This window comes from Rhineura floridana, chromosome 2, assembly GCF_030035675.1.
Source record: "Rhineura floridana isolate rRhiFlo1 chromosome 2, rRhiFlo1.hap2, whole genome shotgun sequence".
Taxonomy (NCBI): Eukaryota; Metazoa; Chordata; class Lepidosauria; order Squamata; family Rhineuridae; genus Rhineura; species Rhineura floridana.
In genome coordinates this window covers 128,823,087-128,944,956 of record NC_084481.1, presented here as the reverse complement: position 1 = coordinate 128,944,956, position 121,870 = coordinate 128,823,087, and the positions used below count along the sequence as shown (strand labels likewise).

Sequence of the window (121,870 nt, the reverse complement as noted above, 5' to 3'; positions counted from 1 at the left end):
AGAGGAGGGTTTTCAGTAGGCAGCACATAGATGGGTGCCTGTTTAACATTTAAGGGGAGGGAATTCCAGTAACTAATGGGCAGCCAGTGCAATTCCTTCAGCAGCTGGGTGAAATGTTGGTGATGCCCTGCCTCTGAGCATTTCCACCACATTTTGCACCAGCTGCAGCTTTACCAACCTCAAGGACAGCCCCACATAGAGCACACTGCAGTAATCCAACCAGGAGATTACCAGTACATGGACAACAGTGGTCAGGCTATCCCAGAAATGGCCACACCTGTTTTACCAGCCAAAACTGATAAAAGGCACTCCTAGCCACTGAGGTTACCTGGGACTCCAGCGACAAAGATGGATCCAGGAACACCCCCAGAATATGGACCTGCTCTTTCAGAGGGAGTACGACCCCATCCAAAGCAGGCAACTGACCACTTATTCGAATTCAGGAACCACCAACTCACAGTGCCTCCATCTTGCACAGTTATAAGATGGGGGATACTTGGCTCAGCAATACGACATGTGAGAAGGACCTTGGAATTGTCATTGCTCACAAGCTGAATATGAGCCAACAGTGCAATGTGGCTGTAAAAAAGGCAAATGCTATATTAGGCTGCATTAACAGAAGTATACTTTCCAAATCACGTGAAGTATTGGTTCCCCTCTATTCAGCACTGGCTAGCTCACCTTGAGTACTTAGTCCAGTTCTGGTCTCCACATTTTAAACTGGAACGGGTTCAGAGGAGGGCAACAAGGATGATCAGGACTGGAACAAAGCCCTATGAGCAGCGACTAAAAGAACTGGGCATGTTTAGCCTGAAGAAGAGAAGACTGAAGGGCGATATAGCACTCTTCAAGTACATGAAAGGTTGTCACATAGAGGAGGGCCGCGATCTCTTCTCGATCGTCCCAGAGTGCAGGACACAGAATAACGGGCTCAAGTTGCAGGAAGCCAGATTTCGACTGGACATCACGAAAAACTTCCTAACTGTTAGAGCCATACAACAATGGAACCAATTACCTAGAGAGGTAGTGGGCTCTCCGACATTGGAGGCATTCAATAGGCAGCTGGAGAGCCATCTGTCGGGAATGCTTTGATCTGGATTCCTGCATTGAGCACATGGTTGGACCTGATGGCCTTACAGGCCCCTTCCAGCTCTACCATTCTATGATTCTATGACACCTTGGCCCAAATCTCCTGATGCCCGCTCTCAAGAGATTCATATGGTTCTTAAACAGCATCGGGGACAAGATGATACCCTGCGGCACCCCACAGCACAGCTGCTTGGGAACCAAAAGGCAATTACCCAATACTATTCTCTGGTATTCTCTCTCCACTTTAAAACAGTGCCTCCGATACCCATCTCACCACATCGGTTCAGAAGGATACCATGGTCAACAGTATCAAAAGCTGTCGAGACAGCAAGTAAGAATAACAGAGTTCCCCTGTCCTTCTCCCGATAAAGATCATCCATCAGGGCAACCAAGGTTGGTTTAGTCCCATAACCAGGCCTGAACCCAGATTGGAATGGGTCAAGATAATCTGTTTCATCCAAGAGTACTTGCAATTGTTGTGCCACAACCTTCTCGATCACCTTCCCTAAAAAGTGGGTATTTACCATCGGGCGGTAGTTGTCACGAACCAATGGGTCCGGGCTGGACTTTTTCAGGAGCAGTCAGATCACCACCTCTTCCAGGTCAGCTAGAACCACTCCCTCCTGCAACAACGTGCTGACTACACCCTGGATCCACTCGATCAAACCACCTCAGCAAGCTTTAATAAGCCAAGATGGGGAACGGTCAAGAGGACATGTTACTGGCCGGATCATGACAAGCACGTTGTCCGCATCATCAGGCCGCATCCAGTGAATCTGATCCCAAGAAGTTGCAGCAGACATTGCACTGGATGCCTCACTGGGGATTATACTAGATGCGGATGGGGCATCAAGATTGCTGTGGAGGAGAGCAACTTTACACTCAAAGTGCCTTGCAAACAATTCACAGTGGGCTTCCAAAGGGTGTAAAACTCTGTTTCCTGGAGCAGATATCAACAGACCCCTGACAATACGGAAAAGCTTCACTGGATGCGATGGTGGCAAAGAAGTGGGTCTTCTTCACCACCCTCACCTGCCACACAGTAGGCATGGTTATGATGTTTTACTTGTGCCCGATCAGCCTCAAAGCATGTCTTTCACCACTTGTGCTCTAGCTGTCGTCCAGCCTGTTTCATTGCCCCTAGCTTGCTGGTGTATCAAGGTGCAAACCAGGCTTCACAATGCCGGAGAGGGTGCTCAGGGGCAACCTTGTCAAGAACCCGACACGCCTTGTTGTTCCACAGTGTGACATGGGCTTCAACAGGGTCACCTGCTCTATCTACTGGGAACTCCCCCAGGGCATTCAGGAATCTAATGGATTCCATTAGTCTCCGGGGGCAGACCATCTTAATCTGTCCACCATCCTTGCAAGGGAGGATGACAGCCGTAAGTCTAAACTTCACCAGGAAGTGGTCTGACCATGACAACGGGGTGACATCCATCCCCCTGTCTCCAGATCACCCCTCCTTCCATCTGGAGCAAAAAAACAAATTGTGGGTGTGCCCTTTCCTATGCGTCGGGCCGGTGACAACTTGACGCAGCCCGACGGTCGTCATGGAGGCCATGAAGTCCCATGCCGGAACACTAGAGGCAGCCTCAGCATGGACATTGAAATCACCCAGGACTACTGTTCTGGGCTCCTCCAATGCCACAGATGAGACAGCCTCCATCACCTCGGTCAGAGAAGCTGCCGGGCAGCAGGATAGATGATATACCAGCAGCAACCCTAGTTTACTGTCTCCTTGGCCCAACACCAGGTGCAGGCCTCACAGCCAGCTCCAAGACAGAGTGGTTTCCTGGTGACAGAGGTGGAAGTTCTGTAGACCACAGCAACTCCTCCTCCCCATTCCTGCGTGTGCTGATGTTGCACTGAGTATCCAGGTGGGCAAAGCTGGATCAGATCAACTCCTCCCAGCTTACCCACCCAGCTCTCAGTAATGCACACCAAATTGGCACCCTCATCCATGATCAAATCATGGTGTTATTGTGTGCCTAGAAACTAGCCTTCTATGTTTATTTTATTTATTAAATTTACATCCCACACTTTGTCCTAAGATTTATTTGCTCTGCCCACTTTTGCGTCTGCCCCTGCCCAACGCAACCATGTGGCTCCTGAAAGGTTACCCAGAAGGGAATGCAACCGTCTCACTGAAAAAGCTTTCCCATCCCTGTATTAGCGTGACCAAGGCTGTTTCCATTCCGTATCTGTGCCTGAAGCCAGATAGGAAATGGATCCAAATATGTAGGAAATGGATCCAAATGGAGATGTAGGATAGCTTTTTAGTTTATTTTTTTAATACCAAAATTTAAATGAAAACACACAATATACTCAAATCATCATAAGAATTCTTCTGGAACAAGTAATAAAAGCATATTAAAATGATAGATTTTCAGCCAAAACAGACTGTTCTATACTGTGTGCTTAATATTTTTATGGTCAAATTCTAGCTAAATAAATTCAGTATATGTTGTATTTTAATTTAATTATGTACGCCGCCTAGAGTGGCTGTTTATTCGGCCAGATAGGCGGCCTAAAAATAAAATTTTATTATTATTATTTATATACATACAGCATATGCTTAACCACTGAGCTGTAGTCAGTCCAAACAGTGGCCAGCCATACTTTGGATTTGCTTCTCAAAGAGCAATCTCTGATACTCCATCCCATGGCAATCTGTGGTGGAAGCTGCTTTTCAACAGGGGGTGAGGGAAATGGAAAGATGCACTGGATCCGTGCGGCCTTGAAAGTACCAACTCTTGGACTCAAAAGATGAGAGGTAAAGCCACACCAAATCTTAGGAGGGTATGTAGTATAGTACACAGGACAGCAGAACATCATACTTTGGATTTGACTTGTAGCATACTTGCTCCAAAGGTTGGCTACTACAGATTGCTATAAGGGCTAGGAAAACAACAGCACTTATACCTCTGATTTTGGTGTCTGTGTGGTACAAGCTACTGCTGTAGATAGGATCATCCCCTAGTAACCTGACAGCCAATATATCCAAAGGTTAGGTGCCTGCATGACTAGTGAGTGCACAGTGGATCTGGAACAAGGGATGTTGGTTGGTTGAACTAATCTGGATCTAGCTTCTATTGCTAGGAGCTCTCTTGTGTTTCATTGGCTGCTTTGTCCTATGGCTGGCTTTCTTGCCATTTTAAACTTTGGCTTACATTTTTGCCTTTCACTCAAATGGCTGATTATAATGCTTTGCAAATAGCACTGAAGCTAAATTTGTCTTTCCCCACTCATCGGACTCCTAGGATTTCACTGACATCTCTTTATATCAACTGGAGGTGGAGGTGTCCCTTATCAGGCTATGTTTCATGGTTTATTTGCTGCACCTTGGTACCTATAAAAGAAGTTTATTACTTGCTTACCTGCAGAGTGGGGGAAACCCACCACTTTTCTTTCTGGAGTTATCTTATTTATTTTGTCCAAGCTGTCCTTATTTTTCTCTGGAACAGTGTTCTGTTCTGTTCTGGATGGCAACCAATTCGGGGCTGTGGGAAATTTTCCAGGTAGAAGTGAACAGTGAGTCACAGATCTGCATGGGACTGTAAGAGAACAGAAACAACCATTTGAATCTGATGGCTTATAACCTTAACCCTCCTAACCTGATGAAACATCTTGAAGATTAAGGATTCCTGTGGATTCATTTTGCATGTCTACTGAGAACATTAAGGACCTTTCCAACAGGATGACACTAACAGACTTGTGCTTTGGGCAAGAAAAATTCTTACAGGAGGAAGAAAATAAGTTCCCTAGATCCTCTCCCTTGCTTACATTCTTCCAAGAATAAATATATGGTGATATGATTTCAGAGTCAGTTGCTTCTATAGAACAATATAGATTTATTTGGATAATGAAGGGGTTGGCTGACTTCAATCTCATGTGCTTTATTTTGCTACGCAATCAGAATTCACTGATGTTTTAAATTTACAAAGTAAGAGTGCATACTCAGGATATCTTAACAGTTAAGGCATAACTTCTATCATTAAGTGACACTCTTTCTTAAGAACTTTAGCAGTAGTACCTTGATGGATCAGATAAAGGCCCACCTACTCCAGCATTTTTTGCAAAAATTCCAGCAACCAGCTGGCCCCAGGTGAGCTGCCAAAATTGAACAGTGGACCACGATCTATTTCCTAAAACGTAGTCCACCCTTTTTCGAATGAGTTGAGGGCATGGCCACTGGATTGGGCTGATGGGAGTTGTAATTCAAAAAAGTAACTTTTCCAAGCTCTGGGCTTAACAGTTAGTCCCCCTTCTCAGGGCACTCTGAAAATTGTAGCCTTGTGCGGGGATAGAGGCGTCCAACAACTCTCAGCGTCCTTCATGAACTACATTTCCCAAGATTCTTTGGGGGAAGCTAAGACTGTTTAAAGAGGGATAACTGGAATAAATGTATGGCGTGAATGTGACCCTAATGAGCAGTATCTATTGGAGTGTTAACACTATGAGCTTAGGTAATGGCGCTTAGCCTGTAAATAGGTAAAATAAAAAAGTAACAAACAACAAAGTCTTAATTTTCTACGGAAACCAATCGTGGGGTGTGCACTGGCGTCCCTGCAGTCTCTCACCAGTCAGAGACGGGGGTGCATGCAACTGTACGCCACCATGGAAGTCCTGTAATGAAGACCTGTTTATACGTTAACTCCGGATGCGCTTATATGGAAATAAATCTTACTAAACGCAGCAGAGTTTACTTCTTAGACGCGCACGGGATTACACTTCACGAGCCCCTTTTTAACATTTGCTAGTAATCTATTTTACAAGGCTCTTAAGACGACATCGTAATAACGTTCGTCCTTAAAAACAAGTTGCGGGGGCCTGTGTGCTTCTACCATGCCCTGCTCCAGCCAGCAGCATCTTGGAAAGTCCATTCATTACTTTGAGAATTTTAGTCGGTGTAGATAAAGGCATTACGATATTGTTCCTATTTTCCTATCTTGGGGGGAAAGCCTGGATGCAGGGGAAGTTCAAGAATGGGGCTCCACAAAGACACGGCCAGATCCTCTCTTGAGAGCCCTCGGGAGGTGAGCCTGCAACCAGCAACCTCGTCTCTTGATTGACAACTAGCTTGCCTATTGTCATCGCCGGCTCGCGCTCTTCCTCCTCCTTCAGGAGCCCATTAAGAACTCCCCTCTCTGTCTCTTTTGGTTGCTGCCACTGCTGCTTTTTGAGTCACGCTTCCCGGCAGCCGCTCCCGCCTCAACAGAGTACAGACATGGCGGCGCCCAGCTAGGAGCTGGCAGCTTCCGGCCCCCTGCAGACTCCTGGCTGGTCGTGAGGAGAGGGCGACGATTGTGAGGAGTACCCGCGGCTGACGTTGCCGCTAGTGTTATTCTTGAGGGGCCGCGCCCTTTCCTCGCTCTTGCAGATGGTCGCGGTTAGGGGCTGGTCGTTATCGGTGCAAAAAGTTGCCGTTCCGTTAAAGCCGCCCTCTCAGGTAAGCGGGCCAGAGATATGGGGATGGTGGTGGGTTGGGCGTTTCCTTCTCCCATTGCAATCTGTTCCTCTCTCACGCTCCCCCGCTCCCCCCAGTGAGGCAGTAGGCAGGCAGCCAGCTTTAGGATCTGCATGGCTGAATGGAAACAAAAGAGACATCCTATCGTTACCATCTGGGCAAGCAGCATCCGATTCAGAAAGGGCTGGAGAGGTCAGATTCTCTGCTGCCGAGGAGCGCCCTAAAATCTCCGCAAGCCTGGCACTGCAGCAAAACTGGCGGCGGTGCTGATTTCCTTCTACAAGTGCTGCGTCAGGGTCCCAGGCCAAGGATTGCCCGACAGCGCCTAAGAGCCGCGCGAGTACGGCCTTGCCCTCCTGTGGGAATTACTCCAGCGCTGCTACCGTGACTAGGGGATTGGAGAACCTTCGCGTTTCTTCATCATCATGCATAGGGAGAGTGGGGAAATGCCCCCATTTCTATCGTACTGGAAGTACTGGATAGTGAGATTAGAGGGGCAACATCCATCTTCCATGAGCTTACTTTAAAGGATTGCTTGCTACCCTATCAGCAGATTTCCTATGCATACCAGCTCAGAAATAAGCCTCATTAGCTCAATGGGACTTACTCCTAGCTAAGTGTGGATAGCAGTGGTAGGGAACCTCTTTCAGCCCCAGGGCCACATTACCTTCTGGGCAACCTCCCATGCCAGTGGTGAGTGAGCCAGGTCAAAGGCAAACGTGGGCAGAGCAATAGATGTAAATTTTGCTTTTGTAGAGTAGGCTTGTTTCTACACATGCTCACACACCTTTGTCTATCCTCCATCCAGGCACATGAGGTAGTATTGGAGTTCAAGGATACATTCCAGCTGGGCAAGAAGGGTGTGAAACAGGGCCAGTGAGGGGGGCAGCTGGGGTGTGGAGAGAATCTCAAGGGCTAGATAGGCTTGGAAGGCTACATTGGGCCCTGGGTATGAGGGGCCCTTGGTGTATAGCAGGATTGGGAATCTGTGGCCCTCCAGATGTTGCTGAAATACAACTCCCATCATCCCTGGCCATTGGCCGTGCATGCTGGGCTGATGGGAGCTGTAGTTCAACAACATCTGGAGAGCCAGAGGCTCCCCAACCCAGGTGTATAGGATTGCAGCATCTGTCTTTTCACTGCTAGATCGATACTAGAAAACGTATTGTTCTTACCATATTATCTATAGATTTTTCTTGTTTCAGAACATAATGGATATATTTAATTTCATAACTCTGCAGCTCCTCAGAAAGAAATATCCTAGTACTTTTGTAATCCTTAGTTGCAAACCCTGTTCAAACCTCTCTTATATGTGCCTATTTAGAAGTTGTGTCACATTGGGAAAGGTATAGTGTAACTGAAATAACTCCATTTCCCAGTTTAACCTAAATTTTGCATACTTGTTTGAGGAGTCATATTTTAATAGTTTATACAGTATAGACTTTTAGGAAAGTGCATAGTCATGCTGTAGCATAAATAAAAACTAAGAAATGCCTTCCCACCCCCCTTTTTTGGTGGTTTTGGTCAAATCACACTCTGACTCTAGAATAACCTGATTGTAATACATGCTGTATACTGTAAACCCTTTCATAATGGGACTATACAAAAGGTTTTCAAATGTTGCTGCTTTATTTCCAAGCTCTTGTGTACTTTCGCATGGTTGTGTGTGATAGCAGAAAAAGTGAGTGAAAGAATAGTATCAGTTCATCTTTTCATGCTAGTAAAGCTACCTGGTTTGTACGTGGGTGATTCAAACTGGGGGTGGGGAGTGAGTGAAAGCCAGCAGTGTCCTGGGCCATCCCATTCTTTCTCTCCCTCTGTTACACCATGTGAGTTGTTGAAGGAGGGACAAGTTGCTGTTCCCAGAGGTCTGAACTGACTGCTTACAGAGGGCCATATGAAATTAGTTTGAGAATCACATGTGGTCCCAATTTAAACATTTCTATTTAAACTACAGTGCAAAAATGGAGACATGAATGGCAGCATTCTATTTTCATTGGTGTGTACTGGCCTGTTTCTGTCCTCTCCCTCTTCTGCCTGCCTTTCAGGCACTGGTTAATTGGGAGGTGGCGGGGGTCAAACCTAGCACGAAATTATAGTCTCAGACATGTGTGCCCTTCTTTCAATGAATGGCTGGTGGTTGTGAATATCCAGTGATGAGAGAAATGCATTCTGCACATGCCTATAGATGCTGTTACCATTATTGTAAGTGCTACATATTTGTTTTAGTGTGCACATTAGCAGCACTGCCAAAGGTTCTGACATTATGAAGCCCTAACTCAAAAAAAGCCCTGTTACTTCCCGGGAAGGCTATTGAATAAAAAGGAAGAAAACAATGTGTGTTGGGGGGGGGGGATCAAAGCGAAGTTGAAAAGGCTAAAATAGGAAAGAAAATATTGAATGAAAAAGGAATTGGCCTGGGGAGGAGAGAGAGAAGGATTGGGTCTAAGAATGATGAAGAAAGAAAGCACTTTCTTCTAAGGGGAAGAATTATATGGGGAAAGGATACCAGGATTATAAGGAAGGAAATATTGACAACTCCATGGGAAAGAATAATGAGGTAGCAGATTTCACATTTAAAAAACACGTCAGGGATAAGAGTAAGCTAGAACTCAACTCACTTACATCTAGTGCAGGTATCCCCCCCCCCCGCTTTTATTTTTGGCATGGAAGAGCATTCAGTCATATGAACCCCAATTTATAGTCTGAGGTGGTACAACCCAGACATAGTTTTTACCATCTCAGTGAAAAATAGTGAGTGAGCCACACTTGACATAATGGTGTCTGACCAAGTCTGTCACAAAATCCATGTAAAGTGGATGGCAAGATTGAAAGTGGATCATGGGTTGGAAGGATGGGGAACCCAAATCTCTTCATTCTTTTTGTCCAGTAACTGGTGTTACTGTTGTCCCTCCAGTGGGGCTCTGAAAAAAAATAATGCTTGCTGGAGAAAAACAGCTGGGGTGCAGCAATTTCACTCTGGGTAGCAGGAGTGGGGGGAGGTTCATTTTCCCCCACCCACATGTCCGTGCTGCATTTTCAGCTGCCTCTCTACCACTTCATATGGATCTGGCAGGATCCAAGTTGGGCCTGCAAGGTTTGCATCTCGTTTGGTTTTCAGCCTCCGGGAAATTAGCTTCTTGGAAGAGAATGGTGAGACATTGGGTGTTGCCATTTTGGATTCTTTTTCACTTACATGATAGTTATGCCAGGCATGCTTAAAAGAATCCGTGATGTCAGTGGCCATAGAACTGCTGGTCATACAACAAAGTTCAGCTGCTGAATGTGCTCAAAAGAATCCATTGTAACTTTGCTACCTTTTAATTTGGCCAGTTATGGATAGCCCAGTCATTCAGGCACATATGACGTCAGGGAGCTTATTATGAATTGTAAATACCTCTAAGTCATGGGGATAGCTAGGGATGTTCAATTTTAATTATTTATTAGAGTTGTAAAACAGGACACTCGTGTGTACTGGTCATTTTAATTCCTTATTGCCTACACAGTCATTTCTGTTTTCAAAGTGGGGTAACAGAATAGCAGCACTACATGCTATAATCCTACATAATTACTTGTTTTGTTTCATGCGTATTTGGTGAAACTCTTTGCTTAATCCATAAATTCTTTCTCCAACACATGCTACACACATTTATTTTTGAAACTGAAGACAGGCACAATTCTACCTTCACAGATAATATGAATAAACTTAGTCTGCCATTATATTTCTATTTATTTTAGAAGCTTTTGTCTAGCATATGAAACATGAAATATATGAAGAACTGGAAAGCCTAGTGTTAGATCAGCCATGCATACTTTTAGTTTTGGAGATGGCTTGCTGCCTTTGTTAGAATCTGGTTCAGTGTGCTCAGAATTTGGGAAACCTTTGTACAAATGCAAACTCATAAGATTAATCCTGAGACTCAAACTTGTGAAAATTTGAGTTGCCCTTTGCTATGAAGTGTATAAAAACATTGCAATAAGTTTGAACTTGCTGGTAAACTTAGTGCAAAGGATTTCTTGGGGAGAGAAACTTCTGAATATTAACACAGAGTCAGTTATGTTGATGAAAACTTGGCAAAAAGTGCCAAGTGGTTTCCCAACACTTTTCAAATAATGCTAATGAGTTTGTTAGAGGCATTGTGAGTACAGAATAATTAGCATTTGTTCTATACACAGACATATACATTGCAATGAAAATAGCAGAGCACTTCAAATGGAAAACTTAACAGTGTGATCCAGCCATAAGGGAGACAGACACCTTTAAATTCCTATGTATTGTTCAGCCTGCATTCTTAAGCCTATATAATTATAAATGTATTTAAACAAATGGGGCCTCCTTCCAAATAAGAGATTGATGACAGGACTTGGGGGCCAAATTTCTATGCATCTATCCTTAGTCAATGATGTTCTGTATTTGCTACTGTAGAACCTAACTCTGTTGTGGCTTCCTTTCAGACCTCTGGCTGTTTGGCTTTGCTGGTATTGAAACTGTAGTCCCACCGCACGGTTTGCTGGCTTTCTGACTTATCCCCATATTTTGAAGGCTTGGTCTAACGACATTAAGTGAGAAGTAAGTGTGTGACAGTTCATTTATATGGCAAAGTGGAGAGCCCAAAGGGTACTGGGCAGCTGTGGGTAGCATGGTAGGGTGGCTTTCCTGACAGCTGGGTCACTGCTACTTACTGGGAGTACGAGGGTGAGGCAGCAGAGAGGTCAGTGCTGTGCAAATGCACTGGCAGAGCTAATCTGAAACTTCCTCCAGTGCATTTGCATCATGCCAACCCCTTCCCCTGCCACCTCACTTCTCTCCCTCCCAGTAAGCAGCAACTCAACTGTTGGGAGTTTAGGTATATGAAGCCCACATGGTTTTTATGGTGGGTGGGGAGAAGACTAAGCACCCTTCTCTACTCACAGCATTGAAATACAGTAGCCTGCCAAAGAAGGGGCAGTTCCCTCCACATCTCTTCTGGCAGACTGCTCACTCAGCCAGATGGAATTTCTGGTTGTTTAAGGTGGCCAGGCAATTGTGTGTAAGAGCAATAGTGGAACAGTAGAGGCAAGGCAAGCACCCCTGTAACAGGCATGCGAGGAGTTGCTCCAGTTTAACTGAGAGCAGTTTTCTCAGTAGCCAGTAACATTCTGTCATTCAGCTCATGCCCTCTTTCATGATCATGTGACTATGATTATGTAAGACTGGAAAGCAGGGCTGTGCTCACTCAGCTTGCCCCCATTGTTGTGCAGGGTGCAACCAGCCCCTCCTCAATGTTATCCGTGCATTGGGGAATGTCTAGTGGGGTACCCTGCTGAATATGTGTAGGCTGTCCCTGTGAACTGGAAGCCTTAGTACTTGGAGTTCTAATTCACTGGGCAGCCTACATACATTTGAAAGGCTGCCCTGCTTCAGGTGTGACATCACTGCATGGATGGCATTGTGGAGAAGCCAGTGCAGGGGCACGTATGGGGCAAGCATGTGCTGTCCAGCATCACACAATTATAGTGTTCCTGAATGCCAACATAGAATTACAGTGTTAAAAGATCAGAAAAACATTTTCAGACTGTTGAATTCTCACTTGGTACATCTGAGTAATTCTTCTTCTTGAAAGGTTTTATAGCAAGAGTTGTGTGAGGCATTTCTTCTCCATCCTGCAGCCATTTTTCTGGCTTAGAGCGTCTCTTCTAGGCTAGCTAACCAAGCAGTTGGCCTGCTTTGTATATCCAAGATAGTCTCTACTATGTTGGATTTCATTTTCTGGTCTAAGTGATGAGAGGCAACATCCCATGCCTGTTCCTGGGAAGACAAAAGATAAATCTCATTGACATCACTTGTTGTCTCATTTGCTCAGTGACTTGTAGCCAAATGTGTGAGTTGGTTTAATTTCTTCCATTCTTCTTAATCCAAAAAGCTGAGAATGTCCCAGGACCCAGACAGGCCAGGTACAAGTGAAGGAAAATCAGGTGAATCAAAAGATAATCAACAGGATAACTTGGATAACTCAGAACAGTCTGTCAGAAAGAAAATTCGACAGAATACACCAAGTCCCAGCAGAGACAATACACCTCAGGGTAAGCAAAAGTGTTTCTTCAAACAACTTGTTTTCCTCATCAAAAGCAAAATATCCTCCAGTAGCTCTCTACACCTAGGTAGCTTTCTACCATAAAAGGAACATTTTTCTGAACAAAATAGTATGCCCATTTTGTCTTCAATAAATTGTATTTCTTAAATAAGTAATAGTACAGGACCAGGACCAGAGTCTTATCTCCCTTTGTGATATTGCACCACATATTCCAATGCACATTGAGGGAATGAGCCATCAGATTGACACCTAATGTTAAAATTATGCCTGTTTGCCTTGTTTATCTAAAGTAGTCCAATCTTAAAATTGTGATTTTCTGAAGCTGGACTTGAGTTCATATTCTTCCTGGTTTGCCCTTCAATCTCTTCCTGAAATGACTGGCCTGTATCATGAGAAGATGATGGTGATGATTAAATACATTTGTCAGTTGCTTTATACAAAAGACAAAGCGACGTATCAAGATGAAGTCTAACAATTAAAAGCAACTTAAAACCAGAAAAAAATCAAAACAATCAACAATACAAAATACATAACATGCTCATCCAACAATGTATTAATAAAGACTAAGTCCTACCCACCCCACTAAAAGATGAGCACCACCATAGGAGGTAACTTAATTACCAATGGCCTGAGTGAACAAAAAGTTTCAGCTTGGTGCCTAATGACTTCCGGTGACGGTAACCTGGGTTTTTGGCTGTTTCCAAGGTTGTAGTGGATTCAACGGCAAAGTCTCACGTACAGATGAAGGGGGGTTCTTTCAGTTCCTTTTATCAGCTCTCCTTTGCAATTTCCTTATTTGATGTTATTGCAGCACACATTCTCTCCTTCTGGCAGCCTTCACTTTGTCCTTTTTGTGACCAAATCTACTTTTTTCTGTCAGCTGAATGAGGAGAAACAATCTCCTCTTAACAGCCCACTTTCTTATGTCGCTTCTAACATGATGATAGCATGCAAACCACACCAGAAGGTTACATGACTGAATGTGGCAATTTCTGATTGGATCTTGCTTAATCTTTATTAATATATAGATCCTTCCTCAGCCTGGTTCCCTCCAGAGTTCTTGTTGGACTACAACTCCCCTCAGTCCCAGTCAGCATGGCTAGTTGTCAGGGATGATGGGAGTCATAGTCCAACAACATCTGGAGGGCACCAAGTTGGGAAAGGATGATGAGCTTTTTTTTAGGACTTTCCTGAAACTCAGTGAATGTTTCTCTCTACTGTCTGCAGTTGTATTTTTGATTGTACGTTATTATCAATTCTTAGGAATAGTGAATTTAAAGAACAGTTCAGGCCATACTGAATGTGATGGGATCAGTCATCTTTGTTAATTGAAGCATCTGGATGTATAAAATGGGATATGGATTTTTCTGACTTTTAAATGAAACAGGGATGTAAGTGAAGGGAATGAAGCTCCCCTTCCCTCCCCATACAGCTTCACCCCCCAGCATGTTTATCTCTACCCAGTTCCAAAACTGGAAGTGATTGTGCTAGGAGAGAAGTGTATAAAGAGAGCAAGACAAAGGACAGGGTTCATTTTCCCCTTACCTTTGCACCAATTTGGCTGCATCTATTCCTGCTTTGTATGTGAATGGAGCAGACAAATGAACAGCTGCAGCTCTTGTATCTAGTTTGGGCCCCAGACAAGATTGCACTTGTCTGCATGGCAGCATGGGGCAATTTAAAGACCTCTACAACATAATAATTTTAGGTAATCTTTGAAATATTCTGCTAAAGTCCAACATGGAGATTGTCTGGGGCTTACAATATATTGGTAATTAGGGGAGCTGAGCCCCCGTTCTTGCTTCACTCTCCACCCATCCCCACCAAGAGGGATTCCCAAACACACATGCATGGACTCCCAACCCCACCCCTCAGGAACACACATACACACATGGACTCCCAACCCGCACCCAGACTCCCCCCCCCCCCGGGACTCCCAAACAAGTCACCCTCCCCACCAAATGGGTTGCTCAGTTTCCTTTTCTCTCCCTCACCCGAAACAGGTCAACCCTCTTCTCCTCCCCTTTAGACCTTCTCCTGAGAGGAGAAGGGAGGTGGCCAGCTGAGGTGAGCGACACATAAACAGTGGGGAGTGGCGAGGGTACCACTTGAGCAACCTTCCTGCTGTTCTTTTGCTTCCCTTATCCTTGCCTTCCGCTGCTGAGGCTGTCAGTGAGGTTGGGGGTTGGGCAACAACAGCAGAGCAGAATGGTTGGTGAGGAGCTACCCCAGGCTGTCCTGACTGTTCTTCTGTGGCTGACTTGGTCCTCCTCGTTCTCCCACCTTGCATGCATGTGTGCCTGCCTACTGTCCTTGGTTGTCTGCCGGCCGTCCTCGCTTGTCCTCCTGCTCCCCCCATTGAATGCTGCCATCACGCATGGCGGCATGACAGCTTACAAAAATATATGTAGATAGATAGATATAGACAAGAATGAATAGAAATCTCTGTACATAAAAAAGGGGTTTGTCAGTATTTCTTAACACAATGTCACAGCCTGTGCCTTGGCAACTGGCCTCTTGATTGTGCCTTAACTTGACCATTTATAAACTAATAGGATATTTTGCTGAAGTGTATTTCATTACCTTACAGCTAGCCCTCCTCAGTTTGTGTCAGTGGAGGAGTTGATGGAAACAGCAAAGGGTGTTACTAACATGGTGTTAGCCCATGAGATTGTTGTCAATGGAGACTTCCAAATTAAGCCAGCTGAATTGCCAGAAAACAGGTAAGAAGCTTATTGTTAAAGGCAGAAAAAGGTGAAAGCACTAGTATTGTTGTGTATGAGCACCAGTTTGTATATAAAAAAGCAGACACAACTAGTGGCTCCAGTAGTGGGAAAAACAGAGCAATTAAAGCATCTCCCTATTTCTTTACATGGGAATGAGAAACATGGAACACCTTGTGTCTGATGATACATTTATTGGGAGAACATAAGCATGTAAACCATTTTCTGTTTACCATGCACAGAAGGCATGGGATCAGGAATCTCCTCAGGGGGCTCTCAGGGATAGGCTCATAGAGCCATGAAGATTAATTCTGTACATCCAGCTCAAGTGTTATATTCTATGTGTAGTAAGGGAACATTATGTTCACATTTGGACATAAAGTTTCTTTAACAGCATTCCTCCATACATTATACAGCCATAAGAATGGCTGTATACTATAGCCAGCATGGATTTTTCGCATTCTGCAATGTTAAATTGAAAATACCCCCATGCCATTCTGCTACTTCCCATAAGCTCATTTCAAAACAAAACCTTACAAAACTTACAGTCCTGAACTCAGAAATGCTTGCTTAACAGCTCTCTTAAGTTTTCGTGGTCATACACAAAACGCTCAGAGAGAATCAAGAGTTCAAAGTGTAAAACAAGAGGGGGAAAATCCAGACCACTGTGGGACTTTTTGTGTCAGTGGTCTCATAATTTGTTGAAATTAATTAAAAATCAGTCATGTTGACAGAGTACCTGTAATCCTATTATTGACCTTGCCCCACACTCTGACCTTTATCTTCTGCAATTTAAAAGTAAAAAAAAATACCTGGTTGATTTTTAATTAATTTAAGAAACTTAACATTGGAGTCAATGATGAGCATGGGCATGCTCAGTAAGAACCAACTGTCAGTGTTCTAAAAGCCAGACTCACAGCTGTTTATTTTGGATAACCAGGTGGCCATACCCATGCCAGACCTTTATTTCACTTTAGACAGTAATGGTTTCTCCCAAAGAATCCCGGGAAGTATAGTTTGTGAAGAGTGGTGAGAGTTGTTAGCAGACTCCTTGTCCTCTGCCAGAGCTCCAGTGGCCACAGTGGTTTAACAGTCAGCCCCTCTTCTGGGGATTGTAACTGTGTGAGGGGAATAGAATCATAGAGTTTGAAGGGGCCTACAAGGTCATCGTGTCCAACCCCCTGCTCAACGCAGGAATCCAAATTAAAGCATACCCAACAGGTGGCTGTCCAGCTGCTTCTTAAATGCCTCCAGCATCGGAGAGCCCTCCACCTCCCTAGGTAGTTGGTTCCATTGTTGTTCCACTCTAACAATCAGGAAGTTCTTCCTGATATTCAGCTGAAATCTGGCTTCCTGTAACTTGAGCCCATTATTCCATATCCTGCACTCTGGGACAATTGAGAAGAGATCCTAGCCCTCCTCTGTGTGGCAACCTTTCAAGTACTTGGACAGTGCTATCATATTTCCCCTCAGCCATCTCTTCTCAAGGCTAAACATACCCAGTTCTTTCAGTCTCTCCCCATAGGGCTTTGTTTCCAGTCCCCTGATCGTCCTTGTTGCCCTCCTCTGAACCCGTTCCAGTTTGTCTGCATCCTTCTTAAAGTGCCGTATCCAGAACAGGATGCAGTACTCAACATGAGGCCTAACCAGTGCCAAACAGAGGGGAACCAATACTTCATGCGATTTGGAAACTATACTTCTGTTAATGGAGCCTCAAATAGCATTTTGCCATTTTTGCAGCCACATCACATTGTTGGCTCATTTTCAGCTTGTGATCAACGACAATCCCAAGATCCTTCTCACACGTCGTATTGTTGAACCATGCATCCCCCATCTTATAACTGCATTTGGTTTCTTTTTCCTAGATGTAGAACTTTGCACTTATCCCTGTTAAATTTCTTTCTGTGGTCTTCAGCCCAATACTCCTGCCTATCAAGGTCCCTTTGAATTTTGTTTCTGTCTTCCAAGATGTTATCTACGCCTTCCAATTTTGTATCATCTGCATATTTGATAAGCATTCCCTGCACCTCCTCATCCAAGTCATTAATAAAAATGTTGAAGAGCACTGGAGCCAGGACCAAGCCCTGTGGTATCCCACTCATTGCCTCCTCCCCGATTGAGAAGGAGCCATTGATAAGCTCTCTGAGTATGATTCTGTAGCCAACTGTGGATCCACTTGATAGTTGTTTTATCCAGCCCACATTCAGCTAGCCTGCTAATCAGAATATCATGGGGCACTTTGTCAGAAGCTTAGCTGAAGTGGAGATATATTATGTCTACAGCATTCCCACAGTCTACCAGGGAAGTTACCAGATCAAAAAATGAGAAAAGATTAGTTTGGCAGGATTTGTTCTTGATAAATCCATGTTGGCTTCTAGTAATCGCTGCATTGTTTTCAAGGTGCTTACAGATTGACCGCTTTATAATCTGCTCCATTATTTCCCCAGGGATCAATGTCAGGCTGACTGGTATGTAGTTCACAGGTTCTTCCTTTTTGCCCTTTTTAAAGATAGGGACAACATTAACCCTCCTCCAGTCATCTGGCACTTCACCCATCCTCCACAATTTTGCAAATAGACAGCGGTTCAGAGAGTTCTTCAGCTAGTCCTTCAATACTCGAGGATGCAGTTCATTGTGTCCTGGAGATTTGAACTCATTCAAAATGATTAGGCATTCTTTGACCATTTGTCTGTCAAACTCAAGCTGCAATCCTGCCCCTTCAGTTTCACATTTCCGCGGAGGGTCATAAACCCTCTTTTGGGAGACGACTGAGCCAAAGTAGGAATTAAGCACTTGGGCCTTTTCTTTGTCATCTGTTATCATTTTGTCATCCTCATTGAGTAGCTCTTCCACCATTTCTCAGTCTTTTACTATGGATGTACCTGAAAAAGGCTTTTTTGTTGCTTTTGACATCTCTCGCTAACCTCAGCTCATTCTCAGCTTTAGCCTTCATGACACCATCCCTGCAATTCCATGCTACCTGTCTGTACTCTTCCTTTGTGGCCTGTCCTTCCTTCCTTCCACTTCCTGCATGTGTCTTTTTTTGTTTTCAGATAATCTCTAACCTTTCTGTGAAACCATTGGCTTCATCTGCTGGTTCCCCCCTTTTTTCTTTGATGGAATTGTTTGTCATAGTGCCTTTAGAATTTCCTCTTTTAGAAACTCCCATTTTGGACCCATTTTCTCATTAGGGTTGCTTGCCATGGAACCTTCCTTACCATTCTTCTGAGTTTAATAAAATCAGCTTTCCTGAAGTCCAGGGTATGCATATGGCTACTCTCAGCTTTTGCTTCCTTTAAAATCAAGAACTCAAGTATAACATGCCATTTACCCCCTGAGTTCCCATAACTGCCACTTCTTCCATCAAGTCACCTCTGTTGGTTAGACTCAAGTCAAGGATAGCTGATCCTCTAGGTCCTTCCTTCACTTTTTGTAGGAGAAAGTTGTCTCCAACATGTCAGGAATTTCTTGGTGGGAGCCATGTTTGGCAGAATTTGTCTCCCAACAGATATTGGGGTAATTGAAGTCCTGCATTACTATTATGTTATGCCTCCTCAAAACATTGGCAATTTGCAGTGCAAAAGTTCCATCCTTGATTGGGTGTTTGGTAGTAGACTCCAACCACCATGTTACTTGTTTGCCCCATTTATTTTAATCCAGATACTCTCGGTGGAGCTACCAAGTTCATCCTCCTATATTTCTGTGCAGGAATATATATTTTTAACATATAGTCCAACTCCACCTCACTTTCTATTCCTTCTGTTCTTTTTGAACAAATTATAGCCTTCAATTGCTGTATTTCAATCATGGGAGTCATCCCACCAAGTTTCAGTTTTGCCTACCAAGTTGTATTTACTCTCCTGTATTAAGAGTTCAAATTCATCCTGTTTGTTTCCCATACTCAGGGCATTAGTATAGAGACATCGAAGACCATATGATTTATGGCCTGGCTTCCTTCCTACATTAAAAAGACTATTACTGGGCCCCATTAGAGCCATTCCCTCAGTTCCTCTGTGCACAAGCCTTTGGTAGTCGTTACCACCAAGTTTCTGTCTCCCTCCCCCTTAGGATTCAGTTTAAAGTTCTCCTGATGAATTTCTCCATGTTGTGGCAAAACACATTCTTCCCAGTCTTTGTGAAGTGCAACCCATCACTTGCCAGCAGTCCGTGTTCCAAGAAGTGTAGCCTGTGTGTTAGCAAGACTCCTCTGTACACATGTTTCACATTCACACATTCTACAAGTTGTGAATTAGGATCTTTAGACATTGGTGCACTTTGACAGATTTACCGAGTAACTTGCACTCACACAGATCTTAAGCATGGGGATATTTATTGAGCACACACAGAATCAAAATATATACATTTAACACTTCAGTGGGGAATAGCTCAGTACCATTACATATCTATTGACATCAGTGGAGATAGCTCAGTAACAATATGTGTGAGGGAATTAGTTACATAAACCTAATCATAACTAAACTCGCATACACTCTCAGCATGCAAACACAAAGGAGCAGGCACACAAGGCGTAAGAGGAGATGGGGCGGGGAGTTGAGTTCAGCACAACTGAGCAAGGTACACTAGCCTACCCTCTCTCTTACTCTGGGCTCACTTTGCAGACTAGGCCTTAGTCATGCGCAGCTGGTCAGAGAGGACCAGAGCATGGCTTCTGAAACACAGTAACACATACACACAGTCAAAGATAGGCAGAGGGAGCAGATGTGGTGGTTACAATTTGTAGGGAAAGGACCTCCAGAAGACAGGCTAGAGAACAAAATATACCTTTCCAAGCCCTGATGGGCGATCTGGAAGTAGAACTGAAGCATGTTCAAACTCCTGGACCGGCCAGGGAAGCAACAAAGACAGCAGGCAAAATGGCTTCTTGGATCTCTGCTTTGCAAAGGTCCAGAGCAAAGCAGGAAAAGTGATGGAGCCCTGAAAAGAGCTTCTGAAGCAGCTTCAGCAAGCAGGGACCTCTGTTTCAGCAGCGAAGGCAGAGCAGGGGGAGTCAGATCTCTGGGTTCTAGCTGGCTAAGTGATTCAGCAGGTGATTTCAGGTAGAGTGATATTTAGCAGAATGGGTGTCCAAGACCCATAGTCCAGAACAGTGCTTCAGCAGATGATTTCATAGTGGAACTGGACAACAGAACCCAGAACAGAAAATGGTTCTAGGATTCCAGTTTTTATACCTTTCTGAACAAAAGCCTCAATGGAGAGTACAGAATTGATTGGATCAGGCAGGTATCCTTTAATTTTCATACCTATTATGAGCCGTATGGCCAGGGTGATGGGCTTTTCTTTTGTGAAGACAGGTGGTGGCATTCACCTTTTAGCTGGATTGATAAGATTTGAACAATGGGCTCTTCTCTGGAGGGCCATACTTTTACAGTTACTTTTGGGATTGCATTGATTGGATTGCCGAAGGGTCATGTCCTGTGCATGTGACTGGCAACATCCTCTCGGTTGAAATGACAAGCTTACCTCTTTCAGCTGCTTTTTCCATCAGGTCTCAAGCAGCATCTTTTTGCAAAATGAACCAAACTGAAGCCATTTTAAATATCATATAGTCCATGTTGGGGTGGAGTGTCTCTCAGGTTTATAGGCTCATAGCCAGCCTGCCAACTACTCCCCCCGTTGGTGGATGCTGTCTCTTCAGTTGTCCACCACATCAATAATGGCTTCTTAGACCAAACATACCAATTTGGTCTTCTAGTTTTGCCAGTCTGCCTAATAGTCGTTGAATCCAGCATACAGTACCAATCAATACCATCACTACTCCAATTTGGAAAATCAGGATGGTCACAACGGGATCATCATAACTTGGAATACACTGTTTGCTTGACTAGCCTTGTCAAACAGTGACTTTCACTAACTGTGTTCTTTTTCAGAGGCAAATTAAAAGGAGATTGTGGATGACAGAAATACTAAAATTGACAGATGGAAGAGACGGGTCATATACTTAAAATAGACTCTACAGTAACTAACATTGCAAAGAGTATATCTATTAAGAAAAGAGATAACGGGATGTAAGATGATACCATTCACATCCACATTCTCTCTCACATACATCCTCTATCTCAAGCAAGATTAACAATTACCAAAAATGAAAAATAGTAAAGGCGGAATGATTAAGTCATTACAAATTATAAAAAGCACAATGCACGCATCAGCAAATACAGTCGCTTCCAATGTTTAAAGTAGTAGTACTGTCTTCTTAGATCAAACTAAAGTAACAGTGTGGATCAACCACCAAATGTGGAGAACACTCACTTCAAAATGTCAAATGCAGGTGTGGTCCTTCCCAAAAATATCAAAGATAAGTTTAGCTCAGATGGTGCCCTGGGAGTTCATACTACAGCAAAAAGTAATACAGTCTTTAACACTGTTGGAATTAGGTCTTGGTTCCTTGGTACAGGTAAACATTGGCATATAATATATTGGAGGCTGGTAGTTTGTAACCAAAGCTGTCCAAATATCTTGAGGAGATGAGCATTAATTGCTAGGTAGGATGCTGAAAGCCAGGACCTCCAAGGTGGCTTTCTCTGAAATGCTACCGGTTCCATGCGTAGGACCAGCCAGACAGGCACAGTTTTGTAGTCTCAATGCGTGGATGAGACGATGGTGTCGGATGAAAGGGTTTGGATTTGTTAGGCACTGGGGAACATTTGGGGACAAGCCGGGCCTGTACAAAAGGGACGGGCTCCACTTGAACCAAAATGGAACCAGACTGCTGGCACTTAAAATTAAAAAGGTGGCAGAGCAGCTTTTAAACTGACTGAGGGGGGAAACCCGACAGGAGCTGAGGAAGGTCCGGTTCAGAATAAACCTCCCCCCTGGGATAAAGACCAAAGAAATGATTAAATTTTAAAAGGGGTAGGCCTAGAAGTAGCATTGTGAGAGCAGGGGCACAGGATATAAATTCAGAAGGGCAAAATTACCACAGGCCAAACCACAAGTGCCAAAGACACTTGAAGAGAGACACTGCTTACAAGTGCCTGTACACTAATGCTAGGAGCCTCCGAACCAAGATGGGAGAACTGGAGTGCTTGGTCTTAGAGGAGAGCATTGATATAGTGAGCATAACAGAGACCTGGTGGAATGGAGAAAACCAGTGGGATACAGTTATCCCTGGTTATAAACTATATCGGAAGGATGGTGGCGCAGTCGCTCTATACGTGAAAGAAGGCATTGAATCCAGCAAGCTCGAAACCCCCAAAGAGGCGGATTCCTCCACAGAATCATTGTGGGTGGTGATACCATGCCCCAGGAGGGATTTAATACTGGGAACGATCTATTGTCCCCCTGATCAGAATGCTCAGGGAGACCTTGAGATGAGATATGAAATTGAGGAAACATCCAAACTAGGAAATGTGGTAGTAATGGGTGACTTCAACTACCCAGACATAGACTGGCCGCATATGTGCTCCAGTCATGACAAAGAAGCAAAATTTCTAGATATTCTAAATGACTATTCCCTAGACCAGTTGGTCATGGAACCGACCAGAGGGACAGCAACCCTGGACTTAATCCTCAGTGGGGACCGGGACCTGGTGCGAGATGTAAGTGTTGTCGAACCGATTGGGAGCAGTGACCATAGTGCTATTAAATTAAACATACATGTAAATGGCCAATTGGCTAGAAAATCCAACACGGTCACATTTGACTTCAAAAGAGGAAACTTCACAAAAATGAGGGGATTGGTAAAAAGAAAGCTGAAAAACAAAGTCCAGAGGGTCACATCACTCAAAAATGCTTGGAAGTTGTTTAAAAACACTATATTAGAAGCTCAACTGGAGTGCATACCGCAGATCAGAAAAGGTACCGCCAGGGCCAAGAAGATGCCAGCATGGTTAACGAGCAAAGTCAAGGAAGCTCTTAGAGGCAAAAAGTCTTCCTTCAGAAAATGGAAGTTTGTCCGAATGAAGAAAATAAAAAGGAGTACAAACTCTGGCAAATTAAATGCAAGAAGACAATAAGGGATGCTAAAAAAGAATTTGAGGAGCACATTTCTAAGAACATAAAAACCAACAACAAAAAATTCTATAAATACATTCAAAGCAGGAGACCATCTAGGGAGGCGATTGGACCCTTGGATGATAAGGGAGTCAAAGGTGTACTAAAGAACGATAAGGAGATTGCAGAGAAGCTAAATGAATTCTTTGCATCTGTCTTCACAGTGGAAGATATAGGGCAGATCCCTGAACCTGAACTAACATTTGCAGGAAGGGATTCTGAGGAACTGAGACAAATAGTGGTAATGAGAGAGGAAGTTCTAGGCTTAATGGACAATATAAAAACTGAGAAATCACCAGGCTCTGATGGCATCCACCCGAGAGTTCTCAAAGAACTCAAATGTGAAATTGCTGATCTGCTAACTAAAATATGTAACTTGTCCCTCGGGTCTTCCTCCGTGCCTGAGGACTGGAAAGTGGCAAATGTAACGCCAATCTTCAAAAAGGGATCCAGAGGGGATCCCGGAAATTACAGGCCAGTTAGCTTAACTTCTGTCCCTGGAAAACTGGTAGAAAGTATGATTAAAGCTAGATTAACTAAGCACATAGAAGAACAAGCCTTGCTGAAGCAGAGCCAGCATGGCTTCGGCAAGGGAAAGTCCTGTCTCAGTAACCTATTAGAATTCTTTGAGAGTGTCAACAAGCATATAGATAGAGGTGATCCAGTGGACATAGTGTACTTAGACTTTTAAAAAGCTTTTGACAAGGTACCTCACCAAAGGCTTCTGAGGAAGCTTAGCAGTCATGGAATAAGAGGAGAGGTCCTCTTGTGGATAAGGAATTGGTTAAGAAGCAGAAAGCAGAGAGTAGGAATAAACGGACAGTTCTCCCAATGGAGGGCTGTAGAAAGTGGAGTCCCTCAAGGATCGGTATTGGGACCTGTACTTTTCAACTTGTTCATTAATGACCTAGAATTAGGAGTGAGCAGTGAAGTGGCCAAGTTTGCTGACGATACTAAATTGTTCAGGGTTGTAAAAACAAAAAGGGATTGCGAAGAGCTCCAAAAAGACCTCTCCAAACTGAGTGAATGGGCGGGAAAATGGCAAATGCAATTCAATATAAACAAGTGTAAAATTATGCATATTGGAGCAAAAAATCTTAATTTCACATATACGCTCATGGAGTCTGAACTGGCGGTGACCGACCAGGATAGAGACCTCGGGGTTGTAGTGGACAGCACGATGAAAATGTCGACCCAGTGTGCGGCAGCTGTGAAAAAGGCAAATTCCATGCTAGCGATAATTAGGAAAGGTATTGAAAATAAAACAGCCGATATCATAATGCTGTTGTATAAATCTATGGTGCGGCCGCATTTGGAATACTGTGTACAGTTCTGGTCGCCTCATCTCAAAAAGGATATTACAGAGTTGGAAAAGGTTCAGAAGAGGGCAACCAGAATGATCAAGGGGATGGAGCGACTCCCTTACGAGGAAAGGTTGCAGCATTTGGGGCTTTTTAGTTTAGAGAAAAGGCAGGTCAGAGGAGACATGATAGAAGTGTATAAAATTATGCATGGCATTGAGAAAGTGGATAGAGAAAAGTTCTTCTCCCTCTCTCATAATACTAGAACTCGTGGACATTCAAAGACGCTGAATGTTGGAAGATTCAGGACAGACAAAAGGAAGTACTTCTTTACTCAGCGCATAGTTAAACTATGGAATTAGCTCCCACAAGATGCAGTAATGGCCACCAGCTTGGATGGCTTTAAAAGATTAGACAAATTCATGGAGGACAGGGCTATCAATGGCTACTAGCTGTGATGGCTGTGCTCTGCCACCCTAGTCAGAGGCAGCATGCTTCTGAAAACCAGTTGCTGGAAGCCTCAGGAGGGGATAGTGTTCTTGCACTCGGGTCCTGCTTGTGGGCTTCCCCCAGGCACCTGGTTGGCCACTGTGAGAACAGGATGCTGGACTAGATGGGCCACTGGCCTGATCCAGCAGGCTCTTCTTATGTTCTTATGTTCAAAAGAGGAAGACAGAATACTGTTCTTTGCATAAAGCTGACAAAGTGTTGAGTTAGTTGCAAACATCAGGTCATGTCTTCATGTAGGCCAATCCTATGGGATCTTACTTTCAAATGGGCCATGACTGGCATCTGGATCACTGACCTAGATCCATTCCTCATATCTTCTTACATAACAACAGAATTGACTTCACTGTCTCTTGAAAGGAGAGGGTATCTGTGGAACAAGTAGAGGTTGTCCTATCCTACCCTCCCCCCATAGTAAGCATTTTTTATCTAGAACATCCCTTAATACAAAAAAGGTAACTGGCTATCCTTCAAATTACACCTCGGGCAGTAAAGCCCTGAGTTTGAAATGCATTCATGTAATTAAGTCTGAAGGGAGAAAGGAGGTCATGTGGGTTCACCTTCCACTGGTATGGTACCTTTACCAGAAAACAAGAGAAGCGTTTAGCATTGCAGGCATCTTGGTCTGCTTTCATGTGCAGAGCATCTGGAACAAGTTCCTGTTTTGGAAGCAAAGTAACATTAATTTCCAAAGTAAATTCACGTATGAGATAGGTCATTGCTGTAGCTTTGACTTCCCCCTGGATCAAAAGGGTGTTCACAAGCAAAAGACTATGCATTAACAAAGGCGTTCATTAGTAGGTAACTGTTCGTTGTTTTGAAGCCTAAGAAAAATAATCAAGTCAGTATTTCTTCAGGTCCAAAATGGTAGATTTTAAAGTAATGCCAGGTTTTTTGTTTGCAGTACCAGCTTCTCTTGCAATGAATTTTCCTGGCCACTAGAGGATGTGGCATCAAGTTTAGGCAACAAAGTACCTTTCCTGGAAATGGGTACATCATCAAGCAATCCTAGTACATTTGAGTGAGAGCTAGCCTCACATGTTCCTCTTTGGTTAGTACACTCAGAAGCAGTTTGTGCATCCTCTTTGAGAGTACTTGAGGAAATTTTCCCTTCAACTTCGAAATACAAATAACTTTTTTCCTTTACCTTATCACATTTCTCAAGAACAGAATTTGTTACCGTATTTGTGCATTTAGGACTCACTGTTTTCTCTTTTACTTTAGGGTTTTGTGTGGTTACGTTGAGGTCTATGATAAAGCAGAGCTTGGAAAAGTTACTTTTTTAAACTACAACTCCCATCAGCCCCAGCCAGCCTGGCTACTAGATTCGGCTGATGGGAGTTGTAGTTCAAAAAAGTAACTTTTCCAAGCTCTCTGATAAAGTGTCTAAGGAAAGATTTCCTTGCAATTCTTGTGTTGACTCCTCCCATGGCTTCAAATTTGGGCTTGAAGGCCCTTTGTTTTCTCCTGGCTAGGTTTTTCTGAAGAAGCCAAACCTGGGCTTACACTATCAAGAAAAGCTTTTGTATCTACCAAAAGTTTAGCCACTGTTCCCAGTTTGCTAATGGTGGCCTGAACATTTGGTCTTCCCCACTTTTCAAGTTTCAATTTACTCATTATTTGGGGAGGACCAGAGGAAACAGGGCACCCTTATCAGGCTGCTCTGGTGTCCCTCAAAACTTGAATCTGTTCTGGGGTTCTGTTGTCTGAATTTGTTCCAGGATCCACGGGCTTCACCTGACTTTAACTCACTCCAGACAGTGGCTAAAACATGAGTGGGTTGATTGTGATAACTATTCATATCCTGATTCATGGAACGCAACTCATTCCAGAGATAGAGTCGAAATGGGTCTGAGTTGGTCCTGTCTGGGGGACCACTGTATCAACTGTCTTAATACTGTTGCCTTGTCCCTGCTAAAACAAGATCAGCACAGCACATGTCTTGTTTCTGGTTTTGGGGCTGATTGAAGATGTTGCCACCACTCACCATATGCTCAGAGGCACATGTTACCAAATTCTTCCAAGCCACACAAGAAGTGGATAGGACTGTTAAGACCAACCCAAATTGTGTTTTCATTTTGACAAATTTGTAGGGCAGTCCAATATCTCAGAGAGGAGGTCAGATCTCCTGCTCCCCTGGTGCATTTACTATTTAGCTGCCCAATTTCCCTCTTTTTAAAGTTTGATAGAAATATCTGTTGGCTATAGGTACGTTTTTAAACCACAAGGTTTTTTGCCTATTAGTGAATGATTTCCCATGAAGGAACAAGAATTTTCCATTACATCAGAATGTGCGCACAATCAACTGTGATTTCATTTCCACAGCCACCATCAAAATGCCTGTGTCCCTTCTCACACATACACAAACGTGTACACAAAATTTCTCGTTCATTGCCCCCTTTCTATTTTTGTCCCATATGCAAACAACTCATTTGGTAACATACTTTGTATCCTGTCTGTGGAGGGAGTTCTCAAAAGCTGAGTTGGCTGCAGCCCTCCACCCTTCTGGCACTCCGTGCATAACACAAAGAAAAGGATGCACTTTTGAGTTACTGTTGCTGCCATCAGACTCAGTCTTGCCTTTGATTCTGCAACAGAGCCTCCCTTGCATGTTCCTTCTAAATTATAACTCCGTGCTGTCCTAATGTTTTCTTTTCTTCCTTGTGTTGTGTTGCTTGTCAGCCTTGAAAGAAGAGTAAGGGATATTGTCCACAAAGCTTTTTGGGATTGCTTGGAAACCCAGTTGAAAGAAGGTCCACCATCATATGATCATGCAGTTAAACTTGTTGGAGAGATCAAAGAGGTAAGAGGGGAATCATCTATTGTCATCTGCTTGGCTATCTCATTGTCCATATCTAATTCTGCATCATTTAGGAATAATTGAAATTGCATCAGTCCCAGTACAGCTTTTTGGGGACCCCCACTATTTCTTGCTCTGCATTGCAAAAACTGTACATTTCTTCCTTCTCTTTGCTTCCTGTTTTCTTACCAGTCCATAAGAGGGCCCTGCCCTCCTTTCCCATGATTGCTAAGTTCCTTTAGCATTTTGAAAGTCCAAGTATATATTGTCTTCCAAAAGGACGTTTCCTGTACTGTTTGCTAATATCTTTCTAAATAAATAAATCTAAAAAGATGGTGGGGCGTGTTCAGAGGCAAAAAGAGATCATGTCCTGTTTTAGAGGCATTTGGTTGGGTACTGTTGGAGCCAGTGTGCTAGATTAGATGAACTATTGGTATGATCTATCAGTTCTTATTTTTTTAGATCAGTGACTGGATTAGTGAAGTATCCTGTCTTCAGCATTGACCAGTTCCATAATGGCATGGATTGGTGGCGGGCAGCATCTGAATCCTTTTGATGGCTTTGGAATACTTTAGTAATTACTCAACTCACTTATTGTTGTAAGCTGTGCCCCACAATGCTCTGAAATTAATGTTGCAAGCAGTTGTTCCTTTCTCATAACCCTATTTGTGACCTATCACTAATGAAAAATTGTGTTGGCCATAGTATTCTGCCAGTTGATTGAATGAGATCTTTCCTTCCTCTCCTCAATGCTGCCACTAACATTCAGGCTAGAACTATTCACTATGCTTCCACGTATCTTGAAAGCCTGTGTACTGCTTCTCCCCTGCAAAGTGGTATTGGAAGGGGGAAATTTGCAGGGAAGAAGGGGCAGGCAAGAGAAGGGGTGCTTAACCATTTCCTCTCCTGATCCTTTCCCCTTGCAATCCACCTCCTCCACCCCCTACATATCTCTGTTTCAGATCCATGTTTGTGATGGAAATACCAGTCTGAAATCCTAGAGGGGAAAGTGGCAGCTGAAGGAAGGGTTAAGCACCCTTTCTCCCCTATGGATTGTCCCTCCTGACACACTTGGAAGAGGAGAATGTCACACATGAGTTTCAGGACATGATATGGAGCAGAACTTTCAGTTCCACCCTTTGATGCACCAGTTGGAGATGATGTGTGCATGCACGCATATGCACCAGTCTTCAATACGTATTCCCTGCTCCAGAAACCAAGGATTATATCCATTGAAGTTATCCTGTTCACACAAGGACTTATACGTGTACAACAGAACTTCCCCTCCCTCTACCCATCCCCCCATCTGCCCCAGTATTAATGTGTGTGGGTTGAATACTTATGCAAGCAACATGTTTCAGTTTTTGTTTTACAAACATTTCCCAACATAAAACCAATGTCACCTTACAATTACTGATTTTGAGTTTCAGTGTTTCAAAATAAAAGATCATACAGAACAAAAGTATGAGAGCATTAGTCAGGGGTCTGATTAGATTTGCAAGGCACTGTATATACCCTCTCTTAATAATTTGATCTTATTTTACTTTTCATGGTAATGCAATATTGCTGTAACTGTAAATCACTTTGAAATAGTGTTGATTGATACAGCAGCATGCTACAACTAGGAGCTAACAAAGGAACACTGCTTTCTTTCAGACTCTTTTGTCTTTTTTGCTGCCTGGCCATACTAGATTAAGAAATCAGATTACTGAAGCACTAGATCTGGAGCTGATAAAACAGGAGGCAGAGAATGGTGCCCTTGACATTTCTAAGCTGGCCGAGTTCATCATTGGCATGATGGGAACCCTCTGTGCTCCAGCTAGAGATGAGGAAATTAAGAAGCTGAAAGACATTCATGAAATTGTTCCCCTTTTCAGGTACTCGAAATAATCAATACGTCCTACTGAGATGTACTTCTTCAGTTCAAGGTGCCTTTGAATATTTTTGATAACCATTGGCGAGTGAGACAAATTCTCCATGTGGTAATGAGTTGATATTTATGGGGATTTTTTTTAATGGGGAAGTTATTGCTGGAAATGGAAGAATAGCAAATAATAAGGGGAATATTTTTTGATCAAGGATACTTCTGTTGAAGCATTGCAGTTGGGATCCCTGCCCAAGCTCCTTCAGAAAATAAATATAACCATGTATACTCTCAAAAACTCTCAAAATGTGGTATTTATGCCTGTATCTCCCTATAGTGTTGTAAACCTGTGTTAGTTGGCATGTCAGACTTAGGTGGAAGTTTACACTTGAATGTTCCTCTGCTAAAAAGAAGAATCTCTCCACATAGGAAACTAGATATTTAGGGAAAGCATTCTTGCCTAGCTTTTTGTCTGACATTCAACTTTTCTGTTAGGAAGGATTTATTTATTTGTATGGTGGAACATTAAATCATGTAACACCCCCCTGCCCCACTTGCAGTCTGAAGTGGTATAACCCAGACCCAGTCTTACCTGAGCAAGGGTCAGAGTGATCTGAAAAAATACCAAAGCCAATTTTGCTATATAATGCATGTTTTAGCAGTATTGCTCTCTGAAAAGCACTGCATTTCTTCCTCTTCCCTTAAAAGGAGATTCATCCTTGCACTGTCCACATAATTGCTTAATTTCATTTAGATGACCTAAATGTGATTTTATTTTTCTTAGCAGTTCACTTTTTAAATTATTGTTTTTATGTTTGATAAATATTTCACATTATTAGGTCATGTGGTTGGATTTATTGCCGACATTTAGACATGTTTTTAATGATAGTGTTTTTTTAAAATACTGTACATTGCTTAGAGATTTTAAAAATATTAAGATGTTTATGAATGCTTTTAAGTAAGTAACTCTACATGCCTGATTGAAATGTCTGTTTGATTCTTGCAGGGCAATTTTTTCTGTGTTGGACTTGATGAAAATGGACATGGCTAATTTTGCTGTCACTAGCATAAGGCCACATTTAATGCAGCAGTCAGTTGAATATGAAAGGAAGAAGTTTCAGGAACTGTATGAGAAACAGCCAAGTATGGTTTTTGATAGTTCCCTCTACTACATGATCTGTTTTTGTTTATTAAAATGCAAATTTATTAAGCTGATTCACTGTAGATGTTCATAAGAACCTAAGAAGAGCCTGCTGGATCAGGCCAGTGACCCATTTAGTCCAGCACCCTGTTCTCACAGTGGCCACCAGATATCCATGAGAAACCTGCAAACAAGACCTGAACACCACAGGACTCCTTGCCTGTGGTTTCCAGCAGCTGGTATTCAGATGCATATTGCCTCCAACGACGGAGCTCTTAATTTGAGAAATGTGCTAGTATAATTCTATATGAATGGCAAAAAGCCTATTGAACTCAGTGGGAGTTATTTCTGATGAAGCATGTATAAGATGTCCAGCCACATAAATGGGACCCTGGGAAGCAGTATAATGAGTGTAGTTTTGCTGCCTTTGCTGCATCACAGTTTTAGGGAGAAATGTTGTTATGTGCCTTCAAGTCGATTTCAACTTACAACAACCCTATGAATCAACGACCTCCAATAGCATTTCTTATAAACCACCCTGTTCAGATCTTGTAAGTTCAGGTCTGTGGCTTCCTTTATGGAATCAATATATCTCTTGTTTGGCCTTCCTCTTTTTCTACTCCCTTCTGTTTTTCCCAGCATTATTGTCTTTTCCATATGTGGTAAGAGCCTTTGTTGCAGAATCTTGAGCATTACTTTACTTGCACAGGATATTAAGGCAATAGTTCGATAATTACTGCATTCCCTGGGATCTTGGAATTGGGATGTATATGGAATGCTTCCAGTCTGTGGGCCATTAGTTTTCCATATTTCTTGACAAATGTTTGTTAAAATTTGGACAGATTCAGTCTCAGTAGCTTGTAGCAACTCTATTAGTATGCCATCTGTTCCTGGTGATTTGTTTCTTCCAAGTATTTTAAGAGCAGCTCTCACTTCCCATTCTAAAATTTCTGGTTCTTCATCATATGGTTCCTCCTTGAATGAATCTGTCATCCTTGCATCTCTTTTATAGAGTTCTTCAGTGTATTGCTTCCATCTTTTATTTTATCTCTGTCAGTCAGTGTGCTCCCCTGTTGATTATTCAACATCCCTACTCTTGGTTTAAATTTTCCTTTCATTTCTCTAATCTTTTGGAATAGGGCTCTTGTTCTTCCCTTTTTGTTGTCCTCTTCTATTTCTATACAATAACTATTGTAATAGTTCTCTTTGTTCCTATGTACTAGTCACTGTATTATTGCATTTAGGGTTCTACTGTGTTTCTATCTCCTTTTGCTTTCCTTCTCTCTTCAACCATTTTAAGAGTTTCTTCAGTCATCCATTGAGGTCTTTCTCTCTTTTTAACTGGAGGTATTGTCTTTTTGCATTCTTCCCTGATAATGTCTCTGACTTCAATCCATAGTTCTTCTGGTTCTCTGTCAACTAAGTTTAAAGCCTCAAATCTGTTCCTTATTTGATCTTTATATTCTTCTGGGATGTTATTTAAATTGTATTTTAGCATTATGATTGTTCTTCTTTAGCTTTACTCCAATTTTCGATATTACTAAAAATGTTAAGTCAGTTGAAAGCCCAGAAACAGTAGGTTCTAGGATAGAATTCTTGGAATTTCAACCTACCTGAACTCTTAAGGGCAGATGACCTTCCCTAAATGTCTCCCTCATTGGTGCTGAGGCTAATGCTAAATGGGAAAGCTGTGGTTCCTCAAATGTGAATTTCCACCTCAAGGAGGCCTCTCTAGAGCCCACATGTTACTTTTAGGTCCCAGGAGGAGGGACTGTTCATCCAAGTACTGTTTCCAGTCTTTCATCTATTTTTCTGTTATGGTCTGTTTGCATGTCTTATGTTTTAAACGTTTTTTTCTGTTATTGTGTAATCAGTTTTGATGAAGGGCGGTATAAAATATATATAGATTTAGTAATGAACAGGAGGGGAAATGGGTTCATAAGAAAATGCTCTGATAAGTCAGTTTCTCTCAAAACAGATTCTTTAGATTTTGTCACGGAATGGCTGCAAGAAGCTATGGATGACCTGAGATCCAGAGTTGTACCTGCTATTGATGATGGTGTCACATCTACCAGTAAAGCTCCTGTGCTCTGCCCTGTTGCTGTGCAGAATCATGCATACCTGAAACTCCTCAAGTGGGATCATCAGCAAAAGCCTTTTCCAGAGGTAACTCTTTTTGTCTATGTAATCAATATAACAAAAAACTGGATTTGGAGGGTGGGTTCAAACATTCATTTGAACGGTGGGGAGGGGAGTCCTCTTGAGTGGAAGACGGGAACAAGTGTAGTTTATTGTCTTTCGCTTGGCAATGTGGGATGTGCTTGTTATTGGTCCTTAGCTTATCATCTTTGGCCCTAATCTTTGTTCTACATACAATATGTTTGGATGATGATGTCAAGATGTGTCTGGGTGTGTGTATGGCAGGGAGCTACAGCAAATGCTGCCTTACTCTCAGTGGTTGTAGGCAGGGTAAGGTATAGTTACTGTCTAAACAGTTTCATATATGTTATCATTTCTATAACACCATTAAGCTTATGCAAAAATACATCTTTGTTCTTTAAGATACTGTTTAAATTACTTTCATATTATCTTTGTTTTATATTCTAGTCTATCAGTTCCATAATAATATTTTTATTACATTAAGAACATAAGAAGAGCCTGCTGGATCAGGCCAGTGGCCCATCTAGTCAGCATCCTGTTCTCACAGTGGCCACCCAGGTGCCTGGGGGAAGCCTGCAAGCAGGACCCGAGTACAAGAACACTCTCCCCTCCTGAGGCTTCCAGCAACTGGTCTTCAGAAGCATGCTGCCTCTGACTAGGGTGGCAGAGCAAAGCCATCATGGCTAGTAGCCATTGATAGCTCTGTCCTCCATGAATTTGTCTAATCTTCTTTTAAAGCCATCCAAGCTGGTGGCCATTACTGTGTCTTGTGGGAGCAAATTCCATAGTTTATGCGCTGAGTAAAGAAGTACTTCCTTTTGTCAGTCCTGAATCTTCCAGCGTTCAGCTTCTTTGAATGTCCACAAGTTCTAGTACTATGAGAGAGGGAGAAGAACTTTTCTCTATCCACTTTCTCAATGCCATGCATAATTTTATACACTTCTATCATGTCTCTGACCTGCCTTTTCTCTAAACTAAAAAGCCCCAAATGCTGCAACCTTTCCTCGTAAGGGAGTCGCTCCATCCCCATGATCATTCTGGTTGCCCTCTTCTGAACCATTTCCAACCCTATCATATCCTTTTTGAGATGAGGCGACCAGAACTGTACACAGTATTCCAAATGCAGCCGCACCATAGATTTATACAACGGCATTGTGATATCGGCTGTTTTATTTTCAATACCTTTCCTAATTATCCCTAGCATGGAATTTGCCTTTTTCACAGCTGCCGCACACTAGGTCGACATTTTCATCGTGCTGTCCACTACAACCCCAGGGTCTCTCTCCTGGTCGGTCACCACCAGTTCAGGCCCCATGAGCGTATATATGAAATTAAGATTTTTTGCTCCAATATGCATAATTTTACACTTGTTTATATTGAATTGCATTTGCCATTTTCCTGCCCATTCACTCAGTTTGCAGAGGTCTTTTTGGAGCTCTTCGCAATCCCTTTTTGTTTTTACAACCCTGAACAATTTAGTATCGTCAGCAAACTTAGCCACTTCACTGCTCACTCCTAATTCTAGGTCATTAATGAACAAGTTGAAAAGTACAGGTCCCAATACTGATCCTTGAGGGACTCCACTTTCTACAGCCCTCCATTGGGAGAACTGTCCGTTTATTCCTACTCTCTGCTTTCTGCTTCTTAACCAATTCCTTATCCACAAGAGGACCTCTCCTCTTATTCCATGACTGCTAAGCTTCCTCAGAAGCCTTTGGTGAGGTACCTTGTCAAAAGCTTTTTGAAAGTCTAAGTACACTATGTCCACTGGATCACCTCTATCTATATGCTTGTTGACACTGAAAGAATTCTAATAGGTTACTGAGACAGGACTTTCCCTTGCCGAAGCCATGCTGGCTCTGCTTCAGCAAGGCTTGTTCTTCTATGTGCTTAGTTAATCTAGCTTTAATCATACTTTCTACCAGTTTTCCAGGGACAGAAGTTAAGCTAACTGGCCTGTAATTTCCGGGATCCCCTCTGGATCCCTTTTTGAAGATTGGCGTTACATTTGCCACTTTCCAGTCCTCAGGCACGGAGGAGGACCCGAGGGACAAGTTACATATTTTAGTTAGCAGATCAGCAATTTCACCTTTGAGTTCTTTGAGAACTCTCGGGTGGATGCCATCCGGGCCCGGTGATCTGTCAGTTTTTATATTGTCGATTAAGCCTAGAATCTCGTTGCCACTATTTGTCTCAGTTCCTCAGAATCTCTTCCTGCAAATGTTAGTTCAGGTTCAGGGATCTGCCCTATATCTTCCACTGTGAAGACAGATGAAAAGAATTCATTTAGCTTCTCTGCAATCTCCTTATTGTTCTTTAGTACACCTTTGACTCCCTTATCATCCAAGGGTCCAATTGTCTCCCTAGATGGTCTCCTGCTTTGAATGTGTTTATAGATTTTTTTGTTGTTGGTTTTTATGTTCTTAGCAATGTGCTCCTCAAAATCTTTTTTAGCATCCCTTATTGTCTTCTTGCATTTAATTTGCCAGAGTTTGTGCTCCTTTTTATTTTCTTCATTCGGACAAACTTCCATTTTCTGAAGGAAGACTTTTTGCCTTGAAGAGCTTCCTTGACTTTGCTCGTTAACCATGCTGGCATCTTCTTGGCCCTGGCAGTACCTTTTCTGATCTGCGGTATGCACTCCAGTTGTGCTTCTAATATAGTGTTTTTAAACAACTTCCAAGCATTTTTGAGTGATGTGACCCTCTGGACTTTGTTTTTCAGCTTTCTTTTTACCAATCCCCTCATTTTTGTGAAGTTTCCTCTTTTGAAGTCAAATGTGACCGTGTTGGATTTTCTAGCCAATTGGCCATTTACATGTATGTTTAATTTAATAGCACTATGGTCACTGCTCCCAATCGGTTCAACAACACTTACATCTTGCACCAGGTCCCGGTCCCCACTGAGGATTAAGTCCAGGGTTGCCGTCCCTCTGGTCGGTTCCATGACCAACTGGTCTAGGGAATAGTCATTTAGAATATCTAGAAATTTTGCTTCTTTGTCGTGACTGGAGCACATATGCGGCCAGTCTATGTCTGGGTAGTTGAAGTCACTCATTACTACCACATTTCTGAGCTTTGTATAATAAACCGGTGTATTTGTTTCAGTTACAGTTTTGAGTGTGTGGTTTTTCTGTGGTTGTGCTTGCTCCCTATTCCACTGGATTGCTACTGAGCAAGTTGAACCAGGATTGAAAAGATCCAGTGAAGGTTGATTAAGGCCAGAATTTAGTGTGGTATGGATGGGCCTTGATTAAATGAAGTTCCTGGTAGCTTATCTGCTGCGTCTGGTGGTGCAGTTATGCTAGGTCTGTCTGTAACAAGACCATGCTTATCCAATTTGATTGTGGATGAAAGGACTAAACTGGCGTGCATTACTGAGACTTGAGTGGGTAAGCTGGGTGGACCTAACTCAGCTGTGCCTGACTAGGTACTTGGTACAGCACTAGGCTAGACCAGAGGATTGAGGTGGGGGTGTTGCCATTATCTGTAGAAGCACTGTCTCAACAGAAAACCTCTTGACCTTGGAGTGGGTTTGGGCCAGAGAGAGACTGGAGATGCTGTACTATTTCATTCTAGCAGGATCTTGTTGTTCACCCTGCATTCTAAATTTACTCTCCTCTGTTGTGTTTAAAACCTTTTTTGCAGACTGTGCTAATGGACCAAAGCCGTTTCCAGGAAATGCAGTTGGAATTGGACCAGCTTATTTTAACTGGGGCGATTCTTCTGGTGACATACAATGCTGCAGGCACAGCACTTTCAGGTTTGCCAGCCTTTACCACCAATCTCAAAATGGTTATCCGGGTACTGCTGACAGGTCTGCATCTTCCGTGAGTACCATGCAGCTTTGGACCCCTTTATAGTGTGGTGCAGAATGGTATGGAAGTGAATTTTGCTCAGATTTCAGGCCTTTTTTGAAAGGAGCCCTGCACATTCTTCCCTGCATATCAAAGTAGTAAAAGGTTTAGAAATTATGGGGAATGCTGTTCCCACAAACAGCTTGTTGGATAGCTCTGATCCACACATTGGAAGTAATCACATGGTATAGTCCTTTTCTGATTATATCACTTCAAAACAGAGGGCTGGGGGAATCTCCTAACTGATGCTCTCCCATGTAAACAAAATACATATGTAAGGGGAAAGGGTTATAGGTGGTTTGTTACAGGTCTGGATTTTTCTAAATACAGATCATCTCCCAGTTGTGTCTAGGAAATTCCACACACATGTTCTCGTGAACACAAATCCCTCAGACTTTTTTTTTTAAAGTGATTGATGTGTTATGATTCCTCCACTAATGTTCCTTCATTTAGCAAGATTTATGCCCGTTAGCAGGCAAGCATTAGCTAACAAGTCAATTCAATTCCAAGTTGTTTGGAAAATGGAAATGGACTGTCTTCAAGTCAATGCTGATTTATGGCGACCCTATGAATAGGGTTTTCATGGTAAGCAGCATTCAGAGGTGGTTAACCATTGCCTTCCTCTGAGGCTGAGAGGCGGTGACTGGCCCAAGGTCACCCAGTGGGCTTCATGGCTGTGTGGGGATTCGAACCCTGGTCTCCCAGGTCGTAGTCCAACACTCCTAACCACTACACCACACTGACTCCCAAGTTGTTTATGAGCTGTTAAAATACATGAAAACCTTGATAATCTAATTCCCTTTTTTCTAGGTCCTCCAGCTTGAGTGAAGCTTTGGCTGTCATAAGTGAAAAGATCTGTGCTGAAGTTAATAGTTGCCTTTCCCAACATGGATTCACACCTTTCACACTTGAAAAAGAGACTGAGCTTAAGGGACAAATCCAAGCTGTGGCCAATCCTGATAACACCATATGCAAACTGATAGGTATGGTTTGTCCCTATCAAATTTCCTTTTCCCCTGCAAGTTGTTGTACAAAATCTATTGTTCTGTGTGTATAAGTAAAACATGGAACTACCTTAATGTTATAAAATAGAGTTAGTAAAGTTTCAAAAGGGTGAATGCACTCGTTTCGAGATGAGAGATCATATTGGCTGTAAGACTAAGCCAAAAACCCTGTTTTAGTAAGCCAGGATATGCACAAGCAGCATGCATTAGCAAGTAGCACTCCTCCCTTTGTACGAGTGGGTAAAATGTGCCAGTTTCAGCACTGAACCATAGCTCCTCATTGTATGTAAACCCGGAAACTATGATTAATGGCTTCAAAACAAGCCAGGATATTAAGCCTGCATTAAACTATGATTTACTAACTCTATCTTGTTTGGGAGCTAAAAACCAGTTAAAGAGTTTGCATGTAATGGGAAGTTATCTTTAAGTGCTGAATCCTGGCTTCTCCAGCCACTTGTGTAAAGGGAAGAGCAATGTGACAGGAACAGGTCTTTCTGCAGGTGCATATACCATGCATATCCGGCTTAATAAGACATGCAAATGTAACCGCACCGCTGTCTATAATAACCATTGAAAGGCTACTTTCTGAAGGTGGAGGCCAAATAGCAGGAAAGGACAGCTTGTGGAAGATGAAGGATTTTCTCCAGGAATTTTTGGAATTGAGGGGTGTAGAAGAGCAAGGGATGTCTTTTAAAAAAAAATCTAGGGATTACAGTATTCATCTTGGAACTGGGAGGTAGAGATACATGAGAATGTATGAAATGAATAAAAAAGAACTCTAGATCCTGGTTGAGATACATGTTTATGATTGGGATAAGGGTATTGTATAAAAAAAAATGAAGCACCATTATGGACTTATTTGATATGTATGTCTGTCATCGGAAGAGGAAGCCAGGATCTCCTGATAAGTCTTACCAATAATTTACTTACTTCCCCTCTCAAGATACAAGAATCCAGTCATTTTTGGAGAGCTACCTTGCTTCTGGACATCAAAAATCCTTTCCTGTTATTCCTGGTGGATTAGGTCCTATTCAGAAAGAGCTGGAGGAAATGGCTGTCAAGTATGTTCGCCTTGTTGACTACAATAGGCTGGTCTTCAGTCCTTACTACGATGCAGTTCTCAGCAAAGTCCTGAATAAAGAATCATCCTAGTTTCAAGGAAAACCGGAAGATCGCCAAACTCAGTTGTATGCTATCCTAAAGAAGACGGCTTCAATTCAGAGTAGGGTGGTAGTAGAAGGCTGCATACCCAATGTTACACTTGTGTTTTCTTTCAGAATTATGAGGGTTGGAAAACGGAAGCCTTTTTCAGACCCCAGTTGCCTCATAGGGACCCCCAAAATTTGTCTTGGTATCCCCTATTGCCTTCCAGCCCCCCTCAAGCACAGGCCAGTGCTGTTCAGGAAATGGAATGTGGCACAGCGCAGATGAATTTAGGTGGTGCGGGGGGGGAGGTAGAGGTGGAAGTTCCAAGATTTAAGTGTTCACTTCTCTCTCCTGTCACCCAATTTTAATGTTTGAGTAGTGCTTGAAGGGGCTTTGTTTAGAAACCCCTGTGAATGACTGTCTGCTATTGGACGGGTGCTGAGAGTGCACTGACTCCACCCCACCCTCATCCTTCTGCCTGCTGTGCAGGGCATGCAAGCAAGCTGTGGGATGAGTTTGCCATCTTCCTCATTGCACATTAGTCTGTTGTGGTCTGCCTCAGCAGATCCACATTATCGAAGAGTGCTTCTGTACATGAGTCATTGTTTGGAGCAGGGTGGTCAAATTTATATATTGTAGAACCCTTGCAACCTTTGGAAAACGGCTTTCCTGAACACATTTTAATACAGTAGCAATGACAGTGCAGAGTGGATATAATGTAAAAAATACATGAAAGTACACCAGCTTAGTTCTTAATTCAAAACACGTAAGAACTGGATATGTGTTGGCTTTTTTTTTTAGTCGGAGGTAGGACTAAAATGATAGCTGCTGAAATTATCCTATTAGCATGTACCTTAATGCAAAAGAGGTTAATAAACTTCTCGTTCTATATTAAGTTACATGGTTCTTGAAGCTCATCCTAACAACTGTAACAGTAACTTCCATTTCCACATATTAAAAACTTGGATATTCGCAGTTAAAGCACTTTATATGTAGTCTGCAAGGCTCTTAGTCTTTCTGCCAGTCATTTCTTTTCTACAGTATTTGATTCTGTACCTCGCAGATATTCTACCAAAAATGTATATAACTATATTTTTGTAGAGTATTTTCTGGTTCTTCTCTACTACAGTATTCACATTCTGTAGGCTCAAGATACTGTTTCTCTGTCTTGTGAGAACTAAAACTTCTGGATATCTGAAAAAGTTGCATAACAATATCCTTTTAATTTCATTCTGGATTTTATGTACATATAAAAGTTTGTGATTTAAAGATGATGGGTTAAGTTGAGCATGGGCTATAAAATACCATATCCCCGATCCAAGTGGTCTTTATGCATAGTTGTAGGGTGCAAGCATAATGCTTCTGCATGTGTACTTGCAGAGAGATGGACGGCACTGATCACTAGTGGATTCTGTTCCCCACGCTCCCTCGTTATCTCATAAAGTAGCCTTTGGTGGGATTGGTTCAGCAAATTGTCCGTAAGAAGGATGTTTGCCTCCAAACTTGTATCACTGTTACTGGACTTGGATGCAAGACATTCATTTCTAGGTTAGACACAACAATTTTAAATTTATGGTAGGAGATTAACTATTTGTAATGTTACACTGAGTTTGTAGAAAACCTGCTAGGTTTTAAAAAGTTTTTCAGGACTTCATAAACATCTTGGATGCTTATGTCAAAAATGTGGAAAGCAAGAATAATTCAGTGAAGTGGCTTTAGAAATGTTTATTGGTTGGAAAGTCAGAATGTGCAGTATAGTTCCTGAATGTTTAGTGGCTGCTTATTAAATGTAAGCACTAAAAACTTAAAAGGGAGCAGAGATCCAAGCTGCTATCCTACTGCTTAAGTAATCACTCTCGCTAATAGAATTTCTCCTAAGCAAATAGTTTGATCACAACAGACAGTTAAAGGAAACTTTTGACATGGCAGTTTGGTGAACTTGACTTCATAATCAATCAGAACAAATATTCTGCCTTGATCCAGCAATCTCTTCAATAAAATGCATCTCTTGATGCATTTTACTGAACCCTTAGTTGGGGTGACTCTCTTTATATTTGTCCTTTGGCTTTTGAAATGTGATTATTGTGATTTGGATATAGACCAAAGGCTGCAATTCAATACACACTTACCTGGGAGTAAGTCCCATTGAACCTAATGAAGCTTACTTCTGAGTAGACATGTGTTGCACTGTAAAAGGTTTTCCTTTCTGTGAAAATATGAGTAAACATCTATTTAAGCTTACCATAAAATATTAAATCCATGTTTTTAATATGGAAAAACATTGGCAATGATCCAGCCAAAATTAGTAACTTGAAAATCCCAAAAACTTCAATAGAAAGGTTAAGCACTTGCTTAAATTTCTCCCATTGATTAATTAAACTGCAATGTGCTTAACTTTGCATGGACTGTGCCTCTTGGTTCTAAACCTGAGTGTAAAATCACTATTTCTAAGTTATATTGGCCAAATGAATTGTTGCTTTAGGGCTAATCTCACACATTTTACTTGTTTTGAAAAGAAAAGTGCTGTTTGGTAATTTGCAACAAATGAGTTGGAAAGTGTGGGGGGGCACTATAGGTGGCTATTCAGTGTCCTGCCAACATTGTCTGATGTGTATTTCCTGGAAGCTGTTAATAGTGTGAACTTGTTACTGTTTTTCTTCAGTCCTTTATGTTATTTATGCCATGTATAATACAACACTAATACAAGACTGCAACTCATCTGTTATAATTTTTGTGACATATATGTTGCAGCTCCATATAAATAGCAATGACGGTGACCTTTCTGGTTTGTATGCCACTTTCCCCATTTTTAGCTCCTTTCATTACCTTAGCAACACTTGCTGTAGGCAGGGATTTTTTTTTCCAAATTCCTTTTTTGTTATCTGTGTATGTTCAAATCCTAGAGGGAAAAACAGCCGCTTAAAGTACAATTCTTGTAAGAACTGCAGGGATGGACAGTAGCAGACAGCATGATGGGGCTCTGCTGCTCACCTGACCTCCCTCAGGTAGAGTTGCTGCTGCATAACAGGATGGAGAGGGGTGAGGCATTGGTGCTCCACAAATGCACCAGCAGAGCCAATCCAGCACTCCTGCACCGCATCAGTGTCACCCTTCTCAGTCCTAGTATGCAGCAGCGGTGCAAACAGGGTGAGTGGCATAGTCTCTGTGGCACTATACTGTATTGTATAGGCCTTATTGCCACTGAGGTATTTCAGGTACTGGATTGCTCTAAAAGAAAAGCTTAGTCTAATAGTACCTGTTAGCACACGGGGAAGTAGACATCTGTAACTTTCAGAGCATACTGGTGTGTTGACTGCTGTTGGCCTCTGCATTTCTGAGCATGTGTAGAGGGATGGTAGCATTCTACTTGAATGTGTTTGGAGACTACAAATGACTTTACAGTAAACCTCAGTATGTGTTTACCTATAAATCCATCCCATATCTGCATTAATATCCATTTTCACATATTAAAATATATTTAAATGCAATGTTATATTTTTTTTGGAGTAGAGGTGTAAAAACTGATTGCTAAGTAAGTTTCAATCTGTACATGCATCTAGATGGCACAGATCAGTGCAGGTCTAGTTGTAATTGTAATGATTAAATACTTTGAGCATCCCCATGGAGCAGCCAGTTTGTCTCATGGTATCCATTGCCATACGGCAGAGTTAAGCTATACACTGGCCCTTAATTATCTATGGCTGTTGGGATTATAACCATTTCCGCTGATGTAATATTTTAAATTGTAAACTGCCTTGAATGTCTTGGTGGAAAGGCATTATTTTCCCTTCATAAGGAGATCCCAGGCTCAAAGAACATGAATGTTTGCTTCTACTTTTTTGGGCCGGAGAGGCGAGGTACACTGCTAATGTGGTACGTTAATAAAGCTGTGGGATGGGTCAGCTGAGGGGCCATTAGATACAGCATAAATGCCACTTTTCTAGCCAAAAGGGAGCCCCAACTGCATAATATGAGCTGCCAGAGGTGCTGGGGGGACAGTGGAGGGGGGGATCTTTTTTCCTCTGACATGCCTGCAGAAGAAGCCCTGAGCTGAGGAAGAACTTCCTTCATACTAGCCACAAGGGCAAGGGAAGACAAACTGCAAACAAAAAGGAAAAGGCTGCTCCCCCCTCTCCCCAGTGGGTAAACGGGGCTTTGGGAGGGGTGGTAGTGCTGGCAGTCAATCTCCCACCCACCCTGCTTAGTCTACACCATAGGATTATGTTGCCAATTAGTGGTAATTAAATTAATGCTGTGCTAGAAATAAAGCAGCATGAGGCATGGCATTATGGAGATCCTTTATTGGAAAGGAATGTTTTTCCATTTTAAACTACAAAAACAGCTTCCATTCACTCTGCCATAAATAAAAACAAAGAATAAGGCAGGACAGACACTACATCAGCAAACTGAGAACAACTGTTTGTTTTCCAGCAGTGTGAATTTAAAGTATTTCACAATTATATGCCGTCCAGTTTTTAAAATAAAACTGTCAGAACCTCCACCAGATTCCATGTGGTAGATGGCAATACATTAGAAGAGCAACCAAATGCAATTCAGAAATTTTGCACACTGTGTTCAAAAACCTGGAATTTCTGCCAGAGCTCATATTTGCTTGTTCTAAGATTCATCTGCCTTTTTTCTTTTCTGATGAAGAACCGGCTGTAAAAAAGAGGCACCACAGTAACAAAGCAACGTCTGTTGCAAGATGCATGTTAGAAACTTCAATCCCTTTTAAACATTTGATTTGTAGAAGGAAAAAATGTTAGAAGTCCTTTATTTTTCACCATTGCAATTGCAATATGTCTCATCGGATTCGCTTTTGCTGTCGTGCTCTGTAAATGTCATGAATGGGAGGAACCACTGATCCTTTTTCTTCATCATCATCTGAATCTTCATTTGGTCTTTTGACAGATTTATTGAGAAGGGTATTATTTTCCAAAGGTCCATTCCCTTCCATTGTTAAGTCAGGCAGTGCTCCAGTAATGATCCTTACAGCTTCATCCACAGCTTTGGAGTAGGGAAGAAAAACAATGGCTTTTATGAACGTTGGCTTATAATAACAATGTCCATTTAGTATAATACATGTTCAGTTTGTTTCAAAATATTAAAACATTATACATGGACCTTAATTCTTTTATTTATTTATGCATTCAAATGTATATGGCAGCCTTCGATTTCATAACATCTAGGGCAGTGAAAACATTTTCAGCTGGAAGGGGATGACATATTGTCGAAACATTCTAATTTGGAAATTCTAATTTCAGATAAGATCACAGAAGAATAAGTAACTGGTATACTCTGAGATATATACTCACAGTAGTTTCAAATGATGCAAGCACTCTGTTTTTCTAGAAGAGCACTTCATCAAAGGCCAAGTACCTATGTAATCCTTTCTTCAGTATTTGAAGTAGAACAATGTCTCTAGCAAACCATTTGAAAATCTGATAAAGGGCACTTTCTCTAGTTTGAATTTATACTTTCTATTAAAGTTTCTATCTTGCTTTTCCCCTCCAACAGATGTGCTCAAAGCAGCTAACAGAATCTGGAAAAAAAATCATTAAAAACAAACAACACCCCCCCCCAATACTAAACTACTAACTAAAAGCAGTATTAAAAGATTCAGAGAGCCAACTAATAAACAATAACATACTAGAACAGGTTTAAAAGCTCACTGAAAGGAAATGTTTGCAGATGCTGGTGGAATAGCAACAACAAAAAAATAACGTTTTTGAAAACATTGTTTTTATGATGCTTTAATATTTTTAGTGCTTTTGTTTGCCGCCCTGGGCTCCTGCTGGGAGGAAGGGTAGGACATAAATCTAATAACAACAAAGATAATCCTGGTTTTTGCGAGTTCCACATATACCTATCCCCTGCACTCAACCTCAGCACTTTGGGCAGGAAGACTTATAAACTTCCTGGTTTTATTCTGGGCTTCTGTTAGTTTTTGAATATATGTAGGCAAAGAATTAAAACAGAATTGATCAGGTGGATTTTAAGATCTGAGAGAATACCAAGATTATTTTGCCAGCTCCTGTGCAATGATCTTCCATGGGATATTGAAACAAGCATGCCTGAATACACCTTTTGATAATACTTGTGGCATAATTCTTCTATCACAGTCCCTGCAGCTGTATGGTAGCCCTTGCTTAGTCTGATTTGTTTGAAGTATGCATCTGTATGACATACACCCTAAAGCTCAAGGGGGGGAAGACAGGTCTATAGAGACATACCAATTAGCACTGAGGAGGTCGGTATGTGTCCACTGTGTGATGGCATACATGAGTCTCCCCTTCAAGGTTTAGCATTCACCCTGCAACAGGTGCCAACCATGCTGAAATACATTTACTTCCAAAACTATGAAGTCATTGTAGAAGATAAATAAAAATGGTATGATTAACAAGACAGATTCTGAGTGATGAATTAATATATTTAGTTCTGTAGATCCCAACAACAAATAATTAAATGATTCCTGATTCATTATGTGAGTGTAGCATGTTTGAAGGAAAGGCTGTCAGAACCATATTCACAGCAGCTGCGTTTTGCTTTTCATTTTGTAAACTTCAGAACAGTTCTCCATTACCAGTAGTTACAGAAACTATTCAATATTTTACTTAGCATCTTGAAAATCAAAATATTATTTTGGCAAAATTAAGTACACGCATGTGCCAATGTCATAAACCCTGAATTGTGTAATTGCCAATACCTCAAATAGGTGTCCCCAAGACTTCAGGATTAAGGAACATAGTGCTGTCTAGGGATATAACCATGTGCTTAAATGGATTAAAACAACTTACTCTCTGGGAGTTTGCATCTCCTGACAATATCCATGAGTTCATCCACTTGCACAAATGGGCCCTGAAAAAGAAAAAAATGGGCAATTTAACAAGATGTATTATGATAAAACCAGTAGAATTAAACAGAATGAAATCTTTAATGCATTGAAGCAGAATGCAACCAGATTGCAAAGTTTTAAACCATTTTAATCATGACCAACCTGAAAACACACAGGAGGTGGGAGAAGCTTCATTAGAACTACAGCAGCAGGCGGGACTGGAAAGACACCACCAGGGACTGGGTGCAAACCCGGAGCTAGTAAGTAATAAAACAATACACATTTCACTCTTAATGGCTCATGTAACTAAGGAGAAACAACTGGGCACTGATAGGAGTAACTTTTTTTTAAAAAAAGTTAAGTAACTGATCTTTAAAAATCACCATACAAGAATGAACAAAAAGTTGGAGATCAGTTAACTCTACCTCAGACTTTATTTTGCTCAGATCCCAATATAGCGGAGCACTTAAATATGTGCTTTAAACTAGGCTCATACAAAACATTCAAGATGACAATAAGACCTTTACATGTATGGATGAATGAGAATGAACTAAAATTGATGCTTTGTTAAAAAATAAAATCTGAATAGGGTAGATGGCAAGTTTCTCTTTCAAAATGACAACTCAAGCTTACGTGCTAAATGTCTTGGCTGAAATGGAATCATCTGCTGGGTATCTGGTTTTGGATATTCTGGCTTCCTGTCCACTTCATCTTTTAGTACAGGCGCTATTGAAGGAGCCACAACAGGATCTGGAATTATGGTTGCTAGCTTTGCCCGAGACACATCCTGGAAATTCATAGCATGAGAAAAAGCATAAATTAAGAACGTAAGAGCAGCCCTGTGGGATCAGACAAGGCTTATCTAATCCAGCATTTTGCTTGCACAGTGACCAGTCCGATAACTATGGGAAGCCCACAAGCAGGACATCAGCACAATAGCACTCTTCATTAAATAAATACATTATTAAGTTGTCATTGATTCCTCAGTCTTATGTTGGGCGTAGCAAGTATCAACACCACAGAGCAATGCCTGATGCCAGCTGAAGTAGGGGATTCCATTCTCCACATACATTGTTTTAAATTTTTAAATTGTGTTTTAAATTGTTTTTAAAAGATGTATTTTAAATTGTATTTGTTTTTAGTTCTTGTAAACCCCCCAGAGAGCTTTGGCTATGGGGCAGTATACAAGTTTAATAAATAAATAAAATAAATAAATATGCATGGACTGGGCCAGAGCAGTATCTCTAGGTATGCATGAAGCAGCAATGGACACCAGATCAAACTTTGTCCATTTCTGAATAAGAAGAGGTCTGCCTGCTCTTAATAACTGTAAAGGGGAGTACAACTACTGCATCCTGTCAACTCAAGGATTTAAGCTTGTACAACAGAACTATCCCCCCCTGCCTCTGTGCATCCCCCTCAATCTGATCCAGAGGGTTGGGGGAACCCTTAGAACAGATTTAGGGGCACATAGAGAGGGATGAAGTTCCATTGTGCAAGTGTAAATTGTACCGATGGGAGGCTTTAGTTGGATATTGCCCAAAATACATTAACTGCCTTTCTAATTAAAAAATGGGGCGAGAATACAGTTGGACTTGAGCTGTTGTAGCAGCCTATGGCCAGAGGTGGAAGCAGTGTTGGTGCAACACAATTCATTTTTGATTGTAATGGAGGAAGAAGCCAATTGGCTGCTCCTTCTCAGGAAAGTTAATTTGTGTCTGCCAGTCTAGGACCAGTTCAGGCTCCTCTCCTGCCTCTGACAATTCTCTTGCTATTAGTTTGCTTTTCTTTTTCTGCTGCTGCTGCTAGCACTGGCTCTAGTCAATTTCGCTACCCAACAATGCTACTGCAAAATCCATTCCCAGAAGAAAAGGCTCACTGATGTTTCTGCTCCTGCAGGACCACTTGGGCTGCAATGTGTTGCCTGTGCCAGGTGGCTGGGGTGTCCCAACATGGCAGGTGCTACTTTTCACACCATTGCCACCTTCCTCAGTGTGCTTTACATTGGCTTTCTCCCCCGCCCTTCCAAGACCTTGCTTGGTCTTGGAGAAGCCAGCTGCCACTTGTTTCCCCATTCTTGATCTTTTTAAATGCATTTCGATCACACAAGGTTACAACAATGAATCACCATCTATTTTTAGTGAGCGGGTTAAGATCGAATTGTTTAATCAGGTAGCAATTAAGACTTTGTTAACTCAGTTGACTGGTATTTAAGGCAATCAACTTGAAAATTATAGAAGCAATTAATTCTTTAGAAACATCTGAGTGGTGGAAGGGGAATAATCAGGATGAATTGATTATTAGGTAAAAGAAATCAATTAGTTATGACTTAATTAAAGGGAACTTTAAAAGGATCAGCAGAAGTCCCAGTAGAAACAGTAGTAAACAGCACATAACCAGATTATCATTTAAACATTATAGGGATAGTCAGGCTCAGAGACAGACGCACACCCTTCCCATAAAATCAAGACTTGCACACTCCCAACCGGTAAGGGCAATCAAGGCAAGAAGATTGCCAGCAAAAGTGCCCTTTTCAAGTGAGGCAGAAAAAATATCTGAGGCTCCAAGGGACTACCCATAAGCAACCTGGTGCTGATATTTTTTTTCCTGCCTCCTCAACCAATGAGGATAACAACCCATTTGATAGTGTCGTGGTGCACACTGAAGAACAGACTGCCTCAGGACACGGTGGGATCTCTCTGGCTAGAAGTATTTAAACAGAGACTGAATGCCAGGGATGCTGTCTATCCAGTGTTGAGGAGGGCTTTGGACTACACAGTCTCCCAGGTACCTTCCAACTCTATGATTCTATGATGCCAGTCACTGCCTATATATAGCTTCTCATAGGATAACACCTGCCAATTTGGAATAATATAAAGTGCCCTCCATGTGGAAACAGTAAAAAAGTTATTGTTCCTGTTGTTTAATAACAACAACAACAACAACTTTCTGGCCTTCCAGTAGGAGCCCAGGGTGACAGACAAAAACACGCAAAACACTCTAAAACATCTTTAAAAAAACTTCAAAAAGCATCCTAAAAAGCAATTCCAATACAGACCCAGACTGGATTAAGGTCTCTACTTAAAAGCCCTGTTGAAAGAGGTCACTTGGGCCTCTAGTGACAAAGATGGATCCAGGAACACCCTCAGACTATGATCCTGCTCTTTCAGAGATTAAAACCCCGTCCACAGCAGGCAACTGACCAATTATATGAACTTCGGAACCACCAACCCACAGCGCCTTTGTCTTGCTAGGATTCAGACTCAGTTTATTGGCCCTCATCCAGCCCAACAACGAGTCCAGGCAGCGGTCCAGGACTTGCACGGCCTCTCCCAATTCAGATGTTAAAGAGAAATAGAGCTGGGTATCAACAGCATGCTGCTGACATCTCACCCCAAATCTCCTGATGACTGCTCCCAAAGGCTTCATAAAGATATTAAACAGCACTGGGGGACAAGATGGTATTCCACGGCACTCCACAGCACAACTGCCAGGGGGCCGAAAGACAATCACCCTATGCTACTCTCTGAAAAAGACCCTGGAGATAGGATCAGAACCACTGCAAAACAGTGCTTCCGATATCAATATCACCAAGTCGTCCCAGAAGGATACCATGGTAAATGGTACCAAAAGTAAGAACAACAGGATTGTACTCCCTCTGTCCTTCTCCTGATAAAAGTCTTCCATCAAGATGACCAAGGCCAGTGCAGTTCCATAAACAAGACTGAACCCAGATGGGTCAAGATAATCTGGTTCATTCACGAGTACCTGCAATTGTTATGCTACAACCCTCTCAATCACTCCCTAAACAGAGGGTATTTGTGACTGGTAGTTGTCACAAACCAATGGGTCCAGGGTGGGCTTTTTCAGGAGCAGTCAGATCACCGTCTCTTTCAGGGCGGCTGGCACCACTCCCTCACACAATGACACGTTGACCACACCCTGGATCCACTTGGTCACACCCTGTTGGCAAGCTTTAATAAGCCAAGAAGGGCAAGGGTTGACAGAACACATTGCTGGCCGCATTGTCGCAAGCACTTTGTCCACGTCATCAGGCCACATCAACTGAAACCAATCCCAAGAAGTTGCAGCAGATGTTGCACTGAATGCCTCACTGGGAACTACAGTAGATGTGGATGGGGCATCAAGACTGCTACGGAGGCAAGCAACTTTACCCTCAAAGTGCCTTGCAAACAATTTACAGTGGGCCTCCAAAGAGTCTAAAATTCCATTTCCTGGAGTTGATGTCACAGACCCGACAATGCAGAAAGCTCCACTGGGCAGCTACTTGAGGATGTGATGGAGGCAGAGAAGTGGGCCTTCTTTGCTACCCTCATGTGCCACACAGTAGGCATGGTTATGATGTTTTACTCCTGCCCAATCAACCTCACAGCACTTCTTTTGCCACTTGTACTCTAGCTGTCATCTAGCCTGTTTCATTGCCCTTCGTTCACTGGTGTATCAAGGTGCAAACAGGGCTCCACAATGCAGGAGAGGGCAACCGTGTTAAGAGCCTGATGTGTCTCGTTGTTCCACATCATGACCCGTTCTATCTACTAGGAACTCCCCCTGGTCATTTACGAATCCAATAGTCTCCGGGGGCAGACCATTCTAATCTGTTCACCACCCCTGCAGGGAGAATTGGAACCATAAGTCTAAACTTCACCAGGAAGTGGTCTCACCATGACAATAGGGTGACATCCACCACCCATCTCCAGACCATCCATTCCTAAAAATAAAGAGAAGGTGTTTGCATTGAGTTCCAAGTTCCTGCTTGTATCTGAATTGCTATCTAAAGGTTTGAAACTGGCAGAACCATGTTGGAAGTTGAGTTACAGATTTTAGCATTTTTAAAAGCAACAGTGAAGGCAATGTAAGTAGCCATGTTATGGACCTGATTTCCCTCTCCAAATGAATATGCTGGAATGCAATCATCTCCTTACCTTATAACCAAGAGCCTTGAGTTCACTGGCAGAACAGGGGTACAAATCCATAAACTTGTATCGGTCTACTAGCAAAGCTGTTTCTTTGCCCTCATATTCCTCTTTGAAGGCTGTAAATCTCCGTTTCTCCACTTTCAGTATACTAGCCAAGTCACCAATATTACTTTCAAAAGCCAAAAATCGGGCCCATATCTCTCTGTAAAGGAAAATACAGAAAGAACAAATGCTAAAGGAAATAACATGCTCAGCACATATTGTCTACAATAAATGCAATCATTTACAAGAGTGCTCAGCAACCAACTGGCTCAATCCACCACAGTGATAGCCAGCTGCTTGCCCACTGACTAAAGAAACCCTCTCATCTACTCTTGCCAGTGGTTTGCTACCCAGAATATCTAATTCTATGTTGGCATGAAAACTATTCCAGAAGATGGAGAGGGGAACTATGAGACTCGTTGACAGCTGCCAGTCAACTATCATGTCTTTATCCTACAACCAGAAACCATAGCAGATGTATAGCTGAGTCATTTGCCTCCATCTGTTTTAGACCCAGGAGACTCTTAGAAAGTAGTAACGGCCAGTCCCTGTACATCCGGAGCAGGGGGTGGGTGGGAACCCAGTGGATTGGAGGCTGCATGCTGACAGCACATACTCAGATATAGTCAAGCACACACATCTCCTCACTCGCTGTCATACACACAGAGCAGGGGTGAGGAACTCCCGGCCTCTGGACCAATCATGAACCCCTATGGGGTCCGATTTAGCCCATATGGGCAAGTCCCCCAAGCCACACCTACCCACCCACTAGCTGACATCACTAGTTCCCAGCAGGAAACAAGATCACATAGCGAAGGCAGCAGACGTTAATTGCTGCTCACTAGCTGAACAGAGATTTAAGCCCTGTGAAAAAGTGCCCTTTGAAGCAGTGTGTGTGTGTGTGTATGCCACTTCTAAGAGGCTTTTGCATAGGCTTTAAGACTGCTCCTGCCATCCTGTTTGCTCAACAGGAGCATGGAGGGCTACCTTAAAGTTTCCATGATCAGGGAGTTGGGGGGGGGGGAGATTTGCAAAAGCATTTTCCAAATCGCTCTGCATTTCCCTTTTAATTCTCCAAGACAGAGACTTAAAGGGGGATGGTGGGGGGAGAGACTTGAAAGAGGCTTTTGCAAGTCTCCCCCCCCCTTTAATTCCCTGATTGTGGAGACTAAAGACAAGAACAAGGGATTTTGAGAGGTGGGTGCCTCAGCCTGCCAATCATGTGATGTCATAATGATGTAATGTGATCGACAGGTGGGCAACCCTGCCCACCTGTTAAATTTTGCCTGCAAGGCAGATCCTGCCAAGTGAAAAAGGTTCCCCACCCTTGACATAGAGCTTGCCCCCCCTTCCCCTACTCAGCCACACACAAACACTGTGCGTGCAAGGAGCCTAATGGTGTGCTCCTCAGCAGTTTCCAGTGCCAATCAGCTGGCAGTGGTAAAGGGGCCTGCAGACCACTCATGGGCATTAACCATACTGTCCTGGGAAGGAGTGCCAGGCAAAGGAATTGGTTCCATACTGCTGGTGCTGCCAGTTGCTTCAGGTTGAACGCATGAGGCAACCAATTGGTGTTTTTGCCCCGTCTGCAAAAAGGGGGTGGGGAAGAGAGTCGCTAAAGGCAGAACGTAGAGAGAAAAAGCAGCTTGTTCAAACGGCATGACACTGCACTGCAACTGGAAGCCTTGATAACTGGGGTCAGCTACGAACTGATACTGACAGACAAAAATGGTAACAGTGGATAAGTGCCTAGCTTTCATTTACATAATTCCCCAATTCTCCTTTTCCTGGAATGTTTCAGGCTAGCACAGAATTGGCTATGAGGCTGTGGAGGCCATTGGCCAAAGAGAGACGAGATCAGTGAGCAAACAGAATGGAATGGAAAAAGTAGCAAGGAGGGATACAGGGAGGTATATAATCTGACAAAATGCGTGCATGCACGTAAGCAAAAATGTCCAAGTCCTCTCATTCTATATTGGCCAAATCGACTTGCCAATAACACACTATATGGCATTTATCCTCCCACTGGAGATGAAGATACCTTCTGGCATCCAAGCAATGAACTCCATCAAAAATTCCTACAATCTATGGCTTCTGTCTCTCAGCTCCTTATTTAGGACAAAAATGGAAGTACATGCTGCAACAAACTATCCCCTCATTAATCTGTGATATTATCTATGTTGTACAAGTGCTTTCAAGTACAGCAAAACAGACCACTTGGAATGGAGCTTCGGCGCGGCTTACCCAGATTTCTCAGGTGGGAGGCTCCCTGAGGTTAATACGCGTTCAAACAGGACTCTTGTATTATTATCCTCTATTTAAAAAAGTTTTTAAAAAGAGAGATGAAAACAAGCTTTAAATATATTTTGTTTTTAAAACTTGGAAAATACAAGGGGGAAACAGTACTTTGAAGTAATTTTGATTCATACGAAAGATTAAAACCTCAGTCTGCAATCCACAATTTATTTATGGCTAAAATAATACACCATTGGCTGCTTCTCCCATTATGGTTGAAAGATTCTTGGGTCACAGCATAATTCATTTGTCTATCTCAGGGAGAAGACATGTATCAAGAAAAGGCTTTGGAAGCAGCTATGGAACTCTGCTCTACAGCAGTACACACACAAAAATTACAACTGAGAGATATAAAACCACATAATAACAATAAATTAAAACAACCAGAATCTTAAAGTAAGAATTATAAACTCAATTTAAAACTTGATGTCAGTAGCAGCACACCTAAGCACTAAACAAGAAGCAGCAGCTCAGGACCACAATGGCCTTTTTGCTTTTTTGGTCCTTTGCGTCCCTGCACTCTGTTGATTTTTCAGTCTAAAATCCTCAGATTAGCTATCTAGGGAATGGATCCTGAGTGTCCTGCCTGCAATCAGTGAGACTCTGTCCATTCAGAAAAGACTCCCTACTGAAGGAAGGGTAGTGGTGGTGGTTTTCACCAATTGCCTCTTTCCCTTGCTGCACCTCTCATGCTCTTCTGGAGGGTTATCTGACCCTCCGGCAGAGATTTTCAGGGGACTGCAGGGGTAAAAAGGAATTGGTAAAAATTGCTTTCCTGCTCCCTTCACACAGCAAGCAGAATTTCTCTGAGCATAAGTCTGCATCTAACCCAATTTGTAGAACAGTTGAGACTTTCAATATTTCTCAAGTGCTTGATTTTAATTTGTTTGAAAAATCAATATTCATCCAACTTGCTTCAAATGATTTCATAGTATTACACAATTCATTTCAAAGTGCTTCACACTCATTATGTCAGTAATCCTTTCAACAACACTCAACAGTAGGCCACTGCCTACTGTTTGTGTCAGGTTTGCTTGAAAAGTTATAATCCCATACTGAATTATCTCAGTCCCCAGAACTTACCGTTTAGATGAGACAGATAATCAATATATGCCAAGACATATTCTGGAATGTCTCCATATTTCTTTAGCCCCAACTCAAAAATCTTAAAGGCCACTGACTTGTCCTGCAAATTTCAAAATGTTATTAGTTGAAGGAGGGGAAGAAAACCAAAAGGAGAAGCAAACATTTCATTCATTGTGTGTGATTACCTTGCTGCAATAATACTCCATCAGAGCAGCTGTGACATAGACATGATGACGGGTCCGGGCATCCTCTCGTGCCTTCTTAAATATCATTCTGCCTGATTTTATGCCTTCTGCTCGCCTTGCAAACTTCATATACTGAATGTATACCTGACACACATAGATTAAAAAGTGGGATCATCTTTGAGCTGTGGCAACATTCAGAAGTCAACACCACATGAAAGACATGGCTTCATTGCACATCTAAACCTTGGCTACAGATCATAGTTTGTTTGGAGTGAGACAAATCGTGAACCCGGGTTTGTATGCAATACTAAGCCAAGGCACAGCTTAGCTCCAGGTAGCAGGACAAGGGAAGGAACAATTTTTCCTTTAGGCACCAGCATGCTTGCTCATTCATGGTAAACCAAAGTTTGGCTTACCGTTACTTCTGAACAAGGCCATTCTAGTGCTATTGGTGCCACCGAACTTATTGTTAACAATGGTTCTGCTTGTAATTATTCTTAATTGGAAGGTTAGAAACAGTTTGCAATATTTTAAAAAGGTAAAGGTGTCCCCACACTTAAGAGTGCGAGTTGTTTCCGACTCTTAGGGTGACGTCTTGCGACGTTTACAAGGCAGACCGTATATATGGGGTGGGATTGCCAGTTCCTTCCCCGGCCTTTCTTTAACCCCCAGCATATGCCGGGTACTCATTTTACCGACCACAGATGGATGGAAGGCTGAGTGGACCTCGACCCCTTTTACCGGAGATTCGACTTCCTCCTTCCATTGGAATCAAACTCTGGCCATGAGCAGAGCTTCGCCTGCGTTACCGCCGCTTACCACTCTGCGCCACGGAGGATCTTTGCAATATTTTACTATGTCACAAATTATACACCTCAATTGTGACAAAACAGCTGACTAATGTAACAGTAGAAAATGAAAGGGGACATTTTTTCCATTTTAGAAGAATAAAGGCAATCATAACCAAATGTGAAAACGTGTCTGAGATTTTCTACGCATTTCAACCTGAATACTTTAGTAACTGAAGAAAGAAAATCAACATGGTAAAATCCATTACTTTTTATTCTTTAGTCATTTCAGTAAGGTGAAACAACGAAGACTAAACATACCAAAGTGGGATCAATATCTTCAATAGCCAAGAGCCGATTATATATGCTGTGCACCTTCTCATATTTCATCCGACTCTGAAAAAACAAATAATAAAAAATATGAAGTTTAACTAGTTTATGCTCAAAATTACTTCCAGAACTGTTCATCTGATTTTGTCAAGATCAGGATCTCCAGCCAGGAATATTTACAAGAAAGAAAAGGCTGGTTGTACTGGGGACTGAAAGAAGAATATAAACTGTGGACTCACCTCTTCATAATCTGCATATGCAAAATAAAGAAGCATGTTCTTTTTTAGTAAAGTGCTGATTGCTCTTTCATAAATATTTGCAGCTTCATCACTGAACAGTTTAGCATTGTTCATGTCCTGGAATCAAGGGAAAATAATGATAATATTAACCAACTTGACAAACTCTGTGAAAAATGAAAACCATTTTCAGCCCTATGATCATTTATAGAGCTACAGGAATATTCTAAACTCAACTGGTTTACATTTGTCAAGAAGCCAGCTGCAATAAACATGATTTCAGTGCACATACCAGCTACAAAAATCAAATCTACAAAAATCAAATATAGTTCAGCACCAGGATAAATTCAGAATACTTAATTACGTTTATGTACTTGGGATTCTTCCTTTGTATTTTAAAAATAACACACTATTTAAAAATTTGATAATATGCTTTTGCATATGATCCTAAACAACTTCGGTAGAATTTATTATTTTATTGTTAACCAAAAAATAGAGATTGGATAGGTTACTTGAACTTAAAGAGTCATTGAAATCAATGAGACTTGACTTACAGTGCAATCCAAATCCACTATTTGCTGGGATGAGCAAGTTTAGAATGGGCAGATCTTGGGCTATCCCGGTTGAGCCAGAGTTATGCAGAACTTACACCAGTACAAGTCCCCAAATAGGGGCATTATGGGGGTTTGGCAGGGACAGGAAGCAGCAAGAAGAAAATTACACCTATTCTAAACCTCTTTCATTTAAGTTATATGACCTAGTAACCCAAATGAACGTATGCCAGCAAAAAGGGTGGTATAAGTCAAACTCTATTTTAAAGGCTTGTTTCCCTCTGCCTGGTTTGGGCTGGCTCAGCTAGCAGTAGCCCCACTCCTCAATAGATTTTGGAATTGGGATAATCCACCCTAGCTTAATTTAAGATAGCATAAATTTCACCAGTTTTCTATACTCAGGGTTGGTCTGTCTGTCATGAGTAACCATGCTGATTTCAACAGACCCAAGTTCAGCTAACTCAGTCTGGTACTAACCACGTATATATTTATTTACTGTACATAAAATGTAAGATATTTTACTGCCTTCTCTTACCCCTTTCTCAGCTAGCAGCTTGCTGGATTGCTCAAGATATTGCGCAGCTTCGTACCAGATATCCGGATGATGTCCCAGCACCAAGAGGCATTGCTCATATGCAAACATTACTAGGGGAAGACATTGAAACCAGAAATATTCCTAGTAGGTGGCAGCTTACAAAATGAATTACTAATATATTTTAAACCAATGGTTCGCAGATGTAACTACAAATTAAAGTCTCTTCAAAATCCACCTTATAATATCTATGTATGATCTATGTATGATACCAAGAGCCATGCTCCTCAGTTCTCTGCCCTTTCAAGTAGCCATCCATATATTTATTAGAGATTTCCAGACAATTAATTCCCCCCATCCCCACCCAGCTGACATCTTACTTTGAAACTGTTGGTGGTAAGAAAAACACAATACTGCACTTGCTGGAAAATCTGATTCTACATGCCCTTTAGTGGCAAAAGGACCAATATGATGTTCTCTTTATTAGCGATGAAATGTCCTTGCACCCTGAGCCATAAGAGATTTTTATTGTTTCACAAGGCACTAATGGATTCCCTTGGCAAATTACCAACTATGGAGGGTTAGGAATATGTAAGTAGAAACTTTTCTCTCTGGAGAAGAACGAAGTGCAATTAAGATCACTGCAATCAATTGGATTTAAGCACACAGTCCAGGGAGCTTGGTTTGCATAGTGTGTAGGGATCCTGTGTCCAAAAACAGCATAACCAAATTATTAATGATGTCATCTTCTTAGTACTATTTCTAAGGAGCATAGTAAAAATGTACAGTTACCTCTCTTTGTTATAAGGGTTTGGTCTTCAGTACGTAGAGGGTTACTCTTTTCCCATTGAATGTATTTCTTCCACATGTCTACCTGCTGAGCCTCTTGGGGAGTGTTTTGGGGTGGGACAGAGGGAGCATTGCGGTCCAGACCTTTCATCACCGTTTCATATTCCTGAGGGGGAAAAATACAGGTATTACTGCAATTGTAGCAGGGAAGAGAATTCATTAAGATGGGTTTTAAAATAAAGTCTAAATCTTTTATCAATTCCACTTCATCATTTGTTGCAATTCAAATATCCAACAAATATCCATGCTGTATTTTAATTAAAACAAAAGGAGAACAAAATGAACAGGAGCGTGTACCTTAGCCACACGTCTAGCATTCATATAATCTCTACTGCGATCTTCAATCATTTTCTTAGCTAAGTGGATATTTATTCCCTGGAAGAAAGAAAACAAGCCATGAAGCCCTGCTCAGGACCACTCTAGGGTTGCAATCCTATGCATACTTCTGCAAAGGAAGAAAGAAAAAAGGAGATGGGTTAAGTAAGGGTGACTCCCTACTTGCAATTCTCTCCAGCTGACCAGAGTGGGAAAGCACCTCTTACTTGGATTAGTATCCTGCTTAAAGAGGGAGAGGTGCACTGGAACTCCTCATTGCCTTGCTCCTGGCACTGGGAGATTGCCTTTCTTGCTGTGCAAAGCACATCATCAGATGAGTAATTTAAAAATGGCTGGGATAGCTCAGTATCCTTGTGGCAACAGAAGTGGTCTCATCCATCTAGAATTGGGAAAAAACTGTACTGGAAAAAAATGTAGTCAGAGCAGGTTTGTAATTGCTCTATTAATTGTTTACAGAAAAAAGTCTCTCTCTTGTCCTGCTTCTCTTCTCCACCCTTCACAATTTTTTTTTCACTGCATTTGGAATACCCAAGTTTTAACCTGTGAGACAGAAATGAGTCTTTTCAAGAAACCTCCCTGCTCCAGATCCAAGAAAAAACATTAAATTACGTTTGAAAGCTGGGGCTTCTTTTTATTTACCTCTTCATACTTGTTATAATCTCGCCAGAGTTGCTCAATGTTGATCATTGGGTTCACACAGCCTCGCTGATATACCCTGCGTACAGCGGTTATCCTCTGGTTTTCTGCATAGGATCCTACTGCTTCACTAAATTGTGAGGCGAGACAGTAACATGTCAGCAATTACACACTGCAACCTGTATGAATATCAATGTTGCATTAATTAACAGAGAAGGCAGATTTATTGTACTTACACGCCTTTCAAAAAATTGATGTAATCCACCCAGATCTATGTAAAAATATATAGAATCAGAGCAGTGAAAGTTTACTTTGTTATTATAATTAAACACTACAAATAAATATTTAAGTGAATAAAGAAACATACCTGGTATGACATTATTTCCATGCCAATTTTATCCAGAGCAAAGTCATATGCCTGAGCCATTTTTTCTCTGGAGAAAAACATATACACTATTAGAGCCACATGTTAAAATTTCTATTAAAATTACTCTTTTAATTATTATTTATTTATTTAATTAATTATTCTATTAAAATACTCTTTTAAACAACAAGTTCATAAGATGGAGGGGAGGGGAGACAATGAAGTAAGATACCTTTTTTTTGAGCTTAAATGAAAGTTCAGTTCTTGCATTCCACAGGGCAGTGATAGCCTTGGTCCAGCATGGTACAAGAATACCTGAACTCTTGGTTTCCCCTGATACCAGCTACTCCTGCACTGCATTTTTAACTCAGGAATATAAAACACATTGAGTTTGGAGCTGTTTAGAGAAATAGTGCCTCACTTTTAATATTTAGAAAGAAATACAAGACATGCCTATTTACATGAGGGCATGATCTACTGTTAATGTTGTTGTTATTGGTCTTATCCTGGGGTTACACTGTTGGCACAGGATCTTAAACAACTGCTTTTGATTTTATTTGTATAACTTTTACTGTTGTTAGCTTCCTGGAACATGAGATGAGGCTGGGAAAAATATCTAAATAAAAGTAAAAGGAATTAAAAATGGAACCAGCTATGATTTCTTGTGGCACCGTGACTGTGGAATTGTCCCCCTGGAGGGGGAAGAGACAGTAACAGCTTTTGGATTTCCACCATCAAGTGAAAACATACTTATACGCCCAGGCCTTCAGAGAAAATTAGTGGAGACAATCCAAGGTCTCAGATTTATCTTGTGCTGCCATGTTTTACTGATGATTGGCCTTTTAATGATTGTATTTTATTGTAGGTTTATGATGTCATATTTTATATTATATTGGAAATCACCCTGTGACTGCTGTGTGTGGTGAAAGGTGAACAGAAAATTCATAAATATCTGCTATCTTTTCGGCGCCTTTTGAACACTTTCCTCTTTCAAAAAGCCTTTTAGGTTGAGACCTATCCCAGTCTGCATCTGTGTTAGAATTGCTTGTTAATATGTGGGTTTTTTAATAATATGTTTTTAACCCTTTTTAAAGTTTTTTTTAATGTTTTTAATGCTGTTTTGTTTTAATGTATTTTAAGATCTGTTTTTATGATGTTTTAAAGTGCTTTTACCGCTTTGTTTGCCACCCTGGGCTCCTGCTGGGAGGAAGGGTGGGATACAAATTAAATAATAAATAAATAAATAAATAAATAAACAAACAAACAAACAAACAAATAAATAAATAAATAAATGTAAAGGTGTCCCCGCACTTATAGTGTGAGTCGTTTCTGACTCTTAGGGTGACGTCTTGCGACTTTTACTAGGCAGACCGTATATATGGGGTGGGATTGCCAGTTCCTTCCCCGGCCTTTCTTTACCCCCCAGCGTATGCCGGGTACTCATTTTACCGACCACGGATGGATGGAAGGCTGAGTGGACCTCGACCCCTTTTACCGGAGATTCAACTTCCTCCTTCCGTTGAAATCAAACTCCGGCCATGAGCAGAGCTTTGGCTGCATTACTGCCACTTACCACTCTGCGCCACGGAGGGTCTATAAATAAATAAATAAATAAATAAATAAATACAACAAATAAAACATGTCAGAACCAGCTTCGAGGACTGTGCCATCTTTGGATTAGCAGATGCCTGGAGAAAAGCTACAGGTCCTTCTGATATCTTGTCTATGACTGTTTCAGAAGTGTCAATTTGTCAGCTCTCTCAGCAAATTAAAAAGTTTTAACAACAATCAGCTGGAAGTAATCAAGAGGCATATATAGAATGACACGGAACACCACACTGAGCCAATACATGTTATCTGAAGCAATGCCCAAATCTACACACCCACCCTGCTAACTAGGTATATTTAAATGTATGGCATGGCAACCACTAGGCCATATCGCACCACATGCTACGTTATGTGCCCCTCCAACCCCCACTATAGCCAACACTTAAAAATCCTGCTGCACCTTTCAGGCATCAGTTCCTGTCTTTTCTTCTCCCCCCCCCGTTGGTGCTGCCTGAAGAAGGTGCTTCACCCTGCCACATAGAATCATAGAATAGTAGAGTTGGAAGGGGCCTATAAGGCCATCGAGTCCAACCCCCTGCTCAATTCAGGAATCCAAATCAAAGCATTCCCGACAGATGGCTGTCCAGCTGCCTCTTGAATGCCTCCAGTGTCGGAGAGCCCACTACCTCTCTAGGTAATTGATTCCATTGTCTTATGGCTCTAACAGGAAGTTTTTCCTGATGTCCAGTCGAAATCTGGCTTCCTGAACTTGAGCCCATTATTCCGTGTCCTGCCCTCTGGGATGATCGAGAGGATATCCTAGCCCTCCTCTGTGTGGCAACCTTTCAAGTACTTGAAGAGTGCTATCATATCTCCCCTCAGTCTTCTCTTCTCCAGGCTAAACATGCCCAGTTCTTTCAGTCTCTCCTCTTGGGCAAGGCTGTCCTGGCAGAAGGTAGAAGCCTAGCCTTTGAGACACAGTTCCTGCTTCAGCATCTTTAACTGAAAAAGGAATTTGATTACAGTAAAAAGAAGCTAACATAAACCATATTTACTTACTTATAGCTAGGTAGCTTCCCTTTGGTTTCTCGCACATATGAAAGGTAGCACTTCCATAAGTCAATGTGTAAAACTTTCATAAGGCAACGTTGAAACAGCTATTTACATAGAGGGAAAAGAAACCCATGACTAGGTATTAACAAAGAATTATACCTTTGGAGCTTGAACAAACACAAGCTAATGGTTACTCTGCATTCTTCTGAAGAGACAGGCAGTCTCAAAAGTAACAGCCCAAGTCTTAACTTACAGGTACAGATGTTGTCAGAACTGTGAAATACATCTGTTTCAGATAAAATATTAACAAAATCCTGTACCAGAGCTTTTTGCTTACCATAGTGGTGTGCCTCCCAGTTTTGACACTGCACTTTACACATCTTAAAGCACAGATGTGACTTCTGAGAGTACATGCCCTGGAAACCTTCTGTCTGGATTACTGCACTGTGCTGAATATATAGGAGTGACTTTGACAATGATGAAAAACCTTCACAACAGCTGCAAGACTGCTAATTGGGACTGGGTTTTCAAACTTTTCTGGAGAGAGTTGCACTCCTCCTAAAGCAAATACTGGGAAGCTCTGGCCCATCAGGTGTGGGACAGGTAAAGCTGAAGTTAAAGAGTGCTCCGATTGTTCCTTGGCAAGTGGGGCTTGCATTTGGTGCCTTTTAAATTTGGTGCCAAATGCAAGTCCCACTGAGATTGGTTTCATTTGGGACCTCCAGATCAGATCTCCAAAGTGGAACTGATTCATCAAAAAGTGAGGCCAAGTGCAAACCTTGCTGAAATTGGTTCCACTAAAGAGCTTCGCAAACCTGGCTTCAATTCAAGCTGGGATCATAAAATAAGAAACCTTCCTAGGCAGCTCCAGCTTAAGTTAAAGCCAGACAGCAAAGGAAGAAGAGAAGCACATTTAACTTTGAATCACCTACTGTCATATAACATTTGCATTACTCATGTTTTTCATGAGGTTACCTCTAAAAATGGTTTAAAAACTTCAGCTGCTACAAAATAGGGTAACAAGATGACTAACTGTGACTGGTAATTCTGATCATATTATGCCAATACATCTAGTTTCCAGTACATTTCCAGGCCCATTTCAAAGTGCTTTCAAACTTTAAGCCCTACGTGGCTGAGGGCAGGTTACCTGAGGGATTGTCTCTACCAACTCTTACCTGCCTGAATCCTAAGACCTTCTTCAGATGCCCTTCCCAGGATATCCCCGCCAAATGAGATAGTGAGTGGCTACTAGACAAACAGCCTTTTTAGTGGTGGCCCCGTTCGTGAATGCCCTCCATAGAGAGGCTTACCTGGTGGTACATTAGTCCTTTCCCCTCCATGTGGGCAAAAGTATAGACTTAATTCACACATCATTTAATGAGGGAGAATAAATATTCTGCATATTTATTACTCCTTCTAAATCTGTTTAAAATGTAGGCTGTACATATACACTCACCTTTTCTACTTTGTCATAGTTTTTTGCTTTTATCTGTAAAACAAACAAACTCAAAAAGTTAGGCCAATCTTGCACCAAAAAAGGAAAAGCACCCTACATTATTATTTAAGTCAGGGATAAGGAACCTCCAGCTCATTGTCCCTCTGTACTTTTTTTCCAGTCTTCGGGACACTCCTCAGGCCCCAGCCTGCACTGGACCTGTTCAGATCACTCTCCTTGAGAGCTTTTGCCTGACTAGAATGTGCCCTTTAACTATGTTAATAGTCTACGGGTATGTACATAACAGCTCCCGGCTTTGGTGTGGCTGAAATGTAGCCTACCGTACAAAGTTAAGAATTACATCTGGTGGGCCACCCACTTTTGTCTCTCGCCCAACCCAACACTGACATATAGCACCTGAGGAATGTGGCCCTTGGGTTGATCTAGCTTCAGTAGATTTAGAACAATAGAATTTGATTTTATCATTAACTATAAAGTAAGTTGTAAGTTGATGAGTACTATCCCACCACTCCCTTTTAAAGGATAGTACTGAAATAACATGAACTCTTCTTACTAACTACTGCTAATTCAAGCAGCTATCAAAGCTCAACAGAAGCGACTGCTTTATCTAAGGCTTATAAGGCAGTATTTAATACAGTATTTTCAAACTATGTTTGAAAAGGACCACAACAATTGCTCTGAAGAGATTCTTCTGTTTCCCTCAACACAGTGTTGCAGGGGTACCATGTGGGGCACAATTTCAGTGGGTATAGAATGACTGCAGTGATGTCTAAAAAGCCTGACTGATTACACACAGGATTTCCTTGGCAGTTAATATACATGGAATGGGTTCCCTGAAGAGACAAAGTTTGAAAGCCACAATTTTGGGGTTGCAATACACTGGTCATATTCATGTATTAGTGTTTTTTTCCAGGGGATACACTGGTACAAAATATAAAGTGGAAGTAGCATCTGCCCCTCAGTTGTGGGTTTCCATTTCACAATACAAATGAACAAAAACACGACACAGACTTCTTTAACTCTTCAGGATGTCTCTTAGTACAAATGCTGTAAATAGTCTCTGACTTTCACAGTGAGACACACCCTAACATTAAACCTTGTAAGTAGACAGATACATTTCAGTATTGTTTTTCATATATAAAGAATCTCTCAAAGCACTGTATAGTAGTAATAAAACAATATATCAATTTTTAAAAACTTGCTGTCAGGGCAAAGCTTAAGCTAAGTAGTTAGAAAGGACTAGACATTGAAAAAAGACCGAAAGACCAACTGGATAGAAGTCTATGCCAGCCTGTGAGAGTAACTGAACATACAGTACCTTTCTCCCTTCTTCTTTCCCTAAATGGTCCTACCAAAAGAAAATAAACTCTACAAAGTGTACTTTTATAACATTCTGTAAATAAAGAGCATAATCTTATATACCAATAGTGAAATCATTCTCTGAGGGTCAATCCTTATGCAGCTAAAAACAGCACCGTCCAAGCACAAGAGGGAGGTGCCAGCAGGCCCCCGTGTGGGGGAGCAACCAAATAGCTGTATGAGGCCTGAGCATGCTCGGGAGGCATGGAATACTGGCAATTTACTGGAAAGGGGGGGGAGTTGTAAACTGGGAGGGGAAAAGGAATGGAAGGGAAGAGGGCATGGGTAGCTGGCCAGAACTGTGTTGCATTCCACACTGCAATATTTTGTTGCAGATCTCACTTATTCTTTATTATAAGAAAATTGTTGTCACAGAGACAAAGCAACATTAGAGCAAGATTTCACACTGTGCAACCAGGCTGAGATTTGTTCAAGAAGGTGTCAGCAGAACAAATGAGACAGGATTGTATAAACGTGAACTCTCACACCTCACAGAAAAAAAGGGAAGTGTTTAAAAAATCAGGGTTGTATTCAGCTAAGTCCTGCTCAGAGTAGACCCATTGAAAGTAATGAATCTAAGCTAGTAATGTCCATTAACTTCAATGGATTTACTCTAAGTAGGACTAGCTTTTATTTATTTATTAAATTTACATCCTACCCTTCATCCCAGCAGGAGCCCAGGCTGGCAAACAAAAACACCAAAAACATATTAAAACATCATAAAAACAGACTTTAAAATATATTAAAACAACTTTAAAAACATCTTTTTTAAAAAAACTTTAAAAACATAGTAAAAAGCAATTCCAACACAGACTAGGATAAGGTCTCCACTTAAAAGGCTTGTTGAAAGAGGAAGGTCTTCAAGTAGGCACCAAAAAGATAACAGAGATGGCACCTGTCTAATATTTAAGGAGAGGGGATTCCAAAGGGTAGGTGCTACTACACGAAAGGTCCGCTTCCTATGTTGTGCAGAACGGACCTCCTGATAAGATGGTATCTGCAGGAGGCCCTCACTTGCAGAGCATAGTGTTCGACTGGGTATAAATGGGTAAGACAATCTTTCAGATATCCTGGACCCAAGCTGTATAGTGTTACGAGCTTGAAGGCCCTGGAGCCTGCCGATTAAAATTCCCACCCCACACCCCCCTTGTATTGCTGGTTATGTGTTCCTGAGGTATTGTGCAAAGGACAAGGGCAGGTGGTGAGAAACAAAATTAACCAAGAGCTACTGAATAAATGTTATATTCTCCTTGGCAGATTTCCTTCATGCACAGCAGAATCATCCCATTGTTCAAAAAGTAGCCCGAGTTTCTCAGGCTCAGCAAGAAACATACACACAGACACACACAAAATCACCTCATACCCAGACCCCTCATTTGCAGGGGGGTGAGAGAGAAAAAATCTTTTAAAAAGAGACTTGAATCTAGGAAGAGGGGGGGTAATGGTGATCTGAGTTCCAACACGTGGAACTACGCTCTCAAAGAATGCAACAAGGGACGGCAGGGACAGAACCAGGAAGGGATTCTGTGCCTTGTCCCAAGCCTTGAGGCAAACAGATTACTTCCTGATTTCGGGTCAGAGCTCTTCCACATCACTTTAGCTGCATCCCACTGCCCACTTGTGGACCTAGGATAGGTAATCTCTCCTACCTGTCACTTCTTATAGTAATAGGGTCCTTTAATCTCTTTAGTTTAAAGTCATGAATGGGTTAGGATATTAATGATTAATGCTGCCACGCACCCAGTACTTTTGTAATGCTATTCTTCTCTTTTCTCTTAATAAAAGAAAGCTTTGCTTTAGTCTGGTTTGGACCTGCATTTCTTGGGTAATACACACACCATTTAGGCTCATTTCAGGGCAAAGTGCTTGTTTTATCCCTAGCAAAAGATTCCCCTCCTCTCAAGGAGGTGTGTTTCATGGGACATGTGGGTGGCAAGTTCACACACTCAGGTTCCCAAGAGCACGTGTTGTAACAACAGGGCTTTGTACACCAAACCCAGAACCTTGAACGTAGCATCGATTACCACCCTCTGGTTCTAGCTAGCTTTGGAATACATAAGGAAACAATGCGCCTTCATTTAAAAAAAAACATAAAAAGATAAAATGTGAAAGCAGCTATTGAGATCAAAATTTCTATCAGTTATTTGTGATGGCTGAGAGTTTGAGACACAATTCACACATTTCATTAATAATGTAATGTGTAACATTCCGACACAGAGAACCCGCCGACAGATTTACATACACCAGAATTCAATTCAGGACATGGTACCAACCATAGGACAGGCCAGTGATTTTGACATTACATTATTAGCAGGTATTCAGAAGCTTCTAACAAGCTACAATGCACTGAAGAGTATAACCTCTTCAGATTCATGAACAATCAGCACTACTGAGGAATCTTTCCTCATATGCTTCCAAGTACTATTTCATTTTATAAAGGGATTAAAAATAATAATTTAGAATCAGGACTCAAAAGCAGCCAATGGGGAAAGAAACCTTACCCAGTGCAGCAGCAACTCGGATATTATTTTGGCCAGAATAGGATTCCTAAGTACCCTACACTTTTGCAATGTCGTATCTGAAACAAAGGCTCTGCAAGAAAGCATGCACATTCCCAAAGCAAATGCAAAGATTACATTTTAGATGGGACATTGTTGTAAAAGAATGCAACGCACTAGGAACTTCCCAAACAGCATGCAAATGTTCAGTCACTGTGTTTTTCTTTTTTATTTTTATTTTCCCCATGTCTCTATTTCCACTTCACTCGTAAGTTATCCGCTGAGATCAACATGAATTGGTAAGTTTAAATTATTTTGCGTATCTGATACCTAGAGCACATCCACAGGGTTGTCATTCTTAAGATCAGGAGATGCGCTGTTTGAGCTGTTCTGATCAGAGTCCAGGCATGTTGGATGCTTCCACCTGCACTGTGGATGACAGGCAAAGCTGGCACAGAACCATACAATGTCTCCACTGAGCCTTTCCAGACAATAAGACCTTCTCTCCCTTAGCACTAAACCAACCATGCATTCAAACACTCCCTGGTAACCAGGAACAGGATGCAGGTGAGAGGATGGGATTCCATGCAGACGAGTGACTTGGTAGAGGGATGGAATGCTCCATCTCTTCTCTCAGCTCAGCACAGAAAATAGAAGCCCCCTTCTCTGTGTCCAGCACAGAAATGCAGTTCTCTGCACCCCTTTTGCCAGTACCCCATAGCTAGTGATATTTTGGGGCAGGATATCAATGTTTGGAGGTTATTTATAAGATAGCACTAAACTTTTGTTGCTCCTGATCCAGTACACAGAAGAATATCCCAGTTATAACGGAATGGAAAAAATGAGCCATGCTGTGGGGTGCTATATAGCATAATCCTGTTCACTATACTGTTTACAGGGGGAGATGTCTACTCCAACATCAAAAGGGAAGAGTGCTTATCCTACAGAGACTTAAAAATAATAAAAAGGTTCATGAAATGGAAGGGCATTGCTATGGAAGGAAGGAGTAACCTTGATGATGTCACCACTTTGGGTGGGGTAGGTAGAACGTAGGAAGCTACCTTATATAGAGTTAGATCACACAGTGACTGGCTGCAGTTCTCCAGGGTTTGGGACCTGAAGATTGGGACCACGATACCTGAAAAACCATCTCATCCCTTATATACCCAGTCAATCACTGAGCTCTACAGGTGAGGGCCTCCTGCAGATACCATTTTATCAGAAGGTCTGTTCTGCACAACATAGGAAACGGACCTTTAGTGTAGCGGTGCCTACTCTTTTTTCCCTCCCCTTAAATATTAGACAGGCATCTTTCAGCGCCTACTGAAGACCTTTCTCTTTCAACAAGCCTTTTAAGTAGAGACCTTATCCCAGTCTGCATCTGTGCTGGAATTGCTTTTTAAGATATTTTTAACATTTTTAAAATGTTTTTAAAGCTCTTTAAAAAATGTTTTTAAAGATGTTTTGTTTTAATATGTTTTTAATGGTTGTTGTGTTTTGTATTTTGAAGTCTGTTTTTATGTTTTAAAGTGGTTTTAGCACTTTTGTTTGCCGCCCTGGGCTCCTGCTGGGAGAAAGGGTGGGATAAAAAACAAACAAACAAAGAAGATTGATTGTGGGGCCTTTTGTCTGCAAAGCATATGTTGCACATTCTACCACTGAAGTGTATTAAGAGACTAGGCGATGACTCCCTGCTACAGTTATATGGCAGCAGAACATTCATCCTCTGTAGTTTTAAAATAAAACTAAGAATTAACGTAAAAAAAATAAGTTTATAAAATGCTGTATGTAGCAGGAAGAGGAGTTTCTATCACTCACTGTACAGGCACGGTTTTGTACCAATGACACCAGTTAAAACACCTCCCACACTGGGTTTTTAATTTCACTGACAGATGAGAGAAGAATAGTGTTTCCCTAGGAACAATTGAGTGCTAAGAAAACCCTATTCTTCCATTACACAAACATTATCTGCACATTTATTACTATAAACAATGACCTGTAAAGGCCCACAGATTGTTTTCTGTGGTGAACAAATACAGGTCTTGCCCTGGGTCACTTTCCATGCTCAAACTGGAAGGTGCTATGTGAATATGCTTCTTTAGAGAGGATAAGAAAACCTTAGATTTAAGTGGTCCATTTTCTATTCAACACTTGTTCATTCTTGAGCAAAAAAAGATGAATCAAGATGCTTCAGTAGTACTCAAAAATGTGTCAAAAAAGAAACTAATCTAAGGGAGCAGAAATTCTAGCTCTCTTGTATCAAAGTCATAGGGGCAAAAAGAAATGTCACTCCAGTCTGCCTAAATGAATGTGAGACAAGTTGGAAGACAATAGGCCACTGACATGAATGGTAATTGTGCAAGAGCATAGCAAGATACTGCTTTAACAGGTCTTGTATAGCAGAACTCCCTTTGTGTCTAACAACTTTATAAGCTTCAATGTGATTATACTATACACTCTATACATCCAAAATCATGATTTTATAACCATAGTTGAGCACAGTATATGGGTATTTCTTATCAAAATGTATTGCACTAATATTTAATTAAAGCATAAATGAGTGCCTGCTATTTTTGCTACCAAATGCTTTTGGTCTTTATAATAAGACTTATCAGCTTTTATCCCTTTCCCTTTAGATATGAATACTTTTCTAATTCTACTTTCTCAAGGCTGGCTTCAAACAGTAGCATATCATTCCACTTTAAAAATTACCTTTCATGACACATTGACCTTGTTTGAATTACTGAGCCTTCTGCCTATGCATACAGCCCTTTCATGATGAGATGCAATTAAACCTGGAAATCTCTAATTAACCACAATTTTGCATTTCATCCTAGCCAGGAAACTAAAGTTACCAGCTTCAGAACAAGCCAGGATGGTAAACCGACTTTAATCTGGCTTGTTTCAAAACTGGTAGCCATGGTTTCCTGTTTTGGATGAAATGGAACACTGTGGTTAATTAGACTTCTTGGTTTAATCACAGCTCACCGCGTGTGTAGGCAGAAGACTTCTGCATATCATGGCTTAATAAGCCAACATACAATAATCCAAATGAAGCCATTGTCTTCTATTTTAGTATTTATTTCAGAATTCATTATTACAAGAGATAGTGATGGCCTTCAGTTTTAGGCAGCTTTATAAAAAGAATTAGGCAAATTCAAATGATATCTCTGTCAATGCCATGTTGACTAAATTGAACCACCATATCCAGGTCCTCTGATTATCAGATTCTGGGAGCAAGCAACAAGAGAAGTCCATCTCCATCTTGCAAGGGCTAGCAGTTGGATTTGTTTTTTACCTTTCCCTCCTTTGAACAGTAACGCCCACATTACAAGTTGCTTTTGGGACTCCTTTCAACTACTAAAGCAGCCTGCAATGAGGCCTGGGGAGCTGTTTGAGAAATGAACGTCTGAAGTCCACAAACTAATATCTTATTTTAAGTCCTGAAAACAAAAAAATTAATTTTATCTTGCTAAAAAACAACTTGTGTTATTAAAAAGCTATTCTTTCTTTTAGTACCTAGTGAAACAAAAAGACAGCAGGAGTTTGATTACACAATAACCAATACCTTAGTATCACATCTGTAGATCATTGTTAACAATGAATAATAGATGAAGGTTCCATTTGATCAACATTATTAAGATTCCATCATCTGGTGCTAGCTGTTGCTTACCAGAGAAGTGTATTTGAGGCTAGATTTGCCAGACATGGCTTTTGATTTTTAGATATAAGCCAGGATCCAAGTGTTTTCCACTCATACACTGGAGCTTTTCTGCCTCTCCTTCCCACATCAATCCCTCCTTTAACACCACCCCCATTGCTCCCGAAGGAGCAAAAATCAATGTAACAAAAGAGAGCATATTTAGGAAATAAAACCAGCAAACTTGCTCTCCACAGAAGGAAGCACTTGCTTTGGCTCCTAGACAGAAGCACAAACAGTAAGAAGTAACACAATCTTTCTGTTTAGGTAGGTTTGTGATAGAAGGTCTCCCTGGCTGTTCTCCCTAGAGATTATGAAGCATATAGATTCTGCCAGCTTTGATGACAATAGATGACTAAAGATAATCAAAGTGCAAAATTGAGTGGGGTAGTGGTGGTTAGGAAGGAAGGTGGGGAGAGGCTTCCATTAGAGATCTTTACGTACCCTGGGGGGGGGCTTTTCATATTTTGGGAATGTTAGACCCCAAAATAACACAGCCAAATTTTAGCTTCCAAAAATTTATGGGAGTTGGTGTGATCTCTTTTTAAAAGGGGGGCAGGTTACCAACAGGCAATTGCAAAACTGAATTAAATGTTTATGTGAATCAAAAAGCTAAAATTAAAGGTGAACTTGGGAATGTAGAAGTAGCCAACTTTGCTTTCTCCTCACAGCCCCAGTTATCTTTTTAATTATTCTTATTATTAGTCCAAACTAGGAACTGCAAAAAGCATTAACAAAATAAATAGAATTATCAACGCAGCCAAAGCAAAGAGAGTGGCACCAAAATTTAACATTGAAAGGAGTGTCAACCCACAGGGGGGAAAATAAAATACATTTTGGGTACGATGCACTTCCAGTCATAACAACAGTAATTCTAAGTGAAGATATTTCCATGTATAACTTTCTAGCTTGCTTGAAATGTCAAAAAATGCCGAGTTTTCCAGTGCAATCCTGTACACATATTGTCAGAAGCAAGTCCCATTGAGTTGTGGCACTCATGCCCTGATAAAGATGCAAAAGATAGCAGCCTTACAGAGCAATCCTTCTCCTACCCCCAGATTTGCTGGCTGGAGGGAATTAGAAAAGAGTGAAGGCCCACCATGGATGCCCCTGCTACGTCTTGGACAGCTCTGTGAGTGTAGAGCTCCAACTGGTGATTCTTTTGCCAACAGTGAGCACCAAAACTGGGTGTTTTGGGGGGGGTCAGGGGTAGCCTAGGATCCACTGCATCCAATGAACCTATGCTCATCTGAGGGCCTCCGGGTTCAGGCCTTCATTCTATGCCAGCCTGTAATCAAACGGGAGGGGTCATGAAGAAAAAGATCTGGCCTAGGGGAAGAGATAAATTGCCTGCTACACACTTCACATCCAGGCTGGTGAGAGCTGGCAAGGCTTTGAATGTGGCAGACAATCAGCCGCTTAACACCCCCTAACACCACATAGGACTGCACTGGAAGTTTTGTTTGTTTTTAACTGAAGTTTTAATTACAATTTTTGAACAATGCAATTAAAGTAACATTCCCACAAAAAAACCCTGGAAACTTTAAAAGGAGGGGAGACATGAGCTGTGAGGGGTTTTGACCATATAAATTAGAAGTACACTAAGTTTCCAACTACAATGCATACACATGTCAAGAAAAGCTGACCAAATGTTCTAATGTTACTCTTTGTGCTCACACTGATACATTGCCAGATCAAATAAGGACATTAAGTGAATTGTGTTCACCCTATGGAATGAATCAGATTTTCACACAGGTATATAAAATAAGCACCTGTTTTTTTTGGGGGGGGGAACTGTTCTAAAAAACATTCAGGTATTTGACTGCATTTCCCCCCAAACTCAATACAATTCCGATAATTAGACCTATTGTTTGACTCCTTGGTGATTAAAAAAGGAATGTCAAGAGACTCATCCAGCTTATCAATTGAAAGCTATTTCAGACAGTGATCCCTTAAGCAGCTTTTAATGCATGCAATAATCCAAATAAAGCCTATTCTTAAGACATAGAAAAATTGAGGAACATATAGCATTTCTTCCAACAGCCTCTGGGCCAACTTGCACACCACATCTTTAGGATTATATAAGTTTTTTTTAAAATGTACCCATAATAATGTAAGTCACATAGCTGGGATTACTTTGGCTTCCTGTTGAGTAGCTGCTACATAATTGGATGAACTGTGCCTCTATTTTCTTTTTTTCAAAATGTAAACCTTTTCAAAATGTTTTTCAAATTCAGGACCCAGAAGGCTTAAATATGTCCTGGACAATTTGGCTTTTTCCTTTGAACAGTAAACCTGCATTCTATTTATTTATTTATTATTATTTATTAATTAAATTTCTATACCGCCCCATAGCCGAAGCTCTCTGGGCAGTTCACAACACATAAACATCTGAACTACAAGTAAAAAAGCCATGTATAACACAAGTTAAAAATGAATTAATTAAACAAACAAAAAATATATATAAACATAATAGAACACATAACTAGCTGCAAAACTCAATACTAAAATATGAAAATGTTAAGATGTGAAATTGGTAAGAATGTTAAAAGCGTTAAGAGAATTAAAATGTCAACATATTAAATAATTTAGATGTTTAAATGTTTGAGATGTTTAAAATGTTTAAAATGCCTGGGAGAAGAGGAAGGTTTTTACCTGACGCTGAAAAGATAGTAGTGTTGGCGCCAGGCATACCTCATCAGAAAGGGTATTCCATAGTTCGGGGGCCACCACTGAAAAGGCCCTTTTTCTCGTTGTCACCCTCCAGGCTTCTCTCTGAGTAGGCACCTGGAGGAGGGCCTTTGATGTTGAGTGCAGCGTACGGGTAGGCTCATATCGGGAGAGACGTTCCATCAAGTATTGTGGTCCCAGGCCGTGTAAGGCTTTATAAGTTAAAACCAGCACCTTGAATCGGGCCCGGAAACATATAGGCAGCCAGTGCAAGCAGGCCAGAACCGGTGTTATATGTTCAGACCGCCTGGTCCCTGTCAACAGTCTGGCCGCTGCATTTTGCACAAGCTGTAGTTTCCGAACCGTCTTCAAAGGCAGCCCCACGTAGAGTGCATTCCAATAGTCAAGTTTAGAGGTTACCAGTGCATGGACAACTGAAGCAAGGTTTTCCCTGTCCAGATAAGGTAGTAGTTGGGCCACCAGGCGAAGTTGGTAAAAAGCACTCCGTGCCACCGAGGCTACCTGTGCCTCTAGTGACAGGGATGGTTCTAAAAGAACTCCCAAACTACGAACCTGTTCCTTCAGGGGGAGTGCAACCCCATCCAGGACAGGGTGAACATCCACCATCTGATCAGGAGAGCCACCTACTAACAGCATCTCAGTCTTGTCTGGATTGAGCCTCAATTTATTCGTTCTCATCCAGTCCATTATCGCAGCCAGGCATCGGTTCAGCACCTTGACAGCCTCACCTGAAAAAGATGAAAAGGAGAAGTAGAGCTGCGTGTCATCAGCATACTGATGGCATCGCACTCCAAAACTTCTGATGACAGCACCCAGCGGCTTCATGTAGATGTTAAAAAGCATGGGGGATACCACTGACCCCTGCGGAACTCCATATTGGAGGGCCCAGGGTGCCGAGCAAAACTCCCCAAGCACTACCTTCTGGAGACGACCCGCCAAGTAGGAGCAGAACCACTGCCAAGCAGTACCTCCAACTCCCAGATCAGCGAGTCTCCCCAGAAGGATATCATGGTCGATGGTATCAAAAGCCGCTGAGAGATCAAGGAGAATCAACAGAGTTACACTCCCCGTCTTTCTCCCGACAAAGGTCATCATACAGGGCGACCAAGGCCGTCTCCGTGCCAAAACCAGGCCTGAAACCCGATTGAAATGGATCCAGATAATCGGTTTCATCCAAGAGCGTCTGGAGCTGGTCCGCAACCACTCTTTCTAGGACCTTGCCCAGGAAGGTCTATAAAGCAAACTGCCTTTGAAAATCTAGTCATCTTCCAAATCTGTCATGAGGAACAGGCCCTTTGGTCCTGCAAAAAAGCTGCATGTCCAAAATCATAAACTTTAAGATAACTTTTAAGAACAGTTTGTCAGGAAGTTAGGCACTAGTTAAGCTTTGCCCATTTTCCTATGTCTAAAATTTGGACTTCCTTCTCCTCTTCACCTAGAAAAATGCTGAAACTAATTTGCAATTACAAATAATCCTTGGGATTGTATATTTTGGTCTGTGGGCTAGGAAATGAAGAGCACAAATGTACTAAAAGGTGCATGAGCTCTTCCATGCATCAGAGCCAGAATTGGTATAACTTGGCTTTCCCAGCACTACAGTGCTACTAGGAAGCTCATTTGGGTGAGTTGTGCATTGAGCATGACTGCAGGGAAACACACATCATTGTTGCTTGCCTGTAATCAAGGCTAATCTTTTACTACTTGCACATTTGAGCTTGTAATTAGCCTTTCAAGAAAAGAGTATTGTTCTAGCGTTTCAGCATACAATGATCTGAAGGAACATGATGCAGCAATGAAGCAGTGACCTTGCTGAAGTTAAACCACTTTGTTTCTGATCAGGACTTTGAGGAGAAGGTAATACATGGGAACCCATGTATGTTGAGTTCTGGGACAGAGAAAGGGGGCATAGAGGTAAATAAATAAATAAATATCTAAATTACAAAATCTGCAAGACTCTGTGATGAGTATCCAAAAAGTGTTCCAGTGGACAGATGAGAAGAATGTTCAACATTCAATTACCTACTTGTCTCATCTTATAGGGCAGTATTCAACTAAATTTTTGCACTAGTGTAAGGATTCGAACTATCACAACAGGATTTCTCCCCTCCTCTCCCCCACTCTCCTCAAATCTGCTCCCAACGGTTGGGGAACAGACTTAGGAGCGCATAGGGGGAGGAGAGGGGAGACTGTTCTGTTGCACAAGGAGAAATCCTTGCACTAACAGAACATTAGCCTGAGCACTATATTGAATACAACCCATAGACTCCTAATTCTAACTTCCCCAGTCTACTAGTACCTATGAAATCTCACAAGTCTCACTGTTTTAATTTATTAAAGACATTTATATACCACTTAATCACTTGCATTTCTAAGCAGTGTTTTTCCACATCTTAACCATTGTCCTGTTTTGCAATCTGAAATCTACTTGATGATTGGTTGTAGTACTTTCAAAACTCTGCACTTCCAACAGTGTTTGGTTAACAAAGCTAACAGACTAAATAGATGATTATCTTTGTTACAACTGTCAGTCCCCCATCACTCATGAAGCCAAATGGATCCCAAAAATCTGTGGAGATATACTCACCCGCATTGAGAGCTACTCAATCAACAGCCTGCTTGGTTAGCGAAATAGAAAGCTGACTTTTAGCCATTGTCACAATTGTTGTTGTGTGCATTTCCCCACCATTTTCTCATTAGAAATTTACAGTGTCTGAACTAGGAAGTGGATTGAGAGTAATGGCAAGTTGCACTGACAAGTACAAACCTCTGCATAGGTAGCTTTTGGAAGACTATGTTGTGGCCACAGCAATGCCTTTCCAGTGGCTATTGCATCTACAAAGGCAGCTGAACTGTTCTTAGTAATGAATGGTCTAATTCACCCAAGATATCTCCAGTCTTAGCAATTATCAGCTTTGTTATATTTATTTTCACTTGGGAGTTGCAGCTCAAGTACAGAATCAGTCTTTTCATCCCTGCACACTGTCAGTAAAGAAGATGTACTTGACAGTATGGCAGTAACCACCTGAAACTTGATTAATGAATGCCACTCCGGAGAAACTGGGGTTTTTGCTGACTAGCATAACAAATGTTTCTCCCAGGGAGGATGAGGTGCTAGACAACTGTAAATTTCTAGATCTTCTATAAACTTCTTTTGGCCTGGTTAGGGTGCTGGCTACAAGACATGATTCAGCAAGTATTCAGAGTGGTTCTGTTCATTTCTGGCAAGATCTAAGAGACTGGCAATTGTTTGACACTCCATTGGAATGCTTGCTGGAAGGTCCCATTTTGTCTCTCATCTTCAGTTTGTATGAGGGTTCTGGAAGTGATTGTGTGGAGACAAAAAACACCAATAATTCTTTACTTTCCAATTCTGAGTCAAATCATGTTCTCTTAGTACTTTCCTTGCATCAGGAAACTTGATGAGGGTGGGAAGGATCAGGATAATGATTACTGATGGGGGTCTGCATGCTTTAACTTGCAAAAATCACAGTGAATCAGGAGCCAAAAATGCTTTCTAGCAAGTCCAGCTATAGTAAGTGATGCCATTTCTCCCTGGTTCAGACCTGTATCTTTTCAGCTTAAAAGTGCAGACTACTGTCATGAGACTGCCCTGGACAAGCTTAGAAGTACAAAAAGCTATGGCCTGCTTTCAAGTGTGAGAATAATCAGGAGCACATATCACCAGTGCTCTGATGCTTGAATTGCTCTTTTTGGGTACAATCACAATTCAAGTTGATTATCTGTCAAGTTCTATATAATCTAGGACTCACATGGCTAGGCTAGCATCAGACTGCCTGTGCCCCCAGGTAATTTTGGGTGTCTTCCAATAGTCAGGAATAGAATGGTATGAGGATAAAGTCCTAACACGTATGAGCGTTTTATGGATTGGGAGAACCACAAGCTAAACAATTTACTCTACTGCAAATTTTACAAATTATGCAAGTAAAGTATCACTCTTGCTTATGAATTTCACAAACAACTGTCAGACCATATGGTATTTTTTTCCACGCTGAGGAAATATATTGTTTGTGGTAAGTTACGGTTTGGCTATGTTTTAGAGAAATCATCTGTAAAGCATTTTCCTTGCTTTCTGTGTGATCCTTCAAGTTCTCTTGTGTTTCTTAATGAGCCTTCCTCTTCGTTCTGCCAATTTAAGATACACTTCCGTAATAACATAGTCTTGTTTAGTATCTCTTCACCTATAGCACATTGTTCTGACTTTCCTTTTGCCACTGTGCATACTTCAGCAAACACTATTTTCTTTACAGCATCATTTTCCAGAAAAAGCTTGTTTTTTTTACTGAGCCATGTTGATTTTAAAATGAAAACTATACTGATTTACTTAACACTTCTACAGAATTGTTATAAACTATAGTCATAGGCTCGCCTGTCTACTTGAGTGACACCATCAACTTCAATCTCAGAGGGGGGGCTCTTATCTTAAAGGTGTTCCTAATTCAGGTGCTTGTCTTCAAAATGTGATTTTTTTGCAGATGCTAACTCTTGCTTTCTAGCACTCTCCATTTTTGCTGAAGCTGTTTATTGAGTCAGGCTATTTAATAATTTGTGCCTTCTCTTTATTTGGCAGTGTTGAACATGATCCAGACAGACATAAATGTAAGAATTCTGTCACTACCAATAGCAACGTAATAGAATCCAACAGCATCTTACAAACTATAGTCAACTGAAAAGGATGAGAGAGTAATATGCATGAGATTAACGTATGAGCACTGTAATCTGCATACATTTCACAGAAGAATGTCGTTTTCAGGGAGCAAAATAATGATTTTCTAAGGAATGATGATCATTATGAAGTCCATACAAGGATCTGATGGCAATAGTTGTCTCCAACAATAAGAGATAGGATGTGCATAATAAATAGGGTTGACTGGTGATTGCAGGAAGTATATTCATGAAGCTATGGAAAAAGATAAAGCACTATTATTGTGATCTATAGCAGAAGATTTCACGCATTGTCCAAGATGCTGTTTTCAGACATTTTAGCAGTTTTATCCACAGTAAATAAGCTTCTAATTTAGAGTCTGAGCCAGGAACTGCCTCTTACAGACACTCATTTTCAAAAGCATCTAGAAAACAGTCTGCCATTCATGGCCATTAATAGGACTAGCATTGGTTGAAATGTGTCTAGTACTCTTTGGATTCAAAAGGTTCAGATGCTCAGGTACTTTTTGGGTGCTATATTCAAATTATCAATAAGTCTCTGTGCAAGCAGGTACAGTGAAAAATTACTATATAAGTCTTCCAAGGTCTTGACAATATTTATCCCAAGCCACTAATGTAAGGTACTTGTTCCTGGTTCTGCTTAAACTCTTGTAAAAAGATGTAAAGCACTTCTTTCTGTGTTCATGTACTTGATGGCCGTGATGCCGATCCAACTATATAATTTCTTAAATAGCAGGTGTTGCTAAGAAGGAAAAAAAATGAGCACAACATAAAATTTTGTAGATGCTCTACAAAGATATCCATAGATTCAATCTCTAAAGACGCTTTGGTAGAAGTGGCAAGATATCTTTCAATATGATGACATACATCTCTCCAAATTGGCAATCTATGACCATGAAAGCTTTTTTGTTAAGAGACGCATACTGATTTAATAGCCAGAATGTACTCAAGTCTTTTCTAGTTTTATGCTTCAATTACAGACCAGCCTCTTTATATTCAGAGTTGAGATTCTCTCCTTTCCTTAATGACATGACTGAAAATATACTCTCAAATATTTGGTAGTTTCTGGAAGTATGAAGCCTAAGTATACTTGCATGGCTGGATAAGATTAAATTACTTTCCACAGCGCTTGCTCTAGAGTGAATGGCAAGTCTGCTTTGTGAAACCTAGGTGAAATTGAGTTCTTTAACTCATTCATCTCCATGTAAAACAGGTTTTACATTACCATAGAAAGGAAGATAAATCTAATCAATATTTCTCTTTTCCACTTATTCAATGGAAACATGTTCCACTGCTCTTGCTGAATGTAAAAATTAACCTGGATGTGTTTGCAAACTGTAAGTGCAGCAAAAAGCAAAATGACCCCAAGACTGATATGTTACTTTGAGGGGAGAGAGGAACTGTGTCCCAAAGTATGTGATTTCAGCACAACCTGTGAAACCCGTGAAAAAGTTTACAGGCATACAAAATGTATATGCATAGGCTCTGTACGTGATGACTTATCCAACCATGCGTAGATTCACAGGTTCCACTCTCCTCTCTATACATGTTGAATGTAACATGTATCTAGTCCTCTTGTTCATTATTCACCAGAAATTATCAGAGAACAGCCCTATTATAATTAGGATAACTGATCTCAAGAAAGACAATGTAACAACAAAATGTGTTTTACAGAATATATTTTCAAACACTTGTAAACAAGTAAGCAGTATGACTTTCAATCAGAAACTAATTTTGTATTTCCAATATCCAAGTGGGTGTGCCAACAGTTAAAACAATAGTCATGACAAAAAAGAGCTGGGTTAACAGACTGCTGGTAGTACACTTTGGTCAGTTTAAAGCAAGAGAAGCCAACGTTTTTGGCTTGAGGGCCATATTGAGGATTTGCCATCACTCCAAGGGCCACATGCCAACCTGAGCCAATTCACAGAGGTGCACACACAGACTCAGCTGGGGGGCAAACAGATAGACAACAGCCTGCACACATGTATATACATAAATACAAGCACATACAGAGCAGGAGGAGCAGATAGACACATACACTGAACTCAACAGTGTTTTAGCTCTCTAGGGCAATGCTGCTGTTGGGGGGGTGTCTCTCTCTGCCCCAACACTTCCCTTTAGAGGAGAAACAAAGCCCCTTCTCCTCTGGCTGGCACCACTGTTAAGTCTGAGACAGGAAACAGGAAGCCATGCTTCTTCCTGTCCCCTAAGCCTCTCTGAGACTTTCTACCAATGGTGTCAACCATTTAAGAATGATGCCATGCCAAAGGAAGAAGGGGCCCTTCTGTAAAAGTAAAAAGTGGTGTCATCCCCCTTCCCTCCCCCTGCCATCAGATTGACGGAGACCTCTCTGCAATGGTGTGGGTGCAACAGTGCCACCTGTTTACATTTTTTTCAATATGGAGCCAAATTATTGGGGGGATTTGCAGTCCACCCAAAATTACTTGGAAGGGGGCCAGATGGTTAGTCATTCTTGCGTAAAAGCTGGCATGGAAGATCAGATAGGTCTTCTAAGTCAAAAGCTAAGAATCCATCTGTCAGTCACATTAGTCAACATTTTCACTAATTCTTCTCTCTCTCACACACACACACTGATCAGAAACGTAAAAGTCACCATGAACATTTATTCTCTTACACTACTGTTTTGTTTCTCTTACAAAATGAGCAAAGGGATGCGGCTACTACTTGCCTGGATTTGTTGTCAAGGCACCTCACATATGCAAAATAACATTTAGAGCATAGTTCCTAAGTTTAGAATATGATAGAACCCACATAAAAAAATTGTAACGTATCAGGCATCAGATAGATAGAGTGATGATTTCATATTATGCTAAAATCTGTGAAGTGCTATGACTGCAAGCAGTTGACAGTGAATAGGAATGAATGAGAAAGCCTTTAGTGCACAGAAGCAAAAACCACAAGTGCTCCATAACTTTCTTGGCCACAGGAGAAGGAAGTCAGAGAAGATGCAAAACCCTGTTGGGAGAACACATCACCTTGGGACTAAAAGTTGATGGAGAACTGTTAAGTTGGAGACAGGGGGAGAAGAGAAACAACTTGGGAAAGAAATGTAAAAAACAGAAGTGTATTGTAGCTCTCAGTGTGTATGTGTTTGGAACTTGGGAGATTGCTCTTGGATATAGGATAGCTCCTCCACTTGAAGGTATACCATGGAATTGAGAGGTACATCAAGAGTTTATTAAATCAGAAAGATATTTAAGACTATAATTGGATATGAAATCAGAGGCAACAGAAATATCAATACGCTTGGAAAATGAGCAGCTTTATGCACAGAAGTGAAGATTGGTAAACAGCCTCACATGTAAAACCTATTACTGGGTCAGAAGAACCTGGGGTCAATTTAGACTCTAGGCACCAGGCTCAAACTTTTCCATAAGCAAACCATGAACACACACCTACAACTCTAAGCACTTTTATAACTTCTCTCCTTCTATCTGCATCCTTTCCCCTTTTAGCTGCCCTCCTTTTAGCTGCTGAAATGTTTCCTTTCCACATTTGCCCCCACAAATACCGCTATGTTCCTACCTTTTCCTAAAAATGTCATAGGATGGACTTTCATTTCTACATTAAAGACTCTGGAAATTTACCAGAATTTAGCACCCCACCACACCATCTTCTATTAATCATGTTATGGTATAAGAAACCTCAGATTTCTTTTCCACTTGATTCCCACCTCTTGAAGATGTTTTGCACACACACGTCATATCAAGTAAGCATGTTCCTGTGTATCAGCTTTCTAATAAAATTTGCTTATGGATATGAGGCTTTTACGAACATGCCTGTGAGTCAAGTCACCCAAGGTAACATATCCACCAACTGCTATTCAAGCAAGAACACTAGCAAGGGGAGATCACCACTTTGTTTTGACCTTGAACAAAAAAGTGTTCTTCCTCCCGTACCTTTTCCTTACATTCCTTTTCCCTCGTGTATCTTCTCCTTTTAGTTTGCAAGTCTGGTCCTGTCTCTTTTTATTGATACGAGACATAATTCCTTCATATTTTCAACGCATTTTCAAGTTTTAAAGTTTATTCTATTGAAGTTAGATTGTAACAAGGAACTTTTTTTAAGCACCTCCTTTTTTATAATCACACTTCTGCTTTTGCACAAATTAACCTTTGCATCCATAGCCTTGTTTGTTCGGGAAAGCAACAGATCTTGGCCAGAATCAAACCATGCTGCCAACGTGCTTTGGATGTGCACTTCCTGAACAGCAGCATGCATGCTCAATGGCAAATCACTTTCAAAACTAAAGGGACTTCCAAAAGCAGTATGTAATTTGGAGAGTGGGGTAGAGGGACTGTTCAAAAAGAAAAACAAAAGAACCCCACCAGGTTTGTGCAAACCCTCGCAGCTCTTTGGTTCTTACTCACTGCCTGCAATATTACACAGTCACAGAAGTCTAAGTGCCACTGGTTTTCAATGGGACATATGGCATAAAACGATGAAAAATTGCAGTCCTTAACTCCTGAACGTATAATTATAGAAATAATGTTTTCTTAACCACCTAATTTCAAAATACAGTTGTGCTCTTGAACTAAATCAACTTCACATTTTGGTTATTACTTCTACAACATAACTTCAGCAAAACAGAGGTTAAACCAGTTGGCTTCTGAGCATACTGCTATTATCTCAATGGCTAGATCCTCTTCTTCTTAGCTAGTCTTCCCTTCCCCCAAGCATCTGCCCTCCCCAAATGATTCACTGACTTTCTATTCTGGGCACAGTACCCTCCAAGTCCTTAAACTGGCTCCACTCAACTTCCAAGCTTCTCATTCTTATTTAACTTTATTCACCCTTCTGAACTAGACTACATGGTATCTCCCCTGCCAGGTTTGCTTCTCGATGATTCTTCCTGACATAACTTCTTTTCTGCTCTATTTTTCATCTATTATCAGATCCTACCCCCACTGGCATTACAATTTCGGCTCCTTCTGGTATACCACTTTCCCAAGTCTGTAAAAAAAATGTTTCATCAATCCATCTCCCTCTTCTGTCCACATCCCTCATTGTGACCCACTTCAACAAAGGCTTGAGGAAGATCAGAAATGAGAGAGAAAACAAGTTTCACCTCTCCCCACCATTTGAATGCTTACAGATCGGCTGCTTATGGTGTGTTTTACTGATTCCTTTAAATTATTGTTATTAACACTATTTTGCTTTTATCATTATTTTTTTTACTGTCTTGTGAACTGCCATGGTAACCAGCGTACAAGTTCATAAAATAACAAATATACATTTCATCCTATTTTCATGCCAGTAAGCAGCTTTTTATTGCTTCAGTACTCTGCTAACCTTGTTTTACCAGTTGCAGTAGAAGGGCAAAGAAATGTGTCTGCCAAGGGTGTGCTAAGGAGAAAAAGAAGTTTGCAGAGAAGCTGAATTCTTTGCATCTGACTTTAGTGCAGATTATGCAGGGCAGGTAGCTGTGCCTTAACTAACTTTCTGAGGGAAAAAAAGGTAAAGGTGTCCCCGCACTTGTAGTGTGACTCATTTTCCGACTCTTAGGGTAACGTCTTGCAACGTTTACTAGGCAGACCGTATACAAGGGGTGAGATTGCCAGTTCCTTCCTCTGCCTTTCTTTACCCCCCAGCATATGCCGGGTACTCATTTTACCGACCATGGATGGAAGGAAGGCTGAGTGGACCTCGACCCCTTTTACCGGAGATTCGACTTCCTCCTTTCGTTGGAATTGAACTCCGGCTGTGAGCAGAGCTTCAGCTGCGTTACCGCTGCTTACCACTCTGCGCCACGGAGGATTATCTAAAAACTGAGGCAAGTAACGGTGATAAGAAATGAAGTTCTAGGACTTAATGACAGATTAAAAATCTAACAAATAGGCCATCCACCAAAGCATTCTTTGGCAGCTGTGAAGGAAAAAGATTGAAAATAAAACTGACAATATCTTGTATTGCCTTTATACAAATCTATAATGCAGCCACACTTGGAATACTGAGTCCAGTTCTAATTGCCATGTCTCCATTAAGTGCAGAAAAGGGCAAACAAAATAATCAAGGAACTCCCCGAGCAAGAAGGTTAGCGTTTAGGGCGGCATTTATTTATTAAGATATTTATATACTGCTTAATCATTTAAATTATGGGGATTAAATGCATTACTCAAGCAATACTTTCTCCATCTTTTCTTGCCACACTTTCCAAGTGTTACTTTTCAGTCAATAGCGGCTGCCATGGGTAAGGCAGAGTTGCTTACCTGGCTTCCCAACACTGCATTTACTGCCAACTTCCAAGAGGGAGACAAGGCATTGGGGTGCGAGTACAGCAGAGAGCCAATTCAATATTTCACCTGTCGTTCACCCCTCCCCCTGGTAACCAGCATCAACTCTTGGCATTAAGAAACCAGGTAAGCAATGCCGCCTTGACTGCACTGCCGTTACTTGGTTAAATGTGCTATTCAAGCACTTGTTATGGGAATTTCTCATCTTCCTCTTAGCACCTTCCTCTGGCAGCAATGATTAAGTATGCTGCTCCTTTAACACTGGCATAGCCTTAGGGATGGCAAACAAAAAAAATGGAGGATCTCCATCAGAGATGACAGCAAAGTTTTTCAAAGTTTCAAAGTTGCTGCTTTCAAAAGTTGCTGCTACGGTAGGCTCTTATTTGCTCGCTCTCCCAATAATCAACTCCTGCCCCCCCTTTAAAGAAGATTTTACTGCAGAAACCACACCCACTTGCCCTACACCCAATGACATACATGACAACTGCGGGATGGGTAACAGCAGGATTCAAAAGAACAATTGGGAGCTTAAGGTGGGCACCCAACTTTTTTTTTTTTTTGCTGGAGCAAGGCACACTCCCAACCACCCATCAGCTATGGGTAGTAGGAACACACCTGGTACAAGGAGGGAAAAGTGGTTTCCATTTAATGGAAACTGTTTCTGCCTCCCACCACTGCTCTCTGAAGCCACTCCATGACTCCTTTCCTGCTTCCCACCCCACATGGGGGGTGGAAAGGAGGAGAAAGGAGAGGATCGCAAAGGGGCTTTGCAAGCATCCCTGCATGGCTTTTTTGCACCTCTAGCATCGGGATGGAAAGGAGAAGTGTGGGGAAGTTTGCAAAGCTGAACTGACAACGCACCACACACTGTGGTTCCCAAGCTTGGGAACCCCACACAAAGGATTTAACAGGTGGGTGGGGCAACCATCTGTCAGTCATGTTACATTGTGTGATTGACAGATGGGCTATCCATCCACCCAGATAAAGATTTGGTCCTTGGAGCTAAAAAGGTTCCCCAACCCTGCTACATGGGATTGTAGACATGGCTCTTATTCACCATAATAGCTGGGTATAACTAGCTGAGGGCCAGCAATAATGTCTCAGGTGATTCCTTTCTACACAATTATGCCCCCAATTACGGTTGGTATAAATAAACTTTTGAAACCATTAACAAGAGTCCCAAGACACATTTCATTTACAGAGTACGATCAAACAGGCCTCTATGGAAGAAGAATGTTAATTATTGTTCACAGAATGTTTAGCCTAATCCATAAAGCCAATTTAAACAAGACGCCTCCAGTTTTTCTGTTTTTACTTACAAAATATTTTACAGGGTAAAGAATTATAAATAGCAACGATTAGAAGCTGGAAAAATATTTCAACTGAATTAGGCTATTCTATGACAAACAAGCACTACAGGTATTAAATAATGGCCATATTCCAGATCACTTCCAAGACAAGGGTACCCAGTGTCTCCTTTATTATTTGCTACAGCTTATAGAACCATTGGCTACAGCAATTACAATTAAGGGCCAGGATCCAGAGATAGTTGATGCACACCAAAAGGCATGGGTACGTCCAATGGGACTGGTGATTTTCCCCCACTGAATCTTTATTTTTCATATCAAGCTGATTTGGAACATGTCCCAAGATTCAAAAGAAGATGTGTGCAAGCATTTTGATGTAGAACTAATTATGCCGTTATTTGGATCTTGACCAAGGCTGTTAAAAGAACTCAATAAAGAATAGATAAAACTAAATACATGTGTATAATATAATCCTTGAAATTAATCCTTCTTTGAAGTGTAATAAATGAAAACATTGAGTAAGATTTTGAATATGTAGTCAATAAATTTACATTTATTAAAAGTTCATACAAGCTGACATAAGAAATTTATATAAGGATATATCAGAATTTCAGTTCAATTAATGAATTGGAATGTGATGGATTTCTCACATTAACATAATAAAAATCACTATTATATCAAAATGTGGGTTTCTATTATATTCACATGAGTAAATGTATAAGAATGGCAAGAGATGAATTTTATTGAGTTGAGGGTAAGAGTTGTCTTGAATGCTCTTCAAAAGGTCAACAGGCAATGCAGGGTCAACAATTCCAGAGATAGTTTTAACATTTAATAGACTTGCTGTGGATTTACCAGAGATTTTGAAAGTAACTCAGAGACTTTCCTTAAGCATGGAAAACTCTTATTACCATCATAGCTATAAGAAATCTGAAGTTAGGAACACTGTGAAAACAACTGTTACCCAAAAGATGAAGTTTTGACAGATTAGACAGAATGTTGTAAATTCAACAAATAAGCAGAAATTGACGGGAAGGTGATTAGATAAAGGTATACATTTTTTATAAAGTTGACTGATAAAGAACAATAAAAAAACTGAAGAAAATGGATGTAGGGACTGAAATGTCAGAGGAAACCTGGAGATTTGGCAGGTATTTTCTTCCACAAGATACTATATGCATTTGTATGAAACGCAAAAGCTTGTGCTGGAGAAGATGTGGCCAAAACAAGTTTAATTTCATATGAAAAGTGGAACAGTGTACTGTAAAAAGCTTTGTAGCAAACTTAATAAAAACAGAATGGTCTATGGACACTGTTGTTTTTACTGTGATACCGAGGAAGCACAAAGAGAAACTAAGGAGCTGCTAGAAAACAGGCTTACAAGTTATGGGTAATAGCCCAGTTCTGGATAATTTATTATAACATCCACCAAATTAATGACAGAACAAATGGAGCAGCTACGCTAGTTGTAGTTCACCTCTGCGCTTCTTCTTGAGCACTTATTTCCAGGCTTTTACTATGGCAGTCGTTGTCCCTTTCCTTAGTGTAAAGGTGTTTTGGTTGCTAGGCATGCAAATAGATTGGAAATGAGGGTGATAACTAACATAATAGCTGTTGATGCCACAAATCATTGATAACTTCATTAAGTAGAAATATTCCCTTATTTCCCAAGTGAGAGGTTTGATTCCCTACACAGATCACATCCCAAGAGGGGACAGTATCCAACACTGCCACTGGGAAACATATAAGGTGTTAATATACTATCAGGAGGTGAATAGATGTCCTATGATTGAATAGAACATAATTACTGTAATTAAATGAAGCTGTTATGTGAAGTTAAAAGGCTAGGGGTAAGAGAGTCAAGAACCCACCAGGTCTGCCCAAACCATTGGATGTGTCTAAAATACCCAACAGTTAACAGTGTAATCTTAACCGTGTCTATTCAGAAGCAAGTGCTTTTGAAGTCAATGGAGCTTACTCCCGGAGTTTACTCCCAGGTACATGGGGTTAGGATTGCAGCCTCAACCATTTCAGTAGCAAAAAATATTTAACTGCAATATTACAAGCTTCTGAATTGGGAATTTTACCTCTGCAGATTTGAAAGAAAACTGGTAACCATCTCATTTATTTTAAAATTGTATAGTATAGTTATAATGTAAGAGGAGACTTATATACAATAACATTCTTACTTGATACTTGAATTTCTCAGCTTTTTACAATAAAGCTCATGTGTGGTATCTTTGTATATTTATATTGCCATGTAAGCATGTATTGTGATTTTGAATAGTAAAATGAAGTTCCCCAATAAATCCAGTGTAAAAGAGCAAGCTAAAATGGAACGGTTAATTTGTATGGTATCACAAATAAACATCTGAAAACATAGGACACTTGTAACCAACTTCTCTGCTCATCCAAACTGATGCCCAAATTTCCCCCTCCCCACCCACCACACAATTAGATCACACACAAAGTATGTGTTTAACTGTTACGTATATACAACAGCTGAATATGCGTCTGGTCGGAAAGTCAATGTTTTCAAGAGAGATGTAATTATGAAGCTGTGAAAAAAGCTTATTCATACATACACACACATATATATGTATATATGCCAGTCATCTTATATTTGTAGATTAATCATAGGAATTTAATTTGTGTGTTTGCATATGAATAGGTACTTTTTTTTACAACTTTAGCAAATCATTACTATTATTTATAAATTCAGTCTAAGTAATTGGTCCTTTGAGCGCAGTTCCAGTCCACTTGCCAAATCTTCCTTCCCGTGGCCCCATGAAAATCTGTTCTGAAGGACTGAGAGACTCTCCAGAAGACTATGAGTGATTGGGTGAGGTGCAGGGGGAAGGATAAATCAGTGACAATTTTTACTCCTTTTCTCCAGCAAGAGCTGTCCCTGGATCACAGTCCCTTTAGCAAATGGAAGGGACCCTTTGGTTTGCAGGAGGGCAATTCTGGGTCCCACCCATTGTACTGTGAAATTTAGATGTCATCCCACCACCAGGATTTATATGTTTGTTCACATTTGATGAGTACATGATTCTGGTGGTAAGGAACCATCTACTGATCAGCTGCTGATATCACCAGTGTCCTTCTCAACTGGTGTTATTCCTAATAGTATTTATCTGTTTGCTGCTCTCAAGGGCTGGAGGGGCTAAGGGAGAGTGAAAAACAGGGAGAGAACGAATTTCAACAAAGAATATTGCAAAAGTTGAGTTGCAGAAGGTGGATACCATTTTTACAATACATCCCCTTCTCTCACACACGGTTGCTGCCGTATGTGTGTGTGTGTACATTTATTTATTTAAAATGGATTGGTTCTCCAATTAACCAGGCAACACATTTTTATCAACTTAATATTTTAACTGATTGATTAAACAACACAACAATGTTGTCTTACATATATATACAATCTGAATTTTAAAAACCTAGCAAAATTAAATTTAACAATGGGATCAATATTATTTTATTGGTCAGCTTTTCTGATTTAAGAGAAGACTGTAGAATCGGCACTGGAAACTATCTATAGTAAATCTCTACTTTGGGAGTGGTTTCCCTGTTGCCAAAAGCACAAAAGAATGGAAAGAGACTATTCCTGTAAGAGATTTATTCGTTTGCTTGTATGAACATTCAAGTCTTCATCTTTCACCCCTGCAAAATTTCAAGCAGAAAGGAGTCAAGGAAGCTTGAAAGGTCTAGGTTCCATCTAGGAGGCACCAGTTACTGACCTTCTACTATAGCATAAATAACACAGAATAGAGGTTGCCAATGTGGTGCTTGTGGGCACAATGATGCCCTTAAGGTATTCTCCTGGTGCCCATGAAGACTTTAAGGCCCACACTCCCTGCCCCCTTGGTGGCAAGTCTGGTAACCCCCTTCTCCATTGAAAAATACCTAGAGCTGAAGAAGGAATTTGGAAGTGACACTCTTTCCCATTTCTCTTTTAGCTCTGTGTGCTTTTCAAGACTCCAATTAATTCTACTAGACTTTTACCCAGATTACTCTGAAAACCAAAGTGTATGTCCATATGCAAGCTTTACCTCTTTGACTCTCCGAGGGTGGCCCCCTGGGCACTCACTCAAAAATCCAAATGTGCCCACATACCAAAAAAGACTGATGACCTCTGACACAGAGTAATGTTTCTAAATCTGGACAGTTATATTTAACATTTAAGTATGTAAAATTGAATATATATGGATGCGTCTTTCCATGCATGCCACACAAGGAACTAGATTTAGAAACTGACTAAAAGTATTTATTTTGTTTGATTAAGTTTAGAACACCAAGAATTTTAATAGTGGTTGGCAAAGAAATAAGGTTATTGACAAAAAACTAACTTGGATACTAAAGCCATGCCTGAGAGCTTTTTTTGAAATTAATAATTAATCTGGAGCCCATTTTTAAAGATGAAAGTTTAGATTTTGAAAATAATCTGGGCAATGTGCTATGACTGTTTATAGCAACTAAGAAAAACACAAGGTTCTAAACAAGCCCAAAACTGGGCAGCCTGTGTGAGTCTATAGAATATATGGATGAAAGCTGTCAAGACATTAAGAAATTAGTTGAGGGAATAGGGAGGAGGGGAAGGAAACTGGAGTGAAGCCCCAAACATCTGAGTAACCAGGAAGAAGAGAAAGTGTTATGGTTGATGCAATCCATGCTCTGAGATTAGAAATTTCTTTCCTGCACTTTGCAGGGATGTTGCAGAAGAAAGGAAAAGACACATAAGACACCTTTTGTCATTCCCTTTCCAGAACTCTCCACTCCTTGCTATCTAACTATCAAATGCTAAGGTTCTGGTCTGGAAGCCTATCATTATACAGCACAACAAGGGGATGCAAGGGGTGGGAAGAAGACTTTGTTACAGATCCCAATTATTCTATGTAAAAGCGTATTTACTGGTGTACGTGACAGTCTAACAAAAAGTTATTGGAGCAAAGTGTTAAGATGAAGAAGCATGAGAAAATATTACAAATTATAATACAATTATTTACAAATATTTTATACAAACAAAACTCACAAGCTACTATTCACAACTTTAAAAAACCACAAAAACAGTATCCTAATTATTTCAGGGGACTATAACCCTGCACTATAACAAATAATTCACAAGTAGCAGTGGAAGAGTTACCTCCTCAAACAAATTCACTGTGTGGCATGGGAAGAAATGAAATTTAATTTGCTCCTCTCTGGATAGAATCATCTGATCAGCAGCTGTAGACAGGGTGCAGAGGATCAAAAGGAGAAAGCACTTTGGACTCAGAACAATCCTATTTCAGTAAAGGGTGCTCAGGTGACACCAGATAAAACAAAGCAGATCTTAGTCCAAATGAAAGGCCATTTAACTTTTTGCACACTTTGTTCTTAAGTACTACAACCATCTCTGTAGGGCACATTTAGTTTCCCTTCCTCAGGTACTGCCTGGGATACAACAGACGTGCTTTGGAATCTTCATTTTTACATTACTTTTAAAACTTTCCACAGTTAAATGAAAAGCAAATAGGACTCCCATTTAAGTGTTCACGTATCATGTAAAAAGTAGCAATGAAAGAGTCCTATTCTTGAACTAGGTAGGGGGTATTGGCACTGGCAATGTTGTCAGATATGCTTAGACCAGACGAGTTGGTTTCTTAAAGATTATTAGCTTTTAGCTTACTTCCTTTTGTAAAAAGGTTTATTGCAATGATGTATTGTAGCCCTGTCAGGTTTTCTGTTTTTATAAAATCTTGGGTTTTGTTTTCTCATATAATTTCACTCAGTAAGAGAGTAATGACATATAAGTCTGGGTATTTTCTATGACTTGGTTCAATTGTTTGGGCTAACTGGAACCTACTACCCTTTTCTCCAACAGAATCCCTTTGGGGCTGGGGCTCTTTTCTATTTGTAGGAAAAAACGTGAATTGTGTGGATGTATAGGATAGCTAATGTACGGTCCAAATATGTATTAACAAAAGAAAGATTTTTGCATTAGGGAAGGTTTTTGGATTAAAAGACACAGATTCATTTCGAGCCAATGACGCTAAACTATTGTAAAAAGAGCAGATACAAAAAATACTAAATATTCTTTTTAAAAGCCTCTTTATTCTGTATTTTAAATAGGAAACACTACTAGAGAAACAAGCCCACAAATCAAATACACACTGGAAGGATAGGACGAAAATATTAACTGGTGTTTCACTACAAAGCCTGTATCTTACATATGTGACAGAGCTGATGAACAGAGAAGAGATAAAAATGAAGTATAAGAAAAGTTTGTCATTAGGAAGGATGTTAGAACTCCCATTCCTCTCCCATGACTACCTTTAACATCTGATCTGGAAGACTGGGGGACCATCCAGAGCAGATTTGGTGGTTGGGAGGGAGAACAGAAGGTGAAGTCCAGTTGCACAAGCAGAACTACACTCACATTATGCTGGGATTCAATCCTAACTGTCCAGATGCATACATTTTTCAGTACTTTTAGGAAATCCAGGATAAGGATAGAAAATTATTCATAGAACGTTGCCAGACTCCTGGAAAGGTAGAAGATAAAACAGCTGGCTGACTGTAATATTCGGCTGTAAGATATTAGAATACTCTACCAATTACCTCATAGAATAACTATACTTTGATTCCAGAAATGAAATGCACAATGCAAGATTTACTTTGCTGGATCATATCAAGGACTTGATTCCAATACTGGCCAGCTAAATAACTCTGGAAGCTCACAGGGTATGATAGTAATGGGCTAATTGTTCATTAAAAAATCTCCTACACTAAGACAAAATAGCTTATTGCATCAAACCCATCACACACAGAATATTAAAGATCTAACCATTTGCACAAATGTTAAAAAACACCTCATGACACAGTTCTTCATTCACATATAAAACTATTTCCCTCAAGACAGAGTGCCATATTGATAGCCTGTCATGACCCCAAGAATTGAAGGCAAAACAGCAATAATACCGTGGGGCAGTGGCAGGCTTAAAATTAGGACTACTTACTTTTGTGTGTTTGTGTGTGTGTTTTAGGAGAATGTTGGAAGGTCTCAGGAGGTCGAACCAATTGATTGGTTAAAAAAGTCAAGCATTTTGTTTCAGGTTATAGCCAAACAGGAGCTCACAACCAAGGTCTTGTTGGTCTCAGGGTACACCACCCCTTAACATTGAGAGGACATATTTTACTTATGATCAATATGCACCAACCAGCTAGTTACTGATGAATTTATTCCATCTCTATCCTATACGAATGATACAATAGGCAAATAGAAAAAAAGGTCAATTTATTTGCAGATCTTTACCCTGCCCTCTCACTTGCCTTTTTAACTTGCCCTAGTTGTTTAAGCCTTCTTTTTATAAAGGAATCATCTCTTTAAAGCACCCCTTTCCTGTTCTACTCCAATACAGCAGCTAACACAGAAACTCTACTTTTGGCAGAAGGCAAACTTGGTTTTGGGTGATCTTAATTCACTGCAGGGGAAGGGTATCTGTGGGAAAGGACGCTACCCTAAATATCTTAATGCAACTATTTAGGGCCCAGCACTTTGAAGAGAGCATGGAAACAGATTAAGTATGGAAACCGTATAACCCAGATAAGTAAGTATTTGGGTTATATGAACACCAGTCAATTCCAGACTAAAGCAGAGTTGGCACCTTTTCAACCAGCTCAGTTTCCAAAGTGCTTTTCAAGGGCTACAACACACTACAATAATCAAGACTAGAGGTTATCAAATCATGAAGAGGACTGCCAGGCCTCTAGTTCACCACAAGGACTGAAGCTGTAATTAGCCAAAGTTGAAACGCCACTATCTAGGCCAGAGATAGTGCTGAGGCACTTGAAAAGTTCAACCATAACCTAAAGTTTAGAATGTGAAAATGAAATGCCATTATAATCCCTAGTAATAGTACTTCTAGAGCTGTGTGCAATCCATAGTTCTGTGTGCAAGTGTCACAGCATTGTTAATTTTCTAAGCCTTCATTCCCACCCCCTTCTAAAGACTCTGTCCCTGAGAAGCATATGGATAAACGCCAGGTGAAAGAAGCCAGACCAGGGGTGAGAAAGAATTCCAGTGATCAAGATGCAATACTCCACAGCCCATGACCAGTTTGAAGAATTGTGCAAAATGTGAAGAAGTATAATTTCAATTTGTGTAAGTACTAGAACGTGATACCTGTAAAGAATGCTGACTATTATATGAAGGCTGTAAAGTACACAGTCCTGAGTTTACCAATATAACCTTTTGCATTTCTGTAGCCAAAGAATATGTGGCCCTAACTATCTGGTTAAATTTAATCCTTGGCCCAGAATGCATTCTCCTGAATTAGAATTGTACACTCAGTACCATGAATTCTGAAAATAATCTGTAGTGTATTTCGCAGACTGTATGGAGACATACATAAGCATGTTTTCATGGCATTTTACATTATATTTAGCAGCTAAGATGTTCAATGACATTAGGCTCCAGAAACAGCTCAGGAAGAAGAAAGAAAATAGCAGCATCTTTTGATATATCATCTGAACCTCTGCAAGTATTTTGGTTCAAGTTTAAATACCTAGAGAAAGGAGTTGGGGAGAAACGTCTACTTTTTATTGTAATATTAGTTTATAATTTGTTTTTACTTTGTACAGCACCCAGAAAACACTCATTATTGAATATGATAAATAAAAAAGAGGCCATGATAAGCAAAAAGTGTTGTAATTTTTGAACTGGCAAAAAATTGTACCATGGCGATATCCAACATTGCACCAGAATAATTACACTGGGTGACATGTAACAGTGTCAGCCCACTTGCTCAATAGGATGTCCCTCTCATCCCCCCCTGCATCCACCCATACTCGCCCAATCTGCTCCAGGAGCCCCCCAACATTCCAAAGCAAATGTTATAGGTATGTTAAGGGCTCAGAGGAGGAAAGATGAAGACAGTTGCACTGAGCAAAGTTGGGGATGTTGTTGAAAATAATTCTTTTGGTTTGTTTAGGTCCATTGTTCCTGAATGGTTTTAAGAACAGATTTGTTCAACTGTCTACAAAAACCTAAAATATTTAGGAAAAAACATGTTTATGGAAGCACATCCAAAAGCATGTTTATGGGAGCAAAAAGGAAGAGTACCACTGATGCCTTTTAAGCATGTACAGCCATTTCCAACACCTCTGCTAGAAAGCTTGTTTTTCACCCCCCTTTTTTGCCTTGTATACAAGGTTATTTGTATAAGACATATGGGAAATTCCAGCTTTGTAGTGTATGTTTTAAAAGATAAGCAACATCTTCTGTATTTAAGTTGCTGATTATTCCATTTACAGTTGCACTCATACTGCAATAATGGGCCAAAAATCACAGACACAATTGCATCTGATTTCTGATGCAAAGCTACAACAAACGTACAGAAATTAATATTTATTAACAGGCAAGTACAATTTTCAATCATCAAGATTTGTGAGATAAGTGTTTCAAGGTCTAATATAAACAATTGCTTTACAGAGAGAACCACACGAGACTCAGTAAATAAGCACGGTAATAGGTTATTACATAACTGTAGCAATACTATCAGATTAAATTCAGAATCTTTAGCAATAGGAAGGTATTTAACATTAAATCACTTCAAGCACATTATCACATAATTTATGTCTTTAGCCATGTTTCTAAATATGACTCTCTCAGTATGTTCATGTCAAAATCCTGAAATCCTACATTTTCTGTAGCATCTACCTGTTGAGGGACTACGTATTTAGTCTATGCCAAAAAGTAAGTAATCCAAAATATTGGTTAGTGTCACAGTCGACAATAATGGGAATTCAAATGTGTTAATACTAGATTTAAAAGAGAGCCGATTTCCAAATCAGATTTTATATTAAGTTTCTGTAGTTTGAAAAGAGATTTAACATACATTTCATATAACAGTTTGAGATGCTTTCCTGATAAGTTTTTCAGACAAAAACTGTGGGTTCCTGCTGCTAAGTGGGGGAGAGGTTGGGGGAGATGACTGAATTTTAAGTATAATGATCTAATTTGTCAATTCTCATGGTATGTTAAAAAAAAAGCCACTTTCAGCAGGCAGCAAGAAGCAAATAGGTAGTTTGACATTTGGGACTCGCATATGGAGTTGTTTCCATAAAGTACACAGCCAGCAGGTTCCACTGAAGCCTGTTCCCTCATTTCCTCCCTCACCCCGTCTTTTTAATGTATAACATTAATGTATAACATATATTTATGAGGGTTTTTTTAAAAAAATCCTGTTAATCTTTATGATTTTTTAATTTAAATGTAATGTTATATGGAAATGGAAATCCTTCAAGTTGATCCCGATGTATGGCTACCCTATGAATAGAGTGTTCATGATAAGCAGTATTCCTTGTACGCAACGGCCAGCTGGGGGGCAACTGGGCTCCTTGGGACTATGCAGCTTCCCCACAGCTGCACAGGTGGTAGGGCATGTAACCTCTGAGCCACTCGTTGTGGGGGTGATCTTTAGCTGGCCCTTGACACCCAGGAGACACAAGTGGGGATTTGAACTCAGACTCTGGACTCCCAGCCAGGCTCTCCTCCCCACTGTGCTACACCAGCTGTCTTAATGTTATATAAGTAACTAAAATTAATATACAGAAAAACTATATATAGTGGTCTGACCTGAGTGTTTTTTTTAATGTTTATTTCTTGCTGATTTAGAAGTTTGGTCTTAGCTTTTTTGGTTTTATTCAGAGTTCTTTATTATTTGGTATTTTGTAACCCATTCTGGGTCCTATGTATAGCTATGGCGATCAGATAAATGCCAAAGTAAATCTTCCTTCCTAGATTATATGAAGGTAGTATTTTAAAAATACATACTGCAATGATACATACATATAGGAAAACTAGGAGGGCATTATCCCAGAAGGAAAATATAATTTTGGTATTTCCTATAATTTTATTTATAGGGATTGATAGCACATAAAGTTCCAAGTATCAAAATTGTTGAATTTTAATATACAACTGTTCAGTTCAGTTGGAAACAAGTCTCTCAGGCCCACTGCAAATGTAACAGAAGCCACAGTACCCACTATATGAACTGGTCAAGACACGACTCCCTCTCCTCCTCGCACAGCTGTGATATTGAAAACTTCCACTTTCAACTATAAACCTTTTAACTACAGTTCCACATGAGATTCAAATCCAGAGAATGGTGGTTTGCTTAGACCAGGAGTCTGCTGCCCTTCAGGTGTTGCAAGACTTCAACTTGTATCGGCTGCAGCCAACATGACAAATCTCCAAGGATGATGTAAGTTTACTACAACATCTGTAGGGCCACAGGTTCCATATCCTTGGTTTAGAGTATACTTAGTGAGGGCAAAACAAGTCTCAAACTGTTAATCTCTTCCTTGTGGCCATAAAAGGCTCGCCATAGCTCATTCACAAAGCAATTAACTAACCATTTCTAGTGTTTTTAGAATTGTAGCCTTTGCCATTTATCTGTCCATTATGGAAAATTAAATCAAAGGGATGTTATGTCAATTTATGATGTCGCTGTCCCTTGTGTAGTACATCCCCAGAATAGTACTTGGTAGCGTTCCCATGTTATTATTATAAGACTGAAAACATTAAACTAAGCCTCACAACAACCCTGTGAGGTAGGTAACAGTATATCTACTGGATGGGAAGTTGCTTCATTAAACTTACCAAAAATGACACAGGGTATCAGAAGATGTAGGAAGACAAAGTTCAGACTGAGTCATCAGTGTGTGCCATGAAGATTCACCAAGATTCTCAATATGTTCCTTTAGCTGTAGCATAGTACTATTTGTAGGATGTAGGAGCAATCATTTATTTTGAAAGTGTTCACTTAGCTTTTATATTAGATTCTTTAAGTTAAATTATATAACCAAAAGTAACTGTGCCATAACTTTTTCTATGTCTATGCCTCCATAGATCTTTATAAGTTAACATAATGCTTGGATACAAATAAAGTATCTCAAAGCAAAAGCAAGTAAGCCTAATAACTTGACCACTTTAGATGGTTAATAATTCTTCTACTTTCTATTTCCACATTCACCACTGTTCTTATCCTCCAAAACACACTGTACAAAAAAGACTTTTATTCCTTTGTTTTAAAGTTTTATTTTTTTGGATAAGGACATGTATGCGGCAGTCTGTGCATATGTTTAGTCTCTAGGATCAGGTTGATGTAGTCAGTCACTGTATAAATATTTCACATCATACAGAAAAAATTAAAATAACAAACAACTATGGGTGATATCCACCTGTAGTGTCCCACTTGCACAAACAGGACTTCCCCTGCATACCACCCAAATTTCCTCTGTAGGTTTGGGGAACCCTCATGAACCAACTAGATGGGTGTGAGGGAGGGCTGCAGGGAAGAAGCGTTCCATTGCATCTGCTAGCATTATGTTGGATCTTGCGTTATAGAAGCACATTAGCGTATAACCTGCAAGTGTCTGTGTCAGGAACTGTCATAAGAGCTGCTCTTCAAACTTTCAGATTGGCTCACATTCAGATCTTATTTTGCTTTCTAGTAATGTCCCAACCCATTGCCATCCATGTGTCCGGTAAGGGCCTATGTGTGATATATTCTAATGCTGTTCAAAAGGAGACATGGATCGGATAAAGGGATATTGAATATCCTTACAAATTATCCAAAGATCTTTGAGTGCTTTATGGAAATTATCTTCACAGAAGTATATCCAAGGAAGACAGACAGAGAGCAGGTTTCCTTTGGCAGAGTCCATGATTCAACAAGGCTTCATTTTGTTTCAGAAGCCCAAAGGTGCGAAGACAAAAATAAATTTAATGGACAGTTGTTTTTGAATTAGGTAAGGACTCATTGCTGCATTAACAATAAAAAATAAAAATGAGCTGTATCTCTCACTCAGAAAGACTTGGAAAAGCCAAGGAGATCTAGCTTCAGACAGATCTTCAGGTTAAACCATATTAATCTAAAACAACGTCTAACTAAGTCCAAATGGCAAGCATGTTCCCTAACATTAAGGAATCCCACACATTGCTTACTGATTACCAAGGGCAGGAAAATGTATTTATGACATGGTCCACAAACCTGCGCTCCACCACCACCTAATGTTGCTGTTATTTGTTTGCACATCTGAATCAACACAAATCAGGAAGTGATCTTGCTCATTACTGCTGGGAAAGATCTCCTTATCTCTTGTTCCACTTTGTCTGATCTGTTCCTTTTCAGCAGCTTGAACATTGATCAGCTAACTGATACAATATTATATCTGGTACTGTGAACACCAAAAAAAGGAAGACCAAAAAAAGAATGGGGATAAATAATGCTGGAATAAAAATGTATCCATGTATCCTTGAACTATGTACAAATGAAGATGCTGAACTACGTACAAATGAAGATGATGGGGAAAGACCAAAGTAAGGAAACAAAAAGTAGTGGCGAGTATTTTCAGGATGAAGAGGCTAGCAAAATAAGGACTCTTAAGATTGAAAGACAGGAATCTGGAGATGCAGTGCAAATTTTACTGCATTTTAGAAATAAGGGATTTGGCTGGCAACACAATTGTGCACTAAGGGCACAGGCAAGCAATGCTGGAGGTCAGACGACGGGGTATACTGGAAGAAAAGGAGTCTTCTTTGCCCTAGCTCAGTCCTTCATTCTCTTCATGCCTAGCCAACATTGCTTCAAGGGCAGTGTTCAAGGATGCTTCCATTCCTTGTATGTTCCACAGCAGTAGCCTTAAGAGCTATAGGGCCTCTCTACCTCCACACTCCCATCATGTTGACAGGAACTTCCCTGGTTATGCAAGAAAGTACTTTTAACTGGTGTAGACAGCTACCCTGTGTTGAATAACCAATTTTTTATTGGACAAAAATCAGCACAAACAGCTTGCCAGTATTCATGCTCTCCTCCCACTTGAATACATAATCACTCCTCTACTCACACCACAACTTGTCTTTCACTCACAGATTTAGAACTTGTTAGATGCACACAGACAGAACTCTACTAAGTAGTAGAGACAGAAAAAGGAATTCCATCTCCCTCTTTTCTGTCCTTGAAGGAATAATCTTCCCAGCTTAGGCTGATATTGATTTTAGTAACTTCTAGCCTTTTAGTAATTGGTTCATTGCTGCATTTGCCAACTTTGTACCATTCTTTTGTACATAATTTGTACATCTGCATGGTTTTTGTCATGTTTATCATCAACTTGCATGTCATCAAGATCAAAAGGTAAATAATTCCTAACTCTCTTTTACAGCTTATTAAAATTATTTACTCAAAACAGCACTCCCTTGGTGCTGAGTTTGTTCAAAATATGGCTCATGAAGTAAGATTTCTCCTAACACCCTGACCCTTTCCAGGAAACACTCACCAGTTCTTCTTGATCATTTCTTCAACCTTGGCTAATATGGCCCACAGTGTCAGGACCGTGACCAGACCAAAGGAAGGGAGAAGCCAAGTTCATCAATTGGAACTGCACTACAGACTTACGATGCATCACTCCAGAATTAAAATTCCAGTATGTTTCAACACATGAAGTATTTTCAATATAATTCATAACTGACCTTTAAAAAAAACCTCCCTGAAACAGGATGGAAGATAAAAGTAACAGGGCAAATCCTCAGAACACTGCATGATCACTATTTTTAAATGTTCAAAAGGGCACATCCCCACTTGAAGACTTTAGGCATGAATGAGCAAGCATAAGCAATGAAGATATTGTAAGTCCCTTTCCACAATTTTTTAAAAATGAAAGCTGATCACAGAGTAAGTGAATGTGTACTGCCTTCAAGTCGATTCCGACTTATGGCGACCCTATGAATAGGGTTTTCATGAGGCTGAGAGGCAGTGACTGGCCCAAGGTCACCCAGTGTGCTTCACGGCTGTGTGGGGATTCGAACCCTGATCTTGCCTTTAATTGTTGTACTAATATAAGAAAAAAAGAAAGGGAGTATTCCACTCAACATATCAATACGAAATGAACCTGCTTCTGCCTTCTAGGATTCTGGATCTGGCAAGGGACTTTTCTGCTTAAGTTTTCTCTGCTAAATGTAGACAAAAGAATGATGTGGTACTTCTCTCTTGTCAGTTAAAAAAGTCTTGATCCAGCTTGCAATAGCTGTGCTTTCAAGTGTATCAGGATACACACCAATCCTTTTGGCTTCAGAAAGTGGTGTGCATTTGATGCTTGCTTGTTGTTCTTAAAATTGTTTATTTTATACATATAATTTATAAGTATTACATAACTTGTATTTATGTTATTTCTACTCTGCACTGACTTGAGAATAGCCCCATGCAGTATACCTTAGGACACACTGCCACAGAATATCTGGTTATAGCTATGCCACACTTGCCCTTAAGCATCACACTGAAGGAAAATGAGAACTATCTGCATGGGTAGGAAACATCACTTGCCCATTCTGTTTAGTAATATTCTCAAATGTATAGGCACCCCTTGAAAAAAAGGACAGGTTTCTAGACTAAACAATTGCTGAACTTTGTAAGAAAATGGAAAAGAAAATTAAAAATAGTGGCCAAACTCCAGTCCTGCTAACTGGCATGGGCAGCAAACATCTGTGAGACTGCTGGACAAGAGCAGGAGAGCCAATGGTCATAACTATGGCATAAAGGTAGACCCAAGTTCCTGCCACGCTTATCCCCAGCTCAACAGACTAGGAGCAAAACTACAATAAGGAACAAGGGAGGGCTGCATGCACATATTCTCTCCTGTTTGCACTTAACTTATTGCACATTTGTCAAAAAGGCTGCCCAGCATTGATTTAAAAGATCAAAGTCATGGATGAGACTAGAGTGAGTCACAGGAAGATGCCTTAAAGAAGCAGAATAAGATACTTTCCTAAGAGTCTCCTAACCCTTCACAGACTGCAGTTCAAAATATCCTGCTTTTCCCCTCTGCCCCTCTGCTATGGCATGATTTTAGAGGCAAGACTGATACAATGCAACTGATGTGCAACAAGTAAAGTGTAATAATTTCTGTTTGTGCTAATTAATAAGTCAAATTTGATTAAATTAGCTACAAGAATTGTGCTTGTGTGTAGAGTTTTGGGGCTGACCTACAATAAACTAATGTCTTTCTTTCATACTATCAGAATATGAAAAACAATTGTTCCAATATTAAACTAGACTAACTATAATTTAAAAAATGCTTTAGGGAGGAACATGTGTACATTTTCAAGCTATAGCCTAATGCTACTTATAGCTCCTTTTACTGACAGAAGTAGAACAAAATTTACCCTGAGTGTATTTTTCATTTCAGAATTTACACACTGCAGAATTTATAACATTATTCTTCTCTTGTCAACTGAAGAGTGGTAAACAATGTCCTCAAATTTCAGCCATTTACAGGATTACATCAAACAACATTCATTTGTCAGTGGAATCAATCTGCTTGTGCAATGAGACTTCCAATCCTTTGGAGTAGATTTTTTTTGGGGAGGGCTGCTAGGGTGAAGGAAAGGTATGTCCCACAGCATGAGCTGTAGTCCATTTGCATGATATTTAATATAACCATTTTTTAAAATATGATTGATGAAGTGATTGAGACAAAAAGAATGCCAAGAAATCTACTGGGGTTTTTTTGTCATTGTCATTTTGTCTGGGAAAGTATTGGGATAAAAAAAATGTTGTGTGGGGGGTTTTCAAACTAATGAAGGGCAGCAGATGTAATAGCCCTTATTCTGACACTACACACAGCAATTTGTTTTGAGGCATTTTAGCATCCAAAGATTTATCTTTTAAATTTGATGAGAGGTAGAAAAATGTCCCAAACATCATTTTTGAAAGTTTTTTGTTCTATTAGTGAAGATTCATTCAAAGCAATAAGGTTTATTGCCAAACAATGTGTTTAAGCCTTTATACACAAAGATACTAACGACAGATGTAAGATACAGAACATTAGCAGAATAGGACACACAATCGTTCTGACATTCTTAACAAAAATTTAAATTTACAATCTTAATATTAACTAAAGATGTCAAATTCCTCCACTTCTTTTAAAATGCTAATTCATTAAGGTAAAAGTAGCCAGTTAGTCACCAGCCCAGGTAATAGTTGCAGGAAACAGGTTATCAGACTTAATTGTTAACTTGCTCTGTAATTATAAACGTTTATGAGCGAGTGGACAGGACAATGCTCTGGTGGGTTGGACGTGTATTTGTAGTCAAAGACATGGCCATCAAAAGACAATTTCCACAACTGAGTACAAATGGAGGTCTGCACTAATGGCTCAAGAAAACTGGTGACATGCAAAAATAAAAGAATTGTAATGGCAAAAACCCACCGTGTAAGTAAAGCCCCTAAACAACTTCTAAATCCTATTTTGAAACACAAACCAAGAGGGGACTTTCCAGTGGGTCCCCCTTAGAAGAAGGGACAGATATATCCTTGATTATTCCCGGGTACATCTTTGGTTTCAAATGTGCCTATGGGATGGGGCAAATCTAAAGACACTCAAGAACAAAATGCCCAGTTTTTCTTTCCAGCGGCAGTCCCTCAAGTCTCATGGTAAGTAATGTGGGACAGAAAATGTTGCATTTCATAAGTTCATTAGTAAAAATGAATGGAAGTCAATTTCAAATACAATATTTTAAAGGTTTTAGCTTTGTTAACTAAATACAAGTAAAATAAACATGCTAAATTAGATCACTCTCTAGGGACACAGATTTCTTTCAATGCAAATTACCCTAATTTGTACAGGAAAAATTTCCTATTCAAATTTTGCAGAAACCCAGCTTCATTGCTCATGGGTGTTGCAAGGACTTTTAATCTCTGAAGGGGGCCGGGGGCCACAGGGGGCTGAAGGAGTGAGCCTAAAAACCCCCATGTGTATGAAGACCACAATGACACTTTGGATCCTGTCCAAATACCAAATTACAGAGGAGCATGTGCCAGGTTATTCCTACCATATACTGTTATCTACATTTATCCTATAAGTAGGGTTGCCAATGTTGGGTGGTTTCCAATTAAACAGTTCCACTAGCAGAAAGACTTTTAGCCATGCAATGGAACTTCCCTACCCTCTCCGTTCCCTGTGCATCCCATAAACCAGTTTCAGAAAGTTGTGGGAACCTAGGGGGTATGCGGACAAAGGAGAGAGCAGGAAAGTTCCACTACACTGTTAAAATCCTTGCGCTAGCAGAATTGTTTAGTTGGATACCACCTGTTGTTTTTATTTTTTTTGGGGGGGGGGGGGAGTGCAATATCCTAATGGTATTCCTAAAGATTAAGTCTTTGATCATGTAAAGGATTTCTGTTCATTTTGGCCACTCACATTTAAGTCTAACAGTTTACAATGTGTGAGTACTGTCAACTAAGAAAGGGCAATATTGTCTAAGTAGATCCACAGGGACAAGTATGTTACTGCAATGAAGTTTTACATCTGTGACTCAGGGGCTCACAAATTGTATCATGCTAAGCCCCTTGAAGTAAACTGCTCTTCAAAGCCTTCTTAAGTAGAAGAACTGGAAAAGTCCACACCCTAAAGCTATGACCATACACATCATGTAAAACAAGGAGACGTATGGGGTGGTGTCCAACATTTTTGCTCTGTGAACAGAAGAAACAAGAGTACCGCTCATGTGTGAGATCCTTCTGTGAATGCTCCTACCATTTGCGGAACATACGTGTCAGATACCACCTATGCACAAATCGGCACAGATTATGTTTCAACAGTTCTCATGTAAGAAGCTCTACGAAACAAAAGGCTCTATTTAAAAAGAGAAGATGATCATCAGTATGGATGATCAGTGTGCACACTGCCTCTGAAATGGATCGGCACATACTGCTGGAAGGGGTGGGCAGTACAACTCAAGGAAGCCTGCCTTATATTTAAGACCCTGCATTACTGGAGTGTGTGCATAAGGCATGTTCTAACAGACTAATCTCATAACATTCATTATTGAGTTGTATATAGTTGGTGCAGTCACATCTTACAGTACTTTAGTTACATACTTCAGACTATCGTACTAATTTTATATGCCACATACAACACCTTACTTTTACTTACCAGTTTAGAGGGAGATTTAAATTTAACCTAATTTAACACTATAGATAAGCTATTATCTATAATTGTAAAAGCCCATTACATATGCATGTTCACATGTCAGTGGAAGGCCTATGTATCTAGATAAAGTATTATCTAGATTTTTCTGAGAATACTGCATGTCATTAATAATTTCAGGTCATCCTGTGCACTTTTAATAGAACAGGAAAAAAGCTTACTATTTTAGCTATGAAATATTTTTAGACATGTACTTATAAATTTGACTGGGATAATTCACATTCACATTTAACACATTAAGTGATTTTCAAATAAAAATAATATGCATTTCCAACCCCCCCTTAGCAAACATTTCAGAAAGTGAAACCAGGCTAGGAAATTTAAAAAAAAAGTTAGAGCCCAACAAATCAAAGTAATTTGTTAATTTACATGAACAAAAAGGAGCTCTAAATAAATGACACAGGAGGCAATAAATTGACACATGACAAGTAAATAAAAGGCTAAAGCACTCCAATACCATTGAAACGGTTTTAATGTTGTTGCAAGTCCATAATGCAACAATCATCAGATCATAAAGAGGCCCGAATATTTAGAAATCATTTTAATTACCCCTTTTCACCTATTTTACAGAATTAAGAAATGCTCAATCCCTTCTTTTCCTGAGTTTGTGTACGTACCTAACAAGTTATGTTTTAGTGCCAACTTAAATTCCTATTATATGTTTAAGAAAGAATATGAAAATATTAACCTCAGCTTCAATGTACAGTTTCCAGAATCTGCCAGAACTTGGGAACTGGGCAACAAGGCGTTCATAGGTCTTCCGTGCTTTGTCTATAGGTTGATTCTAAAAATTGAAAACCAATAAATATTTACAATATTTATGACGTAAAATGTATTGACATATACTTCAGAACCAATCACTGTGAGTGGACCCATTTATAAGGAAATGTAATCCTATGTCACTAAACCTGTGCCTCTCGAATGAGAATGCTCCAAGCGTCAAGGTCATATGGATTCTCTTCTAGTTTCTTTTCAGCTTTCTTTACTTTTTCTGGGACATATTCAGCAGCCTAGAAAACATAAAGCAGTGGGTTAAGAATCTATAAAGAGTTTGATAAATCCAATGCTAACTGCTACCTATAACATCAATGTCACATATCCATGGCTATAATTAATATATACCAGACTAAAACAATTTTCTACAGTAATACTTTGATGAGTGTGCCCAAGCATCACACATGAATTCCACAGAAAATCTGCTCCACTGGAATGTACAAAATGGCTTGAAAATTTAAAGTTAAAGAAGCAACAGAGTAAGCTAGAGAATACTAATACAGTGCTTATTACAGTACCAAGAGCAATGTGTGCAAGTTTGATTCAGTTTTGGATTGCAAAATATTCCAACAATTCCCTCCCCTTCTCCTGAAAAATAACAAATAGAATGACATGGTTTGAAATTCATTTGAATAAATTTCCATCCTTTGTTTAATACTGTTTTTTCCTTTCCATAAAGCTCTTTCCCTCCTCTCTGTCAGACAGTACAGTCTTACAGTAATTTCTTCTATATCCTCAAAATACCTTAGGGTAACAATAGCTTTGCAACATGATCTGGATTTCAAAGATATGAGGGCACTTTCCTTATAAGTGATAGAGCAAATTATCCTCAGTAAAAACCAGAAATTCCAATTCAACGAGTTTGGGTCTGGGCTAGGTAACTGGACTTCCTCCCAATCCCATGATGCTAGGATCCTCAGAATAAGCTATGTCAGAAAGGTAAGCATGAAGACATGGGACATTAGTTGCAGTAGTAACTCTTTTCTTCTTCTTAAGAATACACTTCATTGAATAACTTAAAAATAAAAAGAATGCAACACTTCAGACAATTGACAAAATATTAAACCAACAAGAAAAAGTTCTTTTTTGTAGACTGAGACAGTTTTTAGAAATTAGTATTTTACTAAGTTACTTTATTTTACTTTATAATCTAAAATCTGAAAAAATTAGACTTGCCCTGCACTAGCTATTTTCATCAGCGTATGGTTCAGATATTAGGTGAGGCATACATTAGCACTGAAAGATCCCGGAGAAGTTCAAAGCATCTTATATTTAAAGAAATGGATAGTAGTAGAATGCAATGCCTGCCTGTCTAGCTATTTTCAAAGCAGAATCCTTCATTGTTCCTTACTCAGTTCAAGGGAAATCACTGCATGCTTTTAAGTGTGGGCCTAGCACAGGGCAACAAGTAACATATAGTACACAGGCAGATTTCAGCCTTTTTCAGATATATTTTCAGTACTTTACTTTATACATTAATGTCAGCTTATATAAAACGTAAAGTGAAAAAGGCATTATGAAATGAGTGGATACATCTTCCTTGCAAATAATCAATAGATTGCTTAGCTCGTCTCCCCCTGCCCCATTACTCCTCATATTCCTAAAACACTGGAACAGACCTACTACTCCAACCATTTAAATAGGTTCCTCACCCCAACTCCTAGAACACAGGAAATACCAGCTGCTGCTAGTGTTGGGGTGCACCACTTCAAATGAAGCCCGGCTCAAAAAAAGGTTTCACTCCAGAGACAGCAAATGGGACTGTGGCCTCCATGATAAATGAGCAAAGCCCTGCTCAAAACAAGGCTTTACTCTAGAGACAGCAACTGAGACTGTGGCCTCCTCATATTCCAGGATAAAAAGGACAGAGCCAGTATTAGTCTTCGGAGTGGAGGAGAGCTTTCTCTCTTCTACTGCAAGGAATTCTGCAGGGGCAGGGGAGAGAGCAGCTGTGCATACTGCATCAAGAATTATAGAGCAACTGAGCATAAATGTGTCTCTTTGCCCTTTCCTGGAAAGGGGAAAGTGAGACCCCACAAGGAGCTACCAGAGTTTCTCAGGCTGCACACAAGCTTGTTTTGCCTGGTTAAAACTCTTGTTTGTTTCTGATATGGTATGTAGTATAACAACAATAAAGCAAACAAGGATATCCTTGGGCTCTTGCTGGGAGGAAGGGTGGGATATAAATCAAATAATATTAATATTAATAATAATAATATCACCACCAGCACCACCACTCAACAAGCCTTTTAAGTAGAGAACTTATCCCAGACTGTGTTGGAATTGCTTTTTAAGATGTTTTTAAAGATGTTTTTAAAATATGATTTGTTTTAATATGTTTTTAAAGATGTTTTGTTTTAAGATGTTTGAAGCCTTTTGTTTTTAAGATGTTTTAGTGTGCTTTTAGTGTTTTTTTGCTGCTCTGGGCTCCTTCTGGGAAGAAGGGCAGGATATAAATTTAATAAATATATAAATATTAATTAACTTCTATCCTGCTCTTCCTCCCAGAAGGAGCCTAGAGTAGCAAACAAGGAACAAACACTAAAAATCTCTTAAAACACCTCAAAAACAGAACATCTTAAATATATATTTTTAAAAATATTTAAAAACTTATTCAAAAGCTATTTGAAAACAGATGCAAACTGAAGTCTCTACTTAAAAGGCTTGTTGAAAGAGTACGGTCTTCAGTAAGCTCTGAAAAGATAATAGAGATGGCACCTGTCTGATATTAAAGGTTAGGGAGCCCAAAGGGTAAGTGCCACAACATTAAAGGCCCGATTCCTATGTTGTGTGGGACGGACCTCCTGATAAGATGGTATCTGCAGGAGGCCCTTGTTTGCAGAGCACAGTGATCAACTAGGTACATAAGGAGTAAGACAGTCTTTCAGGTAGCCTGGTCCCAAGCTTTATCAGGCTTTGTACACCAAAACCAGCATCTTGAACTTGGCCCGGCAGCTAATGGGCAGCCAGTACAATTCTTGCAGCAGCGGGTAACATGTTGGTGATACCCTGCCCCAGTGAGCAGTCGCACCGCCGCATTTTGCACCAGCTGCAGCTTCCAAACAAACCTCAAGGGTAGCCCCACATAGAGTGCGTTACGGCAATCCAGTCTGGAGGTTACCAGTACATAGACAACAGAGGTTACAGTATCACAGTCCAGAAACAGCCACAGCTGTCTTACCAGCCTAAGCTGGTAAAAGGTACTCCTAGCCAATGAGGTCACCTAGGCTTCCAGTGACAAAGATGGAACCAGGAGCACCCCCAGACTATGATCCTGCTCTTTCAGAGGGAGCACAACCCCATCCAAAGCAGGCAATTGACAAATTATTCAGACTCAGGAACCACCTACCCACAGCACCTCTGTCTGGATATTCAGAAGTCAAAATGGAAGTCTTTCATACCCTAGCTATAATGGATAGCACATCACCATCCATGTTGCTTCTAAAATGAAGAATTATGCAGTGCACCCTATCACTAACACAGCTCCTCCTCTTGTAGCCACTTGAGCAGGATCCAAGGAATTGCAGATTTATAGTTGCCCACCTATATCTGGAATTTTGAAAAACTGGTATAACAAACAACATTTGAGGCTGAGCTGAATCTAATTAGAAAGGGTACAGTATATCATATCAAGTGACACTAAATATGGCAACATTCAATTATGCTACGCAATTGTGACTGTAGTATAACCTCAAGGCTGAACTACACAACAAGAAGGCAATGTACTTTCTAGTTGAGTGCGTTTCTCTTATACTGTGTATTAGAGGAGTGCAGTATATTCTACCTGGCAGTCATTGGGGCCAGTATGCACATGAGGTAGCTGACAGTTTCCTTTAGGCATTGCCATTATTATTACTATTTAACTAGAATACAAAGAACTGCACAGAAGCAATAAAAGCAAGATAAGACTTTGTCTCCAGACTTACATTGCAATTATTACAAACATGAAGAGCATGGGAATGTCAAGATGAACAAGGTCTCCAGCAGCTGGCTTTCAAAAGATAACTGCAGAACAAATGGGAGTAGGGAGTCTGCCTTAATATTTGCCATTAACATCTACTTAAAATATAGGAAGAATCAACTAATATGCAACACTACCCACTACCCTGTATCTATAAGCATGTATTTACTTGGAGATTATGATTTTAATGGAATATAAGTAAGGACTTATTTACAGCTTATTAATGTCGGAAGGCAGAGCTGGGGTCCCAATCCCGGGGAGCTGGATCCCGGAGAGTTGGGAGAAGAGTATTCGGATGGATGGCAGAGGGAAGGGGGAGGAACTTCCCCCCTTTGGAGCGAAGACGAAACAGAGGAACTGCCAGTGATAAGGTCGCTTAGCGACGGGGAGCCTGAGCGCTCCCTGGACATTCTCACGCCTCCCCCTCTTTCAGGCTCAGAGCAAGAGGGGAAAGAGGGAGGGCTGCTCACAGCCGAAAAGCGGGGAGGCAGTTTACCATCAGCCCCTCCCCTATCCCCCATCCTGGAATCGGAAACTTCAGAAGAGGAGGGGGTGATGCTTCCCCCCTCACCGCGCACACGCAGACAGCTGAAAAGACAGGAGAGAAGGGGGGGAAGGCGGGCAGTACCTGAGGGGCAGTTAAGGAGGAGCGAAAGATTGCGCGCCCGTTTGGCCCCTTCTTAAAGAACAGGCGGGAAGAAGTCCCTTGCTCTGTCAACTTTCTCCCAATGCTGCAGGACCTGTATCCCTGTATTGCTTCATGAAAAAACGCAGTCTTTGTTTGGACATTACCCTAATAAAACACGAATTAACTACAGCCGTTGGTCTGGTTCCTGAGTCACATCCTGGGCCTGACAATTAAGCAGCAACATCCATCCATCTGGCTTTTTTTCTTTGCCAAGGACAGCTACTAAACAAGAACATACACTCACTGTCATTAATAACCAACACTTGTGTATTCACGTGAGTATTCCCATTTCAGCTTTTTAAGAATGCTTGTGTTTTTGAGAAATCAAGTAGGATCTTGAGTTAAATGGTTATTTTAGCTAAGGGAAGTTTGATCCCATGTGAAAAAAAGAAATCAAAGTTCACTGACATTTCCCACTAGTTACATTTTTAAACCATCATATTTGCAATAGCAACAGACCTTTCAGACACTATTATTTTCTGCTACAACAGTTAAACATACCACGACTTTTCAAAAAAATCAAGCACTGATCTTTTCAGATATATGTCATGAAAGCAACAAACTGATTAATGAGTCATGCTTGAATTATTTCACCTATATGTCCCATTAATAATGTTTAAGAGAAACATTAAGGATTAAAATTTTGAATATATCTCAACTGTCTTTACTAATAAAAAAAGTTACATTTTAAAATTTAGTTACAGGCTTCTCCCCCATGAACTTTTCATTCCATTTATCTGAAAACAACAGTGTTCATATAAGCAGAGCTGCTAATGTGTATAAAGTAAGCATGAGCACTGTAGTTTGTGGACTGTGGCCTAGCTTAGTCCTCTGTCTGCAAGCATTCTAATGAACTGAATATCCCATTCTAGCAAGATAGATTCAAGCAGACAGAACAATCCATAAACTAGTGGTGTACTCTGAAAGACTATATTCAAAAAATATTTAACTTGAACATAATTAGTTTATTTACTAAATGTATTGATTTCTGCAAAAATGTGGGCCTAATATAGGGAAAAACACAAATAATTACTGAAAAGTATTCAGTTAATCAAAGTGGATTGAAATGTCTTTAATTCATCAAGATGGATAATTCATGAAATACGTAAAAGAAATGGCACTCAACAATTAATATTGCTGAAAAGTGAGCTTGCTTTATAGAGTACTAGAATATAAAACTTGTTAGGAATTTATTTTATATTAATGTAGATCTATCTTTTTTATTCCATTATGATTTATCTCATTCTATATAAAATTATCTTTGTAATATAATAAAAAAGAAAGTAACCAGTTTTACTTTACTTCATCAGAAGTAAAAAAAGGTAAATGCAACTTTGTCCCAAACAGAATGCTAACATAACAATGAACTGGGCTGATGAGAAACAAATACCACCATTTACTTCACTATCATATGCTGCTCTGGAAACTCTGCTACAAGAGATTAATAAGGGCTATTCACATAAGCTTAACAGAGTACTATGTCTAAGATTTTTAATAATATTTATTCATTGAATTGATTATATCCATCCTTTTATCACATGACTGTGTTTGTTGCATTGTATTTTAATGAAATGAAACTGCCTTGGAAACCTTCAGGTGGAAGGACAAGGTTGTAAATACCGGTTTAACTTGTACCCAATGCTATCTGTGTGCGAACAGACCCTATGTGACCAGAACCGACTTCTCCTTACTCTCTTTCTCACCACAGTCCCCTGGATGCCCTGAAAAATCACCTCTGAAGCAGGGGAGCATAAAGTGAAGCCTCATTGCATGAGCAGAGATCCAGTTGTACAACATTAGATCCCATCCACAATAAATGACACCGTCACCTTGAACTGGGCTTCATAGCACATTGGCAGCCACTACAGACCAGTGTTACATGGTTCCACCTGGCTGAAACAGTCAAAAACTATGACAGCCATGTTCTGAACCAGCTGCACTCCAAACCACTTCCAAGAGCAGGCCCATAGAGTGCATTACAGTAATCTAATGGTTGTCCTAATTGTGCAGAGCCCCTACATGTGATGCTGAAATTTCTCAACAGACAAATGTGCGCGTACACACCTCAGTTGTTGCAGAAATGGGTAGGTAGCAATGTCAGGGGTGGGGCTACAAGCAGGACACCTGCTCCATCAACATGGCTATAATCAACATATAAGTAAAGCATGAATAGAGCAAGTATGTTATCCTCATCGCAGCATCCTGATTAAGAGAACCTGCTTTCATTTTCAGATATTATAATAAGAAAAAGAATACGATAGGAGGTATGACAAAATTCATAGGTAGAGGTAACCATCAGAGAACTTTGTTACTAATCTACGTATTTTACTTGTATACAGCACCCAATTAATACCATGATTGTTCAGGAAATATTATATGAATTCCAAAATTGGGAAACTTTTTTCCCCTTGGTGATACAAATCAGTTTAAACCAGTCAACTCTGCAATAGTTGAAAATAGAATGAAGTCAAAGAATCTCAGTAACATAAGTGCAGTAAGCTACTCATTTTTTTGGACAGGGCAAACCTCTATCTATCTGTCCTATTAGTTTATTCCCCTTGCTGGATCGTCACCTTGTAGTGGTGAGTGGGCTTGTGTGTTCCAATGAACCCTGAGTGATGGTTTCTGCCCTTCCGGGAGGACAGTGGACATGATCTTCACTGCACGACAGCTTCAAGAAAATTGCAGGGAACAAAACCGACCTCTGTATATGGCTTTTATTGATCCGACTAAGGCCTTTGATACTGTAAATCGAACTGCTCTCTGGACCGTCCTACTGAAAACTGGATACCCTGATAAATTTGTGAATATTTTGCGACTCCTCCATGACAACATGAAGGCAACAATTTTGGATAACAATGCTCTCAAAGTGATCCATTCAAAGTGAGATCAGGCATCAAACAGGGATGCGTCATTGCTCCGACCTTATTTGCTATTTTCATTGCCATGATTCTACACCTTGTTGAGGGGAAACTTCCCACTGGTGTGGAAATCACATATTGAACAGATGGAAAGCTTTTTAATCTCAGTAGGCTGAAAGCAAAAAGTAAGGTAATTACAACCTCTGTTGTAGAACTTCAATATGCTGATGTTAATGTAGTCTCTGCACATTCAGCAGAAGATCTTCAAACTATCCTAAATGTCTTTGCAGAAGCATATGTAAAGCTTGGCCTCTCGCTTATCATCAAAAAAACCAAAGTGCTTCATCATCAAATGCGGACCAACCCCTCTGTAGCACCATCAATCCAGCTTAAAGGTGCGACGCTGGAGAATGTTGATCATTTTTCTTATCTTGGCAGCCCTCTGTAACATCTGACATCGACGCTGAAATTCAGCATTGTCTGAGCTGTGCGAGTGCCGCATTCGCCCGAATGAAGCTTAGAGTGTTCAAGGATCGGGATATTCACAGGGAGACCAAAATGCTTATTTACAAAGCCATTGTACTATCGACCTTACTGTACGCCTGTGAAACATGGACCATCTATAAACGCCACTCCCAACTTCTTGAAAGATTGCACCAACGCTGCCTCCTGAAAATTCTGCAGATTACTTGGGAAGATAGGTGGACTAATGTTAGCATATTGGAAGAAGCAAAGACCACCAGTGTTGAAACAACGATCCTCCAACATCAACTTCGCTGGACCGGCCGTGTTGTTCAAATGCCTGATCACCGTCTTCCAAAGCAGCTACTTTACTCCCAATTTAAGAATAGAAAACCCAGTATCGGTGGACAGCAAAAGAGGTTTAAAGATGCTCCCAAAGCTAATCTAAAAAAATGTAACATGAGCATTGACAACTGGGAAGCTTTGGCCCATGAGCATCCCAATTGGAGATCTGCCATTATCAAAGGTGCTATGGATTTTGAAGAAGCACGAGTACAGGGCGAAAGGGACAAACAAGCTAAGCGGAAGGCACGTCAAGCAAATCCTCATTGTGACCATCTTCCATCTGGAAACCTATGTCCTCACTGTGGGAGGCTGTGTGGATCCAGAATTGGCCTCCACAGTCACTTACGGACCCACAGTTAAAGACCTTACCCTGGAAGACAATCTTACTTGGCCACGAGTGATCGCCAATGAATGAAAATTAGTTTACTGCTAGACTGGAGTGTTCTTGTAAGCCTGAGGAAGAGATCACCTGACAGCAGCCTTCAGCTGCACAGTGCTACCTCCCCTGCAAAAAGTGTGCAGCTGCAAGAGTATCTTTCTATTCATTCTACAGGATAGCAAGACTACTGGGACATTCATTACTGGTCTTACTTCTCAGTCAGGAGAGACAGCTGCACAACTACTGACCTGGGTATTGAACGCTGTAGTAGGAGAGAACAAGGTTAAGCAGGCAATGTACCCAGAGGCCTTTTCAGAACTGGAAATGGATGAGAAGTAAAAGGGTATGTATGAATGATGAAGCTTCAATGAGCTGGTTGATTAAACATAGCAGCTAAGGGACAATTATACAATCAACACAATGACATGATCATAAAACCTTTCCCATATTTCTCAGCTTCAACTATTCAACAATGGGAAAGGGCCATAGCTCAGTGGTAGAGCATCTGCCTTGCATGCAGAAGGTCCCACGTTCAGTCGTCAGCATTTCCAGGTAGGGTTGGGAGGGACTCCTGCCTGAAACGCTGGAGAGCTGTTACCAGTCAGTGTAGACAACACTGAGCTAGTTGGACCAATGGTCTGACTCAAATATAAGGCAGCTTCCTATGTTCTTATTTTATGCAATTCTCCATTTCCTTAGAAATGGAGCAACACATTTTGGGAATGCTGCAATTAGCTGTCTGGAAATACAGAACCCACTGCATGTTCTCATTTTAATCACAAACCTACTTGAACTAACATTATGAAATCCTCCTTGGAATATGATTAGTTTAAGTTTACTGCTGCTGCTGGGTCAAGAAAACTGGCTAGTAAAATAGTAATTATCCCCTAACACAGGGAATAAAGCAGCCTTTCCCAACCAGTGTGCCTCCAGATGTTGTTGGACCACAACTCCCATCTTTCCTGACCACTGGCAATGCTGGCTGAGGCTGATGGGAGTTGTGGTCCAACAACATCTGGAGGCACACTGGTTGGGAAAGGCTGGAATAAAGAAAGGGTTAGGCTAATAGAAATCTGTATTTGCACAATGCTTTGAAAATGTCAATAGCATCTGAGAGTGTCTTACCAGAGAAGAAGAGTCAAGCAACCTCACTGGTACTGTTATGAGCTAGTTTGGTGGGAAAGCTTCATTGTTTCACAGTATGACCTTGATGGAGAATTTTTCTCCTATGGGATCTTTTACTGGGGATCCTTAAAAAAATGTGAAGACACAAGCTTGAAGCAAAAAGGTAGGCCTTTATTCTTTACAAGCATATGCAGGGTCAGCCTCCCAGAGAGTCTAGAGAGGACTGCAATGAGGCACAGTCTGCATAGATCTTTTATACAGTACTAAATACACATGTGACATTAGTTTACCAATCCTACGTTCCTTCCCACATAACGTAACAGTTCCTTCCTCCTGCAATACTTCCAACCAATCAGGTATCTTTATTAAAATGAGTATATGTATATTCATAATTTGCAACCACCTCCCATCCCATTGTCCTACTGTCTTCTTTGACTAATGTCAGTCTGTCCCCCGACTAATATTTCCAATATTCCACTGTCTCCTTGACGGATGTTACCACTATTCTTCTGTCTCACATTACTAATGGTTTTAGGCCAGTTGAGACCAGTTTGTACCATACACTTCATTCTACTTATCGTGAGTGGGCCTTCACGCATACTTTCATGGCTCCTGATCGGCCAAGCTGACCCAGGGACACCTGAGAACATTACAAAACATTCCTTAAGCAATACCACGATGCCAGGTTGAGATTGGCTAACTTAGGGTGTCCATGAGCATTATTGTTTTATTAGCCTACTATAAGGTTCCTTATTCCTTATATTTTCTCAGAAATCCCACTCCTTATAAAATACATAGCTTATGAGGGAGGATTATATTTAAACACTAGGCTATGTTTGAAGACCACAGTCTAGGAAAAAGGACTGAATGATTCTGGCCACCCAGTGTCTCTCAGCCCCAGAGAAACTGACAAGGCAATCTACCTCAAAATACCTATCCGCTATGAGTACCCACTCACAAGCTGTAATCTATTTATCAAAAGTGAAAAAACAACACACCGAGTTATTTTTAAAATGCGTGCTAAAGCTCAAAGTTCCTCTCATTCCTACTTTGGAAGAGTTACAAAGTATTTCCGCTAGTTGGTGTTCTCGCTCTACAAAATCAAGAATACATGTGATTGTTATCTATTTTACTAAAATTCCATTTCTCAGGATGACATAGTTCAAAATACATCAACCAAAGATTATATGCTTCTTTGCTTAAAACAATATGGTTGTTATTCAAAAGTTAATCATACACACAGGCCTACTTGCTTCATTCTCATGAGTTGAGAAGCTCAAACTGAATTTGCTTCTCTGTGATCCCAAGGCGTGTGGCCTTCTTTGCTTAGTTCTTTAGCTCGTGATTTTATTATACAAATCTATACCTTCTAATATAATAACCTATGTTTGTATGTGTGAATATATAACAATTCTCCATTAACCTACAACTATAGTTAGCAGTTACACTCTCCATCACTCCATTATTGGTTTAACGTCTAAACCAGGGATAGCCAGTGTGGTGCCCTCCACATGTTGCTGGACTCCAACTCCCATCACCCACATGCAACATGTGAATGATCAGGGATGATGGGAGTTGTAATCCAACATCTGGAGGACATCATATTGGGTATCCCAGAATTGTACCAGTTCAACCTACATACCAAAGAGGCTGCATATCTCTCCCCCCACCCCCCAAAAAAACTGAACAAAGGCGTCTGAATTCTTCTTCTTGATATAATAGTTTTCCATGTGGTAGGAACAGTTTTGATGTGTGTTTTTAATAACTGGCAGCAGCATCCACACAGGCAACCACCCCATAATAAGCATTACAGTCAGTCCAGGAAAAGATTTATTTTATGATTAAATTTATATGCCACCCATTCTCCAAAAAGCCCAGGGTGGCAAACTCAGAATTATGAGCTGTAAATCCTCATCCTATAAACTCCCTGGGTGATATGTCATCCAATCTGAGATCCTCCTCCCTCTGCAGTATGGAAATAGTAATCTTAAGCTAATTCACAGGGCTGCTGTATTAATAAATAAAATTATGTGAAATACCATGAACATGCAAACAGATCTATATAAATCCTAATTATTTAAACAGATGCTGGATGAACTAAGGGCAGACAAATAGGCTAAAAATTACTGGTAATGTTGAGTTATATATCACTGATTTTCAAACGCCTGTTCAGCAAATATGGACTCATGTTTATGTAACATCAGTTGACTTTCAAACAGGTCATAGGTGCCTTGAGTTAGATTACCACACAGCCAACTTGATAAAAATGGAACATGTTGAATTCAACCAACTGACAAAAATTCTGTTGATGGTTACCATTTTAAAATTTTATGTGGGAATGAATGGGATAAAAAGTGATTGTGCTTTGCTGTATGATAAATTATTAACATTTATTTGCTAAAAGCAAAAAAAAACCCAGTGAAAGATATTTACTGCCTTCCTCCCTGGGGCGTTGTACCATAGAAGTAGTAGTCAGCAGGGGGAAGGAGAACAGCAGAGCACTGATGTGTGACACATACTGAATAGCTCTTTCCTCAGCTTGCTCAAGGAACAATACTAAAAAGATTGAAAATTACTGGGTTAGAGAGTTCTCTCTGTCACAGCCCTTAATCCAGACTGTTGCATCCACAGAAATGGGTTGGGTTATTCTGGCTTAATCCCCTTCCTTATGTTGCAGCAGTGAGTGAAAGCCAGGGAACCTTCTAGTTTGGAGGCATATGCCACTGAATATAAATTGCTTGAGAAGCAATAATGGAGATGACTACTGCTTTCATGCCCTGCTTGTGAACTTCCCAGAGACGTATGCCTGTCCACTGTAAGAACGTAGATACACTTTCTGAGCAATCCAGCAGTGTTGTTCTTATGTTTGTATAATATCAGAGCAGTATGCCTCTCTAGAGGATCTGTCACTGTCCAGAAGCAAACCAAATCATGGTACCACTAGTGCCTACCATCCTGTTTCATGCACTCTGCTGAATCAGTCTCCTTCTATAGGAGATTAGGCTGGTTAGGTTCAAGTCAGTTTGTGAAATTCAACCTGTCATGCCCAATATTATCTTGATGTACTAACCAGAAGGAAAAATTCACAAGGTGTGTTCTCTTGCCCAATCACAATGTTATAGTTATGAAAATTCACAGGCAGAACAGGAAGAAGATAAAGTTTTGCTGTTGTTTTTTCCAGCAGACAAAAAAATGGACAAGGTCAGAAACAAGCATTTTTAGAATTTTTTTTCAGATGGCTGTGCATAAGCAAAACCACACCTTTTAAATCTGATTATCTGAGATTAAGGTCTCAGCACCCAGAAAGAAATCCAAGAGGAAATCATCCTTGGCATTCACTTGGTTCCACAGAAACCAGTAGTATATGTTATTATTGGCAGATATATGATTAAAAAGGTATTGACAAAATTTCCTTATTATAATGCCAATTTTAAGAAGGAGTGAGACTTACGTTCATTTTGTGATCTGCAAGTTTAACATGTTTACCAAATAAATAAAAATAAGCTAAAGGGCTTGTAATAGCTCAGTGGAACCCCTGACTCTCCCTCCCCCCCGAAAAAAACCAGAGTTCTGTGTCACATGGTGTTTCTAAGCTCAAATAGTTAATTTGCAACACAGTTTGGAGGAGTACTGTTTTTAGAAGAAGAAGCTAGGCCTGTAAGCCCTGGGGCTACTTTAGTGTACATGTTCTTTGGATTCTGGGTATTATCTTCAGTATGCATCTGCCTTGGATATAATTTTAGCCTTAGAGAAAAGGTAACCACACACACACACACAAAGTAGTGTCTTTCACAATGGACACATTCTGCATTAAACATATTTATTAATAAATCTATTTAAGGCAATTTCATTTATCTTTATAAACATCACCAATTTTACTTTGAGTATACAAAGTCAGGTACATCGGACTTAACAGTTTGTGCTGATGCAGAACATTTTACAAGAATTTCAACTCATTTTCATGAAACCAATATGCTAACGTTCATTCTTTTTTGTTTTTAGAAATCTATTCGTCATATAGAGAAAATTATAATCATTCCCCATTATCTCACATGTAAAAATTTGAATGGAAACCTGCCCCCTCAGCCTGGAAGCGATTCAATCCACGAAGGAAAACGCGTTAAGGCTGCAATCCTACACCTACTTACTTACACGGAAGTCCCGCTAAACTCAGTGGGCTTAATCCGATTAAACATGCATTGGATCAGCTTTAAATTGAATACTAAATACTAAAATAAATATTAATCCTAAAAGTCTTAACCGGGCACAGAGACCGCAGTAGAACTCGCTTCTCAATAAATATTCTAGTCATGGTTCTAGCTAACTACTGGCCGAAATGACAGGGACAAACTAGGGGAAGGGGGAAAATAAAAATTTGAAGCTGCAATTATAGGTTGTCTCAATAGGCTCTACAAACTGGGGGGGTGAAAAAGAGAACACAGTCCGCCCCAGCATAAAGACGCGCCCGTTACACAGGCCCAATCTCGCGCCACCCTAAACATCGCCATTTTCACCTCTTCGGGGCCTCGTTTACCCTTACTAGTTGCAATCATATGGCACACCTCCTCGAAATACCTTCCCCCGCCAAGTGGCTTGCTCAGCTCGGAAGGCCTTGGTCGCTCACCTGGTCGCCGGCGGGAGCTTCTCCAGACATAGCAGGTTAAAACAGGCCCCCAAAGGGGGTGGGAAGAAGCAGCCTCGGATATTTATATACACACTTCTTAACCCACCCCTTCCTCCTTCCCCTCGTAGAATATCTGGACGCCTAGCCAGGCAACTAGGTAGCCCACTAATTACCCCTCCACGCCACCACTGCTAGTCCAAGGAATAAAATGGCGGCTCAACGGCTCTCAACTCTCGCCTTCCTCAGTAAAGGATGGAGGCGGGGCTGAACGGGAAAGCGCCACTGCGCAAGGGGTGCTGGGTAAAGGAAGAAGAAAATCTAGAACGGTAGGGGGCGGAGCGGTGCGCGAAGGGTTAAGCAAACAGACGAGAACTCTAGCGAAGGAGCAGACAGCGAGAAGGGTGCTGGGAACGAACGGAAGAAAAAAAGCGCCTAAGATTAAAAGCAGACAGACACGGGGGTGGAGCAAAAAAGGAGAGATGGGGGGGGGGTTAAGCATTCACATGGAACCTAGCGGGATTGGTAGGTAGGTTGGTTGGTTTCAGTCTTGTGGGTTCTACTTTTTTCTTTTCTTCTTTTACTAGAACTCTGAAATCCACTCAGTGCAAAAGGCATAAGGCTTTTATTTCAGGGCATCAAACATATCAATAATAAAAACCATTTAAGAATTAAATTTTTTTTTTTAGTATTTAAAGTTAACTGAAACCCATCCTGGTTACCCCATGCCTACCCGTTTTATTTCAGAAGTTTAATTTAGGTCGGAGATCATTTTGTTACCCTTGTCAAAAATTAGGAGCCAGAACTCCTTGCCTGTCTACTTCAGATCACCAGACCCCTGTCTTCTACCCACCCTCAAGCAGCTTTCTGAGCGTTCGATGAGTGCTGAACTTGCATGGCGAAGCAACATGGATAAATCACATGCTTCTGGGAAAAAATACTGCTTTCCGATCTTAGGTTACCTTTGCCTGCGGCTGTAGCTCATGTCCCTCCTCTGCTCTAGCCTCTGTTCTCTTGTCTAGTTGTCTTTATGTTCTGTGTGCTATTGGTCCCCAGACTTTTTCTATGCAATGCAATGTAGTTGGAACTCAGTGTTAACCTACTGAAATTAACTAGCAGCAGGACTGAGCAAAGTACTTATTCAGAACTTATTCATGACGGAGCAAAGTATTTCATTTATTTATTTATTTAGTATTGGATTTGTTAGATGCCCATCTGGCAGGTTGTCCTACCACTCTGGGTGACGTACAATAAAATACATAATACATTCAGTATAAAAACATATACACGAAAATTAAAACCACGACTAATGACTACAAAACCTGAAGAACCTATTATTTTATTTATATCCTGCCCTTCCTCCCAGTAGGAGCCACTTATTTATAGCAAAAATTAAAGCAGAATTTATTATTATTATACAGCCATGAGAGTGGCTGTATACTATAGCCACCATGGATTTTTTGCATTCCGCAATGTTAAATTGAAAATACCCCACATGCCGTTCTGATCCTACCTATATGCTCATTTCAAAACAAAACCTTACAAAATTTATAGTCCTGAACTCAGAAATGCTTGCTTAACAACCGAGTTCTCATAATCTGATGAAATTAATTAAAAATCAGCCGTGTTCACTGAGTACATGTAATCCTGTTACTGACCTTGCCCCATACTCTGACCTTCATCTTCTGTAGTTTAAAAGTTAAAAATGCCTTGCTGATTTTTAATTAATTTAAGAAATTTTGCATTGAACTCAGTAATGTTGGGCATGCTCAGTAAGAACCAACTATCAGTGTTCTAAAAGCCAGCCTCACATCTGTTGGGCTTGCCTAACCAGGGGACATACCTTGTGTAGGGTGCTGAGATGAGACTCTTATTCGCCTGACAGAGCTCCAGTGGCCAGAGTGGTTTAACAGTCAGCCACTC

At 40.7% G+C, this 121,870-nt stretch overlaps 2 protein-coding genes across 5 annotated transcripts; one reads left to right on the top strand and one right to left on the bottom strand.

Annotated features, from left to right (window-relative positions):
- The first annotated feature begins 6,123 nt into the window (after positions 1-6,123).
- TCP11L1 (t-complex 11 like 1) lies at positions 6,124-44,622 on the top strand. Its single transcript, XM_061610539.1, has 11 exons — positions 6,124-6,541; positions 11,015-11,129; positions 12,463-12,622; positions 15,224-15,356; positions 27,860-27,980; positions 29,634-29,854; positions 30,848-30,984; positions 32,961-33,148; positions 36,790-36,971; positions 37,809-37,981; positions 38,946-44,622. The coding sequence occupies exons 3-11, from the start codon at positions 12,469-12,471 to the stop codon at positions 39,152-39,154; spliced, it is 1,518 nt and encodes a 505-aa protein (XP_061466523.1). The 5' UTR covers positions 6,124-6,541; positions 11,015-11,129; positions 12,463-12,468; the 3' UTR covers positions 39,155-44,622.
- On the bottom strand, positions 43,435-120,273 carry CSTF3 (cleavage stimulation factor subunit 3). 4 transcript variants are annotated; one of them, XM_061610531.1, is made up of 21 exons: positions 119,951-120,273; positions 105,640-105,741; positions 105,420-105,515; positions 63,208-63,240; positions 61,758-61,855; positions 59,154-59,220; positions 59,023-59,057; positions 58,790-58,916; positions 58,112-58,189; positions 57,758-57,920; positions 56,969-57,078; positions 55,886-56,002; positions 55,638-55,712; positions 54,529-54,672; positions 54,341-54,443; positions 53,207-53,276; positions 50,927-51,122; positions 46,617-46,770; positions 46,146-46,240; positions 45,946-46,006; positions 43,438-44,155 (listed from the first exon to the last, which is right to left on the bottom strand). In XM_061610531.1, the coding sequence occupies exons 1-21, from the start codon at positions 119,978-119,980 to the stop codon at positions 43,953-43,955; spliced, it is 2,157 nt and encodes a 718-aa protein (XP_061466515.1). In that variant the 5' UTR covers positions 119,981-120,273; the 3' UTR covers positions 43,438-43,952. The 4 variants fall into 4 exon arrangements, with proteins under 4 accessions (XP_061466517.1, XP_061466518.1, XP_061466516.1 ...); XM_061610533.1 differs by lacking the exons at positions 105,640-105,741; positions 119,951-120,273 and adding an exon at positions 74,008-74,183 and having other exon boundaries at positions 43,435-44,155; positions 105,420-105,495; XM_061610534.1 differs by lacking the exons at positions 105,420-105,515; positions 105,640-105,741; positions 119,951-120,273 and adding exons at positions 74,008-74,183; positions 78,201-78,264 and having other exon boundaries at positions 43,435-44,155.
- Positions 120,274-121,870: the final 1,597 nt, after the last annotated feature.

Excerpts from the sequence above, each read along its gene's own strand:
- TCP11L1 (XM_061610539.1), top strand. The coding sequence starts at position 12,469 with ATGTCCCAGGACCCAGACAGGCCAGGTACAAGTGAAGGAAAATCAGGT. Across the intron at positions 12,623-15,223 it reads CAGAGACAATACACCTCAGG|CTAGCCCTCCTCAGTTTGTG; the intron begins GTAAGCAAAAGT and ends ATTACCTTACAG. Across the intron at positions 30,985-32,960 it reads ACTGTATGAGAAACAGCCAA|ATTCTTTAGATTTTGTCACG; the intron begins GTATGGTTTTTG and ends CTCTCAAAACAG.
- CSTF3 (XM_061610531.1), bottom strand. The coding sequence starts at position 119,980 with ATGTCTGGAGAAGCTCCCGCCGGCGACCAG. Across the intron at positions 57,921-58,111 it reads ATGCTAGACGTGTGGCTAAG|GAATATGAAACGGTGATGAA; the intron begins GTACACGCTCCT and ends TTTCCCCCTCAG. Across the intron at positions 46,771-50,926 it reads TCAAGGCTCTTGGTTATAAG|GATGTGTCTCGGGCAAAGCT; the intron begins GTAAGGAGATGA and ends ATGAATTTCCAG.